Below are 144,179 nucleotides of genomic sequence, written 5' to 3' on the forward strand. Positions count from 1 at the left end.
AGATTGCCTTGGTCTTTGGACCATCCAGGCCCCCGTGGCCTGCTGTAATCCATGGGACTAGTGCTTCAGCCCTGTATCATGACAATGTACCTAGGCTCACCAGCCAGACTGCTAACAGCCAACACCCATGAGCTGGCCTTCTGGATGGTTGGGAGCACACTGCCCAGTAGTGCTATGGAGGAGAGGGCATCTCACAGTTTCTTCGTGACTTTACCCCACCAGCAGCTTCCATTCCTGTGCTCCCAATAGAGAGGAAGTCATCTAGGATACAGTCATAGCTCAAGCAGTCAAGAGTAATTAGAATGAGTATTGAGCATATACTCCTTAGGAAAAGAGCCACCTGATCGGAGCAGCAAGATCCAATCTGAGCAGGTATGCTAAGACTTCTCCTTCCCCATGTATTTACTCCATGGCACCTCCCTCAAGAGTGGGAACTTCCTGAGGAAGGGGTGCGATTTTCTTAGAAGCCCACTTTATCCAGAAGTCAATCTTTGACCTGTAGATGTATAAAACATAAGAACATGGACAGAGCTTAAAGGACCCATAGGGTTGAAAAGTTTTTTTCCAGCAAAAAATATTTCCTGTTCTGTGTACTTTGCCTCCCATAGCACAGGCATTCTAAAGCTGTTCTGAGCTTAGTCAGTCAGTCAGCATAGCCCCAGCCATTTTCCTTGACCATCTACTTCTTTAAACCCTGTTTAGAGCTCTGGCTTGGCTTAAATGAAGAGACCTTGACCATCTATTGCTCTTGATATCCTGCTTTACAGCCATTGGTCGGTCCCTTCCAGAGCTAATCTCTTTTTTCACTAAGGGCCAAAACTAATACTTAGCAATGGCTGATAGGAATGGGTGGAGGAAGGCCTGGAATTCTTTGATCTTTAGACACGATCTTTCTGACGCGTGCATTCTACATTAGCTCTCACCATTTTTCACTGAGGCAAAGTTTCAGTTGCCCATGAACAAACCTATTTGATGGCAAATCCTTGATTAATCCATTTTCTTCTCTGATTCGTGTTACCTAGGATCATCTCTCTAGCCAACTATCTGCCCTTGTTAATAACTGAGGGTTCCAGAGACCTAAAAAAGACCACAAACTCTGGGAGAGCAAATCCTCCAGTAACCGTATGTATAAGGACCTGCCACATCTGCCAGGCATCCTAGCCTTGGTGGGGATTTCCAGGCCAGTGAGAAACCCTGGTTTCAACCTCCCTCCCAAATAAAAGCTGGATGGAGCTTCAGAAATTATACCCAAGACTGTTCTCTGCTCTATGCCGGCGCATGTTCCCCCCCCCCCACAGAGAGAGAGAGAGAGAGAGGGAGAGGGGGAGAGAGAGAGAGAGAGAGAGACAGAGACAGAGACAGAGACAGAGACAGAGAAAGAGATACAAAGAGATGGAGGAAGGAAGAGAGACAGATGAACACAAACGTATTTGACTTTCATTTATTTAAAAAGGGATGGAATTTGAAGAAGCATTCACCTTTGGTAAGCTTTCTGTCATCTGTCTATGTTCTGGAGACTGGGTTCTACTATGTGGCTAGCTCAGGCTTACCTTGAACTTGCAAGTTTCTTGCCACAGATTCCCTCATGGGATTCCAAGCAAGTGGAATATTCAGCAGGCCTAGGCCAAGTCTTTGGTCCCAGTTGCAGTAACTTGGTTTTTAACAGATGACCCAGACACTGAAGTCTGACTCAGGAAATGGTTTGAAGAGCTTAGGACAATAGGGTCACCTGTGTAAATAGTGATCACATGGGACAGATAAGATACATTTCCTATTATTTCGGTATGAGAATAGCAGAGATTGGCAAACAAGACCACAAGCCATTGGCCCTGTGGCAAGATGGTTTCAGTGAGTCCCAAGGACACATTTAACCATTAAAACTTGTAGGGAGGGAGGGGTAGGGGGACAGGCTCTGAAACTTCAGGGCTGCAAAGTAAAGACTTGAGAGTGAGATTGTGGTTCAGAAACTATACACCCCCCACGCCTGCAGCAGCAGGGCTGGGGTACTGTAGTCGGACAGAGCAAGGGTTATGCTTTGCTTCAGCAAGTACATTCCAGAGCTGCCCTGTAACCAAAAAGTAGACATGGGCTTTCTTCTCCTCTTTACAGTTTATTGGCAGAGTATCAAACATTTTATAGGGCAAGCGCTGCCACCCGCCCAGCTGTGCTCAGCGGTTACTGCCAGCAAGGATGTTGCAGTTGGGACTCACACTAGGGTAACTTCAACTTTAAAAGCTTGTGTTTGAATGCCTCTCTTCATGCCCTTTAAATGTTGCAAATCAAAGAGGCACATGGGGAGGCTGGGTGATTGGCAACCTTCCCACCACGGTGATGAGAATATAACCCTTTGAATAGCTAGAGCTGTTAGAGGTGAAGCAGGGGGAGGAACACAGGCAGCTTATCCAGGGGGCCCGGAGCAGCAGCTCTGAGTGGAACACACTGCCTGGCTGAGGTCAGGCGGGCGCTGAGGATGCTTCATCAACTGCCAACCGCACCCCGAGGCTTCTTTATAGGCACTGGCGCTATTGTTCGGCCCCCTCCCTTCCTTCTACCTTTCCTGGCTTTCATATTTATCCATTCAGTCACTGTTAAGAGTTCCTGCTAAGTGGAGGTACCCACTACAGAGCAGATCAACAGACTTCCTATAAATTCAAGGAGTCCCCGGGCCCCTGACCTGCCCTGGCCTTCTCCACAAGGTGTCCCCCGATAATGTTTGTAAAAACTGTAAAAGATAGTGTTGGAATGGAGTCCTCCACAGACTCTTGTCTAGCTTCCCGTCAGCCTCTTTCTCATTGGTGACAATGGAGTGACCCTGAACTCTTTTGGGATCCAGCAGTGGGGAAGTTGAATTGAAGTTGGGGTTTAGTGTGCTATGTTCATGTGATTTACAGTCACTTGCCATGTAAAACTTAGCCGTTATGAGCCATCTTGAACACAGAAGTGGCTTCCACAAATATAGACACACCCACTGTATTGGCCGGCCCAGCATTGTGACCCACAGATAGGGAAACGCCTACAACGAAGACGCTGGGAAGCTGATAGCTTAGGTAGTGCAGTCAATTCAGACTGTGCAAAGTTAGCTCTGCACTCGGATGACAGAATGCCCTGAAGTTTCATAATAAACAAGTGAGAAAAACATGACGTGGGACCAATGAGGAGTGGTGAAGCTAAAATTAAGTTTTCTGAATACCACAACATAAAATCTTAAAATGGATCATCATGCCAGAAGAAATTTCTCTTATTTCAAAATAAAATGAGAGTTGGGTGTGGTGGCAGCCTTCGAATTCCAGAGTTTGGAAAGTGAGGCAGGAGAATCACAAGTTCAAGGCCAGCATGGATTTCATCAGGAGACCCCAACACCACCACCTCAACAGAACCAGACAAAGCAAAAGGAAACAAAGACAGAGCTCTAGAAAAGAAGAAAAAAAATGAGCTACGAAAATTGTCAAATAGAGATATGATCAAAGAATAAATCTAGGAACTACAAGAAAGAAACGAATTTGACTGGTATCTCAGAAAATTAATACATTTTTTCCTGGATTTCAAGATTGAAAAGTGAATCTGTGATTTATTTCCTTGTTATAAATACACACCAGGTTTAGAGTCAATTTTCTATTAATATGTTTCTTATTTTCTTCTAAAGGAACTTCCTGGGGTCGGGGAGACAGCACAGTCTGAAACCTGTTTGCTGCACATGCTTAAGCAAGTTTAGATCTCCAGTACTTAAGAAAACACTGAGCTTGGCAGCGAAAATTTGTAATCCCAGTGCTGGGAGGTGGAAACAAGAGGACCCCTGGGGCTTGCTACCCAGATACCTGCCAACTGGCCAGCGCCAGGTTCAGTGAGAGACCCTGGCTCAAAAAATAAGTGCTTTGGTCTTCACACACATGTTCACATATATGTATATGTATACCCTTACATGAATGTACACATACAAGAACACACACACACACACACACACACACACACACACACACACACACACACACACACACACACACACACACAGAGAGAGAGAGAGAGAGAGAGAGAGAGAGAGAGAGAGAATTCTATCAAATTAAATACATTTCAAATTCCATCAAAACTAAAACTCTTCAGCGGGAGAAAAGAGATTCCAGGAAAAGAACACGTAAGACCTGGTCATTAGCTTCTGCAATCTCAGAGGCCGCTAGGTGGACTAAAACATAAACTAACGATTACACAGTGTCATCAGAGAGTACCGGGCTTTGGCTTCCTATTTCTTATTCAGATTCTCCATGACTGTTCTGGATCCCAGTGTGCCTTGCTTTCCCTCCACCGACCCCTCCATCCTTTCTTACACAGGAGGTGTGGTGATTTGAATGAGAACAGCCCTCGTAGGCTCACATATTTGAATACTTGTTGTCAGTTGCCGGACTGTTTGGGAGAGATTAGGAGACGTGGCCTTTTTGGAGAAAGTATCAAAAGCTCAAGCCATTGCCAGTTCCTTTCCCTCTCCCTCTGCTCCAAGTGATTGTTGTCTTAGCACATGTGCCCTCAGCTATGGTTCCAGAGCCATACCTCACTGTCTGCTCCCAGGCTTCTGGCCATATGGTCATGGCCTCTAACACTGGGATTTGTAAGCCTTAAACAAGTGCTTCTTTCTATAAGTTGCCTTGGTCATGGTGTTTTGTCACAGCAACAAGAAAGCAACTAAGGCAGCAGCCTCTCACCCTAGACCCAAACTTCTGAATGTATTGTTTGGTGTGAACTCCTGCTCATCCCCTGCACAGGCTAAGAAACCTCACTTGCTCATCTTCCCTCAATCCTGTCCACGAGGAGAAAACTCCAGGTTAACATGTCATCTCTCCCCTTCTCTGAATATCTACCCTCAGCGTGTGCCCACCCAGGGGCTCAGCTTTTTTTGCCTTATAAGGAAGTAATCCCCGATTCCTAGTTCACAAGTCATCACCCCCTTGCTTGACTTCCCTGACCTCCACCTGTGAAATCAATGAACTCACTGGAAGCTGCCTCTCAATAAACCTGCCTTTGTATTTCTGATTTGTTGGTTTATTTTGTCCATGGAGAAACCCATTATTTATCACTTACTTCATTAAAACATCTCCATCCTTGCTTTGTCTTCATTAGCACGTGTGTGTATGTGTCTGTGTGTGAGCCTGTATTTGTATGTGTATGTGTGTACACCTGTGTTCACATGTGCATATGGAGGCCAGCAGTCAATCTCAGGTATCATCCTTTCTTGCTCTCCACCTTACATTTTCAGATTGGGTCTCTCACTGAACCAAGAGTTGACTGCTTTGGCAAGACCAGCCCAACATCGAGCCCCTAGGATCTGTCTTTTCCAGCCCTGCACCTCCCATCTCTGACTTACAGCCCATCTTTTATGTGTGTTCTGGGTACCCAAACAGGTCCTCATGCCCACACAGCCAGCACTGCACTCCTCAGTGTTTCTGCTCTTTTTGACTACATTAGACCATCCTACTTTTGTTCTCAAGAAAGTTATAAAATGGGAATTATAAAATTATTTGTCCAAGCCAAGATAGTTCTTTTAAAAGAGGGATTAAGCTATCTACTTTGGCCTAACTATTCCCATAACTTGGTCTATTGCTCCCTGTTTTCTTCCTACATTTCCCACTAAGTTGTACTAGTATATACAGCTTGGACGAAATGATTAGGGAACAAAACACACATATTAAATTTAAAAAAAAAATTCAGGGTTTTCTGTATAGAGTGTTCCCTGTCTCTTCCCTGTGTATGATACTGGTTTGGGTCCCATTGGAGGGAAGGAGAGGAAAGACTAGAAAAGATATGGGTCTTCTCTGCCACGCTGAACAAAGGCTTTATTTTGTTTTCTGAATCCATTGTGCTTGGTGGCATGAGGTCAGTGAACATTTTCTAAAGGAGAGGAGAGACAGAAAGAGGGACAAATAAGCACTGAGATTACTTCATTTCATAAAAGAAATATCTCAGCTTTTCTGTGTTCAAATGTGCATTAGGCCTTCCCTCCAGCTTTGAGGAAGGTGCCAGTCTGGTTGGTCAGAGCCAGTTTTCTCTACCCTTGCCCATGGCCTCAGAGTATCCAAAGTCCTCCAGAATATAGTTTCAATAACCACCCTCCTGATTGATGGTTGTAGATTGTGATATTCCACTGCATGAATTTGTTTAGCAGTAAGCCTTGTGCACACACTCTATCATCTATCTATCTATCTATCTATCTATCTATCTATCTATCTATCATCTATTTATCTATCCATCTATCCATCTATCTCTCCTCATATCCAGACTCTCATGCACAAATTTACATACTCAGACACTAATACACTCTCTCATATTAAGTCTCTCTCTCTCTCTTAAACACTTACACACACACACACAAGTTCACACACACACTCACACGCATCTAACAGCTGGCCTTATTTCTACACTGGCTCATACAATCTCAAACACCTTATTTTGGTTGTGTTCATATTTATCTATTACCTGAAACTTATCTGCTGAAGGTCATTAGTGACCAATTTTCAAATGCATTAGGCACTTTAGATGGTTATCCGGTCAAAACCATGATAGCCCAAGGCACTGAGGGGCATCAATCCACTTCTGAAACTCTTTCCTCTAGTGGTTTGAATGACACTGAACTCTGTGGCTACTTCTTGTGCCTGCCCATGTTTTTCTCATGGTAAAGTGATTTTGTAAGGATAGATTTTTATCTTCCATGAAAATAAACCACACTGTGTCTAGGCTGTTTCTATTACACTCTTCAGGCTACATAGTGGTACTTGTGCTTCGGAGGACCACTGATCACAGGACATAAAGAAAGTGGCTGAGAAGTGGCTGAGGTTACTGAACTATGCTTACACCAAGGCTGCAAAACATGGAGAAAACAAGGACCTGAAGAAGGAGCAAACAGGCTCCAAGTGGCTCTAAACCACTGCAGTAACCACTGGGCTGAGTGTTTGGTTCATTGTGGAGAAGAACAGTGTAATGGTCAACGTCATATTAGAACAGAAAAGAAGTCTCCTACTGCCAGAGCCCCAGAAGCCTCTGTGGTGTCAGCAGGTGAATTGGGAAAAGGCACACTTCCTTATCAGGTCAAAACAAGACATAGCTGGTACCCAGGCTTCATGCACTTACCACCTTAAGCAGGTGGATGGCTGCACTGCCTTACCCAGAAGCAATGCACTGAGTAATAGGCTGTCACTGGGGACATTCAGCTAATAGGGTAGTAATTTGGTTTTGTTTGATAATGAATACTTCTGTGTGTAGGTTGGGAGTGCTGTATGTGCATGTATGTGACAGTCCATGCCTGTGTAAACACAGAGGCCAAATGAGGGTACTGAGCGTTCTGTTCTGCCATACTCTGCCTTATTCCCTTGAGTCAGGGTTTCTCATTGAACCTGGAATTCAACATTTGTTCAATTACTCTGCCTGATCAACAAACCCCAGCAATCCTGCTGTCTTTGTCCCCACAACACAGGAATTACCAATGCGAAGTTCTGTTTAGGTGGTTGCTGGGATCTGAACTCAGATCCTCATGTTCGTGTAGCAGCTGCATTTACCCACTGAGCCATCTTCCCAGCTCCATGACAATACTTTTAGTCTTGTTCATGATCTGATTCTGAAGATGTGCAAGACTGAGGGTGGAGACAGATGGTAGAAACAGGAGTGGGGGAAGAGAGATGGGGGTTAGATACAGAGAGAAAGATAAAAAGGAAAGGAAGGAGATGAAGAAAATGGAGCATGAAAGATACAGATAGGAAAGGGATTGATCAGCCATGTTATCCTTGGATTTTAATATTCCCTAACACACCTGGCTCATGCTGTCTGAGCTAATGACTTCCAGCTATGTCTACCCGTAACTACCCATTACTTTTCCTGTTTTGCTTTCTACTTGAATTTCAGTTTTGTTCTAGGTGACCAATTTTCATATACTTCAGGGGTTCCCAACCTGTCCACAAATTGCACTTTCAGTGAAATTACCTAAAGAATTATCACAGGCGCACACACATACACACACACACAGAAATTTTCAGTATGACCCCTAGGCATCCATCTATCTATACATATTTTTTCTATAGACATTTATTTCTGTTAGGATTGAAAGCCACCAGTTTGAGTCAGCCATAGATATCCTTTTCTTATGTCTGAAATAGCTTCTTTAGCTTCCCCTAAACATACAGGATGCTGGTGAACTGCAGAGGTTTACAGCACATAACATACATGGCTTTCTCCTTTTTCCTGGTACACATATAAATACAAAGCCTAAAGGTAACCAGCACAATGCCATTCCCAAAGAAAAGAAATGAAAACCCAAGCTCAACCCCTCATGAGTAAGCAGTTCTTAAAACATGTTCTACACTTAACAATCACATGTGGCCGCACCGTGTCCCCATAAGAAAGGACCTGTCAATAGCAAAGTCTGGATGGAGGAGAGACTCAGGGGCCCTCCCTTCACTGATAAACTGTTTCCTACTGCTTGATTCAGGGGAAGAGGGAGTCATTGTCTTCAGCTGAGTGTCCACTGTTAACCCCATCAGGCCCCAATGCATAATCTCAATTCAGTGGCCAGGCAGATAGCTCTGGTTAAATTAAATTGGAAGGAAACTAAAACCAGAAGTCATAAATCAGGGAAGAGGACAGATAGGGGAAGAAGGGATCAACAGGGAGTGCGGGGGACATGAGTCACCAGAATGAATTATATACATGTGTAAAATTGCCAAAGAACTACCTTAATAATAATAAAAACGTGCTACAGTTCATAAATGGAAAGATGGAAAAAGCCTGAACGTTGAAATATAATAAGCTTCTGCAGCAGCCTGCTACCAACCAACCGTGGGCTGACGTACGAGAAAATTGAGTCTTCATTTTGTAAGCAGTAGGCAATTGAATTTTCTATTTGCAAGTAAGAGCATTTTACTTGAGTTTTTGATATTTTTATGCTTCATGCATATATATATATGTATATATATATATATATATATATATATATATGTGAGGTGCAGCCCATAATAATGTTTATTGTTGCAGGATATTTGATCTCACTGTGAACCCCGTGATTGTGTTGTTTACTATAAAAACCTATTTCTATTTGTGGTGAGGTTCAACCTTAGCACACACCTTTAATTCCTCTTGCTGAAATTCAGAAATGCCTTTAGTACACATCTTTAAAGCCAAACAATGAAGGTAAAAATTAGTTTGTAGAAGGAGGCACCTATGTTTGAAACTGATGTCTAATTGAGTGGCAGACTGATGAATCAGGGATAGATCTGACAAAATAGGATGTGCCTAACTCTTACAAGAACAGAGAGGAAAGAGGCTACAGAGGCTACCTAAGAGAGGACAGAGAGAGAGAGAGAGAGAGAGAGAGAGAGAGAGAGAGAGAGAGAGGTTTCCCTGGACTGTTTTATGGAGACAGGTTGTAGAGAGAGAACGAGCTAGACACATGTGAAGACAGAACAAGCCAGAGAATGAGAAGGAGCCAGGAGATTAGAACAGACCGCCAACCGCCAAAGTTAGTTTGAGGCCAAGCAGAGCAATTCAGTCAGAGGCTGTGAGAGAAGCCAGATTGAACCAGTCAGCATGGAAAGGAGTTTTGAATCAAAACAGCTCAGTTGACCAGCCAGCCAAAGATAAGAGAGAACTCGGAAGGGGTGAGTTTATTCAGCAGTAAGTCTCAGATACTGAAAACTTTCTAAGCCTAGGTAAGATTGTATGGAGGCTAGAAACTTCCATGGCTAGACCTAGGTTAGCACAGAGTCGGTAAGCCTTTGGAGATGACAATACTACAAGAGAATAAAAGTTACTTTTATGGTTTATAGTTCAAAGAATGAGTTATTTTGTGATGAAAATACTCAATGGACTTTCTATAGAGTTAATATTGTACTAGGTTTCCAGGACTGTTATCCAAAGTATAGACTGGGTGGCTTAGCAGAAGTCTGAGTTCAAAGGGTCAAGTTGTTTCCTTCTGGGGACTGTTGCTAGTTAGTATTTTGTTAACTTGATACAAGACAGGGTCACCTAGGAGGAGGGAACTTCAGCTGAGAAAATGCCTCCATCAGATTGGCCTTTGTGCAAGTCTGTGGGGATACTGATTCACTGTTGATGTGTGACGGCTCAGCTCCCTACAGAAGGAGCCACACCTGGACATGTGCTCCTGGGTTGTGTAAGGAAGCAGGCTGGACAAGCCATGGGGAACAAGCCAGTAAACAACACTCCTTCATGGCCTCTGCATCAGCTCCTGCCTCCAGGTTCCTGAGTTCTTGCCTTGACTTCTATTTAGGGTGGGCTGTAATCTGTAAAATAAAATAAATCCTTTTATTCCCAATGGCCTTGGCCATGGTATTTATCACAGCAATTGAAAGCAAACTAATACAGGAATTTTTACCAATTTGTGGAGTATTGCTGTGACAGACATGTGTTGTTTTGGGGAGGATTGCGCAAGGTCTTTGGAACTAAGGGATGGAAAGACCCCTGAGTGCTTATAGATTAGTGGGGTGCTCTGTGGAAGCTTTGAAGATAAGACTGCAGAGAGAAATGCTAGCAATTGAGACTTGGCTTGTCAAGTTTCAGAGTGAAGTAAAGACTCTATTAGGCTGTTTGCATGATGTTTTGAACTGAGAATTTCTGGTTTCTGCCCAGCCAGGGCTGAAGATCCAGCTTTAATTAACAATGGGCCAGCGCCTCTGAAGTAAAACCTTTGCTTTACTGCAGTAATACTATCTATTGGGATCAGCTAGAGCTGAAAATTCATCTGTGATTAATAAGAAGCCAGCACCGCTGAGTTCAAACTCTTGGAAGTATTTCTTTTGGCTCAGAACACAGAAAACTGTGGTCCAGAGGGGATCATGGGTGCTTCTCAAACTGTCAGCTGAACATTGTAATCTGTAAGCATCTCCTGCATTACTGATTTGGTGACAGGACAGCTTCAGGGTTAAAGTGGTCGTGGAGATCAGATGGAGCATGATGTGAAGCCAGGAGAGGCCATTGGTAAAAATGAAACCTGAATTGTAGTGCGGGCCCCAGGATTTAGAGAGAGCATAGGGAGAAGGGGAGGCTTGGCCTTGGGAAGCAAGGTTGGAGTCCTTGAAGAGGGTCCTGGAGAGGCTACTAATGAGGGTGCAGCCGTGGTTTCAGTAGAGGCCCCGGAATACTGGAGATACACCGATGTCAGTCTGTCTACTGGAGGCTCTCCGTGGAGACCTTTGGCCCAGCCCAGTGGGAGAGTTCAAGGGAAGGGCAAAGAGCATAAGATGCTGCTCTGAGAAGCCGCGCTGGCTGCACGGAGCTGAGCTCCTGAAGTGCAGGGGAGCTTCTCGTGGCAAAAACTTCAGGAGAGCATGTAGAGGGCCGCAATAACATTCGCCACCACTAGATGGCGCTGGCTTCCACTGCGCCCCACGTGGAAGGCCAGGTCAGTCAAGATGGCGCTGGCCTTTACCGCGCAAGCCGGGCTCCCTATGGGGAGATTAACTGTGTCAAGCATGTGCAAGAGTGCCTTCATGCCAGGTCTTTGCCCATTTCGGGCCACCTGATGAGGTCATGAGTAAGCAACCAATCAGGTGTGGGTGCACACACGGGGATAAATAGGGGCGCCTGGCGGCAAGCGGGCTTCCACCATGAGAGAGGAATAGACAGGAATAAAGTCACTCATAGTAAGAATTTCTATGTCTCAGTGCTTCTTGTTATAGGAAGTGGAAGTCGTATGTGGGACATTTGGTGCCAAACCCGGGACAAAAACATCTTGGTGCCACGGAAGCCTCCATTTCGTGGAACAAATTCAGAAGCTATGAGTGGGGTAAGACTCTGAGAGACCATGGCTAGCCTTGATCCGCTCCAACTCAGTCTCGTGCCGGACGCGGCAGGTGCCGCTGTGGTTGCTCTGGCAACCCTCGGGCTTTTTCTATTGACCTTTGAGTTTCTAGCTACCGCCAAAAGGCGTCAGAGGTTGCATGGGAACTGCCTAGGTAAAACAGCAAAGCGGAGAGCGTTGGAGCAAGGAAAAAGATGGTCAGAAACAGGGGGTAGTGAAAAGTTGCAACGAGAAAAGGAAACTGATCGATCTCAAGTAGCAGTCCCCTCCAATTCGGAGGTGAGAAGTTGGGAAAAGAATGTCCCGGGAGAGAATAAAAGAGGAGGTAAAAGGAACACAGTATTTTGGGAGAAAAACTTTGTCTTGGTGCTTATAAAAGGTATAATTAAGCTCCCGCGCCGGCTCTCGGGACGCCGCGGCGTCCGTGCGCTGACGCGACAGCTTTGCAGAGTCATGCTGATCAAATTTGATCGAGGCAGACCGCCTGAAAATTTATTCAGGAGAATCAAACAAAAGGACATCTCAGTGCCCGTGCACAGCCTGATGGAGTTTATGTAATTGGGTTGTGAGTAAAAATATTCAGGGCTGTGTTTCACTTCCATACCATTGACAAATGTCGGTCGTGCCGCTCAGATAATATATCTCAGTATCTTACAGGAATTGGGTTTCAACACGTTGGTGGACTAGTCCAGGAATTGAGACAATCCATCGCCCATATCAACTCCACCCGAGTGGATAGTCACCGTGAACACCATCTGGTTTTTTCCCTCTTTGTCTATTGTTTGTCTCTGGTGCACCAGGATGTCCCCGTGTCTGTCAGTTTATGTCTGTGATTTTTGTTTCTCGTTGTTTAAATGTTTTATGTTTCATGTTCAAAAGAAAAAATGGTAAAAACCTTATCTGCCGGTCATACACACCTTGACTTGGTTTTAACTCGGTTCAAAAGGGAACAAATGAATAGAAAAAGGTTTCAATCAGGTCTTTAAAGCCCTGTGCCTAGAGCCAGGTGTCTAGATTAGCTGGAGGAGCTGCTTAGAAGCTGACTAAGCGTCTACACGGGCTGATCTTAAAGGTGCTAACAGCTTCTCAGCTCTTTTGGTACAAGAGTTGATAGCTGTTTCTCTTAGAAAAATCCCTGACTGGTTAATTGACTCAACAGGTGACAAGGTGCATCTCTTAAAATCATAGCTAAAAAGGTAAAAATGGTGTTTGATATGTGTAGCCACTTCAATTTTGTTTCTCATTGGTTTTAAATGTATAAATATGCTCTGCTTGCCTTGGTTGTGGACTATTGGCTTTCAAGTTATTGGATATGGTTAAAAAGGTATAATATTGGTAACAGAAAGTTGGCTTAAAACTGTAATTTAAATGAAGTAATTCTAGATAACATGTGACATTGGGCCACCCTAGTGAGACAGGTCTAAATTGAGGTAATATTTTTATGGAATTCTTATGCTAGAAACCAGGCTTCTAAAAGAATTTAGGACATTGTCTAGAAAGGTATTGGAGACCACGCCATTGTGCGTTCTAATGTAGAATTGATAGTCAAACTTTACAACATAATAGATAGACTTGTGGTGCCTTGGAGACTAGATTGTTGGGGGTTGAGTTTTGCTTTCCATAGGTGTGGCTTGCCCTGAAGTTATCTGTATTCTAATGCTAATTTCCACTGCCGGAGAACAGCTGCCTAGTCATACTAAGAGCTCAGGTGACCTTGTGGTGGTGGTCTGCTGTTACAAGGAGAATTTAAGATTGTGATTAAGGATTGCCAGTGTTACATTGACTAACTCAAATTTATTTATAATTGAAAAAAATCAAACAGGTAGAGATTGTATTGGATAGAGATTGTTACAAGATTTATAAAGGATTGATGAGGTTTTAGAACTTATGAGAACATTACAGCTTGTTTGCTTACTCCAACTGCCATTTCAAGATAGATTTAGAGGATTGTTTTTATGCAGTTTGTTTACATCCTGGCGATTGTGAGTTTTTATTTTGTGAGCTTGCTTATAATTTTAGAGAGCCCATAGAGTGATATCATTAAAAGTGGCTAATAGCCTTATATTATATAATTTTGTTGCTTCTTCAATGTAAGAAGTTAGAACATTAAATCTTTCAGTATATATGGAAATTTTTACTACAAACTTTTGCTCTCAAAATGAGCTTTAATATTTGGGGAGTAGCATGTTACACTACTCCAGAAAAGAATATTTGAAGCTAATTTCAAGCTTCTAAGGATATGTTAATTGGCTAAGTACCTCACCTTACCAGAGGACTTAGGTCTTTGTTATGAACATTGGAGATAAAACTTCAGCTGTGTTAATACAGAATTGTAGGCTAGAGTCATGGAAGTATTTTAAAAAGAAACCTGGTGAAACATATCTTATTCCAAACAAGAGTTAATTGGTTATTACAAAATATTGATATTTGGCCTATTATATATACAAATTTCAGGCAAAATTGATAACTTTACTCTTTTGCATGCTTTTGTATTTACTGTAAATTTGTGCATGCAACCCATAAAAAATCTGCTTCCACTATTAAATTTTTTTATATGTTAAAAATCAAGCTTTCACTTCATATACTGATAGTCATTGTGTGGTTTGTGGTTTACAATTGATTTCAATCACTTAATGCTTTATTAGAGGCAGGTTTTCTACTTGAAATCAGTGAGTGATGATTTCAGTGTGAATTGTCTGACAACTCACTGTCCTTTCAGTGCTCTGGCTCAGAGAACTAAACAATACCATAGACCCAGCTCTTTGAAAATGATAATGGAGTTGATAACACACCCTCACGAAAAGAGGAAGACTCCATTTGCTTACTTTCAACGCCCAGCCTCACCCTGCCAACTCAGATTTCTAAATAAGGCTAAATCTGGACCTTGTTTACAGGATTTGACATTTCTAATTAATGCTTATGTTTAGGTAAATAAAGTTTGTGAGGTGCTGGAGAGATGGCTTAGTGGTTAAGAGCACTAAATACTGTTCCTTTATAGGACATTTAAGAACTCAAACTGGATTGCCTAGACTCCTTAACTAGGGAGGACAGATACCAGACAGATTAGGCCTTACATAAGAAAAATTAGTGAAAAAATCTCATTCTTTATATATCCAAAACAATAATGCTGGAAACAATAATTTGGTATACAAGTCAAATTATAAATACAAGTGCTCAGTGTCCTCAATTTAATCCTCGAGGACTTATCTTAATAAACAATATCTTAACAATTTTAATAAATAAAAGGGGGAGTTACCCCTGAATGCTAATAATACTCCTTTTATTTCAATTTTAAAATTTGGATGCCAAAGTTTATGGCACCCTACAACTAGGCATACTCCTGCCTAGGTGAAATAGAGAGATCCACATATTGACATGATCCTGTCCAGATATTTTATATGGGGAAGAGGGAATGTTTGTGTTTTTCTACAGGATGCTACAAAGTGTGCCAGCTGCCTGGGTGGTTGCTGAGACTTGCTGATCCTGGTTACATGAAGATTCAGCTCTCGTGGTTCGGGTCCCTAGAGTCATTCCTCTGCCCTGAAAGGAAGGGGAAGATCCCCCTTCACCTTTTGTCATCACAGAAATCTTGCCGTTGCTGCAGTCAGTGTTACCGCTTCGTGTGTTCCCGTCCCACTGTGGCCCCTCGCTCAGACTCTGTACACTGCTGCTTACTGATTCCAGCTGTTACCCTGTCCCTTCATTTCCCTGGTGACTCTTGCTGCCTTAACTGGTAACTGGTGTTGCCATTTTACAGACTAGCTTCACAGAAAGCCACCTGTGTAAAGCTACAATGACTGGAGAACTCTGTCCTGGTCATACAGATCTCAGAAATTGGTTCCATTGTCTGCTGGTTGTTCAGAGAAAAATGACTGATCTGAACTGTCCTGGAAAAGACCTTGACACTTTCGCTGCTATTGTAGCAGCCATTACTGCTACAGACATTGTGTCTACAGTGTCTGAGTTATCCTCCCCTATTGTTAGACAAGTACAATGGGTGAACTTTCTGGAGTAGTTACTAACAATTGGAAATTCTAAATTTCATTATAGGAGTGGCTTGACCATGGCCCTTGGTGGCAACAGCTGAGGAGGACCAAATGAGGTGCCCACTACTTATCGGGAGTGGCTCTGTTTGATGCAGCCCTATGCTGTGGATCAGTATTCATACCGTGGTTGGTTTGCAAACTCAGATCTCAACAGTAATGTGACAAGGCCGTTATTCACTCAAGCACTTGTGGCCATTGTACAAAGGGCCTCCACTGAAATTTGGTTATCTTGCTCAGGACTTACTCTGTATCTGAGTTCCCTGCTCATGCACCCCAAGGACCTGTGGGTCCATTTGCACTGGGAGGAGAGGGTCTCTCTCTGTATTCTGAGTTCTCTGCTCTTGCACCCCATGGATCTGTGGGTCCATTTGCACTGGGATTGAGAGAGACTCAGCGATTTCCTTTGATCAGCCCTGCACACATGAGGTTTCCTCATTGCACGTGATGGGGTGATCATGACTATAAAATTATATATATTAAAAGGGTGAGATGTAGAGGGCAATAACATTCGCCACCACTAGATGCGCTGGCTTCCACTCGCCCCCACGTGGAAGGCCAGGTCAGTCAAGATGGCGCTGGCCTTTACCGCAAACCCGGCTCCCTATGGGGAGATTAACTGTGTCGCATGTGCAGAGTGCCTTCATGCCAGGTCTTTGCCCATTTCCGGGGCGGACCGGATGAGGTCATGAGTAAGCAACCAATCAGGTGTGGGTGCGCACACGGGGGATAAATAGGGTGCGCCTGGCGGCGCAAGCGGGGCTTCCACCATGAGAGAGGAATAGACAGGAATAAAGTCACTCATAGTAAGAATTTCTATGTCTCGCGTGCTTCTTGCCGGCGGAAGTCGTGCGTGGGACAAGAGCGGTCTCTTCCCAGGCAGTGTTACCGCTCTTGTGACAGATACTCTCAGACAATGGCGTAGTTCTCACACACAACTCTGGATTGGATCTTATATACAGTTTTGGGGTGGGTTGGGTCTTTCAGAAGGTGGTTCCTATTGGCTTGGCCCGAGATGCCTCATCAACATGAGGAGGGACTTGAGGGTGTTGCCCCTAGGTGACTGATAACCACAATTCTCTCTATGGAGGGCTATGGCTGTGTGACAAGGGCCTGGTGCCTGGTAAAGCTCCTACTGTCTCTTCAGGGCCCTCAGGGCTTCAAACCTTAACTTGACCTTACCTGGCTTCCTCTCACAGTCCTCCACCCCACACAAGGACTGTGGGATGACCACCAAGGACAACGGCAGGCATGGAGTGGAGCCAGCCTTAATTTGCTAAACAAGCTATGCATGCCAGTAGCAGAGCTTCCCAAATTCTTTGTAGCATAGAAGATCATGAGAAAGTCTCAGATGATGGACTCTGAGCTAATTATACTGTTGGGATTCAGTTTTACTTTGATTTAATTATGGCTCTAGCTTTCTTGGTTAATCTCTCATGAGTAAGAAATCTGTAACTTTTTTTTTTTAACAGAAGCTAACTGTTGAGAGAGTTTGCATTTTATAGAGATATTGAATTGTTTAAAGAGTTTGAACTTTTAAAGAATTTGAAACTTTTAAATTTATATACCTTTTATTGTGATATTAACATGATATGTTGAGGAGAAACAAGAAAGGAAAGATTATGACTTAACAGTAGTGTATTTGTGTGCCAAGTTGACAAAGGTCTATGCTGACAAGGGGTTGAGTTTTTTTAATTGGTATTCATTTGTTTGTTTGTTCATTGTTTTTGTCTGTTTGACTCAAGCTAGAGTCCTGTGGGAAGAGATTACCTCAACTGAGAAAGTGCCTTCAACAGATTGCCCTTGTTGTAAGACCCCATGGTGGCCTTACCTCAGGAGTGCAACCCACAGAGCGCAGATTGACAAAGTGACCGCTGCAGTAGCATGAGGGTATAAGGTTTTTAAACCATGTACGTGGGGTTGCTCATCCATGCAGGGAGAGGCAACCCCAAATCCAAAAAGCACACAACTTTAATTCATTACAGAGGGCAGACTTCAGCAACAGGGTTAGCTGGCCTATTCTCATTGGTGGTACACAGGACAAAGGATCTGGTCAGGTATTGGCTGGCCTGCTCAAAGGGCTGTTCTTGGCTCAATTAGTGGCTTTCCTTGTCCAGCCCTACACCTGGCCTTGAAGAGTCACTGGGAAAGGGCAGAGTTGGCACGTCCCTTAGACGGGGGGGGGGGGGGGTGGGGTGGAGGGTGGGGGTGTGGGGGGGGGGAGGGGGGTGGGGTGGGGGGGTGGGGTGGGGGGGTGAACTGGGGGGTCGGGACAGGGTCAGGATGACACCCTGTGGTTGTTCTCGGGATTCACCACAGGGAGGGGTAGGGGGTTCTTTCCGAGAACAGTTGTTTTTGTTTCAGCTAGTTTCCATTAAGCCTGGTCACTCTGACCACCAAGACCTTGCTCCTGTATTCACAGAACTTCGTTCTTACAGCTTTGTTTCTTGCATCTATGAAACTATGAGACTATTTCTTCACCCTGAGCACAAGTCCGTGGTAGTATTTTCTTGATTAATGATTGATGTTGATATCCCCTGACCACTGTGGGAGGTGCCATTCTTAGACAGGTGCTCTTGGGCTGTTTAAGAAAGCAGGTTGATATATTAAGTTAATATCGCTGAAAAGCCTCCTCTGAGGGGAGGAACAAAGGGGGTGTGGAGCTGGGGAAAAAGGGAGGCGGGAGGGAGAGACTGGGGAGGGGAGAGAAAGGAAAATGCAGTCAGGATGTAATATATGAGAGAAGAATAAAAAAAGAGAAAAGAGGAGAAAAAAGAGGCCAAGCTAGCCATGGGGAACAAGCAGCATTCTTTTATGTAATAGAATCTGAGTCCTGCTTCAGTTCCTGCCCCCATTCCATGATTGTGGACTGTGACCAATAAATCAAATAAAGCCTTTTCTCCCAAGTCATTTTTTTTTGTCTGTGTTTTATCACAGCCAAGGAAGCATCTAGAACAAGCCTTTTTCATTACCTTGCATATAGCTGCCTTCACCTGGTGCGTTCACAAGACTATGCATAGTATATGTCAAAATCCTCGTCTCATCTCATGAAGACAATGGGAACTCACACTGGTTGGTTCCAGTGATTAAAATGTAGGCCAGCTCTTAGGGAACTGTGTTGACCAGCTTTCTGTCTGCTTTGTAGTGGAGAAAGTAGGACTGGGCCTCAGGAGGCTCTTTGCTAGGTCAGAAATCCTGCCAACTTCCACAAGGTGGCCTGTAACCAGGATTTGAAATTTCATCTTCCTCCAGTCCTACCACTCCCGCTCTGGCCCATCACTCATGTCTGTTTACCCTGAGGTTGTTATATAGAAAGGCGGACATGATCCTTCACTGGCTTATTACTTCTAAAGCTCAGCCAGAGGAATGACAATCTAATTCTTATTGACTGAGCTCTCATCTTACTTAGGGAGACAAGGTTAATAAAACAAAGCGTTCTTCTGGGTATCTATTATTACATGTAATAGTAGAATACATCTTAAGCCCAAATGCATTTTTCCAAAGGGTACAATTCATACTGCTCTATACAAGAAAATTCTTACAACACAGGGGTTTCTGATTCAGTGTGTTTTATGTGTCTGTACATGTTAGTTCATGTGCATGTGTGCATGTGTACGACCTCATGAGGCCAGAGTTCAACATTGCTGTCTCTATCACTTTCCACCTTGTATTTTGAGAGAGGGTCTCTCGCTGAACCGGCAGCTCACTGATTAGGGTAGTTGGTTGGCCAGCAAACTCTTTGGAGTCCTTCTGTTTTGGTATCCACAGCACTGGGGTTACAGATATGTCACTACATTCTGTGGGTACGAGGGACCAAACTTAGGTCCTCGTGTTTACCTGGCAAGCGCTTCACTGACTTAGCCATCTTCCCAGGCTCTGTTTTATCTTTTAATCATAAACTGTATCGGAGACTTGAAAAATCATTTCTGTTAGGGTTTTCATAATATTCTTAGTGATAAAAGTAAGCAAAGGGTAAAAGATTAGAAATGGTTCTACTTTAAGGTGCATGGAGTTATCAACTTAGATGACAGGAACGTGCTTTCCACGATAGAATTCTATTCAAGTACAAGATAACAAAATCATTTGTACAACATCTGTCCTGTGATAATAATAATAATACAATAATGGCTGCAGTCGTCATGAGTATGTGGTGTATTTTGCCTCACTTAATCGACACATTTGTTACTGTTAATATTAAAATATACAGTGCTGCATCACTGTGCTATAGCGAGCTGAGGACTGTCTTTGAACCAAGATAGTTGTTCCCCCAGCTACTGCCTATGTTCTGGGCAAGCTGATTTGTTTGAACTTTGCTTCCTGTTTTGTTAAATGAGAACACTGAACCCTTGCTGAATCATGTGTGGTATGTCATCATGTTCCTAATGCGCCTTGCATAGCACCTGATATACAACACCACTGAACAGAGACGATGCCTGTTAATATTGTTTTTACTAATGAAGACAATTGTCGTTAGAGCTTAGTTCCCTTATGGATACTGAACAGGAAGAATGAGTGTCAGTCACCAGCAGAGGTGTTTAAAAATGTCCCCTTGTCTGGCTACTCTGAATTATCATCCTCGTTTCAAATAAATGCAGAGTAGAGGGTATAAAAGGAAACTTCTCTCAAAGTGTTCCTTAAATGAGGGAGTGAGGTTAGGATTCACACTTTCCACTGGACTTGCTTCCTAGAAAGTTTCATGCAGTGAAAAAGGAGAAGTTCTGAAGCTGTGCCATGTCTGTCTTGGTGTTGCCTGCACTAAATCTTCCAGAGGCGTCACTACTAAAGGTACTGCCTCTCACACTGAATCTTTTCCCAAAATTCTATGCTCAGGTTTAGGGACTAGCACCTGCCTTTAATGCAAAAGACACAAAAGACAAGTGCTGAAGACCTGGAATCAGTCACAGCAAGGGGACAAGAGTGACACACAAAGCCAACTCTGGGCTGAGGCAGGGATGATCCTGTCCTTGGCTGAAGGCAAACTCAAAGAATTCAAACTGAACCTGGTGGCCTTCAGAAGACTTCTGACCTGGATGTTGCTGATCTGAGAATAGAAAGGAGATGTTTTGCCCCTGTTGTCTGTCCTGAGGCTGCTGTTTCCTGCTGTCATGGACCTGGTACTTTTCATTCGACATGTGAGGTGGATTGAATATAGTGAATGAGTGTGAGGCCAGGTAAGGCTGGCAGGTGGCAAAGGTAGTAACAGTCCCATGTTAGGTTGAATTTAAGAGCTGAAGTTTAAGAGTACCATGGGAATCAAAGACCCCACCCCAAAGTCTGCTGATTCAACACATTTGCAATTCAGCACATTTTGCATGCAAACTTTTTCACTACAAACAAAACAAAAAGAAAGCTAAGTTTCCACTGCTACCCAGTAGGCATTTATAATCTTGGCACAAGATCTAGGCAAAGTTAACTTGATCTCTAAGTGCATTTTCTCTTCCTCTGAACTGTAAAGCAAGACAATTAGACTATTTTGAAACATCAGAAGATTTTTCTCCTCTATGAATATGTTTAAAAGACTATATTGTAAGTAAAATTCCTGTAAAAAATAACACAATAAAGCATTTAACTCACACTTCAATTAACAGGGAAGTTCTTTTTGCTCTATAGTGCTTGATTTAACCTTACATAAATCCTATGAGCTAAGCATGATTATAGTACCCATTTCACAGTGAGGAAAGTGAGGCCTAAGGAGTGAAGTGATCCAATTAGAGTAGACTTAGAGTCAATAGAATATCTCAGCAGAGGTAGAAAACCAAGTCTCCAGAGAGCCACCCCACACCTCTTTCTTATACATTGTTGTTCTAGTTATATATACTTTTGTTGCTGAGAATACATCCTCAAAAACAACTTAGAGAAAGGGTTTGTTTTAGCTCAAAAATCTGGGTTACTATCCATCATTGACAGTCACTGAAGTCAAGATGGCTACTTTAAGCAGCTAACGTTATCCATCCTTAACCAAGAGCAGGGAGAAGGAATGTACACATCAAGGCAGTTCAGATCTTTTTTGCTCTCAATATAACTCAGGATCCAAGTCCTAAGGGATAGTGGTGCCCACTTTCAGGCTAGGTCTACCCACATCAGCTAACATGATCAAGACAGTTGCCTACAGATATGCCAATTGGCCACAATGTTGCAGACAGTCACTCATTGAGACTCTTCCCATGAGATTCCAAACTGTGTCAAGTAGCCATCACAAACACAACGTGAATTCAGGGTTTTTGGGCCAAGTATCACCATGAACAGAGCAGGAGTTTAATCTTTTAAAATCTTTATTTAGTTTGTCAGGGTTTCACTATGTAGCCCAGTGTGGCCTTGAACTCAAGATCCTCTTGACTCTCTCTCCTGACTGCTGGTATTAAAGGCCTACATCATCATGCTTAACAAAAGGGACATTTGTGAATTTTAGAAATAATTTGATTTCTTTTATTATGTGGTACAACTTAAACGAAACCTTTTATAGATTTCTTTGATCTCCAAAGCTAGGTGATCAGTTGCAAAAAAAGAGGTTAGTAGAGGGTTACAAAAAATCTAAGCCTAACCATTTAGAGATGCTTAACAGTGTGAATTCTTAGTGTGCTCTATAGCATGCATTACCAAGATAGATTTAACTTAAACACTGATTTTAAACTTCCGTCTGAAACATGCCACTCATTTAATTTTTAAAAGTTGCCTGTGACCATGTACCCAGGTAAAAGATTTTTAATATAAAGTGAAAATGTTTCTGGTATTTTGCTATCACTCCTCAGACTCAAATAACTAGGATCAGATTAGCTCCCCTGCTTTAAATAAATGTAAACGTAGAAGAAATACACAGAGCGACTGGTCTCGAACACTGGATGACAGGTAGCACAAATCTGATCACAATGTGAGTCTTTCTGAGCTGTGGTGTGTGTAGAGAGCTGGTATCCAAGCACTACACTCTGGCCCCATTGAGCTGAGGAGGCAAGGTCAGGTTGGTAGTTTGGGGTATTGTAATCTTTAGTTCAAGGAATCTGAAAAAAAACGAACTGTGAGAGAGAACCCCAGAAAGCTATGAGGGGTGTCCTTGAACACTCAAGGCACAGGGATAAATTTGGTTCCCACGGAGTGGGGCCTTTTGGGGCTTTTCAGGTAGAGGCTGCTACAGGATTGAGATAGCCTAGACATACTTAGAATCAGCTGTGCTAGGGCACAATGGAACTCCAAACAGACAGACTGCCCCCCCCAATAATTGTAAATGTAGAGTTCTTAGGTTTACACAAACCCAACCTTTACAATCCAATGAGACAGATCATTCATAGAAGACACCAGGCAAAGCAAGCTTATTACGAGTGGATGGGCAGGAAGTATAAGCAGAAATAAGCTGTGTCCAGCTTGTCCTCCAGGACCCAGGAAAGTTGCAGCAGAGAGGACGGGGTCTTGCCTATGTGCACCTCAGCACATGCTACAGCTTCATCACCCCAGAGTACTCAGGTGGAGTGTTGGGTCATTCTGCTGGAGTCCAAGAGCAGGTGCTCTAGGAGGAGAGAAGATATGGCCTAGATTATGAGAATACTTTCCCTTTGTCCAGCATATGGCTCTCTCTTCTGTCCAAGGATTACAAGAAAGCTAGGCTAGCCAAGACCATCTATGGAGACCTTGTGGTTACTACTACTGGTAACACTGGATGTCATTCTGCTAGTAAGCCAAGAAAGCTGGCTTCAGCAATGGAAATCATGTTCCAACACAGTATGGTACACAGTGGACTCATCTCAGGACAGCCTGTAAATAAGCCTGAGAAATCCAGAGAAGAACATGACTCAGAAACTAAGTTAAATCCTACAAGAGTTAGTGGGGGCTTTCACAACACCATAGGCTCTTCATTAGCAAAGTCAACCATTATACCTACTCGGCTTTAAAAATATGCATCCAGTAATTAAACTGCCTGCTAACATAAGAATCAACACTTCAAAGAAAGCAGAGCTCAGTGTTAAACAGTGTGTTATTAAAATATTCAGGAGCCAGTGAGATGACTGATCAGGTAAAAGCACATGTTGTGTAAGGCTGATGACCCAAGTTTGACCTCTGGGACCCATGTAAAGGTAGAAAGAGGCAGATAAAGGACTCTACATAATTGCCCACTGAACACCATATATATGGCTTAACACACAAACATGAGAACATGCGTTCAAATCCCCAGCACCCAAGTAAAGGCTGGATGTGGTATAGACTGAAGAGGCAGGTGGATCCTATGGGCTCACTAACCAGGTAGTGTAGCTGAACAGAGGGCTCCAGATTTAGAGAGAGACCTTGTCTTATAAAACAAGCTGGATAATCATTTGCACTCTCATGTTCCTGGATGGTTGACACCAACACATATGAATGCACACACACACACACACACACACACACACAGAGAGAGAGAGAGAGAGAGAGAGAGAGAGAGAGAACTTTAAAGCTGTATATATTATAATCATGTTTGAGAAATAAAGGTTTTCATTTTATTTTATTTTATTTTTTAGAAATGGGTTCACTATATAGCCCTGACTGGCCCGTAACTTGCTACCTACACTAGTCTGGCCTGGAACTCACAGAGATCCATGTGCCTGTGCCTCAGCCTCCTGAGTTCTAGGATGAACAGTGTGTACCACCATGCCTGACGTGTTTGAGAATTTAAGAGAAAATATGTTCTGTAGAATATAAGAGGAAAAAGTTAAAGGACGATGAAAGAATGTTTGCCTCAGGTAGCTGGGGGTTGCACATGGTTGCATCCTTATTTGATCAGACAGGTATAATCTAGAGTCCACAGTCAGGAAGGAGACATGAGAGGAGCACATAGGTGCATTTGCTTAATACAAATGTGTAAAATCCTAGATTAAACATTGGCCAAAGCATAAAACAAATTCATAAAATAGAATATTATAGGGGCTATAAGAAATGTATACCATTAGAAAAATAAACAAATGCAATTTACTTCATAAATGGCTACAGCTGGTTATGTGATCACGTCAATAATCTACATAAAGGCTATTTGAATCCACTCAGCATTTGTGTGTGTGTATATGTCCATCTTTCTGTCTTTCTGTCTGTATGTGTTTGTGTGTGAGTCTACAAGAGTGTACCTGTTCATAGGCTTTACCCACCAGAGATTAATCTTTATTTCTTAAACTTTATTTTTTTAAAAAAAACAAAACTTGCAAATACAATAAACACTGTACATCAAAACTGATCATACCCACACTTTATACCTAACAATGAACTTTTATATAGTTAGAATAGGCATTCTGGGAGCTGGAGAGATGGCTCAGTGGTTAAGAGCACTGACTGTTCTTCCAGAGGTCCTGAGTTCAATTCCCAGCAACAACATGGTGGCTCATAACCATCTGGAATGAGATCTGATGCACTCTTCTGGTGTGTCTGAAGACAGCAACTAAGTCTTTTTTAAAACAAGAATAGGCATTCTGAATCTGTAGAGCCTCCCAGTGGATTTTACACATTCACTATTGAGCATATTTTTACATACTTATCTACCATTAAAATTGAAAAATAATCCAATATAATTATAACTAGAGAAACAATTAACTTTATGTCCTCTTACAGAACTCAGGTCCATCACCTGTATTTAGTCATTCCTTACCCGCTAATATTTAGTCTTCTTGTTCTTTTTATATGTTATACTGTGCACACGAATATATTATATATACATATTTTATTGTCTAGATTCTGCCAATATCTCCCCATGTCTTACCCTATCGCTCTCTACCATGTTTTTGGGGACGAGATCCCTCACTGAATCTGGAGCTGGCCACAGAAGCCAGGCTGACTGGCCAACAGGCTGTTTCTGTTCCCTTAGCACTGGGAGTGTAGGAACCACCACAGATGATTTTGTGAGTGCGGCTGGGGATCCAAACTCAGGGCGTCGCTTTCCTGACTCAGCAATCTTCTCGGCCGTATCTGTTACCTTTGTATGTTTTAATGTAAGACAAGCCAGAGTAGAAATACAAACAAACAAACAAACAAACAAACAAAACAGCAGTGTGAGGAGTCCCCGCTCATCCCTGGCTGATCTCCAGTCATCACATATTTAGATAATACCTGTCTTTCTACCTTTCCATCAACTGCCATCTCCCATTTTTCTGGAGTATTTTATTCTCATTTGCCTCTCTTATTTCTTAGAGAATTTCATATATTCGTTCAAATATCACCCCAACTCTGTCTTTTCCAGTTCCCCTCATATCCCCCATAGTATTTTCATTCATAAATACTTCAAAGTCTGTCACTCTTGAATTCCTGAATAAGGGCTATTTAAAAAAATACTTTAAAAAACATTTTTTTTGGTCTTAATTATCTGTCTCTGTGTGTGTCTGTGTAAAGATATGTGTATACAACTGCGGGTATCTGTAGAAGCCAGAAGAAGGCATCGGATTCACTGGTGCTGAAGTTACAGGCAGTTTTGAGCCACACCACATGAGTGTTGGGAATTGAACTCAGGTTGGGAGGAAGAGAAGCAAACACTTGTAACTGCCAGGCTAAAAACTAGCCAGGGCTAAAATAAACCAACCAACCAACAACAAACAAGTAATAAAACAAACAAACAAACAAATGCATTGCAACTCCTTGGCTTTTTAAAGTCAGCTTTCTCTATTTTTTCTTCACAGGTCAGTTGTTGAAGTCACACTGTGTGTTAACTCTGCTGCTGACATACCTGTGCCTTTGTCTGTCAAGTTATTTTGAATGCTGTTTCCTGTACATTGTTGGCAGACTCAGGTGCTTGGTCAGATGATAGCTTTTGGCATGAAAAGCACCACTCACTCCAAACTGCACCAACTCAGAAGGGACACCCTGTGCAACGTCTCTCCTTTCATGCCAACCTTGAAGCTGTATTCAGTATCAGATTCATTCATCCACTTTGTCATTCTCCTAGTTTTTTTTTTTTTTTTTTTTTTTTTCGGAGCTGGGGATCGAACCCAGGGCCTTGCGCTTGCTAGGCAAGCGCTCTGCCACTGAGCCAAATCTCCAACCCCTACACTTTGTCATTCTCTATCCTTGATTTAGTTACTTTTCTCTTGCTGTGCTAAAACACCATAGCCAAGGCAATTTACATAAAGAAGGGTTTCTCTTGGGTAAACTTCAGCATCCATTAAGGTGGGGGAGCATGGCAGCCAGCACAGGCATGGTGGAAGGAAGAACTGAGAGCTCACATCTTGAACTTCAAGCAGGAAACAGGAAGAGCAAACTTGAATGGTACAAGTTTTTAAACTGGAAGCCTGCCCTAGTGATATACTGCTAGCAAGGCCATACCCCCTTGGTCTCTCCCAACAGCCAACTGGGGATTAAGTATGCAAATGCCTGGAATGTAGGAGACAACTCATTCAAACCAGGAGAGTCAGCATCTCCATACTTGTTTAGCAGTAATGGCTATCCTAATTCTTGCTTCCTACCAACAGCTGGGAGTTTTCTATAAAGGAATTTCCCTTGTCAACTTTTTGGTAACTCTGAAGTTTACTGCAAACAAAGCATTCAGGATGAATTCCTCCTTTTATTTGTGACTCTTCGAAACAGATTAGTTCTTAAAGTCATCCAGAGCTGACCCACGCTTTCCCTCCCATTCCCGCTTTGAGTCACATATCCAATGCGAAATTACAACATAATTGATGTGTTTCAGGGCAATTCAGTCATTGTTCTTTTTGGTGTTTGTGCCAGCAGAACAATATCATGTTCTAAACAGGGTGCTCTAGTTTGCCTTCTAGTGGTAGATAAAATGTCATAACCCAAAGGAACTTGTAGTTTATTTGATCTACAGTGCAGTGTAATGGGGTGCTAAGGTAGGAACTCAAGGCACAAACCTGGAGGCAGGAACTGAAGCAGACACCATGAAAGAACAGTTTCATGGCTTACTCCTTATGGCTTGCTCAGATATATATATATATATATATATATATATATATATATATATATATATATATACATATATATATATGTATATATATATATATACATATACATATACATATACATATACATATACATATACATATATATATACCAATTATATCCCTAGGGATGGTACTGCCCACAGTGGGCTGCTTCCTCTCATATCAATCCTTAATCAAGAAAATATTGCTATGGACTTGCTATAGGATAATATGATAGAGGGATTTTCTCAATTCAGGTTCTGGGGTGACTCTAGCTTGTGTCAAATTGGCAAAAAACTAACCAACACACCAGGACTCTATATATGTCATTTTACATGGACAAGCAAAAATTTGAGTTACAGATTGATATAGAGATTATCTTGCTTGCCGAGATCAAATATAACAAAGGTCTGTGTGTGGACAGTGGACTGTGCCAGGACCGTGTAGGGTCGAGTGTGTTGGAAGCCCTGTAACCAGAAAAGCTTCACCTGCTTCTGACCAGGCCCCTGTCACATCACCACACTCCCTACATAGGAAAGTGACCTATGGTCATATAGATCAGAACAGAGTTCTCAATGCTAATCAGGTATCTAAAGATCCTGAGAGTTAGTCAATGAGCTTCCCTTCCCAAACATTCCTTTCTGCAAAAGGTATTTAATCTCTGGTCCACCCAGAGGAGGTGATATGTACCCATTTTCCATGATGAACAATCAATAAACAGTTTGGAACCGAAGACTGTCTCTCTCACCAAGAACTATCATGGGGAGCATGGAGGATGCCTTCAGCTACAGAGCAAAGCCATTTAAGTCTCCTGTAGAAGATCCTTCCATGCTTGCTCCCAATCACCACTAAGCTAAGGACAATCACTGATGAGCTAAGCTGGAGTCCAGCCCCACTCTCCTGTTCCTTAGCCCAACTCCGTTCCCAACTCCTTTGTAGCCCAGCTGCATCTGGATGTCTGCAGGATGTTCATCCCAGGCCAGTAGATCACCGATCCTCCATTCCAGACTCCTTTGCATGATTTCCAGCAGTGATTGGATGCTCAGGAGTCAGGGAAACCCAGTTCAGCTTCCATGTCTTAGGCTGTGCCCACCCCAATCTCTCTCTCTCTCTCTCTCTCTCTCTCTCTCTCTCTCTCTCTCTCTCTCTCTCTCTGTGTGTGTGTGTGTGTTTGAATTTACTCCCTTTTCTTCTCTCTAATCACTGGCTGCCTTTGTCAGTACTACAGCACCAACACTTGTCAGTTGCCATCAGCACTGACCCTCATTGGTTGCCTGCCTCAGTTTATCCTTTGTTGTCAAAGTTGGTCTTTGGTATGTTAGTATCTAGTATCATTACAGCTATGTTAATTCCCTGAAATAGCAAGAAAGTTTAATTTATTACAATCAAAATTCCAACTGGACTATCTGAGGAACTCAATACAATAGTTTGCAATAAAAAGAAGTAATAAAATCCACAGATAACTAAATCAAAGCCAGACATCAGGAAGCCAGAGCAGTGAAGCTGCAGACTTAGGTTAGAGATGGAATCTGACAGGACCTGGGCTGCTGCTCATAACCTTGCTCAGAAGTGCTTCTTTTTGCAGTGGGCTACAGTCAATGCAGAAACATATGCATGGTCAACAGGCTCAGAAGAAGTGAAATGTTCAGTCTTAAATGGGACATCTTTATTACATACACCCTCCTCCAAGGATCAGGGAAAAGCAAAGCAGAAAAAAAAAAAAAAATAAGGGCCTGATGTCAGGGAAGAGTGCCGTGAATGGCTCTCTTTAGGACAAGACATGGTTGCCGTGTTCGTTAGCTCACAACAGCTTTGGGTAGTTACAAAAGTCTTAATAGCTACCCAAATTCTCTTATAGATGAGCTGATGACTTCCAAGGCCACATGGAATGTGCTATTAGCTGGAATATGTTACTCCTAATGAGTTATTAGCAGTTCATAGCTTCTGGAAACGGTAGTATCATTCTTCTCCAAGGAAGTGGCCAATGGTAGGGCTCTTATGATTCAAGGTTTCTCCCCAAATCCATGCATATAAGTTACTTATTGGGATTAGTGAGTTATCAAAACAAACAAAATGGAGACATGACGTTCTTCAGGAGAGGGGGGAACTGAGGAGGATATGGAAGGAGTTTCAGGGAAGGCGTTGGGGTGTATACGATCACCTTATTGCATACACGTGTGAATTTCTCAAAGAATAAAAATGTAGATTGTTGTCTTTATGCAGGTGAGGGCTGGCACAGGATGAGGCAGGGCCTGTGATTGGGCAGTGAGAAAGTGGGGTGGGGACAGAGTTTTGGTAAGGGGAGAGAGAGGAGAAAGAGGAGGAGAACCAAGATGGAGGCAGAGAAGGACGACCCGAATCTGTGTGGCCTTCAATGACCACAGTAGTTATGAATATTTCTTAAGAGATGGATTTTTATAGGACAATTTATCTTATCTACGTGGGCGGTTTATATCATTCTCAATTGGTTGTGAGTTTATCATGTGGACATTTTATGGAGTGTAAATTTACTGAGATAAATCTGATTGCTAAATTACAAGCTTATTGAGTTTTGATTTTAACGGGTTACTGGGACTTGAGACTATGACCACAGGGGGTAGATGCTGGGAATGAGAGCAGAGCTCAGCTCCAGAGAGCCAAGAGGATGGCCACTGCTGGGACCAGAGAAGAGCTAGAAGTAGCTGACGTGGTGCCATAGAACTGGGCACTGATGAGATGAACTTACCCTGCTAACGCCATATGGCTTGATGATGCTGGCTAGTGAGGGAGTGTGGTTATTTGTGACATTTACCGCAATGTAAAAGTACATTAGAAAAAAGAACAATCAACAATATATTTTAATGATGTTTAAACCTTGTGAATAAATATTTTTAATTTAAAATTGAATAAATAATATATTTAAGTTAAAAAATGAAACCACCACAATAGAAACAAGAATAATAATTCAGTATGGTGCTTTAAAGAGTAACCCGTGTGACACCACAACAGAATATGAAACTCGAAGCTCAAACTTGAGTAGTTAATACATGACAAGGTGGTTTCACCAAGCATGAGGGGGCACTGGACATTTAGTAGGCCCTGTCAGGTAATGCAATTTAGTCTGGTCAGGGAAGAAACTGGATTATGGCTTACTTTAACATTATGTATAAGAAACAAGTTTTGATGTATTCAGTATCAAAATGTGAAAGTAAAATTATGTTTGTGGGAAAAACATATTACATTTAAAAAAACCCTATGACTGTTGTTTCCTTAAAATGTGAGAAGCTCAAACACCAACTGTGATGGTTTGAAAGAAAAACCCCACAGGATCATGTTTCTACACTTGGTCACCAGTTAGTGCAACTGTTTGGGAAAAATTAGGAGGCATGTCTTTGTTGGAGGAGGTGTGTTCTGCTGGTAGGCTTTGGAGTTTTAAAAGATTCATGCCATTTCTTCACTGTCTGTCTCTGTCTCTGTCTCTGTCTGCCTCTGTGTGTCTCTTTCTGTTTCTGTCTCTCTCTCTTTGTCTCTCTTTCTTTCTCTCTCTCCTACCTGAGGATATGAGCTCTCACCTGTTTCTGTGGCCATGCCTTTGGTCCACCATAATGATCTTTAAGCCTCTGAAGCCATAAGCCTCAATTAAACACTTCCTTTTATTCACTGCCTTGGTCATGGAGTTTTATCACATCAATAGAAAATTAACTAAGAGACACAGATGTCGGGCAAAAATGACTTCTAGATTGGTGATAATGAATTTAGATGCTTCTTTCTACCATTAATTAAGAAATATGGGCAAAGCTTATAATTCTATGACAAAGAGACATTTGCAATGTCACAAATGAAATTTATTAATTAATCAGATACACAGAATTACTATGATAAAAATGACCCAATTTTAAAAAATAGAGTACATGAGCAATTTACAGTAAAGATAGAAGAAATTCTTGTACTGATAAAACTATGTGCTAAGACTGATCACTGGTAACCTGACGACATCAAAAGCAAGATGATATCGTCCATGTTGCGACAATCAAGAGAGTTCAACAATGCAATGCTGGGAGGAATGTGGGGCTCTGACCTTTAGATGTCAGTGGACTGGTTCATTTACACTTCAATACTTAATCACTTTTCTGCTCATTACACACACATACACATATTTGCACATGTGAAATTGAGGCTGTGTTCTTCCTCCTAACCTCATGCTTCCAATAATAAGACTTAGACTCAAAATATATTTACAAACACCTTGGCCATATAGTTAGACTCTTCTCTGACTAGATCATAAAGAAAATAACCTGATTATTTTAACCTACATTCTGCCACATGGCTGGTTAGCTGTGCTCAGGTACATGTGTCCATTTCATTACATCTTCTTGGGAAAATCTTCTGGTACCTTGCTCTATCCCAGAATCCCTTTTGCCTCCTGGATATTCCACCTTCTATTTCCTGCCTAAGCCATAGGCCATAGGTTTTTTAAATTGTGAGGTGATGTATCCATATAATACACAAGATATTCTCTCTATATGCACACGAGAAATTAGAGATCAAGCACAAAGAAGGAAGTATGTTTACAACACAGAGAATAGACAAAACAATTATCTGAACATATAAAATTAAAAGGGAAACAGAGAGAGAAACAATTGAATCAAAATGGTTATTGTAGCTACTAGACAGTTCCCAGAGAGTGGATTGCTAATGGAACCATGCACAGGTACTCAAACCCAACAGTAATCAGAGATGCAAAACTAAAGCATAATGAAATACCAGCAATACAAAGCTTAAAAATGCAAACATCCATGGTGGAAAAAACGAACAAAAGCAGTCATATTTTTCTCGATGAAGCAGGAATTGGTGCAGCTTTTGAAGATACTGCTTATTACTCTGCAGATCCCACATTCACAAAGCCTCCACAGGGTCCATTCCAACTCAACACACATATATTAATAGACATATTCTAAAGGTTTAAAAATTCCTTATCTCTGTGTTCCTGTATATGTACACACTTCTGGTAAGAAGTCACACCAAAACTCCTGTAGCTGGAGTTACAGGTAGTTGTAAGCTGCCCAAAGTGGGTACTGGAAATTGACTCCAGTCCTATGGAAGAGCAAGTGCTTTCAATTGCTCACCCACGTCTCAAGTGCTAACATTTCAGAACATTCATAACAGTTTTGTTAATGAGAGCGCAAGTATGAATACAAGTGCTCATCAAAATACATAGGATAAAGAAGGTATATTTATAAGTCAATGTACATTTCTGTATTGTAATATTGTCTAATAATGGAAGAAACTTCCAAATACTTGACATCAATATTGGACGGCTCCCATAGCATAATGAGATAAACAAATCACAGAAGAACATATAAGTATTAAATCTATTTAACATAAAACAAGACACATGGAACAGTAGTTTAGAAATGCATACAAGACTTACAGTAATGAATGTCATTGTGTCATTGCAGGTTTTCTTTTTCTTTTATTGGATAACCTTTTATTTACATTTCAAATGTTATTCCCTTTCCAGGTTTCCTGAACATAAGCCCCTTATCCCATCCCCCTCTCCTTCTTCTCTAAGGGTGTTCCCCTCCCCATCCATCCCTGCTTCCTGCCCCCCACCCCGACATTCCCCTACCCTGGGAGTCCAACTTTGGCAGGACCAAGGGTTTCTTCTTCCCTTGGTGCCCTACAAGGCCGTCCTCTGCTACATATGCAGCTGGAGCCATGGGTCAGTCCATGTATAGTCTTTGGGTAGTGGTTTAGTCCCTGGGAGCTCTGCTTGGTTGGCACTGTTGTTCCTATGGGGTTATTGCAGGGTTTACTACCAGAGAAAAGTCGGTAAGGCAATGCTCAGGGCATTTTTTTTTTTTTTTTTTTTGGCTCAATAACATCCTGTTTCTCAACTGGGTGATAAAATCGCAGGTACTTTCCCGTCCATTGTTAGAATGTACTCTATAGTTGATGTATTAAAATAACTTTAACATGGACTTTAACTAGACAGTCTTTAAGGTTCTTATCTTTGAAGATCTATGGCTAGGGTCTTCTTTTCTGTGTCTGTTATTGTGAGTTCAGTTTGTGCAACAGGCACTGAGATTCGTGTAGTGGTGACCTAGACAGGAAGTCGTTAAGGGAAATAAGGGCACACGGACAGAGAATCACAAGTGACTAATAAGAGGACCATACTGCTGATTCCAGAGGCATCTAGAATTTTACTTCAGAGATCCCGGGTTCCAGCCCTACTTTTGCCTTTATCTTGGGCAATAATTCCCTATTTCTTATACTGGTTTTGTAAACTGTATCATAAAATTCAAACTCAAGGAAGATTGCTAATTATAGAATAGTTAGGAAAGCTGAAGTCAAAGGCTGACGCCACTTGTTCATGGTGCCATCACCGCTTTGGAAACCAGGGTTCCCAGTTCTCAGCTGAGGCTCATAGCACAGCTTTTACCTTTCCTACAGTTTGCACTCACAGCTTGACATCACAGAAGAGCCGCCCCATCCCACCCACCCGGTCTGTCACACTTCAGGCCCCGCCCACTGTCTCTCGCTCTGGCTAGTCCCGCCTCGGCGTGGCTCTTCCGGCCCCGCCCCTCCAGGCTGCCATGACAACGTGTCCGCGCCCCGCGCTCAGCTGCTGTTCGGGCGGGACCCAGGCTGGACCGCGGGCCCCGGCCTGGGGGCCACAGCTGCCACCTCCGCCGCCACCTCATCTCCTCCCCGTCCCCGTCCCGCCCCGCGTCTTTCCGCCGTAGTCGGGCCGGAGGCCGGGGTCCCTCCCCGCCGTGCCACCCTGCGCGGATGCCGAAGGTGAAGGCGCTGCAATGCGCCCTGGCGCTGGAGATCCGCTCTGTGAGTACCGGCCTTGTCCAGCCTCCGCCTCCAAGTCCGCCGCCCACCCCCGGCCCTGGGGACCTCTCCCACTCCAGCCTCGTGGGGGCCTCACCCCAACTTCCAGTTGGGGTACTTTTGGATCTCTTCCACAACACTTCGGAGTTCCGCTCCCGGGGCAGTCGTTCCCTTTGAATTCCGCTTTACTCCTCTGGTGAGGGACTCCTGAACCCTTGCTCCAGTCTGGGGGTGTGTGGCATTTCCGCCATAGGGCTTCGGACTTTCAGAACCTTTCCCAAGCTTCCAGTTAGAGTAGGAACGCCTTTTCAGTTACGGTGGTGGAGTCTGTAACTCCAAAAACAACTTACTTGTGACGTCGTTGCACAAAGTTTTCCTAGTTTCTCCTCTCAGAAAAAACCCAACTCCTCAGAAGCCACTAAAAGTCTGCCCTCAAACACTTCTGACTTTGCATCCTTCAATCCTCCCTAGAAGGATCTGTCAGCTTTTCCGGACAGCTGCTACTTCGAGTTTGTAACTGCACTCAGTTACTCTCAACATTCTTAGAAGGGGACTCTGTCCAGCCTCCGTCAGTAAATCTAGCTGAGGCGGGGAGCCCCACCTGCCCTCCAGTGAGGGGCTGAGGTCTTTTCCAGTGTTGAGAAGCCCCTGCTCCCTTTGATAACTGCAGAGTCTCCTTCTGAGATTTTCGAAGTCCTTCAATGTCATTTCCAAGAGACCCCTCTTCCCCTCAGAGGGGAACTCCGCATTCTAGGAGAACCTCTTCAATTTCTTATTCCTCTGCTTTTCACGCCTTTATCCTTGAAGTGCCCTCATTAAGACTCAGCCTACTTGTTGGTGTCACAGCATTAGTAGGGATAGCAGTACATACTCCCTGTCATTTTCTGGGCCTGCCCCAAGGGACCCTCTGGCATTTTATTTTTCACTGTTGGCTTCCAAACTAAGCTTTTCTTTGCACTTACCCCAGGATTGCAGCACTCCTCTCTGGCCTCCCTTTCCTCTCCTTGAGGCTGCAGCAGCACTGAACTTAAACCAGCATAAAAGTCACAAAATCCTTTCGAATCTTTTCTTCAGTCTTAAGGAGAAGCTTGGGTGGGACAGAGTGCTGCAGGGGTGGAGGGCTAGCGAGTTTCAGGGACTCAAACTTCTATTCCAGACGCAGGGACTTTTATTCAGAAACTATACTGTCCCTAGCAGTCTGTGTTTGCATCACAAGTTGGCTTTCTGGGAATTTTTTTTTTTTTTTTTTTGCAAAGTAAGATTAATTTACCAAAATAATGCATAATGGTTTCTAAATAAGCTAAACTCAGAGCAGTTAGTAAAACAATGAACTCCAGTCTATAACTTTGTTATTGGCTGCTGCTTCCTTTCTTTGTAACCAATGGCTTTGCAGCTTGACAGACTGCAGTTGCCTAACAGGCTGCTTGCCAATCCTTTGCTAAGAGGAAGTACTCTGTTGTGATTGGAGCCGGAGGGAGTCAGAGACATTTCATTTCACTATGCTGCTTTCTTAGTATACAGTTTACTGAAGACAATGGATAACTAGATCTCTGGAAAGTCATGCTACAAATATTCCTACTTTTATAAACATTCGAGTTACAATATTTTATAGTTCCTCAAATCTTCCAAGACATTCCATTTCATCTCTTTAACTATTCTTTGTGCTATGTTTTCTAACCAGCAAGAGCTCTTTAAATGCTTCTCATGCTCAGGAACAAAAAGGACCATTGAAAAGCACACAAGTTAAACAAGATTAATTTGGTTTTAATTGAAGAGAGATGTCAAATATTGTAAATATCTTTTTAGTTGTAATTTTATGTTTAAATGTTTTATACATTTACATTATATAAAGGTCAAAACTGTAATATGAGAAGCTCTGTGTTAAACCAGTTTTTCACCTTTACTCATAACTATAGGTAACCATTGCTGTTGTCTGGATATAAACAGATATGCACACACTTATTCATGGCTCTCAGTAACCATTGTCTTATACAAACAGATACACACTCTTAAACATAACATATATTTGTTTTCTTGCACATTAGGCAATATATTGCAACAAATAAACTGTACTTTATGTATCCTGGAGATCACCTCTGCATCTGTGAAGAGTACTATCTTGCTTTCTCCCTGGCTATTTAAATTTGGAATTTCAATCATACAGAGTAATTGGAAGACTACTTTAATGAGTAACTCTTGCTTATGACCTGTGTACATTCATTTAGTGTGTCTGTGTATATGTGCATGTGTATTTGTAAAATAGGTTGCATTAAAAATTTGAAAGTAAATTTCTGACACCATGATACCCCTAAATATTTCAACATGCATACTCTATGAGGGTATTGTCCATAACAATTTTATGATTAATGTTGGGGTAATTAATGGTAGTCTTAATATTGTGTACATATTTAGACTTTCTGAGTTATCACAAAGATAATTTTTATAGTTAACTTTTCAAGCCATGATCCAAAATTTATGTAATAAAATTGACTACTTGATTGTTAGTCTTATAGTTCATTTGACTATAGAAAAGCCTTTATTTCTATTATTTTTTTCCTACCAGTGGATTTTGGTAATTTCACATATTCATGTTATCATTACCCAGATCAATAATTAGAAATGTATATCAATCACTGTATGAAGTTCTTCCATGTCCCTCATTGGAAAGAAACTGATATTCTGATTTCTCGGTTGATCAGTTTGTCGGCACTGGAACTTCATATTGGAGAGATACTGTAACATTTTATGTCAGGTGTCTTTTGCTGATCATGACTTTGCAATTCAATAATGTTGCATGCTTTAGTGGGTTGTTTTTCTAAATTGTAGAGTAATATTCTCTTAAATATGCATATGACAACATTCTCTTGTTTTAAAATGGCAAATAAAAACACGTATGTTCACAGTGTATGAAGTGGTTGTAGTTTCTTATCTTTTTGCTATGACCTGACAGAAGCAGTTAAGAGAGTAGAGAAGTGGATTAGGTGCTTTTGTGATGCTGTGATAAATAAAATACCCTGCTCAGAAACAATGTAAGGGGCAGAGAGTTTATGGCTAGGCAGGGATGGACCCTATCATGGTGGTAAAGGCATAGCTACAGTCAAGGATAGCATGGTGGCAGGAGCAGGAAAATGGCTGAGCCATCTATGAGCATGAGGCAGAGAGAGGAGGAAATGGGATGAGCCTATAAGCCCCTAATGTCTGCCCTAGTGATGTACTTCCTCTGGTAAGGCTTCATCTCAAGGTTCTACCACCCATCCACTCCTAGGCATTGCCACAATTGGAGACCAAATATTTAAACGTATGAGGTTGTAAAGATGGTTTTTCTTTCAAACCACCCCAAAAGGTTTACTTTGACTCACAGTTCAGGGGTATATAAGTCCACCACGGTGAGTAAGGCATGGAAGTAGAGGTGGCTTTGCCCATGATACGGGGACTTTACCTGAGAGCAATTCACATCTCGGCAGATCAAGAAGCAGACAGAGGATCAGAGGCAGGGTCAGACTACAACTCGCACATAATGGCCTATATCTGCTAGCCAAAGCTTGTGTCCTAGAGGTCCTATAACCTACAAAACAACATTGCCAAGTGGAAACCAAGGGTTCAGACACATAAGCAAGTAGGAACATTTCTTGCTTAAGCCATAACAATGATGTTTTGATATATGTATACTTTATGAAGTGATTAGATCAAGCAGTTTAATGCATCTATCACATTACATAATTTTGTATTGAGAACATTTCAGATTTTTTTTGTTAGGAAATTTCAAATTTACAACACATATTTATTAACTGGAATTACCATGCCATGTGCTGTATCCCCAGAGCTTACTTATCCTGCTGAAACTTGGTTTCTTTTAACCAACGTCTCTGTGTTCCCATTCATCATTCCCAGGTCCCTGACAACCAGCATTGCACTTTGTGTTTCTGTGAGTTGACTTTTTAAGATTGTATTTACAAGTGAGACCATACACACAGTGTTTGTCTTTCTGTGCCTGGTTTATTATGGTTAGTAAAACCCCTCCAGAGTCATACATATTTCGCAAAGGCTAGGTTTTCCTTCATTTTTAACCATGTCTCAAATGTTTAGTTCAGTTTAAAAACAATGTTCATCCAGTGATGGACACTGAGGTTGATTCTCTGTCTCCTTGACTTGGAATAATGTTGCAATGAATATGGATGTGCAGACTTGTCTTTCATATACAGATTTTATTCTTTTAGGGTATATATCTGGGAGTGGGGATATATGGTACTTATTATGGTTATTTATTGTATCCTGTTTGTGATTGTCATGGATAATGGTATGAAGAGTCATTCTTATTAAACTCCCTTGCCCGTCTCTTCTGCTCATGTCTACTGTTCACTGCAGCCTGGTGTTAGGGGTGACCTGGGAGATGTGAGGTGTAATACTGTGGTTAGGACTAGAGCAAAACACAGAAGGCAGGAAAGATTGGACTATATCACACAACATTTTTTGTTGTTCAACAAAGCCACATGACTTGTGAGAAAATATATTGCTAGGAGAAAAATCATGACTTTCTCAAGAACTATTTCAGGAATGACATGCTATGCCAAGTCACATGTTTTAAAAGACCACCTAAAGAATTGTATCCTCTAAGGTTTTTTTTTACATTTTTAGTATTGGATACTTTGATTGGAAAGGGATACTTTTTCAGTTTCTACTTTGTGATTTTTATTCAATGTTTGCATTTTTTAATAAGAAAGGAAGAAAATAATGCAGAGCTGAAATAAATGATCAAGGAAAGTAGAGAACCTTTTTACTGATAGTTTTGGTTAATTTTATGTAATTCTGACTTTTCATCTCTATATTTACTTCCCCTCATTCCCTAACTCAAGCTAATGACAGCATATAGCAAACAGTGTTGGGTCTTTCCAGGCTCTGCCCATCTAGACACTTCACATTTGTACTTCTTACCCAATCAGACACTGTCATGTTACCATTAGAAACTTTTTCTTTCTTTCTTTTTTTTTTTTTTTTTTTTCGGGGCTGGGGACCGAACCCAGGACCTTGCGCTTCCTAGGTAACATTAGAAACTTTTAATTACAAAATGTTTGAGACTAACAGAAAAATGTAAGTAGAACACAATATGATTCCTCTCATTTAACAACAGAAAAAATATAAATGGTAGATATTATGACCTCCCCCATTTAACAGTTTATGCATTTTAGGTTTGCCTTGTTTAAATAAATCAAATATCACATGTGTGGTTCAGGCCTCCTTGCTTCCTTTAGTCCTATTTTTCTCCCTTCTGCTTGTGAGTCAAGGTAGCAAATACTCACAGTTTCACACATACCTTCCAGATTAGCTTTGACCAAGCATTTACACATTGAATGCTTTTGTTATGTGATTTATTTCTTTTTTCTCTTTTGCTAGGATACTTGGTTTTTTTGTTACAGGTATAGGTCAGTTGTAAAATGCTTGCTTTAAGAAGAAAGTTTTGGAATGTTTAGTTTTGTTTATTTAATTGATATTACTTTTTGTTGTTATTGTTGTGTTGCACTGAGGATTATGGGCATCTTAGGAAAGTGCTCTGCACTGAGCTGTTACCTCAGTGCTTTTGGGTCTTTTAGAAGGTAGGGCCTGGAAGGCCTCAACAGCGATTAGATTTAGAACAGAAAAGTTAAGTCTTATGTTATGCTGTTCATATTAGTTTCCCAGGACTGCTGTGAAAAAGTAAAAAGTATATCTTAAAATGGTTTATTTTCTCACAGTCTGGAGGCCAAAAACCTAAAGTAAATGTGAAGCCAATCGGGTGGCTCTAGAAGTGTTTTGGACTGGAGCTGTGTAACTGCAGTCTCTGATCTAGGAGTTTACTCTTCTGACTGGCCGTTTTCATATCTTCTGCCCCAAGGAGTGAATATCAGGGCTTATTATTTTCCCTTGTTAAACATTTTAAATACAAAACATCTGTTGGTGACAGGCAATGTACTTTTCAATGATCTCTTAGGAAAAGCGTATTAGTTCTTCATTTCCCTTCAGGGCATTAGTTTTTCTATTTTGTAAATTGTTTTCTTGTTGGTAAAGAGTATTGTAGACTTAAAAGTTTAAGGTGATGAGTAAGAGTTTCACGTATTTATCACATAGTGTTGATTTTTAAAATCAGATTATGAAACTATAGCACAGATTCAGGAAGTGTGCAAATCCAAGCACGTAGTCACCAGCAATGATGCTACTACCCCAGCTGCTGGGCGGTTACCCTTCCCTCCCATGCCTTCCCCTCCTGTTATATCACGTTATAGGTAGGACTTTTGCCTAGTCTATACATTATGAACTCTTTATGTCTAACTTATGTGTAAAAGGCCACTTTGTAATCCTGTGAGGCTGTTGTGCCTTTGACCCCCTTATGAGAACTACTGCTTTTTATTTATCCATCCCGTGGCTGATGAACATTTTATTGTTTCCAATGAGCGCTCCCACAAGCAATGCTGCCGTGATATCCTGTGTGCCTCTTTGTGGAACTTAAAGGATTTTAATTTTGAGTGCAGCAGGGTTGCTGTATCTCATATTGGTTCTAATGGCTATTCCGGTTTTTATATAGAAGATCATTTTATTTGCAAATAATGATAGCCTTGTTTATGCCTGACTGATCCTTTGTCAAATTTTTCCCTTGTCTTTATGTTGTTGCCTAGAACCTTCTATGTAATGTTAAATGTAGTAGTAGGGATATCTATCCAGACTTTATGAGTTTAAGGTAGGATTCTGAAGTTTTACCCATGACTGAAGTGTGGTTTCTCTGTGAGAGCACTAAGTGCTCTAACCACTGACCCCCACCCCTCCAGCTCAGGATGTATTTTTTGACATTGAACTATTTCTCCTTTGATAGATTGTTTTTAGTTAATTATATACCGCTTTCAATCTTTGCTAGCTTGGACTGGGCAATTTTAAGTTTAGTATCATTTGTGATTTTAGTTGAGAGTTTTAGGTTTTTGAGTTACACACATTTAATTTTATTCTTAACCTGCTTGGAGCAGGTTAGACATATAGAGCTTTACATAATGCAGATCGTCTGCCTGCTCCCAGCTTAAGACATAAACAATACAGATAAGAGTGCAGTTTTCAGTATTTATCTCCCAAAGAAAATACCTGCTTCCTTGGGCTAAGCACCTAAGTCTTTCACACTCTTCTGCAGTTCTGCGTATTTTTCTCGATTGTAATGTCTGCCTAAGGCATTTAACTTGTGAGGCCTGCCTACCTTTTCAAAAATATTGATAGTACCATTTTTAAATTATTTGGCTTCAAATAGTTGATAATTTTTGTTTTGTTTTCTAATAGTTTATGATCTATTTACGAGTAATTTCCAAATGCATATATTTATATGCCTGTGTGTTATTCATAACTTTCTACTCTACTTCTCACATACATGTAATCCTACATGCATGCTTACATGTACACATACATGCTAGTATTAATTTTTGAGACAGGGTCTCATTATGCAGCTCTTGCAACCTGAACTCACTAGGTAGACCAGGCTAGTCATGAGCTCACAGATTAGCTTTTCTGGACCTGGACTCACTGTTCTAGACCAGGCTGGCTGTGAGCTCCCAGAGTTACTGCTTCTAACTTGCATGAGCTGGGATTAGAGTGAGAATGCACTTGCACATTTGATATAATTCTCTAAACCACCTAGAAATGTAATAGTTTCAGAGAAGAAGGGAAGTAGCATTGAAAAGAAGCAATGCATATAACATATAACATATAACATATAACATATAACATATGTTTGGAAGACATGTCAGGAGTTGGCCAGGTTTCACCAAGTGTGTGGACCATAATTGCTTAGCCCAGTGTATTCTCACCTATCAACCCTCCATATTCCACACCCTGATCAAGGAGCAGAACAGGAGCTTCCCTGGCAAACCCCTCATGTGCCCAAAACTTTCAACTTGTTTTTCTTCTGGCCAGTCTGCAAACTTTCCAAACCCTTGTGTTCGATTTTTGCTCCCAGTTCTAATAGTAAATCTAGCATAGGGCAACCAGCAATAACCATGCCTTAGTTTGAGAATTTGGTGCCTAGAGATTTCCTTTGCCAAATTAATCTGTTAACTTTGAACTTGACCACCCACAAAAATCTTAAGACATTGAGAAAATGTTGACAATTTCTCTGGATGAATATAACACAGATGACTTCTAGTCCAATTCCCCGTCAAGTCTTTGTTCTCCTCTAAAAGCCTCATGAGTTCTGTCTGTCTTTACTGTCTTGCACCGTGTTCCCATCTTCTGAACTCCCAGAATAATCACCTGTTAAACTCTGCTTATAGAGTGTAAAGCTTTTTCTAGTCTATTTCTCCAAACTTCCAAGTTATTGAATAGACCTCAGTCTACAAAGTCAGACTTAATTGTAAACATGGTTCTGCTTCTCTGTATCCATATGCTTGCCTGTATTAGTTACCTTAGCATCACTGTGACCAAATATCTGATGGAAACTGGAGACAACTTAAAAGGAGAAATCTTTATTTGGGCTCCTAGGTTCAGAGGACATAGTTCATGGTCAGTCAGCACCATGCTTCTAGACTTGTCTTGTAGAATATCAGAGTGGTGGAAGTATGACCTGGAGGTGCTTCTTCATAGCTTCGATGAGTCCAAGGAGAACATTGACCCTAGGCTGGCTTTCACCTTTCAATCTTTTATTGTATCTGTGCCTACAACACAGAGGAGTGGTATTGTCCATTGAAGTGTGGTCTTTCTCCTTAGCAATCAGTCTTCCCTAGAAATTTACCTGCACTATTGTCTCAACAACCTTCTAGCTGATTCTAAATCTAGTCAAGTAGACAAAGAAGATTGACCATCACAGGTAGTTTGGTTTTTTGATGCTATTATAAGTGATATTAAAAACCCTCTTAAGTGTAGGTTCATAGAAATACAACTGATTTGAATAAAATGGCCTTATATCCTTTATCTTCATTCAACTTATTTATTATTTCAAAGCTTATTTTTAATTGAGCAAATTAATGATTTATGTTGTCCTTAATATAGTATTTTATTTCTTTGAACTTTGTTTTTTCTTTCATCTAAAATGCCTCTTTTGTTTGTTTGTTTTGTTGTTATTTCTGTTTCTGTTCTATTGCACTGGATGGGACCTAGAGAGAACCTTGTAATATTTACAGTGGATATTGTCAACTTTTTGCTGATAATGGGCTGTTTGTTGTTAAATTTAGGGTTCCTGTTAGATATTTTTATCAGTAAGGAAATTCCTTCATTTCCTAGTTTCCTGAGAGCTTTTAGAGGAGTGAGGCTTACATTTTGTTCAGGGCTTCCTGGTAGTAGAAAATGAATTGAAGGAAAATTCCTAATATTCAGCACTACAACATGTCTTTTAGGTACAAATACTAATCTATTGTGTGGATACTACACTTGCTTATACATTTATTGGTTGACAAATACTTGAATGTATCTACTGTTTGTATATTGCAAACACTATAATGGGGTATACATTTTGATGTGGGATTAAGCTTGCAGTGGGCATGAGAATCCATGAGGCTGATTGCTGGACATTATGCTTAGCTTGTTTGGTTCTTCTGAACCAAATGTTCAAACATTTGATTTTTCATAGTAGTTTATGATTTTAATGTGTATTGTTAGCCTATAAAAGTTACAATATCTTGTTATTGTCCATATTTTATTTTAGCTATCCTAATAACTGGAGGAGACAACCACATTGTGGTTTGTAGGTCTTTTCCTAATCTCAACCAATGTTGAACATGCTTTCAGATTTGCTGATTTACTTTGGAGATGTTCACCTGCATACTTTCCATTATTTACTGCTCTGTTCTATTTGATTATGCTTTCTCTGTCATCTTGATATATTTCTTACTATATCTCTAACTGTTATATAATTAACTGTCTTTCTTTGTCTCTAGTAACAATCTTTGTTCTTTTGGGTATTTGTTTATTAGTGTAGTCAGTATGACTGTGTTTTGGTTATAGTTTGATTGCTATATATTTTCTATCTTTTTATTGCCAATTGTGGCTTTGAGTCTAAATGTTTTTTATATAGATTTATATAACTGGGTAGTAATAGCTTTGTTTTCTATAAACTTTATCATTAAAAAGCTTGCAAAAATATCACACACCAAAATCCAGTACTCCTGAAATCTATACAAATAATGAACTTATATACAGTTAATGGAATCTGTGAAGTTTCATATTAAATTACATAGCTTTAGTAACATACATTTTATGTTATTAACTACCCAAACGAAAAAATCTGTAGCAGAATTAGAGGTAGAAAACTAATTAGTTGTATAGCCTCTTTCATAATTTATGTTCATTATTTGCATTTACACTATCTCAGACACAAACCACATGTTCTCTCTAATCAGAATATCTCAGAATAGATAATTATATATGTATATATGTAACCAACTATGCATGTGGATACAGGATAACAAAGAAATGAGAACAAGATAGGCTAAATTTTAGAGGATGCAGAAGGACTAAATGCAGAAAGTGCCTTTTATGTCAGACAGTTTTCTTGTTATATAAAGGAGGAATGTATCAAAGGAGTGTGAGAACTTATAGATTAACATAATTAAGAAATTTATTTGCCCTATTTTACCACTGGGAAAGGGAGAATTGAGAAGTTCAGAGAAACAGTTTAAAAATGTATGGGAACTCAGTTGACTTGGAGAATATACAGAGTCCTTGTGAGAATTCTGTTTGGCTCATAGAACAGATGGATTGTAAAGGGGCCTTTCTGGTACTGGTATTAGTTTCTTTAGTGTTCCTGTGACCAAAATACCCGACAGGAACAACTTAATCAAGAAAAGATTTATTTTGGCTTACAGTTTCACATCATTATGACAGGCAAGAAACACATGACAATGTTCATGGCAGTGGGAACAGGATTCCTCACATTGTAGCAGAACAGAAACTGGCAGCTAGATGGGAGCTTAAGGTGGGAATCCCCTTCAGTGGCTTGCTCCACAGGCCCATATCGGAGGTTCTGTAACCTCTTCCAAAACATCACAAGTGCTCAACAGGAAATCAAGTACTGAAAACAGGAAGCTGTAGAGGATAGTCTAGATCTAAAACATGACATCGCATTGAAAGGTCATATGGTCTCATAATGAAAAATATGCTCAGTTAAAATGTAAGTGTCACCATAGTCTTAACATTGTTCAGACTCAAGGTATTGTGGTTTTCTGCTGTTATGATAAAAAAAAAATGATCAAAAGCAACTAGGGGGGAAATGATTTATTTCATCTTACACTTCCAGATCGAAGTCTATCTTTCAAGGAAGAGAGATCAGAACTCAAGTCAGGAACCAGAAAGTAGGACCCAGTGAGCAATGCTACTTGCTGCCCATTCTTGTCTTGCTACCCTACCTTTCTTAAACAGTCCAGGCTCACCTGCCTCAGGTAACAACACTTGCTGTGGCTGAGTCCCTCTAAATCAATTAGCAATCAAGACGATATTCCCACTGGCCGACATCCAACTGGGACTACCTCAGATGTCAAGTTGACAGTTGGAACTAACCAGGTGATTCCATTCCTTGTTAACTTGCCACACCAATATGTCCCTCAAATCATAACTTTTCCTTTTCTTTTTGTCTTCTCCAAATCTCATATTAATATATAGTATGAAATACAGTACAATTTTAAAGTCCCATTTCTTAAAAAAGTTTCCAATGAGTTCATGCTATCCTAACTGTGTGACTCTGTAAAGCTAAAAAAAAAAAAAGCAAAACAAAACAAACAATAAAAGCCTGAGAGAGAAGAACCATGTCAGTTGCAGTAAAAACAGCAAAAAAAAAAAAAAAAAAAAAACCACAATGCACATAGCTCAATGTTTAGGCCTTGAGGTTTAGGACACAATCATGATCTGCTGGGTACTAAAGGGCTTGGATCACTCTTGGATCACTGTCTTCCATTTACAGTATACCTAGCTTGTCTCATAGGCTCGAGTCCTCTCCACACCTGCTTTTGACTTTGCAGATGTCAATCTCAATGATGTTGACATTTTATTGATTACAGCTAATTTTTCATCCTCAGGTGACCAGTATTGTCGTACTCAAGCATAGAGAGTTTTACTTCCAGATTCTTTTTTTTTTTTTAACATTTATTTATTATGTATACATCATACAGCTTTCTGCCTGCATGTATGCAACTACAGGCCAGAAGAGGGCACCAGACTTGATTATAGGTGGTTGTAAGCCACCATGTGGTTGCTGGGAATTGAACTCAGGACCTCTGGAAGAGCAGTCAGTGCTCTTAACCTCTGAGCCATCTCTCCAGCCCTATTTCCAGATTCTTAATTCAAATATATTACTTGAATCACCTTGATGGAATCTTTGAAGTCAAACTTTCCTCTGAAACTTCACTGCTAGGACACATTTCTATTGCAGTTTGCCTTTTGTGGCTATCATAGACAACATGACCAAATGAATCTGGAGAGGAAAAAGGGTTTATTTAATATTAAACTTCCAGGTCAAAGTCCATTGAGGGAAATCGGGCAGGAATGTGGAGGTAGGAACCATGGAGGAATTCTATTTACTGTCTAGCTACCTCTGTCTTGCTCAATTAGCTTTCTTTTATATCTCTGTTGTACTTGTCTAGGCACCACCCACAGTGGGATAAGCTTTCCATCAATTGGCAACCAAGAAAAGTCCCACATATATAGTTTTATAGGCCAGGTAGATGGAGGCAGTTCCACAATTGGGACTCCCTCAGACCCACAGGGTTGCATCACGTTTACAGCTGAAGCTCACTAGGATACAAGATATATATTTTTTTTTAAAAAACCGGACACCCATTTGATATCAAAAGCAAGTTACACATTGTTCATACATAAAGTTACTGGGCAACCATTCCCATTTTTCAAAGGAGGAAATGTATTATAGTAGGAGACCATGAGATCAAAGGAATACCAGAACCAAGCAGGGCTGACATTAAAACCTAGACTCCATGTTCAGCACTGGGGCATGCGCTAGCACCATCTATTGCTCCTGTGGGCTTGGTTATTTATTTATTTTTTTTAATATTTAAGAAGCTTAACTTTATTTTATTTTTTAAAGTATTTTTTGTATTGGATTTTTAAATTTACATTTCAAATGTTATCCCCTTTCTTAGTTTCATGTCCATAAACCCCATACCATCCTCCCTCCCCCTGCTTGTAGAGAGTGTTCCCCCACCCACCCTTTCCTGCTTCTCCACCCTGACATTCCCCTAAACTGGGGCATTGAGCCTTGGCAGGACCAAGGGCTTCTCCTCCCATTGATGCCCAACAAGGCCATTTTCTGCTACATATGCAACTGGAGCCATGGGTCTGTCCATGTGTACTCTTTGGATGGTGGATTAGTCCCTGTGAGCTCTGGTTGGTTGGTATTGTTGTTCCTATGGGCTCGCAAACCCCTTCAGCTCCTTCAGTCCTTTCTCTAACTCCTCCAATGGGGACCCCGTTCTCAGTTCAATGGTTGGCTGCAGTCATCCTCCTCTTATTTGTCATGCTTGGAAGAGCGTTTCAGGCTATATCAGGTTCCTCTAAGTATGCACTTCTTGGCATCAGCAATATGATCTGGGTTTGGTGGCTGTATATGGGCTGAATCCCTATGTGGGCAGTCCCTGGATGGCCATTCCTTCAGTCTCTGCTTAAAACTTTGTCTCCACATTTCCTTTTATGAATATTTTTGTTCCTCCTTTTAAGAAGGACTGAAGCATCCACACTTTGGTCGTCCTTCTTCTGGAGCTTCATGTGGTCTGTAGATTGTATTTTGGGTAATTTGAGCTTTTGGGCTAATATTCACTTCTTAGTGAGTACATACAATGTGTGGTTGTGTGTGTGTGTGTGTGTGTGTGTGTGTGTGTGTGTGTGTGTGAGATTGGGTTACTTCACTCAGGATGATATTTTCTAGTTCAATCCATTTGCTTATGAATTTCATTAAGTCATTGTTTTTAATAATTGAGTAGTACTCCATTGTGTAAATGTACCACATTTTCTGTATCCATTCCTCTGTTGAGGGACATCTGGGTTCTTTCCAGCTTCTGGCTATTATAAATAAGGCTGCTATGAACATAGTGGAGCATGTGTCCTTTTATATGTTGGAGCATCTTTTAGGTATATGCCCAGAGTGGTATAGCTAGGTCTTCAGGTATTACTATGTTCAATTTTCTGAGGAACCTCCAGACTGATTTCCAGATTGGTTGTACCAGTTTACAATCCCACCAACAATGGAGGAGTTGTTCCTCTTTCTTCACATCCTCACTAGCATCTGTTGTCACCTGAGTTTTTGATCTTAGCCATTTGACTGGTGTAATGTGGGAATTCAGGGTTGTTTTGATTTGCAATTCCCTGATGACTAAGGGAGTTGAACATTTCTTTAGGTGCTTCTTAGCCATTCAATATTCCTTATTTGAGAATTCTTTGTTTAACTCTGTACTCCATTTTTAATAGGGTTAATTGAGTTCTTTGCATATATTGGTATTAGCTCTCTCTCAGTTGTAGGATTGGTAAAGATATCAATCTTTTGGTTGCCATTTTGTCCTAATGATAGTGTCCTTTGCCTTACAGAAGCTTTGCAATTTTATGAAGTTCCATTTGTTGAGTCTTGATCTTAGAGCATAAGCCATTGGTGTTCTGTTCAGGAAAATTTCCCCAGTATCCATGTGTTGGAGGCTCTTCCCCACTTTTCTTCTATTAGTTTGAGTGTATCTGGTTTTATATGGAGGTCCTTTATCCACTTGGACTTGTGCTTTGTACAGGGCAATAAGAATGGATCAACTTGCATTCTTCTACATGCTGACTGCTAGTTGTCAAGAAAGAAACATTATGGGAACTAAGTCTAAAGTAAGTTGTAGGGCTTTTAATTTTCTTTAGGTTAAAATTCTCCATAATATATCTTGTAGTTCAAAATGCTTTTGTAGTATCATTACACGATCCCAGCAGTAGTCCTTATGTCTTCTATCATTGAGCATAGTTCTATTGAAATCTGTCCATGTTCCACATTTTTCATTTTTTCCTTACTACTGAAATATGTTCTAGAATAGAGACTTTATACCTCATTATAATATGTATGATACTTGGTGTCTACCTTTTTCTCTCTGTCCTGTACATATAATCAGAAAAAATAGAAATAGAATTGAGTTTAAACAGTAGAATAGAGGCCATATATAGTTGGATTTTGACATCAGCCCTAAATCATTACTTTCTGGCCCCCAACCTATTCATGAGTGAGTGTGTGTGTGTGTGTGTGTGTGTGTGTGTGTGTGTGTGTGTGTGTGTGTGCATACTACGCATGTGGGCATGTCTGTGGAGGCGATAAGAGTGCTTGGATCTCCTGGTGCTGGAGTTAGAAGTAGATGTGAGCCACCTAAGGTAACTGCTGGGAACTGAACTGGAAGAGTGGTATGTGTTCTTCACCACACAGCATCTCTCCAGTCCCTCTGGAGATGTTCGAAGGAGGAATACCTGGAGTGGTGATGCGGTTTCACATGGTGTGAAGAAACTAGTGCTTAGTATATGCTTTCAGGGGTCTGGGTGGTGTGTCTTCCCTCCATCCCCAGGATTTGCTCTAGAACTTCAGAATATGCTTGGATTTACTTCCTTTTGTTTTTCTGTGTGGTTCTTAAACTGCTGTAGTCTTGGGCTTGTATTCATTCATGAGGCTGTTTCTGGATCTGCCTAGGGGTTCTTACTGAGCAAGGTGCTCATATCTTCCATGTTTCACGGTGAACTGAGTTAATATTGCCTGAGGACCTTCAGTAATTATTGCTGGGAAGGGTCTTGGAGTCTGACATCTTTTAATCAGTGCTTCTGTTTGTTTACCTTCAGTCACAGAAAGCTGGGTGATAAGTTTTTTTTTTTTGTTTTTTTTTTTTTTTTTTTTTTTTTTTTTTGTTTTGTTTTTCTGGAGCTGAGGACCCAACCCAGGGCCTTGTGCTTGCTAAGCAAGCACTTTACCACTGAGCTAAGTCCCCAATGCTTGGTTGATAGTTTTTAATTCATCAAGCCTATACCTTTTTACTGGTGTGCCTAGTGAGTTTTTGGTTAATGTACTTGTAGGAAAGACAGAATTACTTCTGCCATTTTGCTACTTCTCTGTGCCTGAGGACTTTGCTTTTTTCCATCATTGCCTTTGTCTTAGTCAAGGTTCTAATGCTGTGAAGAGACACCATGACCATTACAACTCTAATAAAGGGAAGCATTTCACTGGGGCTCACTTACAGTTTCAGAGGTTTAGTCCATTATCTTCACAGTGGCAAGCACAGTGGCACCGAGGCAGACATGGTCCTGGAGAGAGGTAGCTGAGACTTCTACATCTAGATCCTACAAGCAGCAGAAAGAGAGAGAACTACTGGGCCAGGCTTGAGCTTTGATACCTCAGAGCCCACCCAGCAGGCAGTGAAATCCTTCCTTCAGCAAGGCCACAAATCCATCCTAATTCTCTCAAATGTGCCACTCCCTATGAGTCTAGGGGACCATTTCCATTCAAACCACTATACTGTCCTCCTTTTGTGATATTAGGTTCACAATTAACATTTTAAAAAACTATTTCTTACTGAAAACATTTTATATAATATGTTCTGATCACTCCCTACCCCCAGTTTCTTTCAGATCCTCTCCTCCTCCTCACCCACCTCCATGCTCTTTCTTTTAGAAACAAACAGGCAAACAAACATCCCCCTCAAATCTCAACAAAAAATACACAAAACAAAATAATACAAACCCTCCCATAAAAACACTAAATCGGAAACTATAATGTATAATATTCTTATCTTAAAATTACATCTTTGCTATGTAAAACTTACTTGAGAATCTCATATATGAACACATTAGATTTTGGTCACATTTACCCCCTGTGATTCCTGTTTCCCCTAGCTCCTCCCAGATCTATCCCACCTCCCCAACCCCTCTGAACTTGACATCTTTGTTTTCTTTAAAAAGAGGTCTTTTCCCACAGCGGTCTATTTGTAGCTTTTTTGTAACTGTTACTTTATGGGATTTTCTCTTCTTGTTTGTTTGTTTTCCGGGTGGTACTGGAGATTGAAATTAGGGCCTCATGCGTTGTAGGCAATCGCTCTATCACAAAGCTACTACTGTCCCAGGCTTGCCATTGTTTCGAAATAGGTAGGATTCAAAATGGCAGAAACAAAACAAAACAAAACACCATTCGGCTCTGCTGATCTATATCTTCATGTAGATAGGAGTTCCTGGTTAGTATCCTTTCATGTCTACCTGAAGGACTTTTACTGTTGTGCCAGAGCTCTGTTAGCGATGAGTTATTACCCTTGTTTTTATCGGACAATCTCTTACTTCCCCTCCTTTGTGAAGAACAGTTTTTCTGCTTATTAAATTATTTTTGAAAGTTTTCTTCTTTAAGCTAAGCTATTCTACTTATTTTCTAGTTTCATGTTATCTTTTTCTCCTTTTGCTTTTTAAGGTTTGTCTTGAATGTCTAGTGGCTTTTTTTTTCCTGAAAATTTGGTTATGGTGATTATACTTTGGATCAAATTCAGGTCAACAGGCTTCTCTCCCCATGAGCCTTGTTGGCTACCACTTTTGTGTATGTTACAAATTGGAAAGGGACTCTAATGAGGACAATATGACAAATTTAGTTTTAATCAGAGTAGGAAATGAAACTAACAGAATGAAATTTGCTGAGAAACTTGATTTTCATGATCAGTTGTTGTTGCTGTAAAATAATAAAAAATGCTGTCTTTTATCCCGCTCTAGGTCTGGCACCATAGTGCTCCAAGATATCTGGTAGACATCTTCATCTCAGTCAGCAAAGCCTCTCACCTACTTTGCTCTGTCCCATATCACACCGCAGATGGCTACTCTCTGAGCCTAGAAACAATCTCTCTACCCATCTAGTTCCCAAGGCAGGTTGCCACCATGCCAGACATATACATCCCAATTCTGCAGTGGCCTAGTGCCTCCAGCAACCACATACTCTCTTGAATTCAATTAAATTACCACATGAAAGAACATACAACACAATAACCTTTGATCCAATTGATAAGATATAATTGCCCACCTAGACATACAAAGCCCTGTATATATCCATCTCTTTAGAACATTCATAACAACCTGTAAATGTGCAGAGAGGAATCTTAACATCTGCCTCCATGTTCTCTCAGCTGTTCCTCTCTCTCACTCTCCTCCTCCTCGCTAAAACTTTTCTCCCACCCATCCTTCCTTCTCGTCCAATGACAGGCCTTGTTCTATCTTGTTCCTGCCTATACCTGCATAATGACATCATCCTACAATTTGTGAATTATTAAGGGAAAAGTAAAGAAATGGAATAGTAGAGAAGAAAAGAGTCAAAATAGCTGGCACAAAAGTATTCTCAACTTTTGTGTACCAAGGCGCATGAGGTTTCAATTGTCTGTTCAGTGTCATCCTTAATGTTGACATGGTAAACTGACAGGGTTTCTTCTTGACTAAGAATGGTATTAGTAACCTTCTCTCCTTGTGGTCTGAAGGCGATAGGAACTACATAGGAAAACCAACAGAGTCAACTAACCTGGACCCTTGGGGCTCTCAGAGTCTGAACCACCAACCAAAGAACATACATGGGCTGAACCTAGGCCTCCCCACACATATGTAGCAGATTTGAAGTTTGGTCTTCATGAGGGTCCTGAGCAATTGGAGCAGGCACTATCCCAAAACCTGTTGCCTGTGTGTAGGTATGTTCTACTAGCTGGGCTGCCCTGTCTGTCCTTAATAGAGAGAATATGCCTAGCCTTACAGAGACTTGATGTGCCAGGGTGGGGGGATACTAGGAGTGCCCCTACTTGCTCAGAGGAGAAAGGGAGGGGGCTAGGGGAGGGATTGTGAAAGGGGGTGACTGAGAGGGGAACAGTGAGTGGAATGTAGAGTAAATAAGTAAAAAAGAATGGTATTGGTGACTACATTGATGAACTGTCAGACACTATCCCGAGGGCTATAAATGTACTGACTGAATTTTATCAATCATTTCTTGTGACATTGTTAGTAATCACCTTAACTTTCTTGGGATTCTGATGTTTTCATATATAAAATATCTGCTACTGTAGTAAATAACTTACAGTTTTTAATCCTGAAAATTCATGTTTTTGGCATAAATGATGAGGAAAACAAAAATCTCTGTCAGGGAATTTATAATCAGATTAAAGAGATGAGACATCCATTCCACTTCCTTAGATATACACAGATAATAGTTTCATTGTAAGAGAATCATACAGGGTTGTTAGAATTTAAATCACATGTGTCTACTATTAGCATTTATAGCACCAGATGTTTGAATGAAATTGAATTATCCTAACTGGTGAGTTAAGATGCTTTGGGTAGGAGATGACAGTTACATATGACTTGGTGGTGGCAGAAGTAAATGCACATGAGACGGAACAGAAGAGCAAGGAGCCGAATTACTGTTTCTTACTTTCTATCAAAATTTTATTATGTAAGCAATGGAGGAATGTGGGATAAGAAATTGATGTGTATGTTTGGAAAAAAGTAAAAATATCTTCTTTCTTGAGAGAGGGTCTTATTATGTAGCCCAGAATATCCTTGAATTTGTGATCTTCCTGCATCAGTGCTTTGAGTATTAGGATTACTAAAACTTGCTCCTTATATTCTAAGTATAGCGTTGGGGAAGTATTAAATAATATTAAAATGTTGGATTCATGTCTTAAAGATCTTTAATATCCTCTTAGTGATATGGCTGAAACATCATACTGGGTTCTGTCAGGGGTTGAAGAGACTGGTGTGTGCTGCTTAGAAACTCACTATTTCCCAGGATACTTGGTCTATCATAATGAGTGCTGTGATGGTGAGAATGGTCCCCACAGGCTCATACATTCGAATACTTGGGTTCATCCATGGGAATATTTAGGAAGGATTAGGAGGCATGTGACCTTGTTGGAGCAGAGGGCTGGGCTTTAGGTTTCACTAGCCTGAGGGGAGAAGATGAGCAGAGGCAGAGAGCAGGGCTCTTAGGGCTTTAAGTAGGGACATGGACGGAATGACCTCCCCCGATTGCTGCAGGGAGACAAGTCTACTTTATTGTTTTAGAGAAAGTGTATAGAAGGGCATGTTTAGGGTACTGGCTAAATGATCATGACACCAAGTGGACAGAAAGGGCTCATTGGTTTTAGTATAATACCTAATTATCCCGCAGGCAGGAAACCAGGTTGGGATTTACATGCTGAGTTATGCAGCCTTACAGAGAGATGTACAAAGTCACTTTTCAGACAAGACCAGCCGCCTGTGTCCAGGGACACTTTCCAGACAAAGACACCCTCCAGACAGAGTCAGAGGCAGAGGCAGGGAAGCCCTGCTAAGAAAGGGAACCCCCCATTTTGCTCTGAGCTCAGAAAGCCATCAGGTCATAGGGACTGCTACCTTAACTGCAAGGTTCCCCAATATGAACCATTCCCACTTACCTTTTTCTGTTTTGTGTTTGTGGATCAAGATGTAATGATTAAGTGGTGTCAAATAGGTTTGTAAGTTTATGTCAGCACTCAGCAGAAAAGGAGAACTAAAGACTGTTTAAAATGATTAAAGTATTAGGGCCTGTCCCCAAAACCAGGATATAGAGTTTTAAATGCGGCACAAATAATCAAATAGAAAATGATAGATTTCAAAGGGGGAAGGAAATGTAAAGGAATCTCACTGAACTCTGTGAGCCTTCCTGGTGAGCAGTGTTGTTTGCCAGCACACTGGTGGGATAGCTCAGTGAATTACAATGCATTATAGCCATTTATCTAATTGCTTTCAGGTAACTTGTCCAGGAGTGGTGCTGAAAGACAAGGAAGACATCTATCTTAGTATCTGTGTGTTTGGCCAATACAAAAAGACACAATGTGTCCCAGCCACTTTTCCCCTGGTCTTCAATGCCAGAATGGTGTTTGAAAAGGTGAGTTCAAAAATCAGATCAAATATTTACCAACAAAATTCAGAGTGATTTTGGCTTTGAATAAAATCTGGCAACATAAACTATCATTTCTGACTATGTGCTTTGGTTTAATTCAAAAGGGAAGTTGTAACAAATTTAGACTTTTGAAAATATTCCTTATATTATGCATTGAATCAAGTTTAATTGAATCAAAACACCTTAGTGGGATTCTGTAAAGCATGGCATCTTGACTGCTAAGTAGCAGCTTCTGTAGAAAATGAGGCACAATAGGTAAGCATATGCTGAGCTCTACTTAGGAATGTCTTGTGCTTTTCTGTTTCGCCAAGCCTCCCTCTCTATTTTCCTTCTAAGGGCCGGCATTATCAATCATATTCCCTTTCCGTCAGACTTACCTTATCCTTACACGGTAGTCTCCCTCCCTCCCTCCCTCCCTCCCTCCCTCCTCCCTCCCTCCCCTCCCTCTCTCCTTCTCTTCCTCCGTACCTCCTTTCCTTTTTCTTCCTACTTTTCCCTTGTCTTCTTTCCTTTGTTCACAAATAAAATAGCCCACTTTCATCTCTGTTCTATGGACTGATTTAGATACTGACATATGATAAGGTAAAACTATTTCTTCCTGTAGCTTAATGCATGTAAATAAAATGAAGGAAGGGTGAGAAAATAGGGGAGATATTTTTTAATTTTCTAAGAAGGCAATACTATTTAAACCAAGCTTGAATGAGACTACTAGTTGTTTGGGGGTCTTGGGGGACAGAATTCTTTTTTTTTCTTTTTTTTCAGAGCTGGGGACCGAACCCAGGGCCTTGTGCTTGCTAGGCAAGCGCTCTACCACTGAGCTAAATCCCCAACCCCGGGGGGGGGGGCAGAATTCTAAATAGAGAGTTAACAAAGACAAAGGCTTCCCTTAAGGAGTTAGCTTGCTGCATTGGAACACTAAGGTTGTTGACAGGATCATCCTGAGGAGCACAGGTAAGAGCCCTAGTGGGTGATGTTGGAGAGGGAGGCAGATCCAGTTAGAAATGTATTTGTGAAATCACAGGAAACTGAGAGAAACTGGCACTTCTCAGTATTGTTGAAGGTTTGTTTGGAGGATTGGTATGGTGATTTATTCCTGCAACTCCAGGATTTGAGGGGCTTTGACAGAAAGATTGAGAGTTCAAAACCAACCTGGGCTATATAATGAATCTTTTTCTCCAAAACCAAACCAAACCAAACCAAACCAAACCAAACCAAACCAAACCAAACCAAACCAAACCAAACCAAACAAAACAAGATTTTTCTTTGGTTGGGCAAGGAAAGACATTTTGGGAAGTGATGGGAAGAGAGTCTTACATCCCTCTGCTCTGGCTTCCTCTTCCTGAACTGCCCCTGCTGTGCCCTCACCTGCCCTCTCACCCTCTCACCACAGGTATTCCCGGAAGCAGTAGACCCTGGAGATGTGGTTGCACAGCTTGAGTGTGAGTTTTTAATTTTTAATTACTACTGAAAACATTTCAGAAATACCATCCTTATTATAATTTGATTTGGGGTTAAATAAAAGTTTAAAAGGTCTAGTAGGATTTAAAAATGTGGAGCTGAGACATTTTCATAATTTTTAGAGTTCCAAAGTCGTCCTGAGACGGTTTAAAGCATGTATCTTTTTGCTGTAGATGAACTGAAACCTTTTCCTCTTTCCGTTTTGGTCTATGGCAAATAAAGAATTACTTAGATATTATTTGGTCAAGGTGTTTTGGAGTGTTCTGATGGAGGGTCATGATAGAACTTCGTCCTGCAAACAAAACTGTTAAGTGTGAGACTCAGGAATGTCAACAGACTCACGGAAGCTCAAGGAAGTCTGGCTGGAAAAGCCAGTGCCTCACCTCAGTAGGTATCCATTATTCTGCAGTGCTGGGGTGACTGGGTACTTTCTGTACAGGCCTCAGCTGGAAAAGCTACACTGACAGCAGCGCTAGGTATACACTTGGGTAAGGTTCATTCAGGACCTGGTTGTGAAAAGGAAGGCTAACGTTTATGCTTAAAAGTAGAAAAGATGGGGGACTATGAAGGGTCACTTGCTCAGAGTAGAAGGGGGGGTGATATGGAGAAAGATTGGGGGAGAGGATAACCATGACGGGGACAGTGAGCAGGATGTAAAGTGAGTAAGTTAAAAATAAAATAAACATTTTAAAAATGGGGGAAAAAAGTAAAAACGTCTGAAATTACAGACTGATGTTTACATCTCAAAAGGCCAGCTGTGCAGTGTTGGGCAGTGCCCGTGTCTCCTAATGTCCCCCTAACTCCCTGCCCCATGGCACTCCAGCAACTTAGAAACATGGAAACTGGCACTGAGCTTAAATCTGAGGGTTTAAGAGGGTGGGAACGAGCCTGCCTGCTTGTTTTCATGGGAATTGTGGCTTACTGACTTATTTAGAGAATGCTTTGCACCAGGGCCCAGTATCCTGTTATTTCATTTCTGCTCTAGGACCTGACATTATATTTTCCAGTGTGGTAGACAATTCAGTGATGATTGTTGCCTATAGGCCTACGCACTTAATATTTCCTGAACGTCTTGTTCATTATCTGGGAAACCATATATTAGAAGCATTGGAGATGACCATTTCTCTCATTTTCAATTTTTGAGAGAAAATTAGTGTTTTCCCCACTATTTGGTTAGAAATTTTAGGGTTTCAGATTACTAGTCACTGATGATTGTTATTTGAAAAGTGTCTTGGTTTCCCTGATTCACTTTTTTTGAGCCTCCACTCATAAAGTGGTATTCTGCTTTCTAACACCCCTTTCAGAGTTACCATCTCCCAAATTGTCAAGCAGTGGTATTCTATTGTTCATATCTCTGTACTTTACTTTGCTCTCTTCTTATAGCATAGAATTTGGCTTTGTGTGCTGCTTCTCAGATGACTTTCACAGCAGTCTTGTCCACAAACTCTTTTCTTTTGATTTTCCTTCTTGTTGTTCAGTGTTCTTTGTTCCCTAATGATTTCATATGGAAAATGAAAAATCAGAGTGGTGAGAATTCTCAGTGGAGCGATGGCTGCCCGGAGGCCTATCACCTGGAGCCAGTAGGCTTTGAGGTTTCACTAATCATAGCCCATGGTCTTGCTGACCCCTTGCAGTAGAGTTGGACAGTCTAAATGCATATTTTATGTATTGTGTCATTGTGCTACAGATGCATAACAGATGCAGACTCTATAAAAGAATAGTCACTGTGCTCCTCAATAAAGTCATTTACTTGTTTAGTCCTTGTTCTCATTTCCTCATCTGTCCCCCAAATGTCTTTTTAAAATTAATTTCTTACAATGAGGGTCTTCTCAGGCTTCAGTACTACATTATATGGCTATTTATTTCTTTAGTTTCTTTTTATCTGTAATGGTGTTCTACATTTTCCTGTTTGTTTTTAATGCTGGGAATGAGAAAATGAGATCCTTCACAATGTCCTGTCTTTTATATTGGCTAATTGTGTCCTTACCAAAGCTCTGTTTGGCTTGTTATGCTCGTTTTATATATGCTGCTAATTAGAATGGGAGGAGTTTAGATTCAGGCTTATTTCACTTGATTTTGTTATTTTGCAGGAGTTCTTGATAGTTTTTATAGTTTTTGATAGTATTTATGCTTATTCTATCATGCCAGGTGACATGAATATCTTGTCCTTAGCAATGTAGAGGTTGGCCATTTTTCGTGTCTAGGCAACAGCATCCTGAAACCTCCATCATAATTCTCTGATCAGCTAAGAGCGATCTTTTTCATTAGGGGCTAGCAAATAGTTATCTTTATAATAAGTCACTCTTTTGTCTCTATTAACTAGAGAGCATGAGACAGAGGGGGGCGACAGGGGGGGAGAGAGAGAGAGAGAGAGAGAGAGAGAGAGAGAGAGAGAGAGAGAGAGAGAGAGAAATATGTAGGCTAAAGTATGTATCTGGTATCTTCTTGGACCACTCTCCACCTTATATATTGAGACAGGGTCCCTCACTATATTGAACCTGGAGCTTGCCCTTTAGGCTGATCTGCTAGCCAGCTTGCTTTGGGGATCTCATGCTGAGATTATAGGCAGAAACCCCCATTGCCATTCCCACAGGCATTTTCCTGGGTTCTGAGTTAACTGCTCTTTAGCTTGTGTGAGAAGTGCTTTGTCTGGTGAACCATCTCTCCAGAGCCTATAAGTTTTCTTTCTTTTTATTTTTTAATTGAAAATATTTTTCTCTACAATATATGCCGATCATAGTTTCCTCTCCAAGTTTCCCCTCCAATTCCTTCCAGCTTTTCCCAACCTTTCCACCAACTCTAAGCATTTGATAAGAAGCACCTCCCCTGCAAAAACAGAACAAAACAAATCATCATCATCATCATCATCATCATCATCATCATCATCATCATCATCATCATCAGCAGCAGCAGCAGCAGCAGCAGCAGCAGCAGCAGCAACAGCAGCAACAGAATAAAAGCAAAAGAAAAAGCAGAAGCACACACACTCCTCTGATGCCTAGAAACAGTCTTTACCTGAGATCCTGTAATTTTTTATCAGTGGTTTAGCAATTTTGAGATACAGTCCCCTAGAGAAGAGGCAGGGCAATGTCTTCTGTTCATTCTTATTAAATGGCTTCAGCAAAACCCTCACATCATAAAATTAATCCCTTGTAACTGCAGTTAAGCTATTTTCAGAGTATTTGTGCAAATGTGAGACACCACCACTATCTGATTTAGTATATTTCTGTCATCCTCAAACAATTCCTGAGGTATATTTATAGTTAACCCCATGTCTGCCCCCACTTCGCAGTAACCACTTGTCTATTTCTCTATAGATTGGTCCTCTCTCTCTCCGTCTTCCCCTCCTTCCCCTTTCCTTTCCTTCTCCTCCTCTAGCCTCTTAATTTAGAAAAATGCTTTTGAGACGCATTCATATTTTTCCACATACAAGATATTTATTCCTTTTTATTGCCAACCATTATTCTGTTATAAATATCATTTAGACTGTTTGGCTATTGTAAATAAATAACAAATCGATGAGTATCTGCTCAATCTTAGGCTAAGTATATGTTTAAAATTTGAATATGTAATCAGCATGTTCATAAAAGTCATTACACCAGTTTACACTCTTTCAAGCTCATGAAGGTTTGTTTTGCCATATTGTTCCTGAGACTCAGTATTGTTAGCATTTTGGGACATAGGGTGTATAGACAAATCCAATTAATTGTATTCCAAATTTGCACTTAAATACTAGTGATTTTGAACATCATTTTCTATGCTTATTAGCCATTCAGATTTTTCTTGTAAAATACTTATTCAAATATTTTTCCTGTTTTTGAATTGTTTGCTTTCAAAATAAAATATATGGGTTTTAATTTTTAATATTCCAAATGCAAGCCCTATATCAAGTGGACAGTCTTTAAATCCAGAAATCCGTGATTTTTCTCATTATCATAATTGTGTCTTTTGAGGAATGTAGTAAGCTCATTGTGTCATTTTTTTTCTTTTCTTTTTATGCTGTTGGTATTCCTTCTATGACATTTTGGTCAATCCAGTGTCATAAAAAAATTTTCCCTATGCTCTTGAAATTTTACAGTTTTAAGTTCTGAATTTTAGAGCTGTGATACATTCTGAGTTTTGAGATACAGTGTGACGAAGTTAGAGTATACCCTCTTGCCTTTTCTTTCTGTGGTTGAATATCCAGTTGCCCTACTGATTATAACATTATCCTTTCCTGCATTAAATTGATTTTTCTACCTTACTTAAAAGCCAGTTGATTGAGGATGTGAAGATTTCTTTGAACTCTCTGGTCTGTTCCATTCATTTACATATTTATCCTTAAGTGAATATTACTGTCTCCCTCACTTTAGCCTTACAGAAGCTTTGAAGCCAGAATGTGTAAGTCTTTTGACTTATTTTAGCTATTTTTGTGTTTTTTGCATACTATGTGAATCAGTGTTAGTTTGACAGTTGCACAAAGCTGAAAGTGGAACTAATCTGGACATAAACAAGAACAGTTTGGTGGACACAATGCATTGACTTGTTTTTAAATTCTTTCATAACTGCCTATTCTTCACCTTTTCTTTATGACATACTCACATTTATTTAGACAGACAGACAGACAGACACACACACACGCATGCACACATCTCCCATAGGCCCCATAGGTATATAGGCACAAGCACACAGATACACAGACATAGGTAACATGGCTATGACAATTGTACTGCATGAAAATTGCTTCCTACACTAGTTTTTGGTCACAGGTCAAATTTGTCATTATAATCAGACAGGACTTCTTTCCCAGCCTATAGAAGGGGATCCCCACACTTGCCAGTACTTAAGTCTTTGTGCTGTGACCTCATGTGCTGGCTGAGTTGATGCTAGGGTCACTACAGAGGTGGGAACCTCAACTGTGAAAAGGAAGTAACCAAGCCTGTTGGTCCTAGGCTTTATGAGAAAGCAGGCTGATGAAGCCATGATGGGCAAGCCTGTAACCAGCACTTCCTGCTTCTGGGTTCCTGCTGTGTTTGAGTTCTCATTCTGACATCCTTTGAAGATGAACACTGCCAGTGAAGTATAAACCACAGTTTCCTCCCCAGGCTGCTTAGATCATGATGTTTTATCATAACCCTAACTAGGACACCTTTGAGGCAAACTTTTCTACTCTAGAATATTGTAGGAGTGAAAGTTATGGAAATAGTTTGCACCTTTAATACCATACACAAAGTGCCTAGGTCTGTGTTAAAGTCTCGATTTCCAGTGTAACACTATTGAGAGGCATGCAATATTTAGAAGGAGGATTGGTCCTACAGGAAGTTCTTAGGTTAATAGTGGTATGGCCTTTAAAGGAATTGTAGGAACTTGGTCTCTTTCCTTGTTCTTCTGCTTCTCAGCACCCAAGGCCATTGTTTTTGTTCTGCAATGATGTATTTTTTTTTCCATATGCCCAAGCTAATGAAACTGCTGACCTTGGGCTGGAAACTCCAGAATTAGGAACCCAAATAAAGCTTTTCTCTTTATATCTTTGTATTTAATTGCCTCAGTTATTTTGTTAAGTAATGGGAGGCTGAATTTGTTGATATTAATTCCAAAGCAAAAAAAAAATGTAAAAAGAACACTACTGTAGAAACAAAATACAACAAATGGTTTCTCTCTAGCACTAATATGTAGTTTTTGGCTGTTTTTTTTAATAGAATGGCAGTATTTTTTCTTTTATTCTCACTGTGACTCTAGTGAATATAACTACATTCAAAACACACTAGACATTTGATACCTAAGGTATTAAATATAATATAAATACAGCATTTCTCTTTTACACTACTTTATAACTTCTGGAACCATCCTGTTTACCTGTTTGTGTGCTATGATCCTTTCTTCAGGAGAATGTTTTGTGTTTGAGAATTTAAAATAGAAGATCTTTTTCACTGCTAGTGCCTCCAACATTTGATAAAGAGAAGGTGTTACTTATATTTATATTTCAGTCAATTACTAGAACTCACTGAGTTCTGTTGCCTATAGAGAAAAGTAGCATGCTCGTTAGAGCTGGTACCTCTTAGTCTATGGGAACTAGGTGAGGATTTAGGGGCTGAGCATGAGTCCTTCAGAGTCTGTGAATGGGAGTGTCCTGAATTACTCCAAGAGGCTTGTGGCACTCAGGCTTAAATTATTTTTAAGTCCACTATATTTGAAGTATACAAGTACATTCTAAAAATTTTGACACTTCTGCTTGATGTAGTTACTGCAGGTTTTTGATTTGCTACATGTGACTAGAATTTATCCAGTATTGTGATATATTTAATTTGTAACACACACTAACGATATATGTGTAAATGAGAATTTTTAGAGCAGAAGTAGGAATATAGTTCTTAGTTATACAATAAAGAGAGGCTGTAAAATGAGACTAATTGTCCTGCATGTTCCAGGAGATATGTTTATATTAACTTACTATTGGGCCTCCAGCTGATCAGTTCTATATAAAGCTTTCCTTTAATAATTTAATATCTTTCTCCCCACAGTATTTTTAATTGTAATAAAATATATATAACATGAAATTTACCACTTTAATCATTTCAAGTGTACAGTTTAGTGGTATTCAGTGCATTTATAATTTTGTGTGGCAATCACCACCATGCATTTCTCTAACTCCCTATTTTATCTCTCAAAACAATATATTCCTCCTTTTTTGCTTTTTCTACTTTGTTTTTATGATCATGAAAAAGAAGTCTTTTAATCAAAGGGAAATTGGTATTAGTCCTTTCTTTGGGACTGACTCATTTCATATGGAACACCTTCAAAGATCATGAAATAGAACATTTGCCCGGTTCTTTGTTGATGGATACTTGGTTTGTTTCCAGCATTTTAATATTGTGAGTAATACTGCTATTACTTTCAGTTCTCCTTTGTATATTGCTTCAGCATTTTTGGAGGAATCAGTCTTTCCATATACCATCCTTACCTACTGCACAAGGGTCCTAATGGGTGTGAGAGCATGTTAGTTTTGATTTAAATTTCCCTAATTGTTAGTGATGTGGTAAAACTTTTTATGTATGTATTGATGATATGTGTGTCTCTTCTGGAACAATGTTTATTCAAATCTTTTTTTTTTCTTTTCTTTTTTTCGGAGCTGGGGACCGAACCCAGGGCCTTGCGCTTTCTAGGCAAGCACTCTACCACTGAGCTAAATCCCCAACCCCTTCAAATCTTATGATAATTTAAAGTTATCATTATTGTTATTTGTCTATGATGTTTTGCCTGTGGGTATGTCTGTGAACTACATGTATGCAGTGCCTATGGAGGCCAGATGAAGACACTGGGTTACTTGGGACTCGAATTACTGAGAGCCGAGTTGCTATTTGGGTGCTGGGAATCAAGCAAGGTTCTCAGGAAGAATAGCTAGTGCTTATAACCATTGAGCCACCTCTCTAACCTCTTGGTCATGTTTTAGTTGGGTTGTTTGCTTTTAATTTTTAAATTATAGATGATTTCTATTTACCTGAAGAGTAAGCTCTTTCAAAAGATTTAATTTGCTAGCACTGCCTTTCTTGTTATTATGCTTGTATTTACTTGTATTCCTAGTGCTTTCAGTTCTCTTCATGAAAGTTTGTTAAATGTTCTTTCTCATTTTCTTAATGAAGTATGTTGTGTTAATTACATTTCATATACTGAACTATCCTTGCCTTCCAGGGACACATCTCGTTTTGTTATTGCATTAGTTCTTTTCCTGTGGCTATGATGGAAGAGTACCCTGACTGACAACAAGCAACTTATGAGACAAGGGTTTGTTTTGGCTTATAGGACTACAGGGGACACAGTCCACTATGGCAGTGAAGGCTTTCAGTAGAGCTTAAGGCTATGCTGACTGTCAGGGAGCAGAGAGGTAGAGCAGGAAGTGGGACCAGATTATATGTCCTCAAAGCCTGTTCCCAATGATGTACTTCCTCCAGCAAGAAGCCATCTCCTACAGGTTCCGCAGGCTTTCCAAAGAGCACCAAGGGCTTAAATACACGAACTTATGGAGGATACTTCTCATTCAAACTCAGCATTCACGGTGTATAATACTTCTAACGTGTTGCTGAGTTCTTCTTCTAGTATTTAGAGTTTTAACACTAGGATATTTTTCTATAGATTCCTTGTTTGACTCTGGTTTTAAGGAAATATGTAATGAGTTACAAAATATCACCTCCTCTTCAACTTATTCTAACAAATTTGACAAAGATAGGTATTAATTCTTCAAAATTCCCTTGTGAAAATCAGGTCTTACACTTTATTTCTTGGGGGATTTCTGACTGCTGTGAAGTCTTATTATTAGTCAGGAACAGATTTCTTGCTTTCCAAAAATTAGTTTTTATTTATTTGATTTTAAAATTTGTCAATTTTATTTAGGTAATACAGTTTTGCATCAGTTTTCATATTTAAAACCAGCAATAACAATTATATTTAAATATAAAATGTCTGAAAATTCTGTTGAGATTTAGAAAGACAGCTTTTGATTCTATTTATGTCTCCATTATTTTTCTGTTTTACCTTATATTTGTTCTAATATTTAATTTTATTTTTTCTCTAGGTTTGAGTTTAACTTATTCCTTATTATATGGTTTCCTAAGCTGTAAAGCTGTTCATTTGAGATGACTTTTAATTTCTAAATTTACACATCCATAAGTTAGAAATTTCTACCATAGCATGTTGTCATTTGTTGACATACCGTCATTTGTTGTGGTAAAAATAAAAAAGGGCAGAATGGTTCTCGCATGTACCCCTGCAATCTCTTTCTCAATAGTTCTGGCTGGAACTAGTGCTAATTTATCTCAGCAGCTCCACACTGCCCCAAGCATTCTGTGACCCAGGCAGCAATCTCTTTACCCATCTAGTTCCCAAGGCAGGTCGCTCTGCCAGTTTCATATAGAGACTGCCTATCTCGAGGCTCTCTTACTGTGGACTCTGTTCACATTTCTAGCATCCACTTGGTCCCAGCCAGGTCTCTCCTCTCATAACTCTCTGTCAATGTTCTGTTTACATTCCCAACATCCGCCCCCTAATAGTTATGGTACAAACTCCCAACAACCCATTAAAGTCAAGACTCAACAAACTGTAACCCAACAATCAGATTTATATGTTAAATTCTCAATCTACAATACATCCACACAATAAACTTACAACCAATTGATAGGTATAAACCACCCACCTAGAGAAGATAAATTTGCCTACAGAAATTCATCCAACTACCTGGATTATTTAAGACCACCTGGATCTGGGTCATCCTTCTTTGTCTCCATCTTAATTCTCCTTCCTTCTTCCCTCCTGCCTTACAAAAGCTTTATCTCTGCCTTATTTTTTTTTTTACTGTCCAATCATGGCCTTGACCTAAGTTGTGCCATCCCTCACCTGCATATAGACATCAACCTACAATAGCATTGTTTTTTGAGTCTCATAAGTTTTGATATTCTGTATTTTTCCATTCATCTCAATGTATTTTCAAATTTCCCTTATGATTTCTTGTTTAACTGATTGATTATCCAAGGATGGGCTTTTCCAGGTTATGTTTTGTTACCTGCGTCTGTCCTTCTAAATTTACTGATGCTTAATTTGTACCCTAACATATGGTCTAGCCAGGAAGATGTCCTGTGTGCTCTTAGAAGAACATATGCGCTGTTGTAGAGTGTTATATGGCTGTTTGACTACTTGGCCTTTTCTTCTGCTTTTTATCATTTTTGTTGAGACAAGGCTCTATCTACTCTAGCCCAGGCTAGTTTAGAACCCATCCTGGCATTGAACTTGTGATTCTCCAACTCAGCCTTCTGAGTGACGAGGTATTAGGAGTGTGCTACCATGCACAGCCAGTAGAGTGTTTTATATGTCTGTTAATTCTCAGGTTTATTGCAGTTGAGTTCTAAGAATTTTTATCTTTTGTCTCATTGTTTTACCAAGTATTAAGAGTCGATCATTTAGTCTTCAGTTATTTTGTTGTACATTCACTTCCCACTTCTACTAACAGTTTTTGTTTCATATAATTTCACGGTCTGCCATTGGGTGTGTAAATGTTAATAACTTCGCTCGTCTTGTCGTGAACCTCTAATTCATGTATGTCCTGCATTGTCTTAAATTTTTTTTTAAAGATTTATTTTTATGTATGTGAGTACACTGTAGCTGTCTTCACACACACCAGAAGAGGGCATCAGATCCCATTACAGATGGTTATGACCCACCATGTGGTTGCTGGGAATTGAACTCAGGACTTCTGGAAAAGCAGTCAGTGCTCTTAACCGCTGAGCCATCTCTCCAGCCCCTTAAATTTTTTATTTAAAGTATTTTGCTTAAAGTTAGCATAAGTGCTTGTAAATGTTTCTTGCATAGAATGTTTAGTGGTAACAAAATCCCTTAGCTTTTATTTGTCTGGGGACATTTTTATTAATTAATGTGTTCTTTGATAGTTTCACACATGTACACAATGTATACCAGTGACTCTTATTCCTACACTCTCCCATCTTCATACCACTCAGTCCAGTATGCTCTCTTCCTCTCTAACAGATCTCTTTTTCACATTCATGACTGTGTATGCCTGTGATGTGTTAATTTCTCTAATAGTTTCGAAAGATGGTTTTCAAAAACTGGATATGGAATTCTTAAGTGAGCATTTCTTTTAGCATTTTGTAAGTATTAGTATCTGCCCCCCTGACCCCCAGACTTCCTAGTAACTCTGTTGCCAGAATATTTAAGAGATGCTTTCAAAATGCTTAGTTGCTCTTCTCATGCTTCCTCAAAGACCCTTTCTTCTATTTCATTGAGCTCATTGGGCATTTATTTTAATGTCATTCATGAAATTTGGGAACTTGTAATATTCTCACTACCTCTAGCAGTTGTCTTCAGCAAAATGGTCTTTATGTTCCTATTTGCCTCTCTAAAGTGCCAGCAACTCTAGGAACCCAGCCTGTCCTGACCCTTCCATCCTTGTATTTTTTCCTCTTCTGATGTTCCTATTTCTATACATTACATCTGTTATAGTTGTCCCATGATTCTTAGATATTGTTTTTTGCTTTGTCTTGTTCTCTTTGATGATTTGAAGGTTGTTATTGTAACATCCTGAATCCTATGAGTTTTTTTTTTCCTAGCTATGTGCCACGTACCAATAAGCCCACACAGGCATTCTTCATTTCAGTTGCAGTATTTTTGATCTATAGAATTTCTTTTTGTTCCTCTCTTAGAATTTCCATCTCTGCATATATGTACATGCATATACACAGACACATATGCATGTATACCTATTTATTTTTGCATACTGCTTACTTTTTATACTAGATCTCTTTGCATTTTATTGTTTTTAAAAATTGGGGAGATACTTTTAGTAATGGGAATTAAACTCAGGGTCTTATACATGCTTGGCAAGTTTTCTACTCTATCCTATAGTCTCAGCTCAAACTTCTAAAAATTTTTGATTGTATCACTCCAATGTCTCCATTTGTGTGATCTCCACACTGCACTCTTGTTTTTTCCTGTTTAGTTTTCTATGCACCTTGTTGAAAGCCCCTCGGGATATTGAGGAAAGAACTGTGGCAGTTGGTAAAGTCTGAGGAGAAGGCCTTCTGTCTTCACTGAGTATAGCTTCTCTTTGATGAGCCCATGCCCCGGCTTGGGAACTCTGCCAGTGTTTCGGGCCCTGTCTCTCCCTAGGACAGCATGGTTGGATAGTTGAGTATCTTCTTTCTCCCATATACAAAGGAGGTGGTGTTGTACTTGAGTATTCCACCTGCTCCCGATAGAAGCTTGGAGTTGGCCAGGATTGGGACTTCCCTTGTACCAGGTTCATTAGGCTTCTTATATAGAATCTGGAAGATAGAACCTGAGGAAAAGCATTTTTTCCAGAGAGAAGGGCGTGCTACAAAGAATAGAATGATTCAGCATGCTTCCAAATGTTTCCTTTCCCCTGGAAACTACAAACTTTTCTCCAACATTCACAGTGAAGATCCCAAGGCAGAACTCAAAACTCCTCCCTCTGAAGCTGCCATAGAGGCCTCTGCTTGTGTATGTCTGCTCTTCTGTGATTTCTCTCATTCCCCTGCTTTGTCTTCCCATGAGTTCACCTTATGTAGGTGTATTAGAGGGTTTGCTCACCCCTGAGTCTTAGGCTGGAATAAATTCTTCCAAACACCTTACATCCTAGATTGTAAGTCCTACAGCACATTTTAAACCTGTTTCTTAAATGATTTGATTAAATTCCTGTTGTAAGTGGCCTAAATGGCATCTTCTGTGTATATAGAATACTTGCTTTCTGGATCTGCTTTTTATTTTCTTAATTTTTAATCTCAATAATCTATTTTTCTATATACCTAGAAAAATATTTTTCTAGGTTGATTTTTCTTAGATACCAAATGCTGTAAAAGTATAGAAATAATTACTTGTATTATCTCAATTCAGACTGGATTTGAGATATTTGGCTGTATTTTAGTTTTTCCTTTACTTTTAGGTTTTTGTCTTAGTTACTTTTCTACTGCTGTGAAGAGACACCATGACCAAGGCAACTTATGAAAGAAAGCATTTAATTTGGGGCTTGCTTAGTACAGTTTCAGAGGGCGAGTCCTTGAGTATCATGGAAGGGAGCATAACTATGGACAGACTAGCACTAGAGCAGTAGCTGAGAGCTTCAGTTGATTCACCAATCAGGAAGCAGAGAGAGGGACAACTGTAATGGCACGAGCCTTTGAAACCTCAAAGCTCACACTCCATCATCTATGTATTCCAATAGGGCCACACTTCCTAATCCTCAAATATCTATCTATCGTCTGTCTGTCTATCTATCTATCTATCTATCTATCTATCTATCTATCTATCTATCTATCTATCTCTATGTATGTATGTATGTATGTATGTATGTATGTATGTATGTATGTATGATGGCTTGTTTCCTTCAAACCAGCACAGATTTAATCTCCTATGAAGAACCAAGCCTGTTCATCCGTCAGGCTACCCAGGTCACTGATTTGATTTCCCAGCCTCCTCTTCTTGACTCCCCAAGGCCATGTTTTCCGATGGGACATTTCACTTTCCAAATTTGGCTAGGTTTTTTTTTCATAGTATAGAATACAGTTTATTCAGGGGCTGGGGAGGGGAGTTGGTGGGGGAAGGGCTGAGGGTACAGAGCCGGAGCAGGAAGGTAAGAGCAAGAGAGAGCAAGAGAGCTTGGCTAGGTATTCTAAGGTTCATGTTGTGAGTTTACCAAAAGTCACTGATTAATATGCCTCTTAGCTGTCTGTCAGAATTGTCAGATACCAGAAAGAATGCAAGCAAGCAAGCAAGCAAAATAACAGTCCCTAAGGCCTGGCTCATCTCTGGAGTTCCTTTTTATACCAGGTTTCTGTTTTACACACTTTAGTGCTTAGAGTTAGCATTTATTTCCTTAGCTGTCTACCTTTTCCAGTTGATTTTAAAAGGATCCTTGTTCTTGGGTTACCTAGTCTTCTAGACTGTCTTGCTCTGCTGTATTATGGAATGAGACTCTACTCATGTAACACAGTTAAAGGAAGGAAGCAGCTATGCCCTTTAAAGGGCAGTTATGTTGGAAGGTGTTTTGTTGGGGCGAACACATGAAGGAGTGTTTTCCTAAAAGAGAACACAGGTAAGAGACTAAGACAGATTTGTGAAGGAACATTTAGCTAAAGTAGACACAAGAAAAAAGATGTTCTGCTAAAGCATACACATAGAAGGACACGTGAGGAAGGACTCTTTGCTAACAACATACATGTATTGGTCTGCCTTATATTTTGTTGCCGAGCTATATTTGTCACTACTCCATAAGGAGAATGCACCAAACAGCTTTTGGCTGTGTGTTATAGTTTCTTGTTGCTATTGCAGACTTGGGCTGGTTGGCAGAGTGATGTCAGCTGAGGCAGATGTACACGCTGAGGCAAGACCCGTGAAGGGCAGGTGGAGTTTGGAGAGAGTATAAAAAGGCTCGTTGGACAGTGACAGAAGCAGAGCTTGGCTTGTTTATAAGGTAGCTGTATAGCGCTCGTGGCTCTCACATCTTTGTTGATCTTTGTTTCTCTAGAGAGAGACACAGCTGAGAACCTCTTTTGGTGTCCCTATGGGTCCCTTCTACTGACTTGTGTCGAGGCTGAGGCCTGGCTGTTTCTGCTAGGTTGTGCCACTGCTACTGATTTTTGTTTGTTATCCTGACTCTATCAAGCTAGACTGTTGGTATATCGTGAAGTGTTTGAGTGGGTTGAGCTGTCGCTACTAATCTGTAAACTGAGTTGTCAATTTCTTTACAAGATCGATAAGAGGTTTTTCTAAAGAGCCTTTTAAAACAGGTCTACTTCTCCATATCCTTTCTTTCCCACTACCTCTGGTGGGCTAAAAGGGATGTTAAAGCATTTAAAAACCATCATTAAAAATAGATTTAAAAAATTAGTTACTGGACCATATTTATTTTTCTCATTGTAGCCTTAAGTTATGATGTAAATGGAGAATTTAATATTTCTTCATAGTTGGAATACATGGGTTGAAGCTTGAAATGAGACTTCAATTCACGGACAGTAGCAGAAGTTAAATAAAGGAAGCAAGCAATTGTGTCTTTGTAATGAAGCAGATCAAAGCAACTTACTCTTACTGACTTTTCAACTTATGGAAATTTTCCTTCTAACTTTCAGATGATACAGCAGTGTTTGAGTTGATACAGCTAGTTCCACCAGGTATTGTATTACTTATTGATATGTTGTATTACTTATTGATAAGATGACTCTTAATGGCAACTTATCTCAGCAAAATACTTCTAAATATCTCCATTCCCCTCTTCTTACAAATTAACAGCAATGCTTATTTCTTACATAACTGATTCACTATGTATATGACAAAACAGTATATACAGAGAGGTTCATATAAATGCCAATTGACGGCATTGCTTTGAAATTAAATGTGTTAAAATAATTGAAAGTAGAAATAACATCTTTATAATTTTAGAATATTATGTGACAGTAATATAAATTGATTTTTTTCAATGTTTGATATTTTATTAATGAAATGACATATTTTTGTTAACTGAGCAGGGGTTTTGTTTTTGTTTTTGTGTGTTGACTATTATTGGGAATGAAGACAATGGTAGCCTTACCTATACAAAGTGAACACTGGTTACTGAGGAAAGATGTTATCTATTAAAATATAAACAGTAGTTTTATTGCTGATACTGATTTATAAGATTATCAAAAAACCTTAGTTAAATCATTATTTTATAGAGCAGATACCTGTATTTTATTAAATGTAAGTGATCCCAGAATTTTCAGTATTAGACATATAAGTCTACAAAATACCTCAATTATTTTTACTGTCCAATTTTATACTCCATGACAGCAGACAGAAAAGACAGAAGACAGGGAAGATGCTAAAGATGGTATTTAGCTTTAGATGTATAAATTTAATGCAACTTTATATTTTTAAAGAACTTCCTTTTCTAATAGTTTCTAGGATCTTACTGAGTATATATGAATATATCATTCTTCAAAGGTGTAAGACAGATAATTAGTAATGCATAATGTATTTCTGAAAAATAAAAAACATGTATTAAAGTACTTAATGCATTCCTTATCTTAATTTTCCTTTTATAGAAGATAAGCATTGACTTCAAGCAGGCATACAATAAGGCATCAGGCATTATATATATATTATACTTGATGATTTTGTTTCTAAATAGAATGTTTTGTTATAATTTGAATCATAGGATATCTTTCTTATAGTGGGAGAAACACTGTCTACCTATGATGAAAATACGAGAGATTTCATGTTCCCGGGTCCAAACCAAATTTCTGGACACCATGATTCAAACCGCCAGGTTACCATGAGGAGGATTTCTGGTCTAAGAGTAAGTGTCATCAGTTTTTCAAGTCAGCACTTACTGCGGGCTCGTGGGTGAGAGCTAGAATGCAGGTCTCTGTACCTTGTATGTAAAACTAACTCAAATTCAACTTGGTTTCAAACTTGTTTTATATAATCATCTTATTTTAAGCATCCTGAATGTTATAAAAGTAATTTAGCAAAACTTTTAAGACATTTATCATCAAAACTAACACAGCTCATATTGGCTGATTCTCATCAGGACTTGCAACTTCTTTCTCCTCTGCATTGTCTGTTCTCACCCCCCTCACCCCCACTCCTGGTCTCTTTGTCACTTTTCTCTGTTTCTGTTTAGGGAAGGTTCAGTGTAACAGTTGAACAATAGCTAGTCTTAACATTTAGGGAAACCAACATTTAAAAAATATTTATTGGGACATAGATGATTTATTGGAAAATATTAACAAATATTATTTACAAATTGAAAACTTTTGTATGCTTGCTGTGTGGGTATAAGCTACAAAAAATCAAAACAAAATTATTTAATAAAGACCAAAATTTCTAGCATTTTATCTTCTAGGTGTCGGTCTTAAAATATTCTTACTGGAATACCATGAGCTCTCTTTCATTGTTTTTACCCATGGTGCTAGAGAGAGAACCTAGGGTCTTCCATCAGCTGACCACTGACCCACACCCTCAGATTGAGATGTTTTTCTTACAGTGTTAAGAGTGATTAAAAAAAAATAGAAATAACTGAAACATCCAGGACGGATAAAGCTTCACTAGACAAATTATAAAGTGTTCATAGATTATACACCTAAGTTTAAAAGCTACATTAAGGGAGTCTTTCTTTCTGAGTGACAATAATTGTGTGACAAATCAACATGACTAGACCCATACTGCTGCCACATAAGGATCTCCCATTTTCTCCTATAATTCCTCGGATTTAAAAATCTTTGTGAAAATTTGCCTGCTACTCTGAAAAACTCACACATGCCCATCTTGTTTCAAAAGCAGAGAAGGAAAAGTCATTGATCTTGCACTTACTTGGGCAAGTAGTATTAAAACTAGTTTTGTGGAATCTTAGTGTAAATAAAATGGGTGGCATATGAGCCAATATAGTGAATTAAATATTTTCCTCTATGCCTGGGTTTGTGATGAGTTGTGTTCAAAGAGATAGCAAGTCAGTTTACTCAAAGTATAAAAGTTGACTCTGTAGCAATCTATGGAAACCCTTTCTGAGATATTTTTTTATGTCATTAGTCAACTTTTATGGTATAATTGTCTTCAAAGAGTATTGTGAGAGTCATGTAGAAGCCCACAAAGGGAAATAAATCATGTTTTAAGTTTATGTTCTCTTTAAGGTAATTTAAGTTGCGGTGTCATACAAAGACAGCAGTACAAAGTCAACTTTGAACTGTTCACAAGAATTTTCCTTTCATCACATAACAAGTTGCTTTTGCATATATTTGAAAGGTGTTTGATTATTGAGGCAAAGATATATACAAATCAGGAATTGCAGTAACAGCTTTGTGAGGAATTTGATAGGTCTTCTTGTATATTAAGCAAATGTGAGGCTGGACAAAGTTATCACAGTCAACACTGGACAGTGAATGCTGACTAACCAGTACAGCAAGCACATGACATGAAAAATTGGCTTAAGTTTTAGGTAATATAGCAGGAATTTGGGACTACTTTGCTGTTATGTCCCCCATGCCCTCCTGCTTAGTGACAACTGTATCTTTACCAGCTGAGACTGGGCACAAAGAGCAGCAGCTTTGTCACCAAGGGTTGAGAAGTGGGGTGAATGTTTTGGTTCTGTCAGCTAACTATGGTGGATCCTGTTGGTAGCAGATGGAGAAACCTCATAGCTGTACAAGGCCAAGTGCCCTTCTGACTAGGGTCACCGTTTAGGAGGTTGACAGGGAGATCTAGAAGGCTGAGAGAATCTCTCTCTCTCTCTCTTTCTCTCTCTCTCTCTCTCTCTCTCTCTCTCTCTCTCTCTCTTTCTCTTGTCTTCAAAAGTTATGTATAAGGAAGGCAGTGGCAGATGGGAAGGAGCCTGAGAAACTAGCCTTAGCTATGGATTTACCTTCTCACCTATTATGGAAACGCAGCAAAGGTGGCTTTTAGAAACAGCTGTCCAATACAGAGGCCTTGAACAGAATGTAAACTGATCATCAAAATTGAGGTATAAATCTACTAATAACTATTTACATATAAGTAAAAAGAAGTGCTCTAGTCAATGGTTTATGATCCTGGCAAGCAACAATGTCTTGTCTTCAGAATTCTTGTCATTCTGAGCTACTATCTGTAAGTCCTATTACTGTGACAAGGATTTATTTATTTGGAATTAAATCATGGCACTCTTAGGGATTTCTTAGTAAGCTTGAACAGAGCACAGTAACCTCTAGATAGATTGGGCTCATGGATGGGTTGGTTTAACATTGAGATGATCATATGTTTTAACTGTGGTCATCGTGCTAGTAGTTATTGGTGTTTCCTCCATAGACTCAGATCTCCACAGCATTCTTTTAACTGTGATCATACTCAGTATCTTATGAAGTGGTATTTAACAGATGCTTCTTGATTGAACCCATCGGTGAATTAATTGCAGAAGAATTCACAGAAAAACTTACATTTAAGATGGTGTGATTTCATTTTGTCAGTTTGGCTAGGCTCTAGTGCCTATGCAGTAATCCGGATGTTACGGTAAAGGAGTTGGATATGTGATTCATAAATGATTGACTTTGAATAAAGATTATGACTTGACAATGCTAGCGGCCTTCATCTCAAGTTGGAGATTGCAGGAACAAACACTAAGTTTTTCTGAGGAAGGAAGCATTGTGCCTCATGGAAACAATAGAAATCCTAGCTTTTTCTAATATTCCAACTTTCTCTGTAGGCTTTCATGCTCAGAACTGTGTCGGTTTATTCCTGAGTGTCCACCTTACTAATTTGCCCTTTCTGAATTGTCCCACAATGGTGTGAATTAGTTCCTTAAGGCAAATCTCTCTAGGTCCTGTTACATGCTGGACTTCAAAGAATTGGTAAAAATACTTGCTAAAGTCTTGGGAACTCTCATGCGATGATTAATACTCAGAGAAGTTTAAAGTGGGAAGCCATAGGCTTGGTGGTGATAGTACTTCCTGGCATTTGTACTGGAGTTGGACTACACATACAGTGGTGGCTATGGTGTATCCTTAGTTGCACAACAGGCTATACCAACCAGGTTTCTGGAAGTATACGTTATAATAGATGGCCCAATGATACAGGATTCAGTCTGGATCTTCATCATTAAGTTCACATGACAGTATTTCCAGAAATAGTTATGCCTCATTGTCTGGATTTTAGCACTGCTAGGCATCAGTCGTTCTTATCCTCATTTTGCCCCTTTTGAACAGGAATGTCCACAGTGACCGCCCAGTACTTGCTGCACATGTGCACAGAGTGTGCTTGTCGTATAGATAGGTTGCTTGTCTCCCTAGTTCATAGGTCTTTTGACTGTGAAGAACTGTATTCTAGGAGTTGTAATGACACGTAACCAAAGCACCCTTCCTATCTGAGGATTCACTTTACATGCCAACACTGGATTTTAAACTGAGTTTGTAAGGTTATAAAAAAGATTAAGACTTCTTGCTGCTGCTGCTGCTGCTGCTGCTGCTGCTTCTTCTTCTTCTTCTTCTTCTTCTTCTTCTTCTTCTTCTTCTTCTTCTTCTTCTTCTTCTTCTTCTTCTTCTTCCTCCTCCTCCTCCTCCTCCTCCTCCTCCTCCTCCTCCTCCTCCTCCTCCTCCCTCCCTCCTTCTTTTTTTTACTTTTGGGGACATGAGTATATTTTCTGTGTTAAAGGAGTGAAGTGTATATTCTTTGAAAAAGTCTAGTTCTGAGTTTTGGAATATGAACCACACTTACCAAGTTTTAAAGAAATTTATTATGTAGAGTAGTAGATCAGTGATATGGATTCTTAGGCAACTCAGATTTACCCTTTGTAACGCATGTATTTTAAGTTCTAACTTAGTTGGTCACAGATGGGGTTTGGAGAGGGGTTGGTCAGTATCTGACTTCTATTGTGTTGGGGGAAGCTAATCTAGGGATATCTGACATGGCTAGCACTTGGAGTATTTGCAGTGTTCCTTCAGGTGCTTTGTAACTGTCCCTTTGAACTATCTCCTTTTTTCTACTTATCTCAAAATATTTAATCTGATTACTGAAATGTTGATAGAAACTGAATTCAGAGTGATATCTACATCTGAATATAAATAATATTATAGGAGAGGCTCTAGAAAAAATTTCAGAGACCTTCTCTGTCTGAAGATTGCACAACTAGGATGCATCGAAATTATTCCATTAAAAAATTAATAGAGAAAAAAATAGAGTCAGGATATATAGAAGGAGCTGGAGGGATAAAACAATGGAAAAGTAATGCAATTCTATTTTAATCAAAATGCAATAAATAATAAAAAAATTAATGGACAGTTAAGTATTATATATTTATGATAGACAATGGTGTTTTGATGTATGTAGAATTTATGAAATGTCTAAATAAAGCATTTCTTGATTATATAGTTCAATGTTTTAAATTAAATATAAATATAAATATAAAGAGTTGAAATCAATTAAATACATTTACATTTATGGCTAATATATCATAATTTAAAATCTTCAAACACTTCGACAAGGAGACAGTTGAAATGAAAACAATTGTTAATTATTCCATAAAAGTAATGTAATTGTTCCTAACAAAATCATTAGCATTGAAACTGCTAATTATTAACATTTATCATTACTATTTTCTTTATGATAATAAACAGATCAAACTAATAAATGCGGTGCTCAGTTTTGACAAATATTTGTTATTTTAAATCCTTTTCTCACCACTAACTATCCTTTTCCTGGCAATATATAATAATACCATTTTTTAATCTCACAGGGAATTGCTCCAAAGCTGGAATTTTCTACAACTTCAGTGATCACCGAATGTCTGATAAGCTCAAGAAAGTGCCGCACTCAGGTTAAAAGACTAACTGCTTAAAGTTCACTGGACTCATGTTGATAGTGTCTGGCAAGCTTTAGCCCTGTGTTCTGGCTACATCTCTTTTCACCTCCCCCTCAATCTGTGGTTTGAGTAAAGTAGGTAACAAGGGACTCAGCAACCTGATTGCCTCTTAGTAAGCAGGACAAGGCCATGCTCAGCCCTGAGGCAGAGAGCACCACAGTCCAGGGTCCAGCCCTGTGGCAGAGGGCACCATGCACTGTCTGTCTGGTTATTTACTTATTTTACTTCATAGACTTTTAATACAGTAACAGTCAAACTGCCAGACGGATGTCGAGATTAGGAATTGCCAGAAAAAACTTGGAGTCTTTCATACATTTTGCAGATGTTACAGGTGACTGCACAGAGGGCAGAAGATAGCTTTAAACAAATGTGACTGAGGTTTTAGACTGGGAACTTGAGGCTTATTGAGTGTGACTTCTTGAATGTGTCGAACTCCCTAGAGGACTGTTGTTCAAGGAGTGACAATACTGGTCCTGTCAGATCAAAGCAAGCTTGGATGTTCCAGCCTAAACAACTCCTGCATGTGATGGTTTCCTTCAATAAGCTTCTGCACCTGTTATTCCTCTTATTCTAATTGTTACTGGGCCACAGGGCAGTCTTCTGATGGACAAGTGACCTTGCCATGGTCATCTCTTCAGGGCTAGCAGTCATGTAATAGTGAGCTAGCTGTGATGAAGAACCAGTCACATATGAAACTCAGAGGATTCACTTGGGGCAGAACTGGGCCAATTATGGACAGAGTAGAATAGTAATTTGCTCTATTACAGTGTTAAAATTAATTTTCTGAAGACAATAACTGTGACCTTGGTTAGGACAGGTACAGCGAGTTCCCAGAGTATTGGAGGAAGCAATATTTTGTTAGCAAGATATTCAGGATGCCATAGTCAGTCTGTTGCTATTTATCATTTGGACAAAGATGCTGGAAATCTGACCAGCTGTGCTTCCAGTGTATGGGAAAGTTGACTGACTTGCTTCTGAGATACTCACTGTGTGCATTTGTAAATTGTTAAAAAGGCTTTGCCTAGGATTCAGTTTTTTTTCTTTTTCTGAACTAGCATATACCTCATGAATGAAGAGAAAGAAATCTTTTTATTTTTTAATTCTTATGGGACATAAAGCATTCACGAAGAACAGCGTAAACATTCCAATTGTACGTCTCAACACAAGAGCCTTTCTAACTGTAAGGCCCTCCCCATCAGTTAGGGTCACTGCACTTTAAGTACTAATGAACTAACATTTTCTGGAAAAAATACTGTTCTTTTCTTTTTACTTGTTTTGAGTTGTTGCTTGAACTTTACTAAACAAAGATGTAAGAGAGTAAGTTTTTATATCAGACATTTTTTAAACTAGGTCTATAGATATAGCTTGATATGATTCAATAGGCCATTTGTCCTATCATGCATGAGTTCAGGGTTCAGTTCCCTGTTAAGGCCAAGGAGGGTGGAGATGGGGGAAGAGAGGAGAGAGGAGATGGGAGGAGGGGAGGAGAAAAAAAAAAGCAAGGAGGGAAGGCAGGAAGGCCAGAGGAGAGAGGGAAAGGAGGAAAGTATTATTTTCAAACTCAAAATTTACATTTGTCAGCAACCTACGGGATTCAAAATATTAATTGTATTGATGTGAATTTCCAGGAGAAAAATAATTTTCTAATTCTTTTACCTGTTTCAAAGTAGAATTTGCTGTTACATAGATATTGACATATTGGTAGACCTTTTAGTATGATGATAAGTACTTTATTCCTTAAGTTTTGCTGTAGAACAATCTTTGTTAACTCAATGGTTTGAAGGAGCAAGCACTTCTCAGTTCTGGGGGCTACAGAATGATTTCTTCAGTCCAGATTGACTGGCTAAGCCAGAATGATTTAGGGTGTTTTGCCCACACTTGGAACTTGGCAGAACTTGTATTTGGAGTGGGAATGTTCACCTTTGTCATTGATCGCAGCTGTGGTGATGAGGAAGACTCATCATCTAGCAGGTTAATAGTCCTGGCTTCTCCACTTGCTGTAGGGAGTATTTCAGAAGAGTTGGCAGCCATTTTTAATAGTGACCTATTGATAAAGTTTTCATAGTTACGGCTAGCATGATCCTGGGGAAGAAACCCAGGGAGTAGGTATAGGAAAGGAAATTATGGAAGTCATTTTGGTAAGAGGATAAGCAGCCAGTATCCTAGTAGTCAAAGCCAGGGGAATTGTGGCATGGGCATGCCTGGACACCATGGGTTGGTGGCCGATGCCTTGATGCTTGTAACTTCATTAAGAAAATGTACAGAAGTAAAAAACTTTAGGCAGACAGATGGTATTTTGAGATTGGATATAATCAGAGATGGGTATGTACAAAACAACTCAAACATGGCTTTAGGAATTTAGCTGTTCCTGGAGGCCAACATTGTATAAAGAACAAGGAGATAGAAGGTCGGAGACTGATGTTACATGGGTATTAATAACAGACACATCGTAGAAGAAATAGGTTGAGGAAATGAGATTTTTGTGAGGAAGACAACAGATGCAGTGGGTCTGTACAGAGGAGAAATTCAAGTTGTGGTTAACAGATTAAAGTTGGTCCAAATTCTAGGTGTTCGAAGTGCTGCTTGCAAGTTTCAGGAAGCTTCAGAGACCCTTTGTGATTCTAGAACGTCTGACTCATAAGAGTCAGTGTGATGTCACAGAGTAGATGAAGGGGAGGAGAGGCCTGCCAGACTCAGTGGGTCACTGACCATCGTGGGAGAAGGTCCTGGAGCACAGCAAGAACCAGAGGAAAATGACCTGATGTACTGGCCTGTATAGCACTCGGGGACTGTTCTCACCAGAAACATTCTGAGTTTTTCCTTTGTGTTACTGACTTGGAAAAACTGGCTCTTATTTTGATTCACATATATAGTTTTATCACTTCATGAGTGTACATAAGGAGGGGGTTGAAAAAGTGGAGAACAACTTTGGACTGGTGGTTTTCTAAGGGATGAAGTCAAGAAGTTAAAGATCTTTAGCAGTTTATTTTCCTAACTAAAAATCAGGACTCTAGACAGTGTCTGAAGAAATGTATGGTTTACTTCCATTCTGTCTAGGGAGGCATTTGTAAGGCAGGTTGTAGCAGAATGATGACCTGAAAAGCAGCAAAGCTGGGGCTATCGGATTCGTTTTCATTTTTATCATATTTTATTTTACACAGGGCCTCATTTATTTTGCCCAGCCTGACTTAAAAGTCAGAGGCACCGGAAGCTGTCTTGCCTCAGCCTTCCACATAGCTAGATATGTAGTTACATGATGCTGAGCCTGGCTTACATTTATTTTAAACTTCAGACTTTACATTTTAAATTTCAGATACTTACCATATTTATAAGAAAATATAAGTATTGGTTATTAAAGTTTACAATCTTTGTTTTATGAATATTTACTTTTATAAAAATATAGAACCAGAAAAAAAATTGGTCTTTTTATCTGTTATTGAATTGTCAAGTTATGTCTTGGATCTTACACTGCTCTATATTGTACGTAACTCAAGTGAAACACTTCAGTAAAATAGCTGTCAAGTACTTTACATTCTTGTGTTGTACGTGTGTTCTACATGATTACAGAAGAATGAATAAGACTTCTTTTTAGTAGTTTTCTTTGATTTTAAAATTAGCTACACAAGTTTACTCTTAGACAGGGTCCTTTGTTGCCCAGGAGCCAACTGCCTTAGCATCCTAGCCAGGGTCAGACATATGTGACCACACTGTACTCAGACTCAGTATGGAGTTTTAAAAATTATATTAATTTTAAACTTTATAGCCTATTACTTGAGTATGTACTCTAAACAATAAACATTTTTTGTATTCTTAGCTTGCTGAAAAATAAGTTTTTGGCTTATTTTGAAAATAAGTTTATTTCTTGGAACTTTACAAGTGATTAAACATTGGCCTTTAATTTGTATTAAGCCGGTGTTAGACTTAAGAACTTTATTAACTAGGAGAATATAGATTTGAGTTTTTTCTGTGTCAGCACAGATGATAGATCCAATTGATTTTGTGGCCTTTGTGTACTTTGAGTTACTCTTAAAAGTATTTTCCCATCTGTAGAGTTTTAAAAAGTACCTTCTGTCCACATGAACGTTTATTTTTTATGTTTAGGATAAATTTACTTACCATTCAGCTCCAGTTGAAAAACCCCACGGCAGACTGCAATGTAGAACATCAAGATCACAGAAGAAAAAGTCCAAGTCACCAGAAAGGAGTAAATACTGCATAAACACCAAGAACTACGAACAGCCTACAATTTCTTCAAAGTCACATTCTCCATCTCCCTACACAAAGAGACGAATGTGTGAGCTTTCAGAAGACACCCGGCGGCGGCTGGCCCATTTAAATCTGGGACCCTATGAATTCAAAAAGGAAACAGATAAGCCTCCATTTGTGATTAGACATGTATGTGCTCATAAGCATTTCCATTTGAGACTTATCAAATCTACTCTGCCACTAAAATATTATGCTGAAACAGATTTCAATAAGTAGCTCATATAAATAATTTCCTTTCTTGAACTCTTAGCCACCAGCTAGAGGAAGAAAACTAACATAAAACCAATGAATATGCTTTTTGTTCCCCCTTTATGCCTTTTAATGCTGACAGATTGGGCTCCATTATGAATGCCATATAAACTCTTCCAAGTATCCATTCGTGCTCACCATACACAGTGGGCAGTGTTTTAATTCTGTAGTTGAACACTGATACTAAAATGCTAAAGTAGTATTTTAAAGGAGAAAAAAAGTTTCCTATAAAAAAGGAACCCATTCCAGCCTTTTAAAGAATGGCAGTGGATGCAGATGTCCTCTGAGAGTAAGTCCTTTGGGAAGGTCTTGGATCCTGAATCTCTGTAGCCAGCCCTTGACCAGTGGGTATGAGTAGGAGGGCCTTTGGAATCATGACAGCCATGGATACATAGTAAAACTCTTTCTCAAAAACAAATTAAAGCAAACAAAAAATCTAATTTTTATTTCAGAAGTTTTCCTCTTAGCTTTTGTGTGAACAAAAATTGTGTTGTAAGTAAACATATAAAGATCCCCTATATTCTTGAATGGCATCGGTTTTAAAGGGAGTTGAGGGACTGTCAACCATTCATGGTTTTTGAAGTACTTAGGAAACTGGTAGAAAGAGAGGTTTAATTTTATGCACTCATATGCAAAAACCTTAATGAGATGAACAGGGCATGACTCAAAAGACAGTCCTAGTTAAGAAGGGACTTTCAGAACCCGTTAACAGGCTCAGGATGCACTGCTGCGGTTAACAGGCTCAGGATACACTGCTGTGATTGCCTAGGTGAGTTGGCCGTCTTTTCTCCTGTGGCTAACATAATCTTTTGCTGGTGTTACACAAATACACACAATTTACCATTCCAACTATCTTAAAGCGTACAACTCAGTGTACCAAGGGGATTCTCATGTGATACCTTAAGACCCTCCCCATTAGGAACCATATATTCATGAAGTGCTCCCATCCTATCTGCCCCCATCACTCTCAAAGCCTCTAATCTTGTTTCTGTAAGGTTGTCTTGTTCTGCCTTTTCACCTAAATAGAGTCATACAATCTTAGCACAACTCATTGATGTTGCACGCGTTTGCACCCAATTTTTCACACTGGGCATTACATTGTATAGATATGTCTCTCTTTGCTTATATATCTTTTGTTTATATGTCTGTTGATAGAGGCCTGTGTTGCTTATATGCTTGGCTACTACTTAACAATGCTTTAATGAGCAATGTGTGTACAAGTATTTGAATAAATGCTTGTTTTCAGCACTTTTGTGTAAAGATCCAGTCATATCATAATTGTATATTTAGTCTGAAGACTTGCCAAAGTGTTCCTCAGAGTGCCTGTACAGTTTGCATTCCCAGCAGCTGTGTAAGGTGGTGGCAATTCTTACATTCTCATAAGCACCTTCTTCTTTCTGTTTGTCCCCCTCCCTCTCATTTTTCTGTGGTAGTGAGGAATCAAGGACCTCTTGGATACAGGCAAGCATTAGCCTGTATCCAAAATTAAGCCTGCTTAATTTTTTCCATAGTCCTCTTAGCCTGAGTGGCATCTCATTGAAGTTTGATTAGCATTTTTCTAGAGAATGATGATGTTAATCATCTTTTCATGCATTAGTGAATATCTTTTAGAATATCTACTCAAGTCTTTTGCTCATTTTACAATGTTTTTATTGCTGTTGTTGACTTAGAGGTATTCTTCATATGACTTAGGTAATAATTTCTTATCAGATACATGATTGTTGGCGTGCTTTTTGGGTTACTTTATTGGGTTCTATTATCTACAACCCTTCCAACCCTTATTCCACACCAATCCCTCCCAATGCCCCAACACTAAGTAGGAGATAGAAGGGAGGGGAAAGGGGGCCTCTTTAGACTACTTCCTGCTGGTTAGGGACATTGGGTTCCTCGGGGCAAGTCCAGTCTCCATCATCAGGATATCTCCAGCAATCCAGCAATAGCAACAGCAGCAGCAGGAGGAACAGCGGCCACCCCAGGCCCTCTTAGGGCTATCACATCTATTACCCTCTCTAGAGTAACCAAAATCCAAACGTAAATCATTTGCAGCTGACAAAACTACGACCCTTGTAGAGGAAAGGCAATCATAATCAGCAGTTAGCAGCTGTGGACAATCTGAAGCAGTCCCATATCATCACCTGGGATTAAAACAAATATTTTAATATAACATAACTGGGTTTTTAAAGAAGTCAAAATTCTTACAACACATGATCTACATTTTCATTATCCCAAGTTAACCTTTTCCTCGTTTTATTGTTCTTAGATTCACAAAAGATTTTAATTTTGGTCTGTAGCCCATGTTTTTGAGGCATTTACCTCACTGTGACATAGTTATTGTTAGTTAGAAAGTGTAGTTGACCTTATTTGTCAAGTACAAACAGCATAGAAAGGCACTGTTTGAGTTCAGTATGTTTGCTAAGACAGGTGGGAAATTGGTAAACTCTTTTTAAGGAAGGCAGAGGAGGTCACTATAGGATGGTTTTATTTTTGTGAAACGTTGTAGTTAAAAACAAACTATGAGACAGAGTCATACATTCTTAACTGAAAATTTGTTGTTTTTGGGTGGCATTTAACTTCAGCTTTGTTAAAAATGCATTGTACATGAACGATTAAACTGACCTTGGGACTCAGGCACTGTGGAATTCACCGTGTGTGTTGTGTGCTTTCTAGTTGCTTAGCAATGCAGTAAGATCTAGAATGGGGAGAGAAGGCGGAAGTGCTTATTCACACTGCAAATCCTCTATCCTCTAGGTTGATCCCCCAAGTCCCAGGGCTGACAATTTTTTTGGATCACCTGGCAGAGACTGTGAACGAGATGGATGGGTCAGGATGCACAGTGGTAAGAGAAAGCTGTATTTTTCCTACTCCAGATGCTTGTGCTAATGTCAAGCCTTACATGGCACTGATTAATGAAAATACATTTTTTTGCTGCATCATTGGATATCATGATAAAGTTTTCTTACAGCTTGTTGGAGACTTATATATGTAGTTGCTAGAAAGAATATGATTTCTGTGCTGTTAAAAGCATTTTATTCTTTGAAATTAAAAGTGAATATTAACTAATTTTATCCTATTGAATACTATACTGCTTTTCAGTAAAATAACTTGAATTGTGTTCTACTCAACATTTTCTACACTAATTTGACTATGAAACACATTTCTCATGTTAACATGTGTTAATTTATAGAGTAGATTTTAAGAAATACAATAGTGAATTAACTCAGTTATGGGTTTGAAACACACACACACACACACACACACACACACACACACACACACACACACAGCTCCATCTTTAAAACCAGTTTTAAAGACCCTGGAGCCAGGGTTTTAAGGGATGCTGTAAAAAATGTTGTAGAATACTTCATTTAATAAGCAAATGACTGTGACATATTCTGCATTTATGGAACTTCAGAAAGCCAAGCCCAAGATGCTGGGAAGATAGCTTATCTTCTACCCTGTCACTGAGTACTCACATGACTTTGTTTAGGGAGGAGGGAGAGGAAAGAGAGCAAGGAAGGGAGTGACTGAGAACAAGGTCCCTGGTACCTCTTGTCCAAGAACAAGGATTGTTTCTTGAGGCCTACCATCATGACCTCATCTAAATGAGATCACCTGCCAGAAAACCATTACACTGGGAGTAAGGGCTTCAGCATAGAAGTCTTACAGGAGGAGATACAGATATTTAGTTTTTAACATGTTTAATACCATTATTTGATAAGAAGCAATAGCTAAAATTTCAGAACCTTTTCTGCTAGCAGCTATTCTGACTACTTAGATTTCATTGTTTAATTATCATAGAAACCGTATGAAAATTTAGAGACTTACTATTTCTCAAGTTTCTCCAGGTTTACAAAGCTTTTTTATTGTCTTCAACCTTGAGGGATTACCCTCTGATACATTTTATATCATTAATTGCCTGTACTTTTCCTGTCTAGCCTGCTCTTTTATGCTTCTGTTGTTGAACATTGTACAATGTAACTAAAATAGATTCCGAATTCTTCATGTCCATAGGCTATGATTTTTATCTTCTTTGTCTCCTGCATTTAGAGCTTAGTTGGCTCCTTATTGTTGGTGAACATGATTAAATGTGAACATTGGGAAACTGAACATCAGAATATAAGCTGAATTTGTAAAAAAATGAAAGAACAATATGAGACTGTCAAATTATGCTGACTTTATGAATGGTTTGTGAAAAGCAGAAGGCATATCAATGTGTTAATATGGGAACTGTTGGTATATATTAGTTGCCAGAGAAATGTTACCTCAGTCTTTAACACTTGTGTGTGTGTGTGTGTGTGTGTGTGTGTGTGTGTGTGTGTGTGTGTACACATGTGTGTGAATTAAACCATGACCTTGTTAGACTTTGATTTCTTCTGCTCTTTGTGGTCATATGTGTATTTGCTTGGAGAGGAGTGAGACTTAGACTATTTTTTTTTAATTTTGAAGAGTAGTTGAAGTAATTTGATTACTATTGATGGTAAGTTGCGACATTAACCTTGTGTGAAGTACATTAACATTTCACTGATATCTAGCATGGTTCAAGACATCAAGGAAACAAACATCTTGTGCTGTAAAAGAAGACAGAAAACATACTGAATATAAACTATCTTGTGTCTTGACACCTGTAGATATTCTGGATAAAGCTGAGAAAATAAAATATAGAAAGTTTACTAGAATAGGTGATGGAGAATAACCAATTAGGATTCTGACTTGCTCAATGAAAGTCTAACAATCTAACAGACTATAATACTTGAAGCTTGAGTCAAGTTGTGAGTTATTTAAGTACTATCCATGCACTCTAGGATGCCATTATTGAGGAGAGGTTTAGGATTTGATCTCAAAGCTACTATTTGGTATATACTGACCTCTCTCACAGGTTATGTAATGTAATGTCTGGATTTTGATTCTGACATAGATAAGCATTGTTTCATCCTTTTGAAATGAGGACTGAATCAGAGATGGAGTATGTAACTTGACTGGAAAAAATGTTTCTAAAGTGACAGAATTAGAAATTGAGCCCCAGCTTGCTTAATTAAAATTTGATGTTGGAATTATTTAATTTTTTGCTTTTAATCATTAGTTAGCAATTTCAGTAATATACAACTTTTAGACAATGTTAAAAGAGGTTAGACATCAGACAGATTTGGAATATTGACCTAAAAGTTAAGGAGAATGATTGGGACCATAGAGTCAGTCTTGTATCTTAAAGGACTGAGTGACAGCCAGTCACCACCGAAGTCTGCATGTTCCATATGCCCTGCTGTAGACATAAGGAACATACCATGATTTATTGACTGAAATCTTACCTTACTTTTTTTGGGCAGATTCATTGGTTTACCAAAAAGAATTATTCTTGTGTCTCTGTATAATAATAATTTTCTACTCTAATGAAGCCAATTTCTTGCTTTTCTGATGTTGACCATTGATCCTTTGTTCTGTACAATCTTTTGCAGATCATCCTCATCTTGGCTGCTGCAGAGCCAAGGACTACAAGGTGTGTTAAACCAATTATATTAGGACAACTTCCCTGGCTTTCAGACAGCATAAGTCTATTTCTGCTATACAAAATCTAGCAGAAGTGATCATTTTCATTTTATAAGATAACATGAAAACAGTAATTGTCATAGCATGGAATGCCATGGTTTTGGTTTCTGTGCCAAAGTGGTGTAGTAGGCCTTCACTGAGTGTCTTCCTACAGATATGTGGGCTTCATTATCTACTTGGACTAATTGTTGAAAGTGTGTGTGTGTGTGTGTGTGTGTGTGTGTATGTGTGTGTTAGAGAGACAGACAGACAGACAGACAAGAGATATTGAAGGAAGACCCCCCTATGCATGTGTGCATGTGTATACAAGCATTGGCTTGTGTAATATGAGTATGTATATTTAATGCATATGTGTAATATATGTACTCACAGACACACAGGTATTTGCCTATGTGATATGAGTATGTGTTTAATGCATTCATGTAATAAATTATATATATGTACACACATATATGTATTTATATAATATATACACACACACATATACACACACACACACACACACACACACATATATATATATATATATATATATATATATATATGTAACATCTATATACATGCACAGAGAGATAGCATCATGTCTAATATCCTACATGGAAGAGTGAAGATTTCTTAGTTATCCTAAAGGCAGACTTTTGTCATTTCCTTTAATGTTACACAGTTTATAATTATATATTTATTTTCATCTTTGTTTACAATCTTCCCAATCAATATGTATTAGGATATTGTCCATTTTATTGATTTTGCTTTTTAATAATTGCTATTATTTATCATATTGCTATATAATAGGATATGTATAATATATATGTATATGTGTGTATAATGCAAATCGTGTGAGTAGATTGTTAAAACAAATATGGAAAGAACAGGATAAAATTTTATGACACTAATCTGGCTGTAAGTTGACTAGTTCATTTAAAGATAGATGTCAAGACACTTTTTCTAGTGTGTTCTTCTAAGAACTGTACCTCAGAGCAGCTTTAATCTCCTACCCTCCTCTAGATTCATAACCTTTAGGGATTCCCTTGAGGACAGTGAGTAGGGAGTAATTTCACAGGTGATTTCTCTACCCAGATTGGAGATTTTCATGGAAATGCATTTATTACATTGATTATGGAAAGAATAAAAGATTGTTTTTATGGACAAATAGTAGTTAGTTGATAAATAGGGGTCATGTGTCCACTTCTTCATTTTAAAACCCCATCTGGTACAGATTCATGCAGTCCCTGTGCATGCTGCCTTAGGCTCTGTGACTTCATGTGTGCACCAGCTTTGTTGAATCTAGAAGACCTTGACTCCTTGGTGTCCTCTATCACTTCTTGCGCCTGCACCCCTTATCCTCCCTTTCTGCAGTTCCCTGAGCCATGAGGGGGGAAGGGTTGATGGGGAGATTACATTTAGCGCTGAAACAATGTCTGGCTGTGTATCTGCTCCTATCTGCCGCAAGAGGAAGCTTTTCTGATGAGGATTGAGCAAGGTATCTAAGAGTATACCAGGAAATCCTTAGGAATTATCTTACTGCTAAGTTCCTTTGGCAGAACAGCAGTAACTGGTCTTCCCCTAGTCCTTGACCTACCTAGTCTCAGGCACTTGGCCACCCAAGCAGTGCTGGGTAGGTATGAGGTCCATCTCAGGCACTGTGTCTTCAGTCATTTTAGATGTTGGTTGGGAACTCTCACCAGCTTTGTGCCACCATTGCACCAGCTTATCTTGTATACAGGTCGCCTGTGCAGACTGAAGGGCTCATGGCTAACCTTTCTTTACCTTTCTTCTCTGGTAGCATGATGAGTTCAGGTAGGCAACAACGCAACTTCTCTGTGTTTTAGGTGTTGTTTTCAGGAAAACAGCTTTACTTGTCAGTCTGTGGGGAGCAACCAATAACCTTGGCAATGACTGGATTCTTTGAGGCTTCCCATAGGACCCCTTTGGCCAAGGACTCATTTATATTTAACCCATTCCAAGTCCTGTAAGCTTCATTTGGTTATGAAAGATGTCTAATTGGGGCTTTGTCTCCCCTTTCATTTGGTGATTTCATTTAGATCACCTTCATGTATATATATTTTACTATTACTGCAATGTTTCCATATGACCCCTCAAATGGCTCTTAGTTTTAGTGATCCCTACCAGTATTCCCTTATTTCTGCCTTTACCCTTCCTGTTACTCATCTGATCCTCTATTCTAGGTACCACCCCTGGCCATCTATAATTATCTGTTCCAATGCTTTTCAATTTGTGGGTCATGATCCCTTTATACATCACATATCAGATATCCTGCACATTATAATTATTACGAATAGCAAAATTACAACTACGATATAGCAACAAAGTAATTTTATGGTTGGGGGTCACCACAATATGAAGAATTATATTAAAGAGTCACAGGATTAGGAAGGTTGAGATCAACTGATCTATTCTATTTCTTTCTTAGGATCCATTTTCTGCCTATCCCCAGTCCTTCTATACATACTCTATAGTCATATGGGTTATAGTTTGCTTATTAAAGCAAACACTTAACACTAACATCTACCACATGCAAGTGAATTCATGCCATGATTTTATTTCTGTCTACCTTATTGAGTGATTTTTTTCCAAGTTCCATACATTTACCTGCAAATATTATTTTCTGTTTTAATGGCTGAGTAAATGTACCATGGTTACTTTACCCATTCATTTATTGACAGACACCTAGATTTTTCCAATTTCTGGCTATTATAAATAGAGCAGCAGTGAACATGGTTGGGCAAGTGTCTCTGTGGTAGGATGAGTGTCCTTTGGGTACATCCCCAAGAAAGGTACAGCTGGATCTTGAGGTAGATCGATTCTCATCTTCCTGAGGAACTGTCACACTGATTTTCATAGTGGCTGCACAGGTTTGCACTCCCAGCAGCAGTGGATGAGTGTTGCCCTTATTCCACATCCTTTCCAGCATGAGCTGTCACTGTTTTATTGATCTTGGCCATTCTGGCTAGTATAAAGTGAAATCTCAAAATAGGCTTGATTTGCATTCCTAACATAATTTCTAACGTAATAACTAAGGATGTTGAGCCTTTAAGTGCTGCTTAGCCATTTGTGTTTCCTCTTTTTGAGAATTCTCTGTTCCCCATTTTCAAATTCTTCTTTTTGATGTCCAGCATATATCAATCAATCTTCAGTATTAGCCCCTATCAGATATGCAGTCGGCACAAATCCTCCTTTACTATTGTTAGCTACTTTTTCCGAATCACAGGGTCCTTTGCTTTTCATTTTCATTGCTTTGCGTTTATTAATTCATCTTAGTGCTAGTGTTAATAGCATTCTGTTCAGAAAGTATTTTCCTGTAGAGCAACCTTTTAACCTGACTTTTTTTTTAGTCTCTCTGTTTAATGGAAAAGCTTTAATGTTTTGTTTCTGTTTTAATGCTCAAATCATTTTTGCATCTTAACCTTATACCATTTGTGTTTTTTAACTTTTTCTGACTTGTATCTCTTAATTTCTATTCTCAAAACAGTTCTTTCCTAACAACATCACTTTCTTCCTATAACTCCTCAGTTTCTAAAGTATAAATGGCAAAATTTTATATTTTCTGTACAGAATTTATATCTTACTTATGCACATATTTATATTAGAGCATGTGTGTATATCCATGTACACATGTGATTAGATATACATAACATCTATTATCTTACACCTTCTTGATGAGAACATTTAAAGTCTTAGCATTTTCACATACTAAGTACACACATTTAACTGTAGTCACTATGTTGTACAATAGATCTTTGCACTTTTGGCCAAAGGCCTCCTCACTGTGGCCCTTGACAGTCTCCATTTTACACCTCCTTCTAGGAATTGTTTTTCAGATTCTACAGGTGAGTGAGGTCATAGTCATTTGTCTTTCTGTGTCTGGCTTATTTATCAAAACAACTGCTGGAATCATGCATTTAATTGCAAATAGCAGGGCTTCCTCACTTTTTAAGGTCACATAATATTCCATTATATTTATCACATTTTCTCATTTTTCATCTCTCGATGGACACAGATTGATTTCATATGAGCTCATTACTTCTTGAGAGCTGTTGCTAAATGCAGATGAGACCCAGTGCTGCTCATGTTTCTTCCCTGCTGTTTCCTTAGAGACATAAGCTTGGAAGTTATGTGGTCTATTTTCCAACCTATTTTAGGCAAGAGTTTTATTAAAAATTTTTGCTGCCGTTTTACATGAATCTTAACTTCTCTATCCCCAAATATCTGTTCCCTTGCTGCCTGCTCCCAAGGAATGCATAAATGAATATTTAGCTTTATGTTAGGGATAGTATATTAAAATACCAGTTCTGAATTGCTTAGGGTAATGCTATTTGTTGTACAAATAAGACTTTTAACTTCAGAGGCTAAATATAGTAGAGATTTACATTTTGATCATTTAACAACTAGAAGGTGCTTCTGAACTCCTGTTTCATCCTATGCATTAACCCATTTGTGGCTCTTCTTAATCTTTGACTTCACAGGTACCTGTGTAGGCATGGAGAAGGCTGTTTCTTAAGAGCCTGGTCTTGGAATGGGCACTTGTTTATGTTTGGTTGCCAAGAACTGACCACCGTGCCTCTCCTCAGGCAAAGGTTGCTCCTTAGCAATATCTACTCTGGAGGAGGACAAATGAGTTGTGATAGATGTCTAGTGGTTTCTATGGTATTCTAGATTTGAACTTCTTTCCTGCCCCTTGACAAGGATTTTATGACTGAAACTGTCATGCTGGAAATAAAAATGGAACACAACTGGAAATCATCTCTATTGTTGTTGGTATTCCATAGTAAGATGGATGTTCATAGCGTCCACCATCAAAGATGAGTGTATTTGGTCCATAAGAAATGCCAGGGATAATATGCATAGTGCTTTGGTATTATGCTCTTCACCCCCCCCATTAATTCAAACTTTTTAAGGCTTATTTTATTTGGCATGTATTTTGCCTGTATGTGTACCATTTGCATGCTTTATGCTCATGAAGGTCAGAAGAGGGCATCAGACACTGTAGAATTGGAGGTCAGGGTATTTTAGACCTTCTATTTGGCTCCACTCTCAATTCTTCTACCAGCTTCTGATGGATTCTTTCTGAGGATTAAACCTCTATCACATGGGTCTTTGTACATCATGTAAAAATCAGACTATAGCAGTTAAAATACAAAGGATTTAACATGACCAAGAACTGTAAGGCATCTTGAGTACCTTCGTGTCTGCTTCTAATGAATCATTGGTGAAATTATGTCATTTAAAAATGAGCAGACAATTGATTATTATCAATATTAAATAAATAGTCTACAGCATAAAAGCCTTATTTCATATGAAAAATTTAAATCTGGCTTGAACGAGCATATAACAAACTGAAAAAAGCCCATGAAAGTCTGTCAGTGCTGGCTATGTTTGGAATTCAACCAGATAATTTCAAATTTAGGACTTGAATCTATGATTCTAAAAGTCAGAGGCGAGCTCTCCAGGAGGCAGTTCACCTGTGAGGAAGCAAGCAGGCAAACAACAGCAAATTCCAAAAAGTGAATCAAAACACACAATCAGAGAAGTAACCCAGTGTGCTGTTGGAATGAGAACAGCTAAAGCTCTCCTTCCCCGGGCAGCTCAAAGATGAGTTTAGCAATTTATAGTTGTTCATGTACATGAAACTTCCTCCTATAAACTCATACAAAATACCAGACAGTTATATTGTAGAACCATTAGCAAGGCATTACCAGTTTTCAAGTCTAATGAACACATGAAAATATCAGATATCATTAAGAGGGTTCTGCAGTCCTGGAAGATTGTGAACTTGGTTTAACAAACCACTACAAGAGTTGTTTTACCATGGCAGCTAGAGGGACGCTGAAGGGATCTTAGAGGATCATAGAGGAAGGTGCTATTTACACATTGAGGGTTTTATCGGTGTCTAAGATCTTTGCATCTATATACTTTACTGGGCTCAGTTGTCAACAGCTAATTCACTAGATGTCTTTCCCAACTGTATGCTCTGTTGATCTTAAGGGAAGCTTTTTAGGGCATAATGCAGAGGCGGGGGGGGGGCACCACCTTGACAATAGTGTCTCTGAAAGTGAAAGGTTAAGTGATGATATTTATAGAGTTTGGAACATTTTAATGGGGGGCCTTTCAGTATGAGAATGTAACAACATTTTTATATAAAAGCTTAGGGTTAATAAACACAGAGGCTAGAGGCTTAGCAAGTCATAATAGTGGAGCAATAGAGAAAGTATTCATCAGTTCTGAGAAGGGAATTGCTTGTTCACACAAAGAGAAGAATCAGTATTGTTTTGAGAAGGGAACCCTTCTCAGGAGAAGTCATGTGGAATGAAGGTGGGCCCTTGTTCTTCACGTAGTTAAATCATATGGATGTAGGTCTTCTGGGTTTTCCTATTTCACTAAGTTAAATATTTTTTCTTTGACATGTTACGCATTAGATTTGTTGAGCTCAACATGACAAACTTTAGTTGTATCCGTTTCTTCAAATGATGTAACTTTGTGTTCTTTTATCTGAATGAAACTCTTATTGTGTATATGTACGACGATATCTCTATTCATTTATCCGTCTGTTGATGGACAGATTCCCTAATGTGGCCATTGTGTCTTCACATCCTTAGTATGATGCTCTCTTTACTGTGTTGTACCTGTCAACTGCTCCTTTTAAAATAATTCCTTGTCATCTACTTCCATTCCACTCTAGCACTTCTGATCTCCTTTCTTGTTTTACTTTCTTTGGTGGAACTTAATACTTCTTGGAATGCTCCATGTTTTACATATGTTTCATGTTCTATGTTTATGTCTTAAAGCTACTTCTCCTTAATAGAATTCTACTAGGGTACAAGTACCACAGTAGCTAAACTGAGCAATCTGTGGTCCATTCATATGTGTTCGTTATTTTACATACACCAATGTAGATAATTGTCCCACTCCTACTCAAAAGTGTTTTGAGTTAATGAAATTTTATCATGTTATGACTGTCTAAACCTGGCCTGGACAAGAACAATAGATATGCTTAAGTGGACAGAGGAAAGCCCAGGTGGCCCCAATCATACACAAAGAACTACAAGCAACTTAATATTGCTGAGAGTAGGAGAAATAGTTTTACTCACAGAAGAGCACACCAGTTGATTAGCCAGGGGTCAACAGACTGAGCAAGTTGTTTTTTATGTATATTTCTCATTAAATAAAAATAAATAATTAAAAATTATATAAGTATATATATGTATATATACATGTATGTATAAATAGATACACATGTTTTTAAACAGGTTATCAGGTCACCACATGGGAGAGACTTCGAGGATCCCTTTGAAAGATGTGAGGAATATTTGAGCCCAAGGACATGCAGCAAGCCCCAGCATTCAGCAAGGACCTTATTAGTCCACTCAGCACCTTCAACAACTCCAAAGCATTGTGCAAGCCCTGTGCTAAACAGAGCCCTCTCTCAGGGAAAGGTAAGTGTAGTTTCTGTTTTCCTCATCTTTTCATTTTGAGCAGAAAGATCATGGGTTCCAGCACAGCCTGCGCTATACCTATTATTTATTGAATATTCAGCACTACAGACAATACAGCATATTCATATGAAATGATTATTTATAAAATTAGATTTTGATTTGAGACTTAAATTTTTTGTTTCAAGTATATTATATATTGTGCTAGTATTTCTCATTAGCACAATTTACTTGACATGAACTTGTTAGCCAGCTCTGGCTCTTTATTTCTAATTAGTTAATATAATTTATTAAAGGTGAAAAACTGAGTGTGGGATAGGTTGTTTTAGTAGACCCCCTGGTGATTTATTGTAATTGGTTTGCCTTTAAGTATACAAATAGTCTACACTGAATTTTCTGATTAGTCTCAATGGTAAAACACGCATTGTTGTATGTGGTGGTATCTGGCTTCTCATTTACCTCCTGCCAGCCACGAAGAAGAATTTAAATCATGGGAAGAGTCAAGCTTTCTAAGAATGTTTGCATCCCAATCAGAAGGATTCTTGTATGTGGGCATGGGAAAAAAAGCCCACCCCTTTACATAAAACTATTCTTTTCTCATTAAAATCATTTAGACTATTTTTCTTTTTTTACAGAAAAACTGAAACAAAAGAGATAAAATTTTAACACCTTGACTCTCACATCCCACGTTTATGTATGGCATAAAAAAGTAGCCACTCAATTCTTAAAACATATTAAGTTCATTCATCAACAAATACTTAATTATCTGTAGAGACTCTATCAATAGTCCAGCTGAAAACAGCTATTTTGAACAAGATTCTGACAGCTGTACTAAAACACCCTGCTCTGAACAGATACATTTATCTGTTTCCTCATCAACTTTGTAAGCATTTGGACTGAGGGAAGGGGGAAGGGAGAGGGAGGTAACATGAGTATGTGTGTGATACTGGACACTTGAAACTGACATACAGAATATACTTAATTTAAATTTGTTTTTTGAGGATTTCATGCTTGAGTGCTATATTTACAGCATTCTCCTATCCTCCTTCCTTTACAAGTCCCTGTTGTAGTAAATATTTCATCTTAAATTGGGGTTTCTACTCCACCTTTGCACATTCAGTTCCCAGATAAAAGACACACAACTTTTATATTTATACTAAGCCTTAATCAACAATAAAGCTGGGCAGCTATCTACCCTCTAAGCTATTACTTTCTGTTTCCCCATCAATAACCCTGAGATATAACTAGGCATATTCCATCTGGGCCACTCCTCATGGTCATGTTTTCATGGCTTTCCCAACCCCATAGCATCTTTTCCCCTTTCCATCTTCCTCCTCCACTTCCTCTTCCTTCCCCAACCCCTCCTCCTCATGCTCACTTCCTTAGACCTCAAGCCTGAGAACTCAAACCCTGCTTCTCTTCTTCTGTCCAGCTATAGGCTGTAGGCATCTTTATTCACCAGTCAGGAATAACTTCGGGGCAAGGTTTCTAGCATCACTTGGGTCTACTTGTGGGTTCCCTCATCCCTGGGAGCAACCAGGCAATACACAGCAAAAGACTAAACATCAGCAACTCCCCTTGTCTTCTCTCCCCCCTCTTAAACTCATGACCTCTTCTAATAGTTATTGTTATACATGCATGTATGTATATACACCTACTAAATGCATTTAGTGTTGCTCATATGTACATGTTCTTGGGCTAACCGTTTAAGGTTATAATCTATAGTGGTATCTTCCCTGGAGAAGTCTGATTCTTCTTCCCATTAGTGGCCACTGACTTCCTGTAGCTTTTCATGTAGGGTTGGGACCTTGGGAAATTTTTCTAATCCATGTAAATATGTCACCTGGTACTGTCAATATATAGATCTTGTTTATGCAACCATATTGTCGAGAGTTTATGGGTGCATCCTCCCTTTATGACTACAAGACACTATCTTGCAGGATGCATACTGGTCATCTGACTCGTAAGATCTTCCCACTCCCCCTTCTGTCATATTCCCTGAGTCTTCAGGGTAAGGTTATGTTGTACATGTATCAATTAGAGCTGGACACCTTGCCATCACTTTCTGGATTTTGACCAGTTGTGGAGTGAGACACAGAATTTTGATTGATGCCATTTCTAGTTCAGTAGAATCATGCCTAGTGATAGGCATTGGGATAAAGGAGTGCTCTCATGGTGTGTGCACACACATGCATGCACTCCCTTACTTTAGAAGTTGATTAGAAACTCTTAGAGAGTTTCTGAAGAAGTCTGATGACTTGAATCTCACTATCGGGGCTTTTCTTGGCTTCTGCATTTGCTAAGATGTTCAGATGTTCAGTGAATATATCTGTTAAGCCTTACATAAGACTTATATGGGGCTGGGGATTTAGCTCAGTGGTAGAGCGCTTACCTAGGAAGCGCAAGGGCCCGGGTTCGGTCCCCAGCTCCGAAAAAAAGAATCAAAAAAAAAAAAAAAAAAAAAAAAAAGACTTATATGTTACTGTGGTTTTGTTTTGATACTTGCCAGATATACAGGTTTTCAAGAATGCCTTTACTTATATTGTAAATATTTTAAAATATTGTTTTGTGACCTTCCATCTTTTTAAAAGTATTTTGTAAAATTCTCCAATTCTACATATACTACAATAGCACAGGCTCTTGAGAAGTTATTTTATCTGTATTTACAGTTTGAATGTCTGTGAAGTCTTTATCGAATATAGTTAAAGTTAACTTTTCAGTAATATTTCAGTGGGAGAAATAATTTCAGAGTAAACATTACTTTTTGTATTCTCTCTCTTTCACCATGCCCCAAGTTTTATGAGACCTTATTTCATTCAGTAATCCCTACTGATAGAAAATTGTTATGTAGACCGACTTGTGCTGATCCACCTGTGTCTACCTCAGGAGGGTTAGGACACTTATTTCCTGATGAATAAATGTTCTTAAACTTTTTGCTAAAATAAACTGAGCATCTTTAATGTTCAATATTGCCTGTTTTACTTTTGATTGGATGGTTAGGTGAAAGTGAATTTGAACTCACCAAGATGAGTTAAAATTTTATTAATGTATTGTTTGTGGCAAGCATAATAGTTTTTCCCCATCAACATTTAACAGCTCTATTTCAATGCATTTAATAAAGAAGGGCTTTCTCCTAATGTTCAACTCAGTATTAGGGGCAAGTACATTTTATTCTCTTCAGGACTCATTAAATAGATGGCGGTCTTGAGTTTGGTGTTTCTAGGTCACTAGTAATATATTTGCAGCTGTTTACAGAATCCGTTGAAGTCATGAAACAGTATAAATTGATGTAAATGTATATTGTATGTCCCAGGAAAAATTAGATTTTTTTCAAGCAGATGTATGTCAGAGACACAGCTGCAAAAGTTTTTATGTACAGTATTCATTGAAATTACATTTTCTCTAAGACTGAAATAAGATGGTAACCCTTTGATCATGTTTTTAATAAACAGATTAAAAAATCTTTATCAGTTTTAGCCAATGAATTCTTATTTTAGTGAACGTACTGTTTTACTCATTAAATGCTTCTAGAAGTTCCCATGCCATAACATGGTTTCAAGTTTGCTTATAAGTATTTCAGAAACACATCTTTAAGTAAAAATATTAATATTATAACTCCATATTTGTTTTACACTTTACATTGTTACTAAAATAAGGCTTGAATATTAGCATACCTAATAAAGAAGGAATTGGTACCCTTTTAAATCATGCTTAAGTCTTTTTCTTTTGTAAGTCATATTAACGCTTCTGAGGCAAGCATTTCTTATACCATAGCACAGACTAGTGGACCCATTCATAGTGTCTTTGGGGCGGCCCTGGAGTTGCGCAGTTGCATCTCAGATTTCCACAATGGGCTTCGTGTGCTGAAATAATTGTTCTGACAATCCACTTGCATAGGTGCCCCTAATCTTCCTTTTATTATGCGACAGATTAAGTTTGGGGTTATTTATTAAATTTATTGTCTATTTATTTCTCTAAAGTAGATCCTTTAAACCATTTACTTATTTAATGATCTGTACTTTGTATAATAATGTAATACTCTAATTGTGTTAGAACAAGCTGAGAATGAGAAAGGGACAAATTTAAGTAATACTTTAACATTTCTTTATAGGGGAATTATCAATATCACTTCAAATATATGCTATAATTATGAAGTCTGGAAATTTTCATGATGACCTGAATAAAATAAAATAGCTTAATTATGTGAATGTCAATTTTGAATTAAAGAAGAGAATGAGAAGAAATAGATGCTTTATTTCTTCTCTGACATTTTAAATCCCAATATGCAGACTCTAATTAAAGTCATGCTTTTCTCATCTATATTTTAATATTTCACTTTTAAAAATACAGTTCTCTTAGTGCACAGAGAGGTGACATCACCTTTGTTAAGAAGGGGCCATTTTCCAAAAAACATCTAAAGAAATGTTCAACATCCTTAGTCATCAGGGAAATGCAAATCAAAACAACCCTGAGATTCCACCTCACACCAGTGAGAATGGCTAAGATAAAAACCTCAGGTAACAGCAGATGCTGATGAGGATGTGGAGAAAGAGGAATGCTCCTCCATTGTTGGTGGGGTTGCAAACTGGTACAACCACTCTGGAAATCAGTTTGGAGGTTTCTCAGAAAATTGGACATTACACTACCTGAGGACCCAGCTATACCTCTCTTGTGCGTATACCCAAAAGATGCTCTAACATATAACAAAGACACATATTCCACTATGTTTATAGCAGCCTTATTTATAGTAGCCAGAAGCTGGAAAGAACCCAGATGCCCTTCAACAGAGGAATGGATTCAAAAAATGTGGTACATTTACACAATGGAGTACTACTCAGCTATCAAAAACAATGACTTCATGGAATTCATAGACAAATGGAATGAACTAGAAAATATCATCCTGAGTGAGGTTACTCAATCACAGAAAAACACACTTGGTATGCACTCATTGATAAATGGATATTAGCCAAAAAGCTCAAATTACCCAAGATGCAATCTACAGACCACAGGAAGCTCAAGAAGAAGAATGACCAAAATGTAGATGCTCCCACTCCTTCTTAAAAGGGGGGAAATATTCATAGGAGGGGATATGGAAGCAAAGTTTAGAGCAGTAACTCAAGGAACAGCCATTCAGAGCCTGACCCATATGTGGCCCATATATATACAGCCACCAAAACTAGATAAGATTGATGAAGCTAAAAAAAGCATGCAGAAAGGGACTGGATAGAGATCTCTCCTGAGAGACACATCCAGAGCACATCCAATACAGAGGTCAATGCTAGCAGCAAATCACTGAACTGAGAATTGGACCCCCTTAGGGGGAATTAGAGGAAGTATTGAAAGAGTTGAAGGAGCTTGCAACCCCATAAAAACAAAAATGCCAACCAACTAGAGCTTCTAGGGACTAAACCACTACTGAGAGACTATTCATAGACTGACCCAGGGCTCCAACTGCATATGTAGCAGAGAATAGCCTTGTTGGGGCACCAGGGGAAGGGGAAGCCCTTGATCCTGCCAAGGTTGGACCCCCAGTGCAGGAGAATATGGGAGAGGGCAATAAGGGGGATGTATAGGGGGAATAACCATATGAGGGAGGGAGAGGGGAGGGAATGGGGGCTTATGGACAGAAACCCGGGAAGGGGAATAACCTTTGAAATGTAAGTAAAGAAATAAATAATAAACAATTTTAAAAAAAGGGACATTTTATTCACATTCCAAAGGAATGGAAATATGAGTGGATTTTAAGTTGTATTTTCATCTCTTATTTATAAGATATTGCTTATATTATAAAGCTTATATATTGAGTGTAGCTTCCTGTTTGTTCCACATAGTTTCAAAGTATATTAAATTATTAGAGAATAAATGCTAATTTTAAGGACATGGTACATGGAATTATTGTTTTGATGTGAAAGTTTACATGTTTATTTAGAGATAAGTGCTAAAGAATCATGTGCCAATATTCTTAGTGATCAGATATGTAGGGATAGGCTCCCAAGATACATGTCAAAATTAACTATTAAGACTAATTTTTTAACATTATAGTTAATAAATAGTGTAGCGGAGAATATGTGTCTAAATGTGTTATTTTTCCTCATATTTGGCCAAAAGAAAAATTATATTATTTTAAGCTCATAAAGTTGGGGAAAATTTTTTTCTTTCCTGGCCTTAACAGTTATTCTTTCTTTCTTTCTTTCTTTTTTTTTTAATGTGCCCACAGATTCCATTCTGATTGGTGTTCACCTCCAAACTGTGATGAGATCCATGACCGGGTAAAAGATGTCTTGAAATCACATCAAGCTCATGGAAGACATTTATGTGTTAGTTTCTAAAATTTTTTCTTTATTGAAGACATTTTAATAGGCTCCTCAAACAAGCTAAGGTGGTTACAGATTGTAGTTCTTAGTTGTGGAGAAGGAAAATGTATTCTGTGAAGGAGTCCCCAGGTTTCCTATGAGCATTTATATGTATGTGTTTTTGTGTGTGTGTGTGTGTGTGTGTGTGTGTGTGTGTGTGTGTACATGTACACATGTGCTGTGACACATGTGGATGTCAGTGAACAATATTGCTGGAATCAGTTTATCAGTTCTGTCCTTGTACCATGTGTTTCCTGGGGATCAAAATTAGGTCATGAAAGACTGTAAAGCAAGTGCCTTCACTGGTAGAGCCGTCTTGGGGTCCTAGGGTTTTGTTGATGTTTCATGTTTCAACATTAGATATTTACCATTGATCAAAAGCTATAAGCATTTTTCGTCATGATCGCATAAAAAGTCACTAGAGTTACTTCATAATAGTCATTTTGAGCCTTCGTTTAGTGCATTTGGTGAAAGTGCATTTGATTCTGTAGGTAGGCCTGAGGTGGGGGCTGTGTGGAGGGCCTCTTTTGAAGTCAGTTGTTGGGCTAATTTACATGTCAATAAGTACAGGAAAGAAAGCAGAGCAGGCCAGATTTATTTTATGGAAGAGCAGTATATAACATTTTCAGAGAGAAAGTAAATAGTTATGTTTGTGGTAACTTGGAATCATAACAGTGTACTATTTTTGTATTAGGTTTTTAAATTTCATTCATTAATTTGAAACAATTTGTTGTCATAGTTTGTATCTTTCAAGTCCTATCAATCTTCCTTTACATAAATAAAAATCTAGCATTTTAATGGTTTGTTTAAATTAAAATTTATAACCTGTTTCCCTTTTTACTATTTTAATTATTCTAGTTTAAAAACTATTCTGTTATTTCTTGGCCCATTGCTCCAACATATATAAATTGCAAATTATTTCTTTGGTGACCTTTCTAATAGTATTGAGGCATGAGAACCTCTAACTTTTTGTATGTTTACTATCAGGTACTTTATTTCCATATATATAAAGTTGTTGTTCCTAAATTAACAATTATCTGCTTTAGGCTCATGTATCAGCAGTGAGAAATTGTGATTTTTACATTGGAATCCACAGTAGTTCCAGTAGTATCAAACTGAAGTGCTTAGGTATAATTTTAGCAAAATATTTGTGGGCTGTGTGTGGTGTGAAGGGGCAAACACAGATACAGTAAAAGGACCAGTTTGTCAGGCCGACAGATGGAGGACTTGGTATTTGAAACTTTGTGATCTCTAGATCCCATGATGTCAGATTTAGCTTCTTTTCAGTGCTGAGAATGAAAACCAGAGTCCTGTGCATGTTAGGCAGTGGCAGTGAACTATATATATAGCCAGATCATTTGATGTTAACTTTTTGTAAAAAATATTTTTATCTTAAATGTAAAAATATTTCATCTGAATGTATGTATTTATGCCATGCGTATGCCTGGTGCCCATGGATAGCAGAAACAGACACTGAATACCTTGGACCTAGAGCTACAGATGGTTGTAGGCCACAGTCTGGGTGCTGGGACCTGAACTAGGTCCCCCAGTGAGAGAAGCAAGTGCTTTTAACTGTTGAGCCATGTCTCCAGCTACTTTTTGATGTTGTCTTAATCAAAACCCCAGCTTACTTTTAAAAACCAAACATTGGAGGGCATATTCTGAAAGACACATAAAACACAAAGGAACTTCAAAGCTGAAAAGAAGGGTTAATGAGACTGCTCAGCAAGTAAGGGTGCGGACAACCTGACCCCAGAGTTCAATCCCTGGGAAGCCACAGAGCTGCGGGGAAGAGACTGCTAAGAGTTGTCCTTTGACTTCCGTCTCATGTGTACTTATGTACATACAGATACATAGGCACACATACATGCAACGAATAAATATAATGGAATTAAAATAAATATAATGAAATTAAAATTTATAACCTGTTTCCCTTTAACTATTTTAATTATTCTAGTTTAAAAACTATTCTGTTATTTCTTGGCCCATTGCTCCAACATATATAAAATTATGCATACTTTCCACATTTTTTCCTTTCTCCACTTTCCCACAGTTTTGATTGTATGTCCTATGAGATTCCTACACACTCTTCTTCACAATCCTCATTTAGAGTGCTGAATATTGTGAAATATTCTATTCACAATTGATTTTTATTTTGATGTCTTTTCCAGTCATTTTAGTTGCCTGAAGTGTTTTAAGAGATTGCTATAGATGGATACATTGGGCCCGTGTTTGTGTTTGGTTATTTTATCTATAGCTTTTATGCCATTAGTTTAGGTGCATATAAAATTCCTAGGCTACTTTTAAAACACACAACTATCTCCACAGAGAATTTCCCTGAAGAAATTTTGACCTCCCTGTAATTTTTTTTTATCACATGTGTTGGGGGGCAGCCAGAGAGAGAGAGAGAGAGAGAGAGAGAGAGAGAGTGAGTTTGAAGCTTATTAATCATACTCAAAGACGTGCTATTTTTTATTGAGGATTGTTATATGTTTTATTATATATTTAAAATTTTGTGAACATATTTATAATTCTTTTTTCATATTTATAATTTTTCTGCTTCCTGCCCTTCGAATTCTTTTTCAGGAACTCGTGTGACATATATGTTGGGTCTAATTTTCACGTATGCTGTACGGTTTTCGAGAACTTAAAATCTAGAGTTATCTGGGAAGGGGAAATCTCAACAGAGGCATTGCCTCTGCCAGCTTGGCCTGGACATGTCTGTAAGGCATTTTCTTGACATAAGAAGAGCCAGCCTAGGGGTTGGGGATTTGGCTCAGTGGTAGAGCGCTTGCCTAGGAAGCGCAAGGTCCTGGGTTCGGTCCCCAGCCCCGGGGAAAAAAAAAAAAAGAAGAGCCAGCCTAATGTGGGCATGTGAGCTCCTCCCTTGGCTTCCATCAATGATAGACAGTAATGTGGACACCAAATACACACTTTCTTCCTCAAGTTGTTTTTAGTCAGTGTTTATCACAGCAAAAGAGAAGCAAACTGGACACCAGTTGATACAAGAGAATGGGATTTTTATGTAATGGATACGATCATGTGATGCTTTTGTCTTGGAATGTTTTATGGGAGGAAGGTAGAGGATTTTGACGAGTTCGACTCAAATATTCAGTCAGTGCTCCAAGCCTAGTGAGTTGTTATGGTAACTGGAAGATAATGCACAGGGAACTGAAGGTCTGCTTTGTGATCTTTAAGAGAGAATCTTTTGGGCTGATCATATGGTATTTTTGACCATGAATCTAAGGAACTAAAAATCTTTGTTCCACTGGGACAATTGATGCTACTTAGCTTAGGCTAAGAAATAATAAACTGTGACAAACAAGGGAACAGCATCACTGATGTGACATTTCTAAGAACTTTCCCCCAGAATTCAGTGCACAGAACTTGTGGTCTAGAGGGAATTTAGATTGCATTTCAAGCTGACAGCTGAACTTGGCACATAATTTGTAAGAGTTTCCCACCTGCTACTGATTTTGAAGGCATGAAGGGATCTGGGAGAGCAGCTGAGGCTTGACATCCTTTGCAGGGTCAGTGTCCCTGTTGAGAGGTCAGAAGGTCATCAGTGAAGATTCATTGCATCATCAGGATTGGAAGGATGTTGACTTTTTGTTTGCTGTCTTTTCCTTTCTAACCAACTCACAATCTTTCTTTATGAAATTATTTCTTCCTAAAATTTTTGTCCATCACGCATATAGATAAGCATATTTTTATCAATACTTTTCTGAAGTTTCAGAGACAAAATATAATTTAGTGTAATTAGTAAGATATGTAGCCTGTAATTTTTTTAAATCATTTTTCCCTCCCCAAATACACAGCATAGTTTCTTGGCTTTCTTTCACTTACCATTTGCATTGAATTTTCAATTTTCTTTCCTCCTATTGCTCTGTTTAATTTGGAGTCTGTCCCAGGTGTTATTTTACTGTGCGGTTTTATGAAGAGAAGAAACTTTGCCCGTTAGTTTTGAGAGTTAATAGTTCCCAGGTGGCTCTAGCTCCTGTGGAATTTTCTGTGAGTCTCTGTGCTCGCTCACTGCTGGAGGAGTTGGAAACACCTGCCTTTGGTGGCTGCCCACAAACTGATGCAGTGAGCTTCTGAGACGTTTGAAGTCATCAGGTGGATGCCACCTGGTTTTCCCCTGTCCTTTCCTTCACAAGCGTCTGCACCAGCCTCCTTTGTTAGTTAAGGTGCTGTGCTAACAGGCTGTCTTGTCACATCATTTCATTGTACGTGTTTTCCATGGATTTTTGGTACTGATTTTTTTGGGTAGTTTAAATTTTTACTTCCTTGGTATGTATTTTATTCCTTTGTTCAATAGAATGAATATTAACAAAGTGTATGATGTGTAAAGCAGCATCCAGGTCAGTTGCAACATTATCGGTACCCCAGTTACCCTGGGGTAGTGCCTTAGGGTCCTTTCCAGCAGACACCAAAGTATTCTAATATAGGACAGTATCTAGATTAGTTTGATGTGGCTTTGAACATTGAAAATCACATATAATTTTATGTCCAGTTTCTATAGCTGATCATTGTGTATATAACATGCATGTCTTTACTTTTTTTCTATGTTCACAGATTCAGCAAATTATGCTCCCCAAGCAAATTCTTAGGATCTAGATATGTTCACTCATTTACATGCTATCAATGGGCACAATAGCAGAATTAAGAATTGACCTTTTACAAATGAATACCTCAATCTACTGTATTTCTAATTTGAGGCTAATGCTTACTTATGTATTGCTACACGCAGTGTTTTAATGTGTATGTGGTGTTTTTATGTACACATCCTACACTGAAATGTAACTAAGTAGGAATTGTTGAGGGACAAGGTATTTGGATATTCATGAGTTAACCACAGTGTGTGTGTGTGTGTGTGTGTGTGTGTGTGTGTGTGTGTGTGTGTGTGTGTATTCCTATATATAACACACACACATACACAACTTTATATATGGAGAATGAGAAAAAGGACAGAGCATAGGAGAATGGGAAGGAGGGATCTTGGGGATGAGATGAACTTTGCATGAACCTCATTTATGTTTCACAGACACCTAAATATACCGAGCACCTAAAGATTATTGTATAAAAGAATTTAAGTACTTTTAAAATTTTGACTCCTATTTTGATTTGACCCATTTTACGAGGACAGTGTAGAATTTTCTGTTTGTGAAGTCTTTGCTGACACTCAGATAATTTGGATCTGGAAGCATTTTGAATTTTGGATTAGGACTATGCCTTTTGATTCTGAATTCTTGACTTTCTTATCCGTGTTGTCAACGCTGAGCTTAGGCGCTAAGCCAGCTCAGCACACTCAACCAGGGCTTGCTTAGTATTCTAGCTCATTATTTCCTCAAGCATGCCTTAGAAGAATACTGTAATTTCTTACTTTTTGAATGTTGGACTTTATTTTTAGATCTTTTGATTCTGTCTCACAGGTTTCTTAGCCTGTTTTTAAAGTTTTAGTGTTATTTTAGTATTTCACCTTCATATTTGTCCGTGTATCACTGCACCAGGTACCTGCTGAGGCCAGAATAGGGTGTTAGATTCCCAGGAACTGGAGTTTCAGATACATGTGAGCCAATGTGCATTCTGAGAACTGAACTTTGGTCCTCTGGAAGAGCAGCCAGTGCTCTTAACTGCTGAGCCATCTCGAGTTCTGGACTTCTTGTATTTATCATTCTGCTTGCTTTTATTATAGCTATTTATTTTGAAACTTAAATTAATTCTGATTTTTACTGATTTCAGTGTGCTGTTATACTTTCCTGCTAAGTTGATTATTTCAGTAACTATGTTTTTAATTCTAAATCTTTTATTCATCTTCCTGGACTCATATCTGAAATTCTTAAAAACGCATGTCATTTTTCAACATCCCATACATTTTCTTGATTATATTAATCACAAACAATAATTTAAAGTGCCTGTCTTCTATAATTCAGCATTTAGATGTGCTTGCATTTGTATCTTTGTCTTTTATTTTTTTTTTTAACTCTTTCCTTTTAGCAGTGATGGTATCCTGGCCCTAGGTGCCCTGTTTATTTTTAGATACAGTTCTGGATATGTTTAAAATGCTTTTGATTTTCTTCATGAAGAAAGGGTTTTGTTTTCTCTTTTAGGCAGGTAGCATTAAGGGTTAATAACTCTGATCCAAAAGGGACCTGGTTCAGGCTACATTGAGTTTTGATAAATTCCGGTTATCTTTAGGGTCCTTCCTGATCAATCCCAGCTCATTTCTCACATATGGCATTAGCTCCCCCTTTAAATTACAAGCATTAGGCCTTTGCCAATACAACATGGAATTTCATGCTTATGAGAGGTGAATTGGCATTGACCATTAGAGAACCATGGACCCAGGGATACTTGACTCTGGAGAACAGAAGCTTCCTTCTTTACATCTCAAGCTAAGATGGTTTTTCCATGGCGATGTTTCAGTCAGTGTTGTCCTGCAACATCACCTGATAATGTCGCAGCTGCCTTATTTGAAGAAGGATATACAGTAAAATAAACTTATGATGCATTTTCTCAACATAATGCTAAGTAACACCTTTTGCATGGCTAGTTCAATGTTTGCAGTCTTCTCCGTTCAGCAGCTGCTGCTGTGACTGAGACCAGCTGCGGACTGCTCTCTGACGGCAGGTGTCTGAGGCGCATGCTCCTTGCAAAGAGTCAGGTGTCAGTTAAACATGCTTTTGAGGACGTTAGTGCTTATCTGCTTCCTATCAATCCGTCTGGTAAATGTTTCTATTAGGTACCGCGATTATAGGGCATGTTTTCTTTGATTTTCAGACATTTTGGGGGTTAGCATATTTGTTTCCGGTCTGTTCAACTTCAGAAGCCAACAAATATCTGGACAATTTGTATGTTTGAGAACTTTCTAGGCTTCAATTTTAATCCTCTTTGTCTGTGGGTTTCTTTAAACATTATGCTTATGTCCCCATCTGAAGAAAATAGTCTCTCTCTTTTTCTCTCATAATCAGTTTCAGTGGGGACACTGAAGTGTCAACCGTACTGAAAGGGTCTGTTTCTTGTGTCTGCAGTGCTTAACCCTGTGATCCCCATCTCTAAGCAATGCAAGACTGAAGGAGAAGCACTCTGCTTTCCGGATGTTTTCATTTAGCTTTATTCCCTGATGTCTCGGGAAGCTTTGAGAGTCAATACATGACATGTTTTGGAAACTGATGCATTTAAAAGATGCTATAGAATTTAAATGTTGTCTTCTACCTTGTACAATCATAAGAGAGCCTTTGTAATATTTCTGTTCCTAGCACTGAGCTTTTGTCAAACGTTAGCTGTTCCAACCCAACCTCTAGTCCATACACAGATCTTCAAATGCTTCAGGAAAAAAAGAGGTATGCACTGTGGGTCCATTTTTGAAAGGATTACCTCTCACATAGCTTAACATCTGCAGCCTTCATTGGTTTTGCTTCTAATATCCTAAAAATTATTTTTTGTCAGCTTTCCTAGTTTGCAACAGAAGTAGCTGTCTACTATAACATCTAACTCCCAACAATTTTGATATATTTTACTAGGGGGTTTGTACCTCTTTTTTTCTATTGATATCATATTTTCATAACTTTATTTGCTCGAATGGATAATTTTATCTTTCTGTAGATTAGAGGTCTAACAATGGCCATATCCGACTAAATTCAAAGTAACTGTTTTATGCTTGTCTCCCTTTCCCCAGTTCAGTCATAGTTGCTAGATGTCTAAGTGGCCTTTCTGAGCACACTTTCTTGTAAACATGAAATAATTCTTCCTATTTGTATTCTGATCAGTGATGCAGTCTGTCTTTTTTCTTGGGTCAGGTCTCCCCACCGTGCCTTCCTTATCCAGATGGGCAGTGTTCTGCTGGATGTTGTTAGTGTGCTCACTCCCCTTACGACAGCCCGCCCACTTACCTCTTGTCCATCTCTCTAACGTGGCTCGATGGCAGTCAAAAAGATCCAATGGAAAATTTGAAAATAAACGATTAAATATTGATCATTTAGGCACTAACTAAAAGAAAACTAATTTAACTCTTTTAATAGTAGACAAAAATGTTAGGGGAAAAGAAAGTGCCAGTAGAAACATATGGGATTATTCATAATGGCAAGACCTAAAAGTCTAAACAACTAAAATTATATGTACATATTCCAAAATGGTTTAACTTGCTTGTTTATCATTCACTGGTATTTTGACAATGAATGTGTTATCTTACCTGAAGTGGATGGGTCCTTCCTCTATCAATGCTGTTCCTTGTGGGTTTCATTGTTTTGTTTTATTTGCATTCCAAATGTTATCCCCTTTCCTGGTTTTCCCCTCCTGAAACCCCCTATCCCATCCCTCCTCTCCCTGCTTCTATAAGGGTGCTCCTCCACCCACCAACCCACTCTCACCCACCTCCTTATCCTGGCATTCCCCTAGACTGGAGCATCAAACTTCACAGGACCAAGGTCCTCTCTTCCCATTGATGCTACATATGCAGCTGGAGCCATGGGTCACTCCATGTGTACTCTTTGGTTGGTGGTTTAGTCCATGGGAGCTCAGAGGTGGGGGTGGGATGTTGGTTGGTTGATATTGTTGTTGTTCATATGGGGTTGCAAATCCCTTAAACTCCTACAGTCCTTTCTCTAGCTCCTCTATTGGGGACCCTGTCCTCAGTCCATTGGTTGGCTGTGAGCATCCACTTCTGTATTTGTCAGGCTCCGGCAGGGTCTCTCAGGAGACAGCTATATCAGGCTCCTGTCAGCAAGCACTCCTGCATCTGCAATAGTGTCTGCATTTGGTGACTTATAGGAATGGATCCCCAGGTGGAACAGTCTCTGAATGGCCTTTTTTTTTTTTTTTGCAAAGCCCTTTAATTATTTTTTTTCCATCTTTATTAACTTGGGTATTTCTTATTTACATTTTGATTGTTATTCCCTTTCCCGGTTTCCGGGCCAACATCCCCCTAACCCCTCCCCCTCCCCTTCGATATTGGTGTTCCCCTCCCCATCCTCCCCCCATTACCGCCCTCCCCCCAACAATCACGTTCACTGGGGATTCAGTCTTGGCAGGACCAAGGGCTTCCCCTTCCACTGGTGCTCTTACTAGGCTATTCATTGCTACCTTGAGGTCAGAGTCCAGGGTCAGTCCATGTATAGTCTTTAGGTAGTGGCTTAGTCCCTGGAAGCTCTTGTTGATTGGCATTGTTGTTCATATGGGGTCTCGAGCCCCTTCAAGCTCTTTCAGTCCTTTCTAAGATTCCTTCAATGGTGGTCCCGTTCTCAGTTCAGTGGTTTGCTGCTGGCATTCACCTATATATTTGCTGTATTGTGGCTGTGCCACTCAGGAGAGATCTACATCCAGTTCCTGTCAGCCTGCACCTCTTTGCTTCATCCATCTTATCTAATTGGGTGGCTGTATATGTATGGGCCACATGTTGAATGGCCTTTTCTTTAGTCTGGTCCACACTTTTTCCTCCATATTTTCTCCTGTGAATATTTTGTTCCCCTTTCTAAGGAGGACTGAAGCATCCACAATTTGGTCTTCCTTCTTCTTGAGCTTCATGTGGTCTATGAATTGTATCTTGGGTATTCCAAGCTTTTTGGCTAATATTCACTTATCAGTGAGACCATACCATGTGTGGTTTTCTGTGATTGGGTTACCTCACTCAGGATGATATTTTCCAGTTCCCTCCATTTGCCTATGAATTTCATAAAGTCATTGTTTTTGATAGCTGAGTAATATTCCATTGTGTAGATGTACCACATTTTCTGTATCCATTCCTCTGTTGAAGGACATCGGGATTCTTTCCAGCTTCTGGCTATTATAAATAAGGCTGCTATGAACATAGTGGAGCATGTGTCTTTGTTATATGTTGGGGCATCTTTTGGGCATATGCCCAGGAGTGGTATATCTGGGTTCTCAGGTAGTACTATGTCCAATTTTTTGAGGAACCACCAGACTGATTTCCAGAGTGGTTGTACCAGTTTGCAATCCCACCAACAATGGAGGAATGTTCCTCTTTCTCCACAGCCTCGACAGCATCTGCTGTTACCTGATTTTTTATCTTAGCCATTCTGACTGGTGTGAGGTGGAATCTCAGGATTGTTTTGATATGCATACCCTGATGATTAAGGATGCTTTAGGTGCTTCGTGGCCATTCAGTATTCCTCCATTGAGAATTCTTTGTTTTTACTCTGTACCCTGTTTTTTAATAAGGTCATTTGATTCTCTGGAGTCTAACTTCTTGAGTTTTTTTTTGTATGTATTGGATATTAGCCCTCTGTTGGTTGTAGAATTTGTAAAGATCTTGATCTTTGGCAAAGGAGCTAAAACCACCCAGTGGAAAAAAGATAGCATTTTCAACAAATGTTCTTGGTTCAACTGGCAGTCAGCATGTAGAAGAATACAAATTGATTCATTCTTATCACCCTGTACAAAGTTCAAATCCATGTAGATCAAGGACCTCCACATAAAATCAGATACACTCAAACTAATAGAAGAAAAAGTAGGCAAGAGTCTCGACCACATGGGCACTGGGGAAAATTCCCTGAACAGAACACCAATGTCTTATGCTCTAAGATCAACAATAGACAAATGGGACCTCATGCATTTGCAAAGTTCCTGTAAGGCAAAGGACACTGTCAATAGGACAAAACGGCAACCAACAGATGGGAAGAGATCTCTACCAATCCTACATCTGATAGAGGTTTAATGTCTTTGTAGGTTTCTGTTACCTGCTTTCGTTACTGTTGTTCATGTTGACCAAGGAGTGAGAGGTGATAGCTAAAGTTAGACCAATACTTACTAAGAAAGTCTAGGAAACACATATGAATTTACTGTGACAATGCAGCTTGCAAAACTACCTCAGATCACCATGTTTCCAACACTCTAAAGTTAAGAGTGCAAACTTTGGGTATGTATCTTTATACAAATTAGTTCACTCAAAACCATCGACTATCTCTTTTTGGGATCCACCATGGGGAACCATAGAGAAGGCTTTAGCCTACACAGCTGCAGTCTAGTCTCCTGTAGGAGGCCTCTCTGAGCTCTCAGCTGAGGCAGCCACCAAGTCCAAGCTTACTACCACCATGCCATCCAGCCAAAGACTCTGTCCTGTGGGACCAGCTGGAGTCCCCTTGCTTTACCCCCTCAGCCCTGGGCTAGATCCAACCCAGCCGGACCACACTCTGTTCTCAGCTCTTCGCTGTATCCCAGCGGCTCCTGGATGTCCAAGATCCTGAGACCCCGATGGCCCTGGTCTCCTTCAGGCCCGTAGCCTCTGAGCCATCTCTGAATGTGTCCCGCTCTCAGACTGTGCTTCCTCGTCCCGGGAGTGTCTGGGGGCTTCTCACAGCCAGACATCTGCTGGGTGGCTTCATGCGGTAGGTCAAGGTCAAGCTCCGTGTGTCCTGCCTCCCCAAGAGGCCTGAGCACTGTGGTGGAGCTAACATGGGACCCCCACAATAACCCTACAAAGGGTGCCAGTTATAGACCTACATTTCAGGTTTTTTTCTGGTTTATTATTTTGTCTTATCATTATCAATAAATCATTTCGTTTGCAAGTCATGAATACATGCTTGCATCTGTGTAATTTTCTCAGGTATTGGCATTTAGGTCTCAAAAGATAAAAGTATATATAAAATGTATAGCTTTTTTAATTTACATATCTTGTTACATCTACCATTTATTCCATGTTTATAAAGTATTTACTGCATATATAGTCTTCGCTAATACCAATCAAATTATAATGTGCTCTTCTGAAACATGTATATCAATAAACTATTCAGATTGAGTAGGTTATATTTAGGAATATGTGTGCATATACATAGATACATGTACCAGTTAGTAATCAAAATGTGTGTGTGGTTTTGAAAGAGAACAAAGATGTGTATGTGGGAGGATGTGGAGGGAAAAAAAGGAAAAATGATATAATGATATTATAATCTCAAAATATTATTGAGAGATATGCATTCTCAACAGTTTGTTTCTTTCCTCAGATGTCCTAGGACTTGCTCAGCCTTATAGGGGGAGGCAGGAGAGACACATTTACCACAGATTCATTACTACTATTGGAAGAAATGAGAAAATTAATGGAAATCTTTTAATTTTTCAGGAAGAGAGAGACCCAGAGAAAGAAGACGAACTGGAACTGAAAAGAAGTCTTTTATATAGAGACTCCGCCTATGACAGTGACCCTGAATATAGGTATGGGCTTGCTTCTGTGTGTGGAGATCTTTTTTATAGCTAGCATAAAAATGACCATTTCTTTTTTTTTACATTTAACTTCTATTTTCTTAATTAACAGTATGTATGTCTGTATGTGGATGCGTGTATGTGAGCGCAGATACCTTTGAGTTTGGAGACATGAGATCTCCCAGGAGCTGTAGTTTCAGGTGGCTGTAAGGCACCTAACACTGTTTCTGAGAACTAAACCTGGGCACTCTTAACCAGTGAGCCATCTCTCCAGCCCAGTTCAATCTTTTCATTACTGAAGCTTTTCAATAAAAACACATTTAAGGGGTAGGGAGATGGCCAGGCAAAGTGCTTACAGTGCAAGCATGAGGACCTGCGTTTTCACTCCTCGGTCCCCATGCTGGGGCATAAAACAGAAGCAGCTGTGCACTTGTGTTTGCTATCCCAGCACTGCAGAAGCAGAGGCAGAAGATCCCTAGGGCCTGTTGAAAAGGTAGTGTGGCTGAATGATGAACTCCAGATTCAGTGACAGATCTTTTCTCCAAAAATAAGGTGGAAAAAAATTGAGAGATTCCACACACTGACTTCTGCCTCTACACACACATGTTTATCCATTTGCACACATGTATACACACACACACACACACACACAAATACCCAACTGGTGATGATTCATTTCTTCCTGTGTAGGATTTATTTGACTGACCAGCAAATCCATATATTTCCTGATACATTTATTATAAACAAAACAGTTTTTATAATTTTATACAAGTAAATCTTTTCAAAATAATGTTAGAGAAAATCTGTTTTTTTTCATTTCAGGGATATTAGAAATAAAAATATTTTTGAAAGATTATTCTAGTAAATTTTATTGTGAAAGTCTTGTGCCAATGGCTAGAAGATGCAGAATTAAAAACCATGAATCATGGGTAGTTGCAGTCGTCATTGCTGCTATACCATGGAGTACTGTCTGAATTTTTCTTCATGAAATTCCTTAGGGACTGTGCTACATAATTGATTTCTTTCTAGCTGAAGTTTGCACCAAAATGTTTTTAAAAAGTAATTCAGTTGTTTACAATTTATTAGACATTCTGACTGCCTCAAAGTAAGTAATGCTATGTTTAGTTAGGATTGTGACGTTTGTGGTTGTGCCTCTTCATAGACTACATATTAAGACTCATTGTGCTTAGAGATGTATTTCACAAGGAGGACTTTGACTTGTTTCTTTGTTTTAAATTTTTGAGAATTTCATTCATATATGCAATGTGTTTTTAACAAATCTACCCTTATTCCCTTCCCTCCTATTTCCTATCCCCCACATCCACTAAAAATAATATAATAGATATGATCCTTTTTGTTTAGGTAATCATAGTTGTTGACAGGGAACGTAACAGCCATATCCTGTACCATAATCAGCTCTCCTCTCTGGGTTCCAACTTTTTATCCTTTCTGCTTCAACACTTGTGATATTGACTGAGCCTTGGATGACAGGGTTGGGGAGGGGTTTGTTTGATACCATGCACAGCTAAGCACTCAGTTACTTATTCTCAGTACTTCTGACCAGTTATCACTCTGCACTAACCTGTATCCACTGCAAAAAGAAGATTCTCAAACCAACACTGACAAGAACAGAAGCCTATAAGCATAAATATTTGAAGGGCAGTTTGACAATATGACTAGATAGCAAGACAGTAACAGTATTTTTCCCCCTAAGGCCTGTGGCCTTCACAGTTAAGAATTTTTTTTAGATTTGCAGTACTAGGCATGAAATTATTCTCATGGAAGGGGACCTCATATCTAATCAGAAAGCAGTTAGTTGCATCTATAACCATCATGCCCCTTTGCACCAGTGAGTACACTAGGCATGCAGGTTGGTATTGTAGCATTCAGAGTCCAGTGCTGGGCTAGAACTTGGTGTCTTCTCCCCCAGCATCCTGCATTGCGCCTTATGTATGTCTGCTAGCCAGTGGGGAGTTTCCTAGTCAGCTGAGATGGGTTTATTGATACCCTGAATTTTACTATCTTGTTATGGTATTGTGAGATTGCTGGGCACAATGAAATTATTTATCTCAATGCATCATAATCACTTCTTTGTTCCAAATAAGCACTTTATATGTATTCTCTTGAATTGTACAATTCTATAAAAACATAATTAAGGAGGAAAAAACTAAAACATTAATAACTGAAGGTTCCTGAGCATACAAAGAACTCTAGCTTTAGAAGTTCTATCATACTGACCATGCCACTTTACCTGTGTTGTTTCATTTTCATTTTTGTTTTTACTATAAGGTCTCTCCATGTAGACCAGGCTGGCCTTGAATTTACAGAGACCTGACTACCTTTGCCTCCCAAGTTCTGGGATTAAAAGTTTGTGCCACTGTGCCTGCGTTCTGTGTTATTTTTGCCTTGCTTTTAACTCTTAACACAATTTCTTTTTCTACATAAGTTCATATTAACAGTTTAGATTTCCCTTATAGAAAGTCAATCTTGTCTCAGTGTGTTTTGTTTCTCACAGCCACAACAGATTATCATATATCTAGAAGTACTTAGTAAATGTTTGAACTCATAGTAGTGTCTTTAACTTCCTTTCACTCTTTTAACTTTTTTTTTTAATCTTTTCTCAGCTCCTTTCAGCGGCCGCGTGGCTCTTTCCATTTGGATGATGGTGAATGCTGGTCCAACAGAGCAGCCTCTTGTAAAGGGAAATCCCACCGACCCGTCTTTGAGAACAGCATGGACAAGATGTACAGGAACTTATACAAAAAAGCCTGTAGTTCTGTTTCTCATACACAGGAAAGCTTCTGAGACCATCTTCCGTACACTGTATGAGCGTCCATGTCAACCTCTCAATGAAAGCGTTTGATGTCATCTGTATTTGTATGCCTTTCTTTATAACAGATGTTCACTGAGTAACAGACTTGAACCCAGCATATTTCTTCAAATGGTAACTTATCACAGCCAAGCCTTTATTACAGAAGAATGTGCAGTTTCCAATGTCAAAACTCTACAATATAGTCACAACTTCCAGTTTGTGACAAGGCTATCCTGCCACGTTCCTATCACCATTGACAAAGTGAAGAATAGGTTCTTTCTAGAATGTTCTTCCACTATTACTCTCTTAACTTTCCACTTGCTTGGCTAGTTATCTTATCTGGGTAATATTTAATATCAGCTTCCTGTTCTTAGTAATGAGCAAAACGACATTCTCTGCAGAAACAAATTTTAAGAATTTGAACCTGTGCTAACAAATATTATCTACTTTTTCACCTTAGAAGAGGCTATTGTATTTCTTAGGTCCTAAAAACCAGTTTTCTTTGTAAAGCTCACATATACACTCACTCTTACTCTAGAAAACCAGTTGAGTTACCGCAACAACTATGTAGCTAATATTTTAGTCTTGAATTATTTGCAATATTTTCTTCTTGAGAAATACATTTTGATGCAAACAATAAGTGAAGCAGTCTGTGTTAGTAAGCATGTAGAAACTAAAAATAAATAATTGAAAATAAAAGAGTTGTAATCTTACCTCTGGTATTTTCATAGGTATCACATGACCAAGGAAACTAGCACCCACACTTTAAAGGGAACATGGAGGGGTGAAAGTAACCCAGTCTTTAACACTTATAAACCTAGTGATGCATTGATAAAATGTGTGTCTCTTCCCCTACCCACTCCCATGAAGCCAGTTGCACTTAAAAGTGCAGAGGAAGTGATTAGCATCGACCCACAGTGAGGGAAGGTAAAGTGGAAATGAGAGAACTAGGACTCAGAAGAAGCTCCAGGAGTTGACTACAAGGCAGTGCTTTCTCCTTGACTCTATCACTTGTTAATTCAACGTTTTTGATTTATAAAGAAAGTAAGAACTTGGAGTCACATTCTGTTTAACTCTGAGATTAGAGTATGACATAGCTTTATGTTATAACATAATAGAACCCTTAAACATGTTAAGGCATCTCAGCTTGGCAATCTGTACTACGTCAAAAATAGCATCATGGGCAAGCACATTTCATCTAGGCTTCCGTCTCACCTCTGCCATTTCCTAGCTGAGTCTCTTGAATAATGTTCTTAGTTTCCCTAGCTGCTGTAGGAAGAATGTGGAGTAGCCCCCAAACCATGTCCTATGGATGAGAACCAAAATTCTATGAGATGGGTATAGGAACATAGATGTATTTTATTGCCCATGTCTGCTTGCCACACACACACACACACACACACACACACACACACACACACACACACACACACACACGCTCAGAGCCATTGGGAATAGAGAGTGCTGCAGATGTGGAAAAAGTGCTTGTAAATTCACCCTTGGAATAGGCTCCCAACTTACAAGGAGCCTTATATGTTAGATGCTTTAGTGCCCATGATATGCTCTAGCAGAAATTTGGATGCTCAATTGATGTTTTGTAATCATTTAGTGAGTTAACTCACCATTTTCTAACCTAAGAACATTTAGTGTAGTGGCCACTCCCTCCTCTGCTGTTCTGTACCACATTTCCAAATGCCATTCTCAGATGTGTTTGGACATAGGCTAACAAAATATTGCAGTGTGTGAGCACTGAGTTCCTTGACATAGGTTATATTATGATTTGCACAACATGTTTTAAAGGTTAACATGAATAATCTTTTTAAAATCCATGTTGGGAGACTGGAGAGATCAGTTGTTAGAGTTCTTGATATGTGAGCAGGAGACAGAGTTCAGATCCCCAGCATGCATGAAAAGGCTGGTGCAGCAGTTTTCCTCTGTAATCCCAGTGCTGGGGTGGGAAGACCTCTCAAGCTCACTGGCCATCCAGGGCTACACAGTGATACTTTGTCTTAAAAAGGAAAAAAAAGTTTGATGGGAAGGAAAACATTTCACTTAAAAATGTTCTATTTTATAGAAATACCCAAATAAGCTCTTGCTGCCCTTGTGGTGACTTTAGATATGATGAGGACAGACAAAGATAGTGCTCCAAAGGGAGCTTCTGAAACGTATTCTGGAAGATATTTGCTGTGGGGTGAAATTGGCATCTCTCTGAAGGATGAGGGAAAATTCCTAGATAGTAGCATCTTTGATGATTGTCTGTCTGCCTGTCTCTGTTCCCTGGGGAAGGATAGTTCATTACCCCATGGCTCTGGGTCCTTAAGCTGTATCATGTTTACAGAGGAATGCCTTCAGAGACTAATAGTATTTTATCATTTATAGAACGTTATTGTATTTTATAAAGATCTAAAATCATTAGGCACAATTTGAAAGAAAAACTAGATTTTTCTCTTTGTGATAAAATCTTTTTTATTGTTGTATTTATTTACATTCTAAATGTTGCCCCCCTTCCAAGTTCTTTCTCTCTAATGTATTTCTTTCCCATTTAAAGTTAAAGGGAGGGAGCAGAGATAGGAGGACCTCTAAGTTTGAGGCCAGTCTAGGCAACAGAGTGAGACCCTGTCTCAAAACAAACAAAACCCTAGGCAATTTAGGAAAAAAAATGTTAAAGTCAATGGAGAAATAAAATCCCTTGTCCTACTAGTTATAATTTCAAGTTATATATTCTTGCTCATTTTTGAATTTTCAGACATATGTGGTGATAAAGGGATTAACTTAAAATAGTCTTCTGCTCTCTGTAATTATTTAATGGATTAATGTGAATAACCAGGAAGTCCCTGCAGGAGAGATGCACTCTGACTTCAGGGATTAAAAGCCAGGAGCAAATACGGAGGTCTGGTAATGTACTTAATTATTAAATAGATTTACTGAGATGCAGCCTTTTGAAAGTTCAGTAGTTTTTACACTGTTCCCGGAGCTTTGCAACCGTAACTACTAAATTCAGATATTTTATCATCCCAGAACAATTCCTGTAAGTGAATAGTAACCACTTCCGGCTTCCCTTTGCCCCCAATTCTTGGAAAGCACCAATCTACACACACACACACACACACACACACACACACACACACTCTCTCTCTCTCTCTCTCTCTCTCTCTCTCTCTCTCTCTCTCTCTCTCTCTCTCTCTCTCTTTCTCGTCTCTCTCTCTCTTCTCTCTTCTCTCTCCTCTCTGCTTCATCCACATACATTATATAAATGGAATTATACTATGTGCTACTTGCCTTGTCTGGGTTCTTTCAAGTAGCGTGATGCTTTCGAGGTCTGCCCATGTGTGTAACTTGTTTCAGTATGTATTCCTTTTTACTAAGTAATCCAATGGGGACCAGTTTTTTGTTTATCCCTTCTGTTGATTGACAGCTAAGCTTTCCCACTTTTGATGTATTTTGAATATGTGAATGTTTTTGTAGGTATGCAGTTTCACACATTTTGTTAGTAATATACTTAGGGTTTGAATTGCTGTCATATGGGCACCAGTGCCACCATGTTGTACACTCACCTACCTCTTAAGGGGACTCTATTAGTCTTTTCCACAGAAACCCTCAAGATTTCTCCCCATTGCTATGAGTTCCTATGGTTTTGGTATTAGCCATTATGGATCCTAGGTGCCTTGGCCCCTGTATCCCTCACTCGAATTACTCTGTTTATGGCCTTTTTAAAAAAAGATATTTTACTGAGTTTTTATATCTACCACCTTTCCAACCTTTATTCTGCCCTAATACCTTCTAAAAAGGGTGCAATGCTGGGTAGGAGAGAAAGGTTAGAGGTAAAATGATTTTTCCCTGATGATTAGGGGTGTTAGGTTCTTGGGGCAAGTCCAATCTTAATCACCAGGATATCCAGTTTCTTCTTGTCTCTTTGCTCATGACCACTTGAGAAACTGGAACAGCACCAATCAGCAGTGGGAGCAACAGCCACCCCCAGGCTGTCTCAGGACTTCCCCATTTATGCTTTCTCCAGAGGACCCAGAAACTGTCTGCAGCTGGCAAGAATCATGTTCCTCCTAGAGCACAAGGCAATCATAGGTAACAGCTGTGGACAAACTGAAGCAGCCCATATCCCACACGTAGAATCAAAACAAACATTCATATAGCATAACTGGGATTTTTAAAGAAATCAACTCTCAATATCTCCAATTGCAGGCTTCATCCCAATCCCAATTTTCTATCCTTGCTATGCCTCATGGCTTTGTGCATGGGGACATTAAAAGAATCATACATTGCAACCAAGTGATATATATCCATTGATATATATCAGTATGGATTAAAATCAGCTACTATGATGGACCACAGAATCAGAATGGAACTCAAAAACAAGTGATCACTCAATACATGCAAAGTATTTGTCAAACTTCAGCAGCTTTTCATAATAAAATAGAAACACAAGGGACGTGTGTCCATGAAAAACCTTATCTCCCATTTCCTATAACAAAGTGTATAGGCAATGACTTTAAAACAGCAAAGGTTCATAAAGGTTCCAGCCTATGGGATATTGATCCTTGCTTCTGGGCCTGTGATGAGGCAGCATACTGTGTGAGGCAGCATGTGACAGAGCAAAGCTGATTAACTTCCTACCTATGTGAGAAAGACAGAGGAAGAGATGTGTCCCACAGCTCCTTTAAGGAGCTCAGACATCACATTAGATCCAAATTTTTGTTCCCACTATTTCCCAAGAGTTGAGCTCTGGGAAACAGTAAGTTAAAATGCTTAGCCCTTTTGGAGACTTTAGACACAAAGTATAATTATGATGTAACCAGAGGTGAAAGCTGAGAACATTTCCTGTAAGATCTGGAATGAGGCAAGATGACTACTCTCCCCTGTTAGGATCAGCATCCTCCTGAAAGTTGTAGTAAAAGTTTAAATGTGCTCGCTGTTAGAGTGAAATGTAAGGTTGGGGTGACATGATCCTATACATACGAAATAATAAAGATCTGTTCAGAAACTGTTAGATGGAACTATTGAGTTCAAAGAAGTTGCAAAAAACTCTACAAATATCTGTGTCATTTTAGATATGAGAGTGACCTAAACAGGAAATTTTAAACAAGTAATACCAACTTACATTTGTAATAAGAATAAATATACAGTTATTAAAGAGATGAAAACTACATGAAAATTATGAAACTGATAAATTTAAGGATGGGGATCAACAGACATATAAATTTGGGGTTTGGAAATGTTTACATTGTTAAATGACTACCACCCTAAGCAACGTCCATAATCAAAACAGTCTTCCTCAGAACTCTAACAGCAATGTCTAAATACAGTTTTACATGGAACCATTAATATCTTCAAATAGCCAAAGCAATTGAGCAAGAAGAAAGCTGGAAGTACTTACCCTTTCAGATTTGAATTACATTTGAAAGCTATAGTATAACACCATGCATTCGCACAAAAATCAAACACTGACAAAAGGAACAGAGTGGAGACCTCAGAAGTGGACCACACGATTGGTTAGCCTTCAGCAAAGATGTCAAGTCTTGGAAATGGCAAATCAGCTCTTTGTAAATTAGAGTTTGGCAAGCTGGATTAAATTCAGACACAAAATAAAATTAGATCCTATTCTGTTTACACGAATCAACCTGAAACTAAGATTTTCAGAAGTTCCTTGAAATTGAGCTGCTTTGCAGCAGATTGATACACTCAACACACAAGCAATAAGAGCAAAAATATGAAAAATCAGCACAGTGAAAACTGAATCATCTAAAAGCACAAAACACCCAAACTACCTTATAATCTAATATTCCCCACTTGGGTTACAAACGTGCAGAAGAATCAGAATCACAGAGTTCTGCTTTCATATATTCTCCACTATATTATAATAGCAAAGGGACGAGGCCACCATCATATGTGTCTGTCAACATGAAATATATACATATTTTTCAATACATGTTATTTCAATATATTTTACATATTAATATATATGTAATATGTGTTGACATCTATTATGTAGAGTAATATACTACATCTATTTAAAATGTAATTCTGCATATTCAATGTATATTATATATTCAATATATAAATATGTACTGTATAAAGCATAACACAAATATATTTATTTGTATAAAACTGGATGTATCATACAGTAACCTTTAACGAGACGCTTTACTATTTCTGACCTCATAAATGATGAGAAATAAGACAGAAAAATACTGCATGATCTCACATATGGGCATCCAAAATAGTTAAAAGGAGAAAGTAGGAAAGTGATTGACATAGGCTAGAAGAAGTGTGTAATAGCGATCAAAGGGTACAAAGTTTCAGCCATTTGGGGCATTAATGCACAGCCTGGTGATGATAATCTGTTATCTAATATTTGCTAAGAATTAATAAAGTTCAACACAAATATGTTAACAATGTAGAGAAAGTTCATTATTTAACTTGACTTATGTTTTGTGTTTTGTGTATGTTTTGTGTTTATAACAGGATAAAGAGAGGAAGGATTATGTTCTATGCAGGTGTGGTGAAGTATGGGAAAGGGGGTGTCTCACCTGAGACATCCCTTCCCCCTGAGGGACCAGCCACAGGATAGGATAGGGATGGTGTATTATAGAGTTTATTCAGGGCATAGGGAAGGGAGTTAAGAGGGTAGAAGGGCAGAGAGAGAGAGAGGGAGAGAGAGAGAGAGAGAGAGAGAGAGAAGGAGAGAAGGAGAGGAGAGAGGAGAGAAGGAGAGAAGGAGAGAAGGAGAAGAATAGAGGCTTTCCATGAGCACGTGGAGAGAAGGGGGAGGGGAATGGGGAGAGAAGGGCAAAGGGGGAGAGGGGAAGAGAGAGAGCAAGAGAACAAGAGGGAGCAAGAGAGTGATGAGGGGGCAAGCAGCCCCTTTTAGAGTGTCAGGCATGCCTGGCTGTTGCCAGGTAACGGTGGGGGTGGAGCTTAGAATGCTAACAGTATGCCTATACATCTAAAATACATATAATTTTATTTTAACTGAACTCAATTGTTTGAATGAATAAGAAAGAAATGTTGCTATATTGGTAGATTACTTCAATGAAAGTGCTAAACATGAGCCTCGGTATAGTAGTTTAGAGTCTATGAAATTAAGAAACTTACGCTACATATTAATATGGAACAGAAAACTTAAAATGGTAATATAATATCTAAAAATTGATCTACGATTTACATATTCCATGTGGACTCTTCTCTCATGAGCAATTTTCTTCATCTCTGTATTCCCAATTCCACAAACTGGTCATATCTTAATATATACAAACTGAACTATGAATTCATCTCTTTCTAACTGGTCAGTTTTGTCAGGGCTTGTAGCTCTCTATTCCATGGCTCAGTAAAATGACTACATAAAAGACAAAACTAGATGAAGGGCCAGTAATAGCCAGGCAAATCCTAAATTCCCTCTGGATTTGAGATGAGAAATTCTGACAAATGCTGTCATCCAGTATATCTATGTTTGTATGTTTCCATTCCAAGAGAGAAACGGAAAAGATACAGGGAAAATCTTGGTTGAAGATCATATTCCCAAACAAGAAAGCAGTAGTCCCTCTTTTTCAGAGAGCTGTTTATACAGTTTTTTTTTTTTTAAAGATGCATAAGCTTCCATTGTTTTATAGAGGTTTCATAGTATGCCTTGTTTTGTTTTGACTTTCCCACTCATTGCTTGGCAAGCCAAGACTCTCAGAGCTCATTTAAGGAAGCTCTATGAAGCTCTAACAAAGGCCAGCTGCTAAACCTTTGTTGCAAGGGGCGGTAAAGTAAGTCCAGTGGAATGCAGCAGACTCCGGATCAAGGGCTTGGGATTGTTTGAGGAGCTTCTGTCCCAATGGAATTTAACTCCCTTCCATAAAATGCAAATTTTTTAGTTCCTGGAATGAAACTGAAAATGACTTCCTTCCCCAGTGTGGTAGCTTATCTTTGTTCACTTACAATGCAGTTCGTTTTTTTCCATTTATTGAAAGTAGGTATTTTGATTCCCTGGGAATTCAGGTCACTCTAACCAAGGAAGTAAATAGTCTAAAAGCTGATCTTTATTTCTTCCTTTCTCAAATCCACTCCTCCAGTTTCAACCCCGTTTCTGTTAACAGACCACCTGCTGCACATTTCCTGCCTCCTGACCCCCATGTCTAATGGATCACACAGATCTTTACCTCAAAACTTTCCTCCAACTCTGCCTATTATCCCAGTTCCCAACCCCAGCAGACATTCTTTGGGAACCATGGGCCACTCAGATCAGGGAAATAAGTAGCCTGTGTGTCTCCACTTTTTCCTCTACTCCTCCAAATCGAATCCCCCAGTCTCAACTCTCTGGCCTATTCTCTAGAAGATCTGGCAGATCATCTGCTCTAACCTCCCTTCCCCATTCCAGCCACCAATGATAGGTTTTGTCTGACAAAGAAATAAGCCAATTCGGCCAAACTAAAAGTCTAAAAAAGGCAGATTTATTTGGGGATGGGCTCCCGACTTAGTTGATCAATCTCAGGAGGTGAAAATGGAAGAAATCGCAGGAAGATTATGGTTTGGGAACCTTTTATTGACTGGGTGAGGGGAGGACACTTGGATAGCTTGTGACTTCAGGTGAGCGGGTTGGGACACCTGTCAGGAACTCGGGATTTGACTTTTTTGCACCTTTTCTGCTCAGAGGCTTTTCTGAGTAGGTGGGATTGGAGGGAGAGGGAGGAAATGGAATTTGTTGGACCATACGTGGGAGGGGACAAGCCAAGGACTCTAACTGAAGACCCAAACTAGTAGACATTCCCAGGGAATCCAGCAGTCAAGCCTGCAAAAGAAGCAAGTAGGCCAGTAGGCATGTAGGCGAACTTCAAATTTTCATTTTCCTCCTCTGCTCCAAATCCAACTCCACAGTCTCAATCTCAGCTTTGTAGCAGATTACCTATCGTGGTCTCTCCCCACATTCTGTCCCCATTCCCAGGGAACTAAGCACATCCTGGTGGAGCATCCTGCTTTGGATCCGTGAACACCCTCAGCTCCCACCCCATTTCTATTAAGGATAAGCTCCCAATGCCTAGAAACACGTGAAACCTGGAACCTCCAGTGGTCACACCTTTCAGGATCCCAGAAGGATTTGTTAGCAGGCAACCCAGAGCCACCATGTTCTCCTAAGAATGAGAGAGGGCAACAGAAACAAAGGAACAGAATAACCACCCAACAAAGGCAGGACTAGATAGTAGAACGTGGATGCTGGGATTCAGCATAAAAACACTAACAGCCAGGACAGTGTCTCCACTAGAGCACAGAAACCCTTCTACAGTAGGCTGAGAGAGTTTCAACACAGCCGAAGCACAAAGGACCTTAAAATATCCTTTATGAATATGCTAGAGGTCATTAAAGAAGGCATGAATAAATCACTTCAGGAAATCTGTGAAGCACAAACAGTGGAAGGAAATGCATAAAGCAGTTCAAGACTTTCAAGTAGAAATAGAATCAATAAAGAAAACCCAAACTAAGTGAAATCTGGAATGAAAGATTTGGAAAATCCAACAGGAATCTCAGAGGACAGCTTCAGCAACAAAACACAAGAGAGGAAAGAATTTTAGGCATTGAAAACAATAGAAGAAATGGATAGCTTTGTCAAAGAAAATGTTAAATCTCAAATTATTCCAACACAAAACATTTAGGAAATCTGGGGCACTAAGAATAATAGAAACAGAGGGAGGAAAAGAATGGCCAAGGGCACAGAAAATATTTTCTTCTATGACTATTCCAGGAAAATGAAGTACTATTGGCACATAATAGTCAAACACTAAACACATAGAACAAAGAAAGATTATTAAAAACTGCAAGGGGAAAAGACCAGAACTGTTAAAATAACACTTGACTTCTCAGTGGAGACTCTAAAATATAGAAAGGCTGGATAGATGTTATACAGACTTGCAGAGGCCACAGAGACCCCAGCAAAACTATCAATCACAATAGATTAAGAAAATAAGATATTTTATGATAAAACAAAATTTAAGTAACATCTATCTACAAATCTAGCCCTACAGAAAGTGCTAGAAGGAAAACTCCAACCTAGAGAAGTTAACCACACCTAAGAAAACAAAATGAATAATAACTCAAGACCAGCAATAATAAAATAATAACCAACAAATTTTGCATATTGATGATCTCTCAACATCAATGGTCTCAATTCCTCTATTAAATGATACAGACTAACAGAATAAATGTGATCACATGATCCATCTTTCTACTGCATCTAAGCAATACACCATAATAACATCAAGGGTAGACATCACCTCAGGGTGAAAGGATGGAAAAATATATTTCAGTGAAATGGACTTAAGAAGCAAACTTATGTAGCCATTTTAATATGAGAAAGACTTCAAAAAAACTTATCAAGGTAGGGAAGGATATTACATACTAAAAGAGAAAATACACTAAGAGGACATTGTAATTTTTAACACTTGTATACCAAACAGAAAGTCACTTAAGTTCATAAACACTATTACAGTTAAAATTCTTATATTGATCCTCACACACTAATAGGAGACTTCAATGCCTCATTCTCACCAATAGACAGGCCATTCAGACAAAGCTAAGCAGAAAAATGCTGGTGTTAGTATACATTATAACTCAAATGGACCTAGCATATTTTTAGAGCATTTCACTAGAACACTAAAGAGCATACCTTCTTCTCATCAGATGATGGAACTTTCTACAAAATAACCACATACTCAGACACAAAAGCAAGGCTCAACAGATATAAGAAACTTGAGATAACACCTTGCATCCCATCTGACCACCACAGGTTAAAGCTGGTAATTAACAACAGAAACAAAATTTACAAACTCATGCAGACTGAACAAATCACTATGAAATGAAAAATGGGTCAAGAGTGAAAGACTTCCTAGAAGCCAATGAAAATGAATGCACAAGATACCCAAGGTTGGGGGTTGGGGATTTAGCTCAGCGGTAGAGCGCTTGCCTAGGGAGCACAAGGCCCTGGGTTCGGACCCCAGCTCCGAAAAAAAAAAAAAAAAAAAAAAGATACCCAAGGTTGGGACACAGTAGATGGTAGTTACTAAATGCAAGTTCATAGCACTAAGTACCTACAGTAAAAAAAAAGGTGGAAAGAGCTCATATTAGCAACTTAACAGCACAACTAAAATTTGTAGAAGAAATCATGTCTAAAAGGAGTAGACAGCAAGAAATAAACAGTACTGAAATTAATAAAATACGAATAATGAAACAGAGTTTTTTTTTTGGTGAAAATTAAGAAGATTGATAAACCCTATTCCAAATTAACTAAAAGGCAGAGAGAAGATCCAAATCAAAATCAGAGGTTAAAGGAAGGTGGGGTACAACAACTGGCAATGAAAAAATTCAGAGAGTCATAAGAATATACTTTAAAAACCCACACTCTACCAAATTGAAAAACATAAAAGAAATAGATAATTTACTCAATACATATGACTTATCACAAGATCATAATATAAATAAGTTAAATAAAACTATAGTTCCTAGTAAAATAGAAGCAGCAATTAAAATCTAGCAATAAAAAATAAATGCCAAATCCAGATGTTTTTCTACCCAAATTTCAAAGAAGATTTAATGGTAATATTTCTCAAATTATTTTGTAAATAGAAGCAAGAGGAACACTGTCAACCTCATTTTATGAAGCCACAATCACCCTGATACTCAAACCAAATAGAGACCCAACAGAGATTACAAACCATTTTCCCTAATGAACATAGATGTAAACATTCTCAAAAAAAAAAAAATACTTGCAAACTAAATCCAAGAACTCATCATAGGCATTATCCATCATGATCAAATAGGCTTCATCCCAGAGATACAGGTATGATTCAACTTATGTAAATCAATATATGTAATCTATCATATAAACAGACTGAAAAACATCATCTATTTAGATGGAGAAACGGTCTTGCACAAATATCCAACACCCCTTCTTGACAAAAGTCTTGGAGAGATTAAGTGTACAAGGGACATACCTAAACATAACCAAGCAGCCTGCAGCAAGCCCATAGATAATAGAAATTCAAAGCAACTAGGAACAAGACAGGGTTGTCCACTCTCTCCATACTCGTAGTATTTAACGTCTATTTCTACTGAAAGATAACTAGAAGAGATCAAAGTTACACAAATTAGAAAGGGAGAAGCCAAAGTATCTTTTATTTGCAGCATCCTTCTACATAAAAATGACAAACAGACTGAAAAGAAATCTTGGAGAAATAACATCATTCACAATAGCCTCAAATAATATAAAATATCTTGGTGTAACTATAGCCAAGCAAGTGAAAGATTTGCATGATAAAACCTTTTAAGAGATTGAAGAAGATCACAGAAGGTGCACCCTGTGAAGGCTCTGAGAGTTTACATTTGCGCCAGCACTGTTATATCTAGGTGTCTTGCTTGCTTCCTGTCCTCCATACCTCTTGCTCTTACATTTGACCCTTCTTCTGCAGAGTTTAATGATCCCTGGCAGGTGAGAATTTGATGGAGACATTCCATTTAGGGCAGAGTGTTCCAAGCTCTCTCACTTTCGGCATAATGTCTGGTTGTGGGTCTCTATAATGGTTTCTGTCTACTGGAGGAGGGAGCTTCTTTGATGTTGGTTGAACAAGGTACTGATGTTCTATGAGTATATCAAACTGCCATTAGAAGTCACTTATTGCTATGCTCATTTAGTGGAACAGTAGTAATTTCCCTCTGGGTCCCTGGACTGTCTAATCTCAACTTCTTGGCCACCCAAGCAGCATCACTCTGAGCTTCATCTCGTGGAGTGAGTCTCAAGTCAAATCAGATGTTGGTTGGTTACTCCCACAAGCTTTATGCCACTATTGCATTAGGTACCGTCGGCATTGCATATAAAAAGGTTTGTAGCTGGGTTAGTATTTACATTTCTCTTCTGGTAGCATACAAAGCTCTTTTACTTCTATGAACACTCGTTTGTAGAGGTGAAGGCTCTAGATAGGCAACAGCTCATCTTCTCTGTTCAATGGGTTGTACACAGAGAAGACAATGGCATTATTTTCAGCAATAGGGCCTTATTGTCAGTTTATGGAAAGAAACCAATACCCTTAGCAATAACCTAGGTTGTTTGGATGTCCTCATAAAACTCCTTTGGCCAATGACTCAAATTTAGCCCAGTCGCAGCACTGGAAGCTTCATTTGGTGACAAGAGAAGTCCAGTTGGGGCTCTGTCTTCTCCACTACTTTGGCAATTTCATTTAGATTGCCGTCAAATATGTATATATTTTGGAAGTTTCTATTGTTTTAAGTTTCCATAATCACTCTCGCATTGCTCTTAGTTTTAAATGCCCCTTCCTTTTTTCCCTCCTTCACCTCTCTTCCCATTCTCATTTGATCCATCTGAAGGCATCTGATGAAGAAAGAAGTGTGTGCTTATTTCTTTTATTCTTTTACACACTTCTTATACACCATGGCATATTATTTAAAGTTCTGAAACCAAGAATATTCAGTTTATATTAAGGGTCCCTATTTGTACTTAGTATTTGTGCACATAATCTCACATTGTTACATACCTGTGGGCTAAAGGAGACATGTAATCTCAACCTTACAGATTAGAAATTGAGGACCAAACTGCTCTGACTCATTTGTATAAGTTCAGACACAAAACGGCGAACCTTAAACTTTAACCTCCACTTGTTCTTCTTCCTATGTTTCAAATAGTAGAGCCAGTATCTCTTCAGGAAGAACTTTAATGGATTAAAGTAGAAGTGAGTTCATAATAATATGTTAAAATCTAGGGCAAGCCTCTAACATCCAAATGCTCAGAAGGGATCAAGCCATCAACTAAGGAAGAGGAAACGTCTGTATGGAATGTCACCAGAGATACATTTTTACTGACTCGAGAGTTCACAGAGAACATCCCTGATAAAGGACCTGGGTATTTCCTGGGACACTCAGTAGTCCTCTTCAGGTACATTGAGTATTGCTACATTTCTCTGGGTATATGAATGTATAAAAGTTTGGTTTTCATGGCTTTTATATTGTTCGGAGAAAAGAGAAAAGCCTTTTATGAAAGACAATATCATAGAACACAAGTTAAAAGAATTGAAAATAGATACATCTGTAACTTTAATTTTTTGAAACTTATTTTTAATGATAGAACGATAGTTCTTAAATATTTTAACCTCTCTTTTCGCTCACCACCCACTACAGGTGGTGGGAAAGAAAGGATACAGGGTTAGGGGTGGGGAGGTAGACCTGTTTAGAAAGGTTCTTTGGAACAACTCCCATCTGTGTTGTTTGAAATTGGCAATTCAGTTCACAGGTTAGCTCAATTCACTTGCAAATATTTCAGGGATATACCAGGAGACCAGTTCGGTAGAGTAAGGATAGCAAGCATGAATCAGCAATGGTAGCACTACTAGCAGAGAGTGCCAGGCCTCAGCCTCAGCTCAGTCAGCAGGAGGGACCAGGAGAAACTCCAGGAGAAACGCCTCTCTCAGGGAAGCAAAGAACAGCACAGACTCAAGACCCACAAGCATTGCACAGCTGGCTCTACAAGTAAGCCGAGCTCAGCTTCTGGCACTGTCCTGTAAGTCCTTTTTAGACCCTCCAAACATCACGTGTATTCCACTGGTCTTGCCTCAGTTGACACCACTCTGCCAATCAGCCTAAGTCTGAAGAGGTGGCAAGAAACTGCCACAGGCCACCAGAAGCTTTTGGTATGTTTCTTTCCATGGAGTCCCAACAAATGCAGCCCAACTATGCAATGTAAGATGGACCAACACATGCATGTTGTTAACAAAGCATCCTTCATGTGTCCTTTCAGTACTTGTTAAAAAAAAAAAAGAAAAAGTAGAGCCTCCTTTCTCCTGTTTTAGGTTTTGAATAAGAGCTAGTGAAGGCAGGCCCAATATCAGTCTTTATCTGTTTGGAACCTGCTAAGAGCTATACCAAGGTCATTTATCAGCACCTCCACCACCACCATCATCACTACCACCACCATCACCACCACTACCATCATCATCAAATTGACAATTTGTTAGGTTCATTTAAAAATACTTATTTTTTAAAACAATCTCTTACTTTATCTCCTTCTAGCATTCATGAATAAATTATGTTATTTGATAGAAAGTTATTTTGTAAGGGAATCCACCATTTCACATAACGTGGCCATTTAAAAATATTTTTAAAATTTCCAAAGAATAGAAAAACCAAAAAACCAAAACCCAAACTAACAACTATGCTTTCCCTGTTCTCTTCTGTGTTCTATCAGTGACTCACATACGATTCATTTCTACAGTTGTCTTGCATAAGGACTGTGTGTTGGCATGGAGGGTGCAAAGTTTGGAGAGATTTTCTTGATAATCTTAAACAGAAAACAGTCAAAACCATCTTGGTTCTATTGGAAACAGAGAGGAGATCTGTTGTTAGTTTTTTACTGTTGTTTGTTTGGTGTGTGTGTGTGTGTGTGTGTGTGTGTGCGTGCGTGCGTGCGTGCGTGCGTGTGTGTGTGTGCCAAAAAAAGAGGAAAGATGCCCATTTCTGAGTTACAAAGTATTTTCAAGTGTTTATGCTGGGAGCATGGAACAAAGAGAATATTTGACTCTAGTGGATTCTTACCTATCAAACACTGAGTGACTTGGAAGGCCTATTTCTGCTTAAGGTTTATAGTTTATAAGAACTTAGGTTTTATATAGTCTGTGTATTCATTACTCATACTTGTGACAGAGTATCTGATAAGAAGGGACTTAAGGGAAAAGAGGTTTGTCTGCATAATTCTTCTAGGGGACACAGTTCATCACGGTGGGGGAACATGGTGGCAAAAGCTAGAGGTTGCTGACCACATTTCACAAATGTTGAACCCTATAACACTTGAACTTTGTATTTTTTTCAAAAAGCATCTTGGGAAATTTAAACAATGCCATCCTCAGGGAGTAGAGGGAGCATAAGAAGTAAGACTGGGTCAAAAAACGTTGAGGTTCATCCCCTGGGACTCACTTCTCCAGCTCCAGATCAGGGCCCATTGTCATCTGAGGGATAAGTAGCTCAAAATACAAGCACATAGAAGACAGTTCACACTTAGATCACGGCCTTCTGTCCCTGGCCCCAAAAGCTCATGGCCATCCTATAATGCAACATGCATTTATTCCTCCTTCATAGCTCCACACAGCTTCAGTAGTTTCAGTATGTAGAATGATGTCATTATGCAGGTGAAGGCAGGTACAAGAGAGAATGAGACCTGCCATTGGACAAGAAGAAAGGATGGGTGGGAGAAAAGTTTTAGAGGAGGAAGATACTGGAGGGAGGAGGGCGAAGCAGATGAGAGAGCATGGAGGCAGATGTGTAGATTCCTCTCTGCACATTTACAGTTTGTTATGAATATTCTTATGGGATGGATGTGTACAGGGCTTTGTATGTCTAGGTTGGCAATTATATCTTATCAACTGGATCAGAGGTTACTGTGTTGTGTGTTCTTTCATGTGATGATTTAATTGATATCAAGAGAGGGTGTGGTAGCTGGACACACTGGGCTGTCACGGAATTGGGATGTGTATGTCTGGTATGGTGGCAAGCTGCCTTGGGAACTAGATGGGTAGAGAGATTGTTGCCAGGCTCAGAGAGTAGCCATTGGCAGTGTGATATGGGATGGAGAAAAGTGGGGGAGGCGCTTTGCTGCCTGAGATGAAAATATCTAATAGATGTCTTGGGGCATTACAGAGCTGCACCTAGTGCAGGATAAAAGAAATCATTTATTTTATTTTACAGCCAATCAGTACTGTTTAAAATCTTTCTCTTGAGGCTCAAGGCAATCTTTAACAATGAGTGCCTGCACAATAAGACAAAAGACAAGATAAGCATCCAGCACACAGTGGCATAGTAGACATTCTCAGTGCAAAAGGAAGGAATTGGAGCATGAACAGGAAAGACTGGACAGCTTATGGATGGACAAGCTACACTGACCAGCTCATCTGCCTCCACCCACGCTCACTTGAGGGACAAAGCTTCCATCAGTCTGAAAGACCCCACTTTCCCCACATCAGCAACATGTAGCTACCCTAAGTGGTAAATGCTGTAATGGATATCTCCACATCCATACCAGCACAGGAGGTCCTGGTTAAACCTCGTGGATCACAAAAAAAACAGGGGACTTGTTGAGAGAGGTAGGGGGGTTGGGCCATTAGGGAGGGGGCTAAGGAATGGGACTCAATAGGACCAGAATGTATTATGCAACTGTATGAACTTTTCAAAGAATAATTTTATAAAGGTTAAAAACCATGGGTATATATAACATGGACAAGGCATGTTGAAGATGTTTAGGTGGATGCTTTAGGTGAGGACCACAGATGATACCATTTTCTTAGTGAATGAAAAAATTAGAGAGTCAGCCCTTCATCCTTAAGGATGATTTTATCAGAGAGGAGAGGCAGGGTTTTAGAGTTTGCTTAGAGTCACAAAGAAACACAGTGTCTTCAGAAACTGAGAATGTAGAGTATGTTAGAGGACAAGGGCAAATGGTGATATTGAATCCAAGGGTTGAAACGTATGCTGGATTCCATCCAAATCTTTTACTTTGATTCTTATAACACTTGAACTTGGAATTTATTTTCAAAAAACATCTTTGGACATTTAAACAATGCTATTTGATTCTCATAGTATTATTTAGGCGTACCTGAATCCCAAAGAACATAGTAAAGCCAAGGTTAGAAGTTTTATGGTTTGTGAATGTGGGTGACAAGCTGATCCCTTATCTGAAGTTTCATATGAGGAAAAATGTCAAAGAGTATTCACAATCAGTATAGCTTCTGAATGAATGGAACTTCTAAAAGCCCTTGTATGGTGTACTTCTGGAATTGACTCTTAATCTATCTTTAAAAATAAATCTAAAGAAAAAATAAACTTAAAACTTAAATTTAATTAAAATATCTAAAGTAATAAAAAGCCTCAAACTTCAAGTGCACTTTTGAGAATAAATACTGGTAATATAAAAAGTATTTTCTGGCAATAAACCCTGAAATTATTGCCAGAGATTTTTCAGCTGAAACTCTTGCTACTTGAATGCACAGGAAAGACTTTTGATAGTTCTTTATATTTGGTGTAAACTTTTTTTCTTTCAAGAAGAAAAAGAATGGCATACCTAGTTATTGTCACTGTATTATCTGTAAGGTGCCTGTATTTTTAGTGAACAGAATATGTTGTTCACTGCGTATAGCCTGATACCTTTAGGTTTGCATTCTTCTTGCTTTTGGTCCAAGACTGAAATCATATGAATAATAGGCACCATTTCTTAGACCCTAACATTAGTCAAAACTCTTTCTGATATATGTGTATTACTATTTTCTAAATAAATATTTAATCTTCAGTTGTACTTTTGAGGAACTTCATGGTGCAGCTTCCATGAGGCCATTAGCTCTGATGCACATTCTGGTGATGTCCTATTTGGGTGACAACAACTGTGCTGAAGATGTGGGTGAGTCTCTGAAGATGGAGATGACAAACCTTCACAAATGACTGAAAGGACTTTCAATGACCTAAAAGTCATTGTAAAGAATTACTAAGTGAGCTTCCAAGGAAGATGGGAGATTAGAACTCTCATTGATGCCTCCAGCCTCTGTCCCTACAAAGGATTATAGCTATGAATTAATTTATCAAGCCAGGTGAGATCTGAGCAAGTAGGCAGCTAGGGGCAACTGGGAACTGGTATATGGAACCCAGCATGATGGTTGGAACCATTGAGAAGTGCCTCCCTTCACATGTCTTCACAGCAAAGCCGCAGAACAGTCAGCTGGACCACCAAAGATGGATACCCAATTGGTGGGACTACATGGGAGCTGAAACTTTGAAGCAGACCATGGATATGGCTGATGTCCCCAAGAAGCACCTGACAATGGCTTATACCTTCTTCTCCTCGTCAATACACCAGGACCACAGAATAGGCTGAGGAAGAGCTGTAAGCTCTGAGCGGTGGAACCGAGGTCACTATACACCTCTATGGGCATAAAGCAAGGGGCCTTGAGTGTGACACTGGGAAGTTGGGGCAGGTTTCCTCCTAAGGCTATTGCAGAGGTCAGCAAGAACCCTCCAAAAGGGCATTCTCCCTCTCATACAGTGGGGTTTGAACTAGACTAAGTTGGGAACTGAGAGCTACACTGTTGATTCAGTGCAGTCCTGACACAAACAACTCAAAGGGTAAGCAGTCAAAGCTCCATTGGGGCAATATGTATCCCAATCTGGTGTAGATGGTTTGTAGTGTGATTATATGCACACTACTGTCATCACAGTTCACTACTTAAAACATCACACGGAGAGAATAAAACATCACAGGGAGAGAAGGTAAAACCTATCCCACCATGGAAGAAATGTTGGTTGAAATAACTTTTAAAGTCTAATATATTTGTCCTTATTTTTTAATATTTAAAATTATACATAATAAATAAACATATAATATATAAATTTATAATAAACTATACTTATATAAAGCAATATAAATATAAAATACATAATATAAATAATATGTAATAACATAATATATGATTATATATACATATGTATTTTATTTAGAATCTTTCTTCTTGCACAATAATCTCACAGTAGTCTTGAGTTAATATATATGTTGCCCCCTTAGGGTGGATGATGATGATGGTTCTGTCTGGTTCCCCCATTCTTCTGCTGAGTACTGTTGTGACAGATACGTGTCCTGGAGAGATGTGACATACACTTATATATTTAGCCTGAAAAGGAAATTGAGAATAGGCCAAAGTCCAGCTTGATGAACTAATGACCTTTATTGGGGTTACTTATAGGAGTATGGACCGCAGGCTACTTACAAGAGCAGAAATGACTCAAAGACAGCTGCACCTAGCAGCAGATGCCATGCAACAGGAGCTGCAGTGGTCAGGTGAGCTTCCTGGACAAGGCCCACTCTGTTGGGCAATTTTTGTGCAGATCAATATGAAGATGACTTCCATAAAATAATATTGTTTAGATGAATTAGTGATTTTACAGAATTATTGATTTGATTTAAATACTTTTGGGAAGTTGGGGTAACTGATAGGAAGTTTAAGGAGATCATTTAATATAATAAAATTATAATTAGGACTAGAATGTACCTCCTCCTTTGTAGTGAGAATAAGTTAGAAATGGAGTACCGTGAGTTCTCATGTGTTACAAGCGTGTAAATACAGTAGGAAGAGAAAAATAGACTTGGGACAAGTGAATAATCAAAGAAAACATTCATTGTAGGTTGGGTCTGAGTTCCTGGATCTTGTGATTTAGGGGTATGGCCATAGGTTTCAGGGTGCACCATGAAAAGACAGGGCTATAGATAAAATAAAGTGTAAATAATTCTATTACGAGTGCAAGAGTAGAAGGTAGTTGATTAGCTAGTTTAGCAGAACAAGACTTCAAAAATAAGATGTAAGACAGATGATGACCTGGTTTTTGGTAAATACTAATTGTCATCAGCTTAGCAAAGAAAAAACTTGCTACTGTAGACTGGCTTGCTTAAACTTTGTGTATTAATGACAAAAGAACTATTGCTTTGTGGTTAGGATGAACTTGTGGAGAGAAAAGTAGACAGGAAATGTTTTGAACACTAGGTAAGTGTTTTAAAATAAGAATACAAAATCAATAAGTCCGTTGCAATTTCCTTTTGTGTAATGATTTTAATCTGTTTTTGAAGAATATGTTTTCATGGTGATTGTTTTTAGAGAACATGTAACTTGTGGCTACGAGGTAATCTTTTCCTTACATAGAGAACTTTGTCTTAGATGCTATAAAAAGTCCAAGAGGAAGAATAAAGTTGTTGTAGTTTGCTCCCTCCAAATGTGTGTGTGTGTGTGTGTGTGTGTGTGTGTGTAGATGAAAATTTTCATATATGTATGAAAATTGTTGGAGCCTGCTCAATGGAGCTTTATGCCATCCACCCAATATGTACATAGGCATCTGTGTATACGTGCATATGTATAAAATTTGGTTGGAGCTTTGTTCCATCCACTCAATGTGTGAATATGTATGTGTATCTGTGTATGTATATATGTATGTTTGTATATGTATGTATGTATGTATATATGTATGTATGTATGTACATATGTGTGAAATTGTTGGAGCTTGCCTTGCTTCATCAGTGTGTGTGTGTGTGTGTGTGTGTGTATAGATGAAAATTTTCATATATGTATGAAAATTGTTGGAGCCTGCTCAATGGAGCTTTATTCCATCCAGCCAATATGTACATATGCATCTGTATATATGTGCATATGTATAAAATTTGGTTGGAGCTTTGCTCCATCCACTCAATGTGTGAATATGTATGTGTATCTGTGTATGTACATATGTATGTATATGTATGTATGTATGTATATGTATGTATGTATATGTATGTATGTGTGAAATTGTTGAAGCTTGCCTTGCTTCATCAGTGTGTGTGTGAGTGTGTGTGTGTGTGTGTGTGTGTGTGTGTGTGTTTGTGTATGACTTCTTTCCCTTTTTTATTTTTCTCTAGTCACTACCTGCTATCTGTGCTGGTCCGAAGTCACCAACTCTGTGCCCTGCCTCAGCTTGTCCTGTGGTGTTGAAGCTGGCTTTTAATACTCTTGCATGAGTTGAGAGCCCACCAAAGCTGGAAACTAGAAGCAGTTCAACAGTTTGAAGAGTGTCCTCTCCCTGGCAGCTCAGCTGGACTTTGTTTCTTCCAAGCAGTTTGCCTTGTCTTTGTTTCTTTCAGGCTGTTTGGCTGGTCCAAGAGTCTTCTTAGCAGCTTGTCTCCTCTGAGAGTGACTCAGCAGCCTTTTCTGTTTACATTCCTCTGGGGATGGTGAACCCCTGTGAATTTGCTCAGATTCAGGTATTTCCCGAAACTATTTTGTAGTGTTTACTTTCTATTTTAATGAAACTTCCCTGCAAGAGAAGGGTGTCACCTTACTCCAGAACAGTAGTTTTCAACCTTCCTAATGCTGTGTCCCCTTTAATACAGTTACTCATGTTATGATGACCCCAACCATAAAATTATTTTCATTTCTGCTTTCTAATTTTGACATCATTAAGAATCATACTGTAATTACCTTTTATGCAGGATATATGATATGCGACCCCAGTGAAAGGGTTTGACCCCCAAAGCATCACAACCTACAGACTGAGAACCACTGCCTTAGAACACCCTCTTGCTTTACCTCCTTATAAACATTACATTCTAAGATACCATCTTGGTTCACTTTCTCTTTACAGTTTATGTCTTAAGATATTTCCCTTCAAAAGGGAAGGCTTAACCTTTTAGGAAACTGCTATACAGCTATATTATTTCTATTCTTCCTACATACAGTATTTATTAGTGCGGGTTCTCTTGAAAAGCAGAATTGACAAATTGAGTACAAAGGTATTTATTAGATTAGTTTTCATAATGCAAGTTGAGTAGTCTAAAAGCGTCTGCATTCCAGAAGACTGAGAACCCAGGAACTGCTCAGTCCACAAGGCTAGGTCCATTGCCAGTGTCCATCTGGTTTTGAAGGACTTCTGGGTTGCTGGTGTCTGCATCTATTTCAGGCTGCATCCTCCTAAAGTTAGGGAATATTCTAGAGCTCTGAGTTACATGCTTCTTCAAATGATACTAGGGTTTGTGGAGCACCAGGCCTCACAATGTGCTTCTCAGAGAACTCCAGCATCTCAGGTAGCCAAACAGAACTGATTGTATTCATAAGAACACATTAACTGCAAAATAAAAGGCAGAATTTATGCTGGTAGAGTCTCTCAGAGGACAGCCATGCTCCTGTCATGCAGGAGACTTTTGGGTCTGGGTTACCTCATTCAGTATGATACTTTCTAGTTCCATTCAATTTGCCTATAAAATTCATGATGTTCTCATCCTTAATAGCTGAATAGTACCCCACTGTATAAATGAACCACATTTTCTGTATCCATTCTTCAGTTGAGGGACATCTGGGTTGTTTCTAGCTTCTAGCTATTATGAATAAGGCTTGCTATGAACATAGTGGAGCACATGTCCTTGTGGTATGGTGGAACATTTTTTTGGGGGTATATGCCCAGGAGCTCCATCTACAGGTAGAACTATTTCCAATTGCTTTTCAGAGTGGTTGTACCAGTTTGCAATTCTACCAGCCATGGAGGAAAAACATAAACCTTAGGAGATACTAAATTAACAACTTAATGATGTATTTTAGGGCCTCAGAAAACAAGAACAAACCAAACTTCAAAATAAGCAAAATAAAAGGAACAACTAAGATCAGTGAAGAAACTAGTAAACATGAAAACAAAGAAACAAAAAACAGTGGATGTAATTTGAAGAAATTAAATTTTTTCACAATTCTATATATTGTTACAAAATTCCCTTTTTGCAAATATTGTGTCTTACCATTTTAATGTAATATTCATTTTCATATATTCTTTATTTTTCTAAAATAATATGAGAATTTTGTCTTGGCTCTCTGCTTTTGCCTTGATATATCACAACGTAATTTAACAATTAATCATTGTTGGCTATTTGTATCATGTAATTTTAAAAATCCGTGCTAAATCCTGCTAGGTGCAGGCAATGGCGGTCTTCTGTTCCCAGACCTTGACCGCCTCCCAGCTCTGCCAGTGTCTGTCCCAGTCTGGCTCAGATCCCTACCGCCAAACGGCCCACCTTAATCATGGTGAATGGAAACACCAATCTTAATTTTAAAATTAACCAGAATGAAACAACCACGGGGCATGGATATAAAATTACAAAATTCAGTTTTCTTTTTGAAGATATTATATCCTACTGTTTTAATGTAATATTCATTTTCATATATTGTTTATTTTCCAAAAGTAATATGAGAATTTTGTCTTAATCCTCTGCTATTGCCTTGATATATCACAACCTAATTTAACAGTTAAACATTGTTGGCGACTAGGTTGTTTCCTCGTTCCTTTAGTATATGTTTAAACTTCTAAAAAAGCATGTCTGCAACAAATGTGAGTCACATGACCAGCTTATGCAGGGTGCATGCAGTAGGTGGCTGACAGAAGGGTGGCTGTTCCTTCCTTGTTTGTTTGTTCCAGAACTTTCTAGTGTTTACATACATTCTAGCCTCGATGCCATCTTCAGAAGCTTTATTTACCTCACGTTCCTTTTCTGGTTTGGATAAGGCTTAAATTAAAAAAAAAAGAAAAAACCCATCTGTGAAGCATATTGCATATACACATTGAAGGCTAGAAACTCGTTTTCAATTAAAACTTTATTCGGTACTCACAGTTCACTTTGTCCTGCTTTTATTATGAAACACTTCAGTCTTCTCCCCAAAACACATATGTCTGGAGCCTTTCAAGATGTTCCTTGTTGTTCGAGTGGGACTAGTTTCGGTACGCTGTCAGTTCACCGCCATATGTCCCGGCTGTTCATTTTGTTTCCTTCCTGGCGTTTATGGAGACAGCATCTTGTATGCAACGCACGTTCGTCTTGTTCCAGCCTCATTTGTGAAGCTTGTCGGCTGGTGTGTGAGCGGACCGGCGACTGCAACACACTTGCGTGTTAGGTGACCAGAGAATCAGAGGACGCTGCAGGCTTTCAGAAGCTCCAATGTGTGTGTGGAATGTGTTGAATGAGACCTCAATTCTTGCTCCATGTGGATGGTTATGAGGAGGTCACGATTTGGTGGTGTTTAGTCACAACACAGGTGGCAGAAATTGCAGTTCTTTAATATAACTATTAAAGTCCAGGCTGGGGCTTGGGAGGGTGCAAGGATCCACCGCCCCTGTATTCTCAGCAATGATGCCTTGCTCATGCTCTCTCGAAGTCTCTACACGATCGCCCACACTGTCACAGATGTTTCTAAGAAAAACTGTTAGGCCTCAGTCGGGGCAAATTAAGAGAAGTTGAGCTGACTGAAAAGCACTGATGTTTCTGTTGAATCTGGAAAAGGCAATTTTTAATTTACATGAGGAGGCTTTCTTGCCTTTGAAGAAAAATATTTGTCAGAATAGGCTTTGAGCTCTGTGTAATATAAATTCATAAAGCACTAAACTGTCTGTTATGTGACCTCTAATAAGTGAAGTCTTAATATCTGAAATTCTCAAATAATTAGTTGTATTTTAACTTATTCTAGCAATTTATTCAGCCTGAAATATACTGAACATATTTTATTTTCAGATTTACTAAAATATTATTGAAAATTCCTTATATTTAAGGCATGTCATGTGATTCTTTATAGTCACTGGACAATTCTGGCTTGCCAGTGGACAGCAGTTTTGGATTAGAGAAGAGATCTTTTTACCAATGGCATGGCCTCCTCTGAGCTAGCTTGTGAAGTGGAAACTTAAGGCTTCTTTGCTAAGTGTTGGATGGCGTTTTGCTTGGAAAAACACATGATGGAGTGTTTTCTTGAAGTGGACACGAGTGAAAGGGTGTTTTGCTAAAGCAAACACGTGAAGGAACATTGTGCTGAAGCAGACACAGGTGAAAGACGATCTGCTAAAGCAAGCAAGGACGAGTGCTAAAGGATTCTTCGCTAACAGCATGCATGTATCGGTCAGCCTTAATTTGCACAGTTGAGCTGCATTTGTTGGGATTCCAGAGAGAGAAACGCACCAAAAAACTCCTCGGGGTGTGCTGGCAGTTTCGTGTCACTTCTGCAGACTCAAGCTGATTGGCAGAGTGATGTTAGCTGAGGCAGACGCACGTGCTTGGGCAAGAGGACCAGTGGAGTTCACAGGGATATAAATAGGACTCAACAGACAGTGAAGAGCTGAGCTTGGCTTGCTTGCACAGTTAAGTGCTTCTTGGTCTTGAATCTTTGCTAATCTTTGCTGAAAGAGGCTCAGCTGAGAACTTTGCCTGGCATTCCTGTTGGCCCTGGTCCCTCCTGAGGACTTGTACCAACTTGGTGGAGGCCTGGCTGTCTCTGCTAGGATGGACCACTGCTGCTGCTAACCCATCACTGCAGAACTGGACTTCAGGGGTATCGCTGAAGTGTTTGCCAGTGGACTGAGCTGCCACTGCTGACCTGTCAACTGAATTGATTTCCTGACAACACAGATGAGATCTGCTCCAAAGAACCATTTCTAAACGCTTCCCCCATATCCTTTCTTTTCTACTGCCTCTGGTGGGTGATGGGCTGGAAAGGAGGTTAACGTGTTTAAGGACCATCATTAGAATTTTGAAAAATTAAAGTTACAAGCTTGTCTCGATTTGGTTCTCTCATCTTTTCTACCTGGTGTTTTGGTGTTTGTCTTCCCTTCTCAGAACCTGACTTTCCTCTCCAGATTATCTGGCTGTGTTATAGAGGATCCTCAGGGTCGGGTTACTATTCCCATCCTGTCTATCTGGCCATGAGACTGAATTCTTCTTCTTACAGCTGTATAGGAGTAGAGATGGGCTTCATCAGAACCTTCGCATTTCTACAGACAGTATTCATTGTTGGCTGACTGGTCCTTTCCTCCCTTCCCTGATCTGGAAAAGAAGAAATAATGTTAAACTCTAGGGCTACTATAGACACCCTATGGGAGCCCCATTCCTACTGTGCACCAAGGCCTTCATACCATGGAGAGGATAAAACATGGCTGCCATACGGTGAGTGAGTGCCTGGTGGATATTGGCCTCTGTTAATCACACAGCTGTCACTAGAACTTATTAGTTCATTTAAAATTTCTTTTATTTATAAGAGTTTGTGTATTTTTACCTTTCTTAAGAGACCTGAGATGAGAATATGTGGTGTTTAGCTTGCTGTGATTCAAAGACAGAAACAAGCCATAGACAACTGAATTAATGAAGATAAACTCCCTAAAATGTTCTGAATGGGAGCTTCCCCTTCCCCAATATTGGCTCATTCTATCCATGCACATCCTTGCATAGAAGTCCCAAATATATTTATTTTGATCGGCATCCTCTCTTCTGTGACCATGCAATGTTTTCACTGGGCACATTTTCCTAACAGTTTTGTGGCCCTGAAGTTTAAAGAGATTTTTTTTCTTCCTTTTTATGTCTAGAAGCAAGTTGATTATACTGTCTGACTCAGAAAATGGGATGACCATGAACTTGGCTGAAGATTCAGGAACATAGCTAGGGGCCAACAATTATTACCAGATTTTAAATATCAGCAAACACTTCAGGGGTGCAGCAGAGGAAAATAAAACACACAAGGACTAATGGTTTCTGCTGCGGGAGTCTGTAGGGCAGGTTGGAAGGAATTATGTGTAGAACACATGATACCCTTTTTGTTATTTGTCCGACTGGGTTAATTGAAACCCATTACTACTCTATCATAAAGAGCAGAAAATAGCCATTAGCTACTCCCCACAACGCGTAGGAAATGGAAAAGCTTGTGGTTCAGCTAGAGCCTATCTTCAGAAATCACAGGGCCATGGCATGGGATGGCAGCAAGTATTATAAAGCATCAGATGAAAAGATGATTGATCCTGGTTCCCCATTCTGGTCCCATCTCAGCCTGAGACTGAAAGTAAAGGGTGCTGATTAGGGAATATTTCTGGATCCCTCCCAGTGTGGGGGAGGGAGGAGTAAAGAGCTGGGTAGAGATGTCGAACTGAGATCCAGGTCTGATGGTGGCCTTGATAAAATCGCTAGGATCTCAGAGTTGCTTTGTGAGGCTGACGTGGTCAATGTCTTCGTATTTATTAGCCTCTGGAATTTGTGCTGCCTTCTACATGGTCAGTCCTCTAGTAAGAAGGATCTGCAGCTGGGGCAGTCCTGACCAGTCTGGTAG

At 39.2% G+C, this 144,179-nt stretch overlaps 1 protein-coding gene across 1 annotated transcript; it reads left to right on the forward strand.

Moving 5' to 3' along the window:
- The first annotated feature begins 34,287 nt into the window (after positions 1 to 34,287).
- On the forward strand, positions 34,288 to 117,239 carry Spata6 (spermatogenesis associated 6). Its single transcript, XM_032900342.1, is given in 14 exon segments — positions 34,288 to 34,526; positions 55,237 to 55,374; positions 56,780 to 56,828; positions 71,472 to 71,513; positions 72,552 to 72,676; positions 77,576 to 77,656; positions 81,803 to 82,096; positions 84,965 to 85,052; positions 87,670 to 87,710; positions 95,026 to 95,196; positions 95,198 to 95,211; positions 101,426 to 101,525; positions 113,635 to 113,726; positions 116,339 to 117,239. Coding segments are annotated over 14 exon segments (1,467 nt in total). The 5' UTR covers positions 34,288 to 34,475; the 3' UTR covers positions 116,520 to 117,239.
- The last annotated feature ends 26,940 nt before the right edge of the window (positions 117,240 to 144,179 follow it).

The sequence above is a fragment of the Rattus rattus genome, chromosome 1, assembly GCF_011064425.1.
Source record: "Rattus rattus isolate New Zealand chromosome 1, Rrattus_CSIRO_v1, whole genome shotgun sequence".
NCBI classification, from domain to species: domain Eukaryota; kingdom Metazoa; phylum Chordata; class Mammalia; order Rodentia; family Muridae; genus Rattus; species Rattus rattus.